The following is a 143467-nucleotide window of genomic DNA, read 5'->3' as shown; positions in this document are numbered from 1 at the left end:
TATTGTTATTGTGGTATTTTTTGATAGATTGATGCCAATTATGACTTATGATCAATGTTTCCCAAAAAAGATCTTTCGTAAAACTGAGTTTGTTGTAATCTTTTTATTTTGCTTTGATAGATACTATAGATTTTCAACCTATGGGGTCCGCTCTATGATGATTACTTTTTATCATCAGGCTAAGACACCAGTTGGTTTTATAAGTGTATCCGGAGTTTGAACCCCAAATCTCTAATTGAACGACTAGAAACTTTACCAGTTGAGCTAACTAGGATCCATCTGCAAGTAATTTGTGAAAGATCATAAAAAAAACTAGATCTTTTGGGTTTTTTTCTGTAATTGCATCAAGAATGCAAGTTCTGAATCAGTTGGATTCAAAGTAGTTTAGGTAAGATGCATATCTGGATATGTTTATATAACTATATCATAATTGAAATGAAATCCTACCTATGATATAATGTAACCAAATTTCAACATTTTTGGATACTCAAATTCCATTATCTTTTTTTTTTATAATGGTTGTCTTTCTGGCTGAACCTTACATCAACAAATTTTTATGCAATGCAAAATCATTCCCTTATTAATGTAATAGAAAAGTGTGTGCATGCATGCGCATGTGTGCAGGTGTGTGCCTGTAGAATTTTTCATCCCTTTTTATGAAGCTTTTTGTTTATGTATGGCAACTTAAGATCAAGTCATTTTGACCTCATGATAGTTGGAATTCAGGTCTTTTCAGTGATTTAAATGAAAAACATCAAGTTGCAGCATAGAACAACAACAAAAAATTACCTATACTTTCTTTGTCATGCCATTTGGAGGCCTAAATTAGATTTTAATTAGTCCATATAATAATAGGTATGTTTAGTTTTCATTGATTTATTTGATACAATGTAGGTCCTGAAGTTGACCGGTTAGCAGCAATGGCTGGAAAGTATAAGGTATATTTGGTAATGGGTGTGATTGAAAGAGATGGATATACACTCTACTGTACTATTCTGTTCTTTGATTCTCAAGGTCGTTACCTGGGAAAGCATCGGAAAGTTATGCCAACAGCATTGGAGCGTATCATCTGGGGATTTGGAGATGGATCGACAATTCCAGTCTTTGAAACTCCAATTGGAAAATTAGGCGCTGCCATTTGTTGGGAAAACAGAATGCCTCTTCTAAGGACTGCCATGTATGCTAAAGGTTAGTAATTTTTTATTCTTAATGCAAGTCACATTAATAAGAACACTATCTCAATTTTTTTCAAGCTGCTTTTTAACCCTTTCTTTACCTTCCTATCAGTTGGGAACTAATATAATATTTTGATTATTTATTTACGTATTTTGCTATGACTGAATGTTGGAGAGCTAAATTGATATCAGGCCAGGAGCATAAGAATTTCAAAAAAGTTGTAGGCCACCCTGGTGGTCTAATGAAGAATAGTGTTTACAGCCCCCCCCCCCCCCCCTTCTTTATCTCTCTCTCTCTCTCTCTCTTCTGTTTTTGTGTTTGTGTGTTGGATCCTAACTAGGTCCTAGGTATTCAAGCCTTCAAATAAAAATTTGATTATTATAGGGAGGGCCTGACTGTGCTGGGCTCAAATTGGCAACAAGGTTTGGTTGTTCACCTTTAGAGACCAACCTCAGTTGCCCGAGCTCATGCTGAAAGTACTTGTGACATGTTTTTTAGCAATTTGTGATTTTCATATCTTCTCTCCAATCTTCGCATACTTTTTTATGGTCAAACAATAATACTTCATTGTCTTCTGTCAGCTGATTATGAGATGTATGCTGTTAAATGATGTGCTGCCACTCCTTGTATTTACTTTGTTGAAGGCCGTCTGAATCAATTTTTGTTGAAAATGCTAAATGTGATAATCTGTAATGTCTAAATGTTATGTGATTTTCTTGGTGGAAATTATAGTGTTGTGTTCTTGTTGCACGATGATTAATTTTGGATCATCTTTTGATATCTTGGTTTAATTTATGCAACTTTTGTTTAGGGGTTGAAATATACTGTGCACCTACGGCTGATTCCAGGGAAATATGGCAAGCATCAATGACCCACATTGCTCTTGAGGGTGGATGTTTTGTTTTATCAGCCAACCAATTCTGTCGAAGGAAAGATTACCCACCCCCTCCAGAATATGTATTTTCAGGCACAGAAGAGGACCTCACACCGGATTCTGTTGTCTGTGCTGGAGGTAGTGTCATTATATCACCATCAGGGACTGTTCTGGCAGGACCAAATTATGATGGGGAGGCACTCATCTCAGCAGATCTAGGTGTGTCACTATTATCTACTATCTGTACTTTCCTGAACTTTTCACTCTGGTAGTTTCCCTTTGTAGCATTATTCATGAAAATCTACATAGATGAATAATTTTATCAGAACTTGAGATAAAATTCTCTATATTTTTTGAACCATAAAATTACCATTGGATAATCTCTCTCCTTAGTTTCCCATTGATCAAAAGTATTCAACTGAAAGGATCATGAAGAAACCATCAAAATGATGTTATATAGACTGAATTATGGGATGCAACCAAAGGAGACCAAAAAAAAATCATCTAGAATGCATGCTATACTTTGCTTCCTTCATCTTCTATATTTTTAATATTCCATTCTCCATTTGTGTAGAGCCCCTTGGATTCTTTTTTGCGTGCATAGACTTTTCTTAGTTTGTTTTCCCATTTTAAGAAGTACTCTTTAATAAAACATTAGAAGTGAAGTAGTATTAAAAAATTAGAGTCTGTTTGTAAGTTGAAATATGATATAAGGTGAAATATAATGTTAAGGAATGAAAAGCAAACACTTTTGCAATCTCGGTCCAACCTGCTATGCTCCTTTAAATGAGCTGGTGCAACCAAAGGAAACTATCACATGGTTCAGATGTGGGTGTTTTATTGCTTGTTTATACATTCAGTTGTGCTTTTGGTTTGAGACTCAAGCTCTAAATTTTGATAATGAAAAAAAAAATGATGCAGATCTCGGAGAAATAGCGCGGGCAAAATTTGATTTTGATGTGGTTGGACACTATTCAAGGCCTGAAGTACTAAGCTTGATTGTGAGGGACCATCCAACACAACCAGTTACTTTCACATCAAAAGTAGAGAAAACTGATGGCCCTCATAAGTAATTGTAATTTTTGCCAGCCAGCAATTAGTGTACTTCCGGAAAATGTAGGCCTTGTCAATTGTCATCAATAATTGGGACACTAGTTTTGACGTCTGCATTACTGTCTGTGGTCATTGTTGTATCCTGAGGTGTTTATATGAAGAAAAAAAAATGTAATTTGAACAAGATTTGGTCTTTGAAATTTAGTCTCCTTATTACAAGCCAACAAGAAAACTTAGTTGTGTTAGACTACTCTCGCTTCCTAGAAGTGATGTGTTAGTATCTCATAATCACCCTAAGCTCAGTGGTTACTGCCCTGGACCCATTTCCTATATGGCATCATTCAAACTTAGTCTGCCTGCCTCATTTCTCTCCACTCCACACTCTTGATCTTTCCCTCACCATTCATGAGTTCACCGTACTACTACCCAGATAACAAGGACATATGGGCTGCAGGTGTCTGTTTGGCATTGGCATCTAAGCCAGTTTTTTAGTTTTTAGCTTTTATATACGGCTTTTTAAAACCTCACTTTTTTGAAGAATATGTATATCTTAACACACTTTTAGCAAATAGTTTTCAGCAAATAACTAAATAACTTGTTACCAAACAAACAGAAGTGCCTTTGTTAAAAGTTGAGACCGGTGAAGAGAACATTTCGTTGTAGGGAAGGCTAGTTCCCCCTCATTTGTCTTGTTGCAGATGTAGACCAGCTGGATCCTCATTTGTCTTGTTGCAGATTTGGACCCGCTGGATTTAGTAGGAGTTGGTTCAGTGTCACATTATTCTTTTGCAACCCCTAACATATGTTTTTTCTATAGTTTAGGAATGAAAAAAAAAAATCTTTTTAATGTTGAAGGATAGAAAGTGTAACATTTTCATTAGCTTAGCAAAGAAAAAATGACTTTTAAAAGTTGAGATAAAAAATAAAACCCAACATAACCCGTTTTTTAGACACAAAAACCTATTGATGAGCAACCCACCCATTTGAAACCATTCATAAGTGTTTGGGCCGAACTGACTCAAGTCGTGCTAAGTTTACTGTGTCCTTAGCCAGCTAAGGGTCAATGATCTTGGCAAATAAACGTATAAAAAGAAAAAGGAGACATTGATAGCCAAGTGACAAGAGGACATGTTGCCTATATTTGTTTGGCTAAATGTGAGTGGGAGTGCCTGCTAATAGCCAAGTGATCTCTTCTCACCTCAACTTCTATCAAGTTCAAACATATCATTCAATAAACCCGCAGCAATATTCATTGCATTGCTTCTTGCGCATTTCTTGACACTGCATTGCATGGTCTACATGACACACTGAGACATGAATTACCTTTTTTTTATATTATATAATTTGATATTACAACAGGGAATGGAATTTAGATCTTAGATGTCTTCGTTGGAAATACTAGGAGATATTAACCAGTTGAACTACAATGCTCTAAGACACCAATTACCTTTTCATCCCTTGTTTTCGCTATTCCTTAATGTCTTACTCTTACCATTATTGCCCAACTAACTCAATTAAACCTAATGTAATACTTTTTAAGAAAAATAAGTGAGTTTTGGCCCCATGGGGGAAAATCATTTGCAATACTTTTCAAGCTGCATATGATGCCAATATGGCAATATCCACCCTTGACATGGTCGCCAATATTGAATACATGTACATTATTGGACTCTTAGAAACTTGGTTTAAAAAACACTAAAAAAATTTGTTAGAATAAACTCACATGCATGATGGTACTAAGTTAAGACAGCAAAGAATATCTCCTAAATCATAGAATCGATAATAATGTACACAACATTGACTAATAGCGTGCCTCTGCCTACAAAACAAGGAACATCTACCATTCTTATCAAATGTTAGCCTGACCACATGTTGGAGTCGACCTGGCAAAGCCTCTTGTAGATGCTAAACACATCTATCTGCATCATGGTGTGCAATCATAACTTCAAAGCGATTGGACTCATCTATTGGAATTTGGGTTTAGTAAACTCATAAACTGTACTAAAAAATATATCTCTGGCTTGGCAAAAAGTAAAATGCATTTTCCTAAAAGTAATCAGTTCTTCAAAATTTGATTTGGGAGGTCTAATTTTCTAATATTTTGCTCCATTTGTAATTCTTGATACCTGACCTTTCTTGGCGCCAAAACAAGTACCTCACCTTCCTGATTACTCTGCCGAATGGAATTTTCGAATTTATTTTAGAAATATAAGAAACACCTCTAATTGATATCCAGCTTTGTTTGGACGAGTTGAGTGCGAATTTTCTTCTAACCAAGGCTACTCAGAACATTCTAAGTGAAGAAAAATACTGCAAAACTAAGGTACTCTTGGCATATAGCAGGCTTTTTACAGATAAATTTTACCTGGTACATAAAACATCTATGAGATTCTATCTACATTTTTGTTTTGTATCTATTGGCAATTCAATGACACAAATTAAGACATAAGAAAACTTTGAACACCTTTGAGAACATGCGACTGTGCAAGCAATGCATAGGTCAGTGGGAAGAAAGTAAAGGAAAAAAAATATTCATAGTCTTCAATTACTTTTTCTTTGACATTCACCTCTTGTTACTTCTAGCTTAGGCTTTGAATCATCTCCCTGAAACACCATTGAACTCTCCCAAGCTTCGTTGTCAGAACCTTGCAAAGGCAAAGATTGGTCCCACTGCCAGGTTGGAGTGGCAAAGCTTTGCACCAAAGCTATTTTTGAACCAGATAAAATGTGATCTCTAAGATCCTCAACAGATCTGTATCTCTTTATTTCGTCGTCATGATCTTGTGTTTGAGCTTGTGAAAGTAACTCCGATAATCTCTCCTGATCAAACCCATCTGAATTGTCTCTACTTTTTCGCCCCAAGTCCAATTTCCTACCATTGGAAGTTCCCCTGTTTAAGCAAATGCTTCCCCATTGAATTTTCTCAGAAATAGACTTCCTCCCTTTGAATTCATTATCAATTACCCTTTTTGAATCATTTTGAGCATCATCTCCACCAGCATAACTCCACTTGTAAGACTTATTGTCATTGTCCATGCTCAATTCAATGGAATGAAGATCACTGTCAGCTGATTCATCTCCTTCACACTCTTCTCCATCTGCAACTTCCCCTTCATCGTGTTCTTTCTCTACAATTTGAGATGATCCAAATTTGATCTTCTTCAAGTAAGCCTCAAGCTCCTTGATCTTTTCAAACTTTGGAGAACCATCACCATTTTCTTTACATACATTAGTTCTCAAGTAGGCCTCAAGTTCATTTTTCAGCTTTTCCACAGCTGCATTCTTCTCCTCAAAATGATACTTAGCTTCTGAGAGCTTCATCTGCACTCTCTCTTCACGCAAGACATCAGCCAGCTGAAGCATTTCTCTTTCCTTTTCCATTTCTTCCCGAACTTTTACAGACTCTCTCTTTAGTTCTTCTACTTGGGCCCTGTCTTCTCCAATACCTCTGGCTAACTCATTACAAATTTGCTCCAAAATCTCTTTTGCACGCGTCTCCCTCTCGAGCTCTTTCGTTGCTTTTGACAGTGATGACTTTGTATTTGCAAGTTCTTTACCAAGCTTCTTATTCAATCTCTCTGTCTGTCTTCTAAGCTTCTTCTCCACCTCAAGTTCTTCTGCTATGCATGCTAAGGCATTGTGAATCTTCTCTCGCTCCTTTATTTTCCACGATGCCTTTTCTTCTGCAAAATGTCTCATGATATGCTCAATCTCATTGCGATTAGACCTTTGTTCCCGGATCAATTGGTCCACCTGGTTGCGTGCTTGATCAAGCTCAACGTGTAGGGCTGAGAGAACAGACATGCTCGATGAATTCTGTTCTTGAATGCCCCAAACATGACTCAAAACTTTTACAAGCTCCTTAGATGTGGTTAGAACATTGCTGACCTCCTTTAAACGGGTCTTGATTCCATGAGTCCTGCCAAGAGAATGCCTTTCTATCTGCATTTGTGAAATAAATCTTTCTTACGAAGTAACAAGACCCAAGTATCCCACTCCAACACTATCCTAACATGTTATAGATATGCTCACAAATAACAAACTTTGCTATAAACAACAAGATCGTGCTCTAACAACATGCCCAATTTCTCTCAAAATAATATATACATATGACATGCTTAAATACAACTCATACGCATAGAAAATTAAGGGAAAACATATATGGCTATTTGGTTAAACTTGTTAAATGTGAAGTCTTAAATTCAAAGCATTGACAATTAAGATGGTGGAGTTCAAAGGAAGAACCATCCTTATCATTCATCTAAAAAAAAGAAAAAAAGTAAAGGAGCGTATCCTAATCAATGATTTCTTCTCTTTCTTTTTGGGGTGGGAAGAGGGGCTACCCTCTTTTTTTCACTTCACTTAAAACGATTGAAAACGACGATGCGGAAATCTACTGATAATGGACCACTAGCAGAAAAAGTTAGGCAGACAAGTTTTGATTTGAATGGCTATCACAACACGTTATCTATGTCACCTTCATACTATTATTTCTCTCCTAAGAAAAAAACAATAAAGAGTAGCTTTTGAAAGTGACTCGTAAACTTGTCATAAATGAAAAAATGAATACCTCCATCAAACTAGCATTGCTAAGGGAATCCAACCCTCTCAAGCAATAATCACTCAACTGAAGCCTGTGAGATATGGCTGATGTTCTTTTCTGATTGCTACCGCCACCTCCAGATCGCTCCAACCTCTGCACAATTTTACCAAGAATGAAAAACTATTTGATTGTTAGTTCAGTGTCAAAGAAGAACAAATGTAAATATGTGCAACAATCCTATGATCAATCATAATAAATTTCACAACTATTGAAATGACAGATGGTGATTATTACTGTAACGTCTGTTTTAATTACGTTACTTTTGTTGTAAACCAATCACAACCTGCCATCACATCAGGTCGAGAAATTTGTGATGGGACTTGCTGAAATATGAATGGCCAAACTTAAATCTTAAAAAAGAAAAAGGTGAAATGAAACCCACCTCTGGCTCTGAGTTTGAGATAGAACTGTGACATGGATCTGAGAAAGGGTAGGACAATTTAGGCTGTGTCTCTCTGCTTGATTGCTTCTCAATATTACTATTATTATGATTCTTATTCTTAACCCCTTGGAGTGAAGCTGAAGGAACCTCGTTGATTTCCCACAAAGTAGCAGCGAGTTTCCGTGCAGACAGTGACACTTGCTTACCTTTAGAAGAAGAAGTTGGAACCTTTGGAAATTCAGCGTTTTCCATGGCCAATGAAGGTGATCTCGCGCTTGTTTTCCACGTAGGGAACGGCGTGCTAGACCCGCCACGCTTTCCAACCAGAATTGCTCGCTTGAATCTGTACCTACGGACCAAAGAAGACGAGGATGAAGATGAGCAGCCTCGCTTTCTGATCTTGCACACCCTCTCAGCTGACTCTGCAGTCACTGTCTTTCCCTCCAAGTTGTGGCTTTGACAAGACATTATTATTATTATTATTATTATTATTATTTTGTAGAATTCTCACTGAATCTTGAAGACCCAATTCTGGGATTTTCAAGATTTTGCAAGATTTTGGGGTTGGTATTAAAGTTTCATCATGGGGTGGGTTTACATTGACTGTGAACTTTTATTTTTTTTGGTATTTTTGGTAAGTTTGGGACTATTGGCCTTGAGTTTAGCAAACAAAAGTGGCTGTCAAAGATTCTGAGTGTGGAACATCTGGCAGTCTTTAAAGATCTAATAAGGCACCTAGAAAGTTGGGGAAGAGTTTAAGAACTGTCATAAGAGAATGGAATGTGGATGGGATAGATTGAAATGGAAGGCTTTAGAGTGTGTGTACAAGTACCACTCGTCGTTTGCTTTATTTCTCTTTCCCTATTTTTTTTTTTTTTTTTCAGAAATCTTAAGAGGGAAAGAAATGAAAAGAAACGCAAAGCAAAGTGTTTGTTTTGTGCTGTGTTGTGTTTGTGTGTGACACAGAAATGGGGTTGTGGTGTTGCTAATGCTAAATGCTAAGAAGTACTCTATCTTCAACAATGAGTTGGGTTTGGTTTTTGATTAAAAGGGAGAACAGGACGTGGCAGACACGTGAGCCAAAGTGCATTCAATCAGGGACGTGCATGTGAAGGGAATGGACGGTCAGAAATCAGAATCTTGACTAGGTTCTGCGAATTTTTTTTTTCCATGTTTTATATTATAACCACTCTAATCTAATCTAAGCTGGAATGTTCTTTCGGGGTTTCATTTCATGATTACAGCGTATCTTCAGTATTATTGTCAATAAAATATAAATGTGTTTGTCTAAACACTAATCTGACGAGAATAATGCTAGTGCCATATAAAATGATGTAACTTGTGCCACAAATTGTCCATATGAATTTATCATCATATTTCTACTACAGTACTATTTACAACTTGTCCGCATGCTATTTTATGTGACACCAACATTACTAATACGATGAATTCCATAAATACATTGTTTCTGCCAACGTAGAAGGGGGGAAACCCACGTTACATTTAGATGGGTGAGAGAAACAGCATGGACACAAGTGTTGACCAAAATCACATCAATTTCATGTCATTACTATGTGCATAATTAACGGCTGATTTTCTCATTGGTAGGAAAACTAGCATTTACTCCATTCTCCAATTAATTGATAACACTTTGGGGGAAAAGTATTTATATGACGAATTGAACAGAGAAATTGAGTCAACCATTTCATATTCCCTTAATTTTCCCCCCTTCTAATTCCAGCCAAGTATGATTATTGCACAATTATTGACCACAAAAGCCAAAGACAATCATTCATATACATTGTACATGAATCACCTAACCTAAGGTTAGGGAAAAAAAAAAAAAAAAACCTAACCTAAATTAATAGTGAAGGTTCCTCATAAATTATTCAATTTTATAGGAGTCATTCCCTCTCCTCTCACTCGATATATGAGCCTACTTTATGTCCTACACAAGAGCATACACTCCATGTAAGAGAAAAAAATGACTCTTTTTATAAGACTAAATAATTTCCCAAATTTCTTCCTTTTTTTTTGTTGTTGTTAAAATACTAGCTAACAAGTCTTAATCTATTGAATATTATTTGTACTTCACTCCTACTATTTGTACAATATTCATATGCATGTCTACATAACGCATCCTCTTGTATAGTGTTACACAAAGTTCAAAATATATAGACTTTCAGTCTCTACATGTTATTAAGGATTTGCCCTTTTCCTCCAACGTACTACGCCCACTTTTGTTGCCATGCTACTTCAAAAATGTTCCAAGTGAGCCCAAGTTGATCATGTGTCCACTCGAGAAAATAACCACACAACTCAAGTCAACATGTTGGATGACTACATGACATCTCCTATACCGTCCACATTGTTAGTCAGTTCATGGCTATAGTTGTCTCAGTATGTAGTCATTTTATAATTCTTAGGATATATGTTTGTTGAGTTTTGTGAAGCCTAGTTGTGTTTGATCCCAGTGGCAGCTCTTAGAATATTTTTCAGGGTGGTTATTAAGAAACTTAAATTAGAAAAAATTTAATAAAAAATAGAACCTCATATATTGACTATTTAAAAAAAAAAAACACATACACACACAAAGAAAGAAGTCTTACAATTTCTTTTTTGAATTTTTTTATTTTGAAATCTTTGCATGATAGTTTCATTATCAATGCCACAAATTATATATTTTTCAAAATTTTAGTTTCATAAAATTTTCTTGGGCTTTTACTACAACTCTCACTAAACAAATTAACATGGTTACATATTTTGAAAATTAAAATGTTAAATTGTATGTTCTTTATGTTCTTAAAACACATATCAAATTTGATGTCAATCAGAAATTATTTACTATTTAGTCTATAAACTTATTTTTTATATATAGTTTTAGACGACAAAAATTTGAAATTTAAAGATTTGAGTGATGACATAGCTATTGATATTTGATCTTTTTCAAATTTTGCAAGTATGGAGGATTCAAGAAAAAAAATGTAATCCAATAGTGGATTTGCCAAAATTCACATCCAATAAAAAAAATTGAGTGGAGTTGTAGTCTTAATCTACAATTAAGTTTGTTGCTAAATTTTGTCTAAAATATAATTATGTTGAGCCTAAAAAAATTTAGGGTGGTCCCAAATATTTTTTAAGGATAAAAAATTATAAAATTTTTAAAATTTACATATAATAATTAATTTTTTTTCCAAGTCAGGGTGGTCCTGTGACCACCCTACACTCTACGTGGAGCTGCTAGTGTTTGATCCTTAATATGACATGATCCAAAATAATGTTGTTACGGTAAGCCTCCACTCTATGGACTAAGCCTCCTTGGCGGTTTGGGGGCAATGCCCTCGGGAAATTTTTTTGGCCTGTTTTGTAACCTATTGTGAATCCTGTGCGTATGATATAAAAACTGTAGTTTTAGATATTGGGGTTGTATGTTATTTGAGAGAAAAACTGTACTACCGCATCTTGTTTTTTTTTCTTCTGAAAATAGTGAAATCTCTGCAATTTCGTGGACGTAGACAATTTTCTGAGCTACATAAATAGTGTCTTATGTGTGATTATTTTTCTTTGGCATATATTTTTTCTCTATTTTTGCATCTCACAGGTTTGGAAATTTCGTGGATATTCCCTTCAATATTGTTGTTTTCAATATGTTTATTGAAATCACTCGGCTTGTTTCATTAACAAAATAATATATGTAATAAAATTGATTAAAAGAATAATATTATGGATATTTACAAATCAATACATTTAAACAAAAAACATAAAGGTAATTCAAACTTACAAATGACACCCACCACATTCATTAAAATAACATTTTCCTTTAATTTCAAACCAAAAAATTAAAAAAAAAAAAAAAACATTCTCCCTTCATTTCTTTCTCATTTATAAATTGTATATTAGATCCTTTCTTATGATTATGAAATAAAGGAAGGTATCATCATTCACTTACAACATCGATTTTTTTTTTCCCTTTATACTTTTTTTTTTTTTCCCTTTATACTTTTTTTTTTTTGCTAGAAAAACGGCTTTCATAAACTACTCAACAGTTTTAGGGTAGAGCCTCTCATAGTACAAATTAGAAGTGTCATAAAATAAAAGCATACAGAGGTGAGAGGTCCATAGGAAGACTATCAAACACAACAAAGCCCTGCTCCATATCAAGTTATTTCTTAGCAAGTGGGTCAGCATAAAATACTACTCTGAGTCTATTTGAAAACAGTTTATTTAGTTGAAATTGAAATTTTTTTATTAAAAATACTGTAAATAAAGCTAAATGGTAATTGAAAAATATAGTGAGAGAAAAAGAGTAGGAGACTTCAATAGTTCAATTACATTTCACCATTGTAAAAAAGATTATGAACAAAAAAAAATTTGGTATTACTTAATCTACAATAAATGAATGTGCAGGGTATGAGGGAAATAGTAGAAAAGAGAAGGGGGGTTCCTACCAAATAAAGGGTTGGAGAAGTTTTTTTTAAGTACGGAATAATAATTGTGGAGCATCCTTCCCATCCATGACAGTACATCACACCCCTTGAAACAATCAATCAATCAATCAGTTTGCACGAGGGTGGGGCCTTTCGCTAACGGCTCAATGGTATGGGATTCGTAAAAATCGTAGGGATGTCTCTTCGCTGGATTTGGATCCTTTCCAAAGTCTTTATAAAAACACCTACATCCTGTTAGATTTTAAAGGCCCCACCTGGCCCATCATTTTCAGTGCTCTATATATTATCTCTTTTTCCAAATGACGGTGGTCCATGTAATGGATCACTTGGATTTTGGGCTCTCTCTATGTTTCCCTCACTTGCAGACATGTGTTTAAATGCATTGGCTAAAAGGAGAAAAAAGTTGCAATCTTTCGCACCATGCATTTCAATGCTATAGCTAAAAGGAGAAAAAGTTGTGATCTTTCGTGCGTTTGGATCTATTTCCTTGTAAGTTATAGGGAGGGATTTTCTTGTTGTAAAAGAAAATTATTAGGTATTTTCTCAATATAATAACATAGTGTTTGTTTATTTCACAATTATAACAGATTTTATCATGAATTTGATTAATAAAATCTATCATAATTCATAAATGTGGGTGAAAAAAATTCTACTACACTCCGAAAATATCTAATAATTACTTGTAAGAATTACTTGTAAAAAAAATATTGTCGTGGAAAAGTTTGGCCAATCAATATGTGACTGCTAAGTGTTTCAACCAAGTTAGTGGCCAAATGGTATCATTATTGTGCTAACTCTTTCTTGTGGAAGCTAAAGTTAAACAAAGAAGACAATGGGATTTCTTACTAGTTACAAGTAGCTTCATAATTGTGAAGCAATGAAGCATGCTATAGTAGTTTTACTATGGTATGCTAAAACTACTCCTAAATTTACTACAACTAAAACAATTCCTAATTTTACCACAAAACAAACTGAGTAGACAACGTAATTAGTATTACATCAAAATATAATAACATAAATTTCTTAATTTTTTTTAATTATATTTGATAGTTTTGTTACATTGTGATTTAATAAGAAAATATTGACACGTCAATTTATAAAACTTATAAAATACAATTTGAACTATAAAATGTTTAGACCTAGTGCTGCTATTAAGCTATCTCTTCACAAATGGAGTCAAACTGTTTTGATTCACTAAATGTCCCAATTTGTTACTCTTGAAGTTATTAGCTCTGGATTTAGATCCATTTTCCAATTTATGATAGTTCCCATGGGCTGATTAGGTGTCCTAGATGTAGGTTTCTCATTTGCTCTTACTGCTGCTTCATCCCAAATTATTGGACATGCATGAAACTTTTAAAAGAGCAACTTTTTCTTTGCTCCAAGGTATATACTCAGGGATGGTGGGGGTGTGGGGAATACTTAAGTTCAAATTAACATCTTTTTCTTTGCTCCCAAGGTACATCCTTTTGTTCAAATGAGGACAGATTCCAAAATCCTTAGACAATAACATGATTGGAGTAAATGTCATTCAAAGTAAAGTATTGTTTTGTGCTGTTTTTCTTTGGTATTATCAATCATCCTCCTCTGTAAATTTTCACACCCAAAAAAGGAAAAATCTTAATGGGATTTCAAAATAGAATGAGCGGGAAATGGAATTAGGAAACACAGGTACACAACTTTTTGTTTTCACTTAGCAGCTAGGCACAACATGGAGATACAAATATTAAACTACGTTGAAGAAATAAATAGACAGTTTTTCTTATAAACAGGCAGAAGAAAGAGAAAAGGAAGTAGGAATCATAATAAATACAAGAGAAGAGAGACAGAATTGAGAGTCAAGAGAGAGAGAGAGTCAAAAGAGACTAGTTTTAAAAGTAGTCTTCGGTCCTTCCCTTGAACCCAATTTGCCCAAAAGTAAGGCAGACGAACAGACCAAAGTGCCATGTAATCAACCACAACCTGGTCATAAATTAAAATATTAAAAAAAAAAAAAAAAAACCAAGTCGTATGAAACATTAACAGAACTGAAAAGAGGTATTGAATAAAGTTAACGAGGAACATATTTTGTCTATTAATGGGGTCCGATGGAAAGAATTTAAAATATATAAAATTTTGTTAGACACGCTAACAGCAAGGGTCCCATGGTCTAGTGGTCAGGACATTGGACTCTGAATCCAGTAACCCGAGTTCAAATCTCGGTGGGACCTTCTTTTTTACTTTTTCTTTTCTTTTACAATCAATTGGGCTTTCTAATCAGCTTCGTCTATTAGCCCAACAACTTAAGAGTACTGTTTGCATTCAATTAGGCTTGCTATTGTCACCCCGATTTAATATAAAGCCCTAGAAGCATAGCTCTTCTGCCCAAATAAAATAAAATAAACAACACTCTTCTCAACTCTGGCCCGTTGAGGGAAAACACTTTATAATATATCCCAATGTGCAATATTGCACATTGGGATCTATTATAAAGTGTGTTTTTTTTTTTTTTGGGATTAAGTCTCATATAATTATTAAATTATACAGTTATACTTCACTATAATTATTAAATTAAAATTTCCATTCGCTTATACATTAAATTTCATTAACAAAAAAAAAAAAAAAAAAAACTTATTGGGAAATAGGTGAAAGATCTTGAAATTCGGTTACTCTTGTACATAGATATGTTAGAATGTTACCAAATAAAAATTATTTATCCCAATTTTTCTTTTTAATTATATACCGAAATTACATTCAAAATCTTAGTAAATATGTTAATTATTGTTGAACACAGCTATATACACAAGTATGTGAAATCATGTTTTTTTTATGCGTGTTTTCATGTGTATGCGTACAATGTGTGACAATCGTTACTCTAGTTAAAAATAAAAAAAAAAAGACAATAGGGTACTTACCAAAACTGAGAAGTGAGAGCAGGAGGAGTGGGGAAGTGAGCGAGCTCAGCTCCTATGCTGTCGAAGAAGAGGCCAGTCAAACTCTTGCCATTGATTACAGGTATGCTGGATGGTGCTAACCACCCTATTAACCCAAATCCAATCACATTAAAATCCCTGCGCAGCCAATCTCTGTCGAAACTAATTTTCCCAACCAGTCCACACACAAGAGCAAACCATAACCATAATCAGTCACATATATTACTCTATATATTGATTACCATCATCACATAAAACCAATACAAACACAAGTTCACTGCTACTACTTACCATGTATACTTTCCTCCCGAAGCACGTGCCTGCTTCAGAGGGTTTCTCACCGTCACAGTAGACTTCAAAAAGCCTTATGAAATAACATTAAAAACAAATCAACAAATAATAATAATAATAATAATTAATACTAATACTAATACGGACATGGATACACGTGAATATGGGTACAATACGGTAACACGAACAATTTTTGAAAAATTATAACATAAAACAGACAGTGTGACATTGATATAACACAGCTATACACTCTAAATAAAGTGTTTGTGCTTCTTAGACTAACAGAAATAATTGATGGCATAATTTATAAGATTATAATTACAAAGCTTTTTAAACATGTACATGTTTCATGTTCTTATGTTTCATCATGTAAATCTGAAAATAAAATAAACTAAGTTGTTTTTATGGTTCTTGTTGTTCTCCAAATATAATGTAATTTAAAGAGGTTTTGAGGAGAACCTGAAGTGAGGGATGTTGGCTTAGGTGCAGAGACCCGAGAAGGTGATGATAATGAGGAGCTACCCAAGCCTATGACGGTTGATACGGTTGCAGCCATTGTTTCTTTATCTGCTTTTGCTGATGCTTGAGCTAGAGGAGAGTGACTGAATCAGAAATGAAAATTTGGTAATGGTGGTGAGGTTTGGCTTTTCTCAAATGTGATGGAGATATTGTGGCTGATAGATTGCGTGGATGGGATATAGTTCAATGACATTGTGCCACGTTGGAGTTGTATGGATAAACTGGGGTCTGTGTTTGATCTAATACTGATGATACTCTGAAAATGTTATGTTCACGTGCCAGTGCGCGAGTGAGAACATGTTGTGTTGAATTGAGAAGGGCTTATCCATACTTTGCTCTGTTTTGATTTTTTGATACACTGATAGTGATACTGATACTAATATTGGGCTAAACCCTAAGCCTATTGTTTGATTGAACTTTGGATCATGTAAGTTGGCAATGCTTTGTGGCCCATTAAAGAGTTAACAATTTAGCAGAAATCTGCGGCTTTGGTCCAATTAGGTCCATTATGGTCCATTTCGGTCTGTTCGGTCTAATTGGTTCATTTCGGTTCATTCAGTCTTTTTTCGTCTATTCCATTCATTTGGGTCCACTTCGGTCCATTCGGTGCACTTAGTAATGGAAAAAGAAAAGTTTGGTATGAGACTACTACATATTCTAAGTCCGATTATTAAACTTTAAAAAATTAAAAAAAAAAATCTTGTCTATAATTGCAAGCGGGAATCTTGAAAGCTAGGTGGTTTTGTTTTTTTTTTTTAGAGACACACACACATATATATAAGGGAAGGGGATGAGATAAGGGGGATGAAGTGATTTTGTTGTTAAGAAGTTAGAGTAAAAATAGAGACTTTGATGTTATTGTGGTCGTTTCATTTCAAATCTTGCAACGTAGGTTGGATAAGAAAAAAAAAAGAGCCTTATATTTAAAAAAATGTTAAAAACACATCAACAAAAAGTAAAATCAAATAGGATTAAAAAAAAAATTAAATACTATAGTGTCTATCAAAATATTATCAATAAATTGTAAAATCAAATAGGATAGAACAAATATTGAGAAGGAAAATTAAGCCGTTGATAATGTAAAAACCCGAAGGAAAAAAAAACAAACAAACAAACAAAGAAGTTGATAAGAACGTAGATTGCATATTTTTTAAAACACTAGCAGTAGTTTCTTTTGATCTTTTTTTTTTTTTGGAGAAAAACACTAATGGTAGTTGATGAGAATAAATAAGTTGTTTGTTCTTATCTAAAAAATTGCAACTTGGTGCAACTACGGTTTTTAAGCCTAACTTCTTCTTTTTTAAAGATAATTACAACATACTGCTAACCCCGCAGGTTGAACCCTTTCCCTTTTAGACTCTCAAGCACTTTGTGCATGGGGAGGTGCTAATTCAGCTATAAGGCATTTGGCTAAGCCTAACTTTTATAATATAGTATTTATATTTTACATTAAAGGAAATTCTAGTTCCAAATAAAATGGTCCAAATGAAAATGCTTTTATTTTTTTGATTGCTATTAATTTGAATCTAAACAATTTATTATGATTTAGGTTTGGCAGAGTGCTTGGAAAATAATAGGATGAATGATTGGGAGAAACTTGCCGAAGATAAAATATCTTTCTAATAGCACCCTGCTCCCCCCCAAAAAAAAAAAAAAATGAAGAAGAAGAAGAAGAAATACCTTAAGTTATTGTATTCTCAGATCATGTCTTAAATGTAGAACTTTTTTATCTTCTTACTTTAGTTTGGACATATGTGAGCTTATTTTCAAGTCCAATAATATATGGGCCGCGCAACCAGCCCATCAGGAAAAGGTTCAAAAATAGATATTTTGTTCCAAATATGGGCCCAAACTTGGGCTGCCTGTGTTCTTAACCGAGTCGCTTTGTGTGGTGGAAGACAGGCAACAATTTTCAGGGTTTAAAATGCTTTCTTTGCTAAGTGTTCCAATATCATCGTTAAGGGTGATTCTGCTAATGTCTTGAACCCTCTCATAAATCCGGAGGAGTTCCTAGATTGGAAGATAAAGCCCAAAAAAAGATGACAGTTTGTTTTGCCTCAATTGTTGTTGGAATGTCTTTGTAAATCAATAAATACTTGAATTTTGTGTCAAAGAAATTGATAATAATAATAATAATAAAATAAAAAATAATGTAGCTTTACAGTGTGCTAAAAGAGATTGTGACCGAGTTAAGAGCAAGCTTTTCAGGCTTTTAATTTATATACCATTAAGATTTATGACTCCCCATTTTAATTGACAATTTTTCTGAAAATGACTTTTTAAGAGCATCCACATCAGTTGGTGGATAGTCATGTATAATACAAAAATCCCTCAATTTTACACATTTTGAGCAAAAAATCTCCTACATCAGTGGAGCTAAAACTGTTTAAAATCTTGCAAAACCATCCACGAGCTACAGTAACCATGTAAATACACACGGCTACTGTAGCTCGTTTATACAATATTTTATCATTTTATCGTTCGCTCCTTTTTTTTTTTTATCTCTGATCCGTGCTCAACAAACTCAATTCTCTCATCTTTTTCTCAACACAGAATATACACAGAGAAACACTTTGCTCAACAAAAAAAAAAAACACAGACATACACAAACACAGATCGGTGCTTGACTGGTCGGAGCTCGTGGGTCTTGCCGTGGATCGGAGCTCGTGGACGTGGATCAGAGCTCGCGGACGCTGGATTGGAGCTCGCGGATCACGGATAGGAGCTCGCGAATCGTGATCAGAGCTCGCGAATCGGGATCGGAACTCGCAGATCGTGATCGGAGCTCATGATCGGAGAGGGAGAGCTAATTTGAGTTCGTGATCAGAGAGGGAGTTGATCGAGAGGGAGAGGGAGAGGGAGAGTTGGAGAGATGGGTATAGAGAGAGAGAGAGAGAGAGAGAGCAAAAATCAGAAATGAGTAGGGAGAGAGAGAGCGCGCTAATTATATCGGGATAGTTGGGAAAATAATAAAAAATTGAAGAAAAATGATTATTTAATTAAAAAATGTGGTAGAATAGATGAACTGATGTGGGTGTTTTGTAAAATTAGATGTGTAAAATAGAAAAAGTGGGTTTTTAGTGTAAAAGTGGATGTGTAAAATGAAAGAACTGATATGGATGCTCTTGGGTTGTGCTACTTTATGTACCTGTTAAAAATTTGTAAACTGACAAGCCTTAAAACACAAATTCACTTCTATCCCTCCATATCACAATCTACAACATATATTTCTTAACGTCCATAATCTTGCATTCTTGCTCAATGAGCTTCTGTTTGTTTTAGGACCGACCCTAGCTTTGTTCAGATCTAACTTTAGTACTTTATGTTCAAATAGGAGAGGTTATTAAAGCTCAATCTATCCTCTTTTTTTCTTATAGTAAAATTATTTAACAAATAAAAGTCATTAATAAGCCAAAAGTTTTATAGCTGAGTCGTATTATCTGCTCTCACTTATGAGGATAACCATAGTACAAATATTTCATCTCTCATTATTGTAACTGTTGAATTATTTAAATAAATTTATAAAAATTAAAAATTAAAAAAAAAAACCCAACTAGGAAACCCCAGTTCTAGCCAATAGCATATTTCCATATACAATAAACATTTTAAATTATAAATTACACCCTCTAATTTTGACAGTCCCATCTCCCCTTTATTGTCACTTTAATATGTTTTGAATCTAGTTTATCTAGTTTTAGTATTTTTCACTTTGCAAAACAACATTGTTTTGGCGTACTTAAAGATACAAATTGAATGAAGGTGAACGAAAGGATTACATTAAAAAAAAAAAAAAATGAATGAATGAAAATTAAAGAACTATATAAATAAATAAATAAATTTAAAAAAAAAAAAAAAACCTTGAAAGACTATGTTAATGTTGTTGACTGATTGTGGGTAATTGATTGATGAGTGGAGGTTTACTTCGTCCAGGATGAAAAGCTCTTAGCCGGTTATATATTTACTGTCAAGGACTAATTTATAATAAAACCAATATAGGTTTTCAATACTAAAGAACCATAGACTAACTATAAATTAACTTATTGTTAATTTTTCTTTGTTTACACGTGCTTAGACCTACAATTGGTTTGGGTCAAACGGAAAATAATATATATGTTTAACAAATTATAGGTCAAAGTTAAATGTTGTAATTTGTAATTTAGCCTAATTAATAAAATCAGGAGAGTCTTGTGTACTTGTGTTTGTTAGCAGAGAGTGGTTTACAACGAAACAAGCTCATTGTTATGACCCAGGTATTAAATAAATTATTTGAATTTAATTCAGTAATAGAATAAATAGTATTCTTATTTATTTGTATTCAATTTAATTTCTATGTTTTAGGATAGCATTAGTTCTCTTGTTTTAAGATTTGTTGATGAGGTTATCTCATCATTAACTATTTATGTACATTAAATGCATTAATGAAAATTAAGTAGAAAATTAACCAAAATTGTCTATTTTCTATCTCATGTTCAGGAGATTAGTCATTTCGAATTGACTACACTATCATTTAGTTCTTAGTTCACACCACTCACAATGACCAAGTTTACTAGCTTTACCAAGAAAAAATTCTAGGAACACAACAAATCTCACAAATTTTGTCACAACTCCCTGTATGATGAGTTGTGAATAATAGAAGTCAAATAATGAATTCATACATTCACCGCTCGTAACTCGCCACGTGTCAAATTATGGTACAATAAAATGGTCAAACATTTTGTACCACTAAAGCAGGGTGTTACAAGGGACAAAGCCAAGATACATTAGAGCATCAGCCCCGAGTGTGAGATATGCCAAATGCAAGGCACTTTTCCTATTTAGTCTCATTTAGGCCCAACAGCGAGTGTGGTAAACTATAACTATTGTAAAAAAAATATACAATCGAGCTACAGTGCGGTTCTAAATGTAGAACCGCACTGTAGCTCAAATGGTATACGTTTTAATCTATTTTATTCCTTCTTTTCTCTCTCCTTCTCTCTCCATCTTCCAGCTCTTCTCTCCCTTGTTCTTGTTCTTGGTCTGCCCTCTCTAGATCGGCATGGTGGGTTTCTAGATCGGCGGTAGTGGGTCTCCGCGTTTTTCCTTCTCCGGCAACTCTCTCTCTCTCTTTCATTTTTCCTTCTTTGCATGGTGGGTTTCTAGATTGGCGGTGGTGGGTCTCCGCTTTTTTCCTTCTCCGAAAACTCTCTCTCTCTCTTTCATTTTTCCTTCTCTGCGTGGGTCAACAAAATCAACTTCCTTCAAGCTTCCCAGTGGCGAATCCACTTCCTTCGAGCTTCAACAAAATCGAGCTACCTAGCGGCGAATTGAACAATCCGATTTTCATAAACTTTTGTTGTATTTGTGGGTGAAGATTGTGTGGCTTCACAGTGGTTAGTGATGGAGATTGTGGTGGGTTAGTGTTGGGTCAGGTGGGTTGTGTGGGTCTGGTGGTGCAGCGGCATGGGTTTGTTGGTGATGGCTCTGATGGGTTGCTGTGTTTGACGGTGGGTTGTTGCGTTTTTTTTTTTTGTGTTGTTATGGTCTGGGATTTTTTTTTTTTTTTTTTTGGTGTTGACTGTAGATTATGTGCTGCCGGTGGTGGAGGTGGTGTTAAGTTTTTGTAGTGCAGCGGTGGTGGTAATTGTGTTTATTGTAAATAAGGGTGATTATGGTATATATTATTTTATCGTGTAAAAATATTATTTCAACAAGTAAGATAGAAAAATAAAAGTTTGAATACTGAAAGTAGTGTAAAATTATATTGTATAATTGATAAAGTAACTTTTTAAATACTAAAATAGGAGAAAAATCAATGCAGATGCTATTAGACATACGTATTGCGAGCTATATATGGAAATTTGCAGGGGATTCTTGCAATAATTTCAAAGCTTTATCTTCATCCGATGTTCACGTTTTTGTCGGGTGAATTTTTTAAGCTTTAATCTTGGCCCCAGTTGTAGTAAACTGTAATAATACACTCTGCGACTGTTTTGGCTTTAGTGGCAAATGATAGAGAGTATGGTTCCCCATGATTTGATTAGTACTGCGTGGAAGAATATATTCCTTTCATTGTACAGGTTTTGGCTAATCAAAGAAGAGAGAAGTTCACAAAAAGCTTGTCAAAATGTTCTTAAACAGGGTTTGACACATGCTAAATACGCCTATTATTGAAATTTGAAAGTGATACCAAGACTAGGAAGAGTGGAAGTTAGGTGTGTGGGCGGTGGGTGAGCTTTTTTCCACAAGGCCTGGAAAAAGAAGTCACGAGGGAGAGCTCATGGCATCATGGACCCCAAATTAAATCTTAAGAAATTCAAACCTCTTTTCACATTCATTTCAAGAAAAAATCATGTTTGTAAACTGTAGACAAGGCCACTGTGTTACTTTTTTTTTTTTTTTTTTGAAGTTTTCCGAGGCTGCTAATATATCATTTGGTATTTGGTCATAAAGCAAGAATATTTATGGGGATTGAGCACCGATGCAATTACCTTTAATGGTTGAGATTGAGAATTGAAAAAAAAAAAATTTTTAATCTCAACTATTGTAATTAGATAGAGTCACCCTAATTACACAGCTTCTCTTTAATCTCTATCTTATTTCTTTTTTTATACCTATACGTACTGAGTGACTTTTGACTAAGAAAATGACACTCAATAATACAAATTCAATCTCATGTGTCATGTCAAGGTTTGTGACCAAATCTTAAATTATATGCAGTGTCATCAGATTTCATTCTGAATAATTCTACGAGATTGACACAAAACTACAAATTAAGGGGCTGGATTGGTTTTTTCTTTTTTCTTTTATAATTTTCAAGAATTTATTAAAAAATATGCTTAGATCAAAGGAACTATAAAATTTGAAGGCAAAATTTTTTCGTACACTAAGAGTTCGTTTAGATATCGTTTATTTTGCTGAAAACTGAAAACACTTAAACAAAATAATTTTTAAATGTGTGAATAGTACTGTGGACCCATTTTTAATATTTTTTTTCTGAATAAAGTGGTAGTGGGTCCCATGAACAGTGCATGAACAATGAGTGAACAGTGCGTGATGTCTCTTGAACAGTGTAATCCGCGTGCATCAAAAAAAAAAAAGGAAACGCTAGACGCAAACGCTGGCTTAGTGAGCATTCTGTAGCGTGGGTCCCTTGCGTTTGCAAACGCAAACGCAGAAAACATTAAATCCAAACGCTCGATAACACAACATTAGTTTTCTCTTTTATTGCAACTTAAAATGTCTATCTTCGTTTGAAAGTCGCAGATATTATTTTCTTTTGTCAATTGAAACAGAAAAAGGGAAAACATGTTAACATTACATATATTTAAAGATAATAAAATGTGAGTAAGTGCTTGACTTGAGACTTTAGTGATCAAGCACCATCATATCCTTCAAGAATTCACAAAATTTGTTGATTCAAGGGAAAGGAAAGGTTAGGTCTTATATGACCAAAAGGAAAAAAAAATTGTCATCACAAATTTGTTGATTGATGGAAATCATGGAATGTGAAACCTACCCAAAAGCAAGAGGCAATTGGGGAAGTAAGGCTCCACCTAATTAAATTAATGCCCCACATATTCATGCACTAGAAGATAGGGAGAAGCTAAAAGCTCGCTACCACTAGTGGCCAAACGTAACTTGTAAAATTTGAGCATCTGAAAGCGGCCTTATAACTTATTCAAACTCATTTTTCCAAAAAAAAAAATTTATTCAAAGTCAAAGTGTTGACCAGCCTGCTGCCGCCCCTTTTTAACATTTTTTTTTTCTCTTCTAATCTTTTTACCACGCCAATGGATTCTTGTTAACAAGATTCTCACACCTACCCTTTTCTAATTTAAGAGGCCCAAAAAAAAAAAATTAAGAATACAAAAAAAATCTATTTACCAAAACTTGTCCAGCACTTTTTTTAATGGGAAAAAGACAGCGTAGTTTATATTAAATGAAAGTGACTAAATCAACCGAAACTACTAAAGAAATTTGTGATGGAACATCCACACAACAATGTCTAAGATATGTAAAGCATATTAAGCTAGATTATAAACAACACTATCACCTTCTCTCTTAGTATGACTCAAAAACTTATCCAACGCAGAATTTGACTCCAAAACAGCAAGCAATGTCAAAGTCATAAATATAGTGCTGCAATTAATCTATTATAGAAAGTTAGAAACACTATAATAGATAAACTAATATAATTCTGACTTTAAGGTTTTGAATTTGAGATTTTGACATGGTAGCTATGGGCGGCGCTATGTATATTTGAGGGTGGTCACAGGACCACCCTCAACTTGGAAAATAAATATATTTTATATCTTAAGAGAATGAAAATCTAAATTAATATAGGTTGTTGACCACCCTAAAAAAAAACTTGACCACCCTAAAAAAAGCTTATACATCATAAATAAAAATTTACCCATTAAAAATAAAATTTTACCTCTCCAAAATTTTGGTCCATTGAAGATTGAACAAAAAAATTTCGAGAAATGCTATGTTCATAATATGTCTTCAACAACAAATCTTAAGTGGCAGGTTGTTACTAATGGACAATTTTTTTTTTTAATGATATGTAAATTAGAATTAGGAACTATTGCCAACTAAAATTTGTTGTGAAAATATTGTGGACGTATTTTTTTTTAAAAAATTGTCCAAACAAAAAAATTAGCCTAAATCAAATGTTTAATTGTAATATTTTAAATTGTGTATTCAAAAGGCATATTTCAAAATTGCTATTTAAAAAAATTCATATTTTCCAATAGCTAGTAAGTTAGTAAGCACTTTAGTCTTTAGTTGAATTTATTGGATTTATGTGATACATCTTGTACATACACATATGCACTAAAATAATACCTCAATACTTTGTTGAACATGATTAATGTAACGATTTAATGCCTAAGTTGAATATGTTGGATGAACTTGTAGTTTACCCTTTATTTTTTTGTTAGCAATATGGACAAAATTCTTATAAGGAAATCACTTTTATTGCAAAATTTATCTTCTAAGCAAATTCTTATTCACTTGAATAATCTTCTTTTAGATCCTAAACTATGAGAAAATGTCTCATCTTTTCATTCTAATGATCGAGAGAAAATAAAAAGAGCATATTTACAAAGATGTTCTTGTCAACCTCTTAGCAATGATTTCCCTAAAAAAGAAATTAGTGGAGCATTACATTGATTTAATCCTGATTAGTTTAAAGAATACAAAATATTGGTTGGAACATATCATAAAAAAGAATGCTGCATTTTGTTTATATTGTTACTTATTTAGGCAATATGTTGGTAATTGAAAGGGTGATCAGTAGTTTAATGATTACTTGGTTGTGTATATTGAATAAGATGTAGCTAATAACATTGATAATGAAGTTATCATACAACAATTTCAAAATATGAAAAACCTGTAGAAGGAAGTTTTAAAACTTTATGTATTTGCGACTTTTTTAAAAAAAAAAATTATGTCAATATATTAAGACTTATTTTTATTACATTTTGTCTAATTTAAATTTCTTAATGACCATCCTCAGCAAAATTTCTGGAGTCGCAGCAAAACTAGATTTTCAAACCTCACTGATCAATCTTGTATGTCTAATATTTTGATTTTTGCTGGATATAAGGCTCGTTTATCTTAGTTACTATATCTTTTGGATTGAGAGAGGATATTATGGATACTAATTTAACAATCCAATTGCTAATGAAGAAATACATTACAATAAGAAGCCAATAAAAATGGAGCATTAAACTTTGATATATAATGGTGATAAAAACACCACATCCACATGTATCATATATCCCACGCATTACATTTTATCAGGATTAAAATAAAAAAAAAATTGTAATGAGTATCAATGAAATAATCCCTAAACTACATTTCCATCTTATTTCAATTTTAACTTTTTAATTCAAAAGAATTTAAAAAAAAAAAAAAATTAAAAACCTATTTTATGGTTTGAATTATCTCCGTTTCCTTACCAATAATATCAACGGTAAGAACAACCAACATAACTGTAGCGGTTAATTTAGTTTTCCTCTCTCTATCTGAACAAAAGAAACGACCAGAAAGCCACGAAAATAGTGAGTCCAGCGGCAATGCAAGCCATGTCCAACGCTCTCTCTCTCCTCTGCTTTCTTTCCTTTCTCTCTCTCTTCATTTTCAGAAACTCTTCGAACCTCTCTTTCCCTTCCCCCCCTTTCCTCTCCTTCTTCCTCTTCCCACTTTCCATCGCCCCTTGCAAAATTACCAAACTCTCCTTCCCGTTCAAATGCTTCCCCTCCAAGTCTTCCACTTGCATGCTCACTTCCCGCACGTGCATCTCCCCTCCCACCTTTCCCTCGCACGTGACCACCACCGCGCACTGGACTAGCTCCGACGAGTCTTCGCCGCCGGATACGAAGGTGGCGTATCGGAGCTGGACGTCTCCGGTCAGCCAGTGTCGCTGGACCGAGACGGGGCTCCGGCTCGAGACGTTCACTGCTCTGTTTCGGGTCGGGTCGATCAGGATCCAGCTTAGCTTGAGGTTCTCCTCGAGGTGGTCCAGCCAGGCTTGGTGCTCTCCGACGTGTCGTATCGGTGTCTGAACCGACTCTTTCTGTCCAAGCAAGTCGAACCGAAACGGCGAGCAGAGGAACCAATCGGACTTGGTCTCGTTCTCTTGGACTTTCGAGAAAATGAGACTCTCCTTGTAGTGAACATCAACGGCTGAGATTACCTCTGCGAGAAACGGACGGTCATGATGACGACGGTGGTGATGGTGCTTCGGCGGAGAGCGGTGGTGGAGGAATGGGAATGAGTCGGAGAAAAAAGAGCGGTAACCACCAGGGAACGAGGAGATGACGTGGCGGACACGTGGGTCGTCGATGGAAGGCCACGTGGAGGAGCAGATTACCCGCCAGAGCTGTTCTTCGGCGGAGAGAGCGTGCAAGTGGGAGGAGGCGCAGGAGGCGGAGGCGAGGGTGGCGCCGTCGAGCCTGGTGAGGATGTGGGTCTTGATGATGTCCTGATGGACGTCTGAGATTGCAGTGCCACCGCCGTGATCGTGATCGACGGTCGTGATTGTGATTGTGGCTGTGCCAGATTCCATGAGGGTCAACCGGGACTTTTTAGAGCTAAATTCAAAGTTATGAGGTAGTGACAAGGAGAAAGGTGTATATGGAGGCTTTTATAGCGAGAGATAGAGAGAGTGTGTCAAACCAATGTAAACGGTCCACACCGTGTTCTCATGTCTATATATTTTTTTTCTTAGGTGTTCTCATGCCTATCTAATTTTGTTAGTTAAAGAAACAATGAAATATCCACTTCACTTCCTTAGTTGACTGCTTTTTATAACTTATTTTAACTGGATTTTCAATTTTCCGCTTATGTGTTATTTTTAATTTTGTATCATTATTGAATGTAAAAATTAAAAAATTTAAGTCCAATTAGATTCTGAATTGAATTTTAATTGCAGTTCATTTTTTTACCACGTGTCTATTTAAGTTTTTAATTTTTGTAATAAGTGAACTATTAAGTACAAAAATCGAAGAACTTAAATCCAATTAAATTCTAAATTATAGGAGAAACCATTACATCTTTTGAAAATTTATGGTTTGAGAAAAGTGTAAACTAAGACCATATATAATTTAAACCTCTTCTAAAAAAGGGTAAAATTTGAATTATATAATTATGATTGTTTTTAATTGTACCTTGCATATGTACTGAGTTACACACTGGTGACTGTTTTATAATACCAAACTAGTTTTTTTTTTTTTTTTTTGAAGGTAAAAATTTATTTTGCACTCTAGTTTTGGTAATATTTATATTGGTTTATAAAATATTAGTAATTGAATCTATTTAGCAATCTGTATTTGCAACCTTTGTCCTTAGGAGAAAATAGAAAAGAGGGAAAATTGCCGCAAGGTCCTGCATCAACCAGCGCACGGTGGCAACTGGCAGAAACATAGTAGTCAATTGCTTTTGGAATTTTTTATTTAATGAACACTTTTTTTTTCTTCAACCATAGTTTACACGGTCTAAGTTTGGAGCATTTTACATTTTTAAAGTTTAATTTTGTTCAAATTCAACTCTAATCTTCTAGATCATGTTTCTTAGTCTTTCTATTCATTTCTGTTATCAAGACTGCCATTAATCCTTCAAAACGAACTTAGATTTGTAAATTATTTTCCATGTTACCTTTGGCAATTTATTTTTCACTTGACGGATCTTTGAGAGATCTTCATTTTTAAATATTGGTCTTTTGGAGCTTTCTTAGAGTATTTATTCTTTTGAAAAGAAAATAAGAACTTTTGCCAAGGACCTTCACGGTCAATTGGTATTTTCTGGTCTCTCCAATAAGGAGGTAGGTAGAGGATAAAAGTCCAAGGTTCAATCCCCCTTCCCCAATTGAATGTAGCCAAAAAAAAAATAATAATAATTTAACCATGGAAAGGTTTAGAGTTTTAATGGTTTGAATGTTTGTATATATATTTTTTATTAAAAAAAAATTGCCTCATAGTGTGTGTAATGAAATTAATCATTTATTAGTGAGATGCAAAAAATCTAGTGCCTATTGCAAATCTCTAATGCAAATTTAGTGACTCTTTTATTAATTAAGTCATTTTTTTTAAGAAACTGACAGTCATATTTTGAAAAATTGACAAATCTTACTGAACCCTAACAACTCATCATACATTACAAATAATACTTGTAATTTTATTTTCTAAAGTGTATCCTGATAGCTTTTAATTGGATTTGGACAAATGTATACCATGGACAAGAATTAATTCTCCTTGCCATTATAAAAGAGACAATAACCCAAAGGAACACAATAAGTTTCGAGCTCAATACACATAACAAGTTTCTGAACTTCAAGCTATAAGTTAAGCTCTTCAACAGCAACCCATAAATTATCAACATTCCATCCTCCATCAAAGCCTGAAATCACCTTGATCAAGAAGCTAAAACCTTAGAACACTGCATGAGCTTCATGGTCCCATGGTATGCACCATTCAAACTCACTCTCTCCCACAAAACCCACTCACTTGTCAGGTTTTTTTGGTGAACAAAACAAACCTAAGAAAAACTTTGCACATTATTGGCTTGGGATGAGTATTGTCTTTAAGTCAATTCCAGGGGGGGGGGGGGGGGGGGGGTTGGAGTTCATGCTCCTAAGTCTTGACAACCAAAGGTTATACTAGCCCCAAATGAATTATTCGGATGCTATTTGAGAAACAAATTCATGTTTTGTGTGTAATTAATTTTTTTTTAAATGAATAATATAATCCAATGATTGGTTCGTTAAAACTTAAAACACTCTTCTAATGAAAAATTATGAAGTGTTGTAACATTGCACCAAGAGAAAATAGGAATAGCAATTAGCAAATACCTCCAACTTGCCATGCCCTTAACTTGCTCCACTCTTTTCTTGAAGAGAAAATGGGGGCGGAGGCAAAGCACCCTCATATCACCCTCATATTGCGCTTGCTGCCATCCCAACATAGAGATGTAATCTAGGTTAAAGAGGTTTTACACTTACTTGATAGCGTAAATTGATCTCTGGAAGGAAAGACAAACATTTTTTTTTTTAATTTAAAAAAAGTATATTTAATTTGTCCTGTTAAATAAAATCTATCCTATGGTACAAATCAAAAGGTATCATTTTCTATTAGAATCAGTCATGCCTGTCTCACTATATAATTTTTTCTGACTTTGTCACGGCCGATAGTCTTTTTTGGCCGACGGGTCTTCATTAATTTAGTTGTCCCTAGCTAATAGTCAACATATATAATTGGTATTAATCAATACTCAATAGTCAATACTACTTCTAAGAAACTCCAGTGAACAAATAATTCATGTATTAATGTAATGTGATACCTAATTAATACAAGTTGTCCCTTCTATTCAAAGAGACCAGTGAACAATTTTTTAAAATTAAAAACTCCAATGTTTCGTACGTTAACTGTGATTTTCTTTTTCTTTTTCTTCTCTTTTTAAATTTCCATTGCCGTCCCTTTTATTCTGCTTCTTGGTCCAAGAGGTTATGTTATATACATCACTTTTGTATAAAATCTTTTTCTTCTCTTTTTAAATTTCCATTGCCGTCCCTTTTATTCTGCTTCTTGGTCCAAGAGGTTCTGTTATATACATCACTTTTGTATAAAATTTCAAAACAGGAAAAAAAAAAAAAAAAAAAACAAGTGGTGCTTTCAGATTATGATATACCCATCTACATATGAATCCATTATATATTTGGAATAAAATATTATATATAATGAGAAATGGGTACGAATTGACCAATGAAAAGGATTGTGTCCCCCAGTTTAGGTCATTGGTGGTAGGCTGGTAGCAAATTGCAAGTAGATTGTTTTAGTGGACTTTACAATTAATTGTCTAATTTGTTGTGCAGTGCAGTCTCTTTAATTTAAAGTTGAACTTTATTTTTATTTAATTTTTGAGAATCTAAGGTATAATTTTTTTTTTTAATATATAAGGTATGAGAAAGTTTTTATTTATTTATTTTGGAAATAGGGTATGAGAAAGTTAAATGCATATATGTGTCACACACTCACATTTAATATATATTTTTTATTTGAGAAATCACATTTAATATATTATTAATATTTTGTGTTAGTAAGTTAGATAGAGCTATAATCAAATTGAGGGGTCAAGTGCAATATTGAAGTTCAAGATTGTTTGGCTTAGTATTTAGTTTTATTTGTTTACTTTTTAAATGAAAAATGTTAGAAGTATTGTCAATTTTATTGTAATTTTTTTTCCAAAATAAGGTGAAAATGTATGCGATTGATGCCATTTATGAATGTGTTGAGATCGATTTCAAAAGTTGTTCACAAATCTATATAATATATTAAAGTAAAAGCTTAATAAGATTTAAGTTTTATTTCAAAAAATAACAGGGATAAAGTAATTTGCTCTAATTTCATATCAAGTGTTCCAAATTAGATTTCAAAGCTATTCTAATTTTGTGCTAAGTGAATTGTGTGTACCAAAATTTAATACTACGTATATTTGTTTTCTTAAAGAATCTTAAACAAAAATTGAAATCCATTTATTTTTATTTATTATTTCCTAAGTTGCTATGTAGCATTTTGATAGTTTACATTTTTCGGCATCTTATTATAATATAATCTGTTATTTTGATAGTTTACATTTTTGGGCATCATTTTATAATATAATCTGTTATTTTGATATTTGTTAGTACATGTTAGTTAAAACCAGTTAAAACTCATTGTTTTAAGTTTTAACGCTAAACAATATTTGATTAAATTATGTTAGATCCTTTTTACCCAAGTTTAATTTAATTATTTTGCATCGTTTTTATACGTTATTTATTTATCTATTAATAGATTTAAATATATAACCATTTATAGATATATTTTTTTATGTAGTTTTATTCAGGGGTTAAAAGCTTTGAGTTGAAACTTATTAATTAATCAACAATTAGAAAGATTTGAGTTTGATTTGTTTCCTATATAAAACATTCAAAAGCAAGCCCCTTGCGGCCTGTCAATGTTGCCACGGTTGACCCGCAGCTATACGTGTTTACACTTATTTTTTTCTTTTTGAGAGAGATATGTGTTTACATTTGACAGGCCTTTTTTTTTTTTTTTTTTTTAATGAAAAACCTCATAACTTTATTATTAAGAATAAGATAAAAACATTACATTTTGGGTTAAAGTTGACTCAATCATAATAAAAAATTTCTCTATCTAAGCTATATAACCATCAGTTCCATTAGCATGCTGAAATTCTTTTTTGGATGAAAAACCTCATAACTTTATTATTAAGAATAAAATAATTAAAAACATTACATCTTCAGTTATAGCTGTCTCAATCATAATAAGATTTTTCTCTATCCAAGCTATATAACCATCAATTCCCTTAGCATGCTAAGCGCCTAAGCCAACTAGCCAAGAGATGAGCAGGAGGATTACCTTGCCCTTTGACATAAGACACTTGTACTTTTCTAAACTCCCTCAATCTTAGACATCTATGTGTATATAATAGAATAGAAAAGTTAATATTATACATTTAAGCCAAAACATTACCCTCATTCTATAAAATGTGTATACATAGGGAGAAAGAAGCAATTTGAGTTGTCTCTCAAAAAACAAAACAAAAAAACGATTTGAGAGAGCAATAAAAAATTTGATATATAAAATAATATTTTAGGATATGTGTGTATGTGTTTCTCAAAAAAAATTACAACTTACCTGTGGGGAATAAAAGGACCTAAGTAAGCATTTGGGCCTTGGGCTTTATTGATGAGTGCTAGTTCGTTTTAAACTAAAAGCCTCTAGAGCTGCAGGTCGGCCCATAGGTCGAGAGTCCGAGGATTCGTCCGATGACGAATCTCTCCTCAGAAAGACCCGCGAAGACCCTGGGATTTGCCAAAAAGATCAAGGCAGTGTTCTGGACGAACTGTTGGTTAAGAGGGGGATCTAAATACCCTTTGGACACCACGGAGTGAAAGAAATATCTTAGAAAAATGCTACTACCTCCACATTAAAGACCCTGCACCTACCTCCCTGGCCGCATTAATGGGAAAATGACCCCTGAATAGTAGAAGTCAGCCTTCTTGCTATCATTTGAAGACTTCCAGAGGGTGGTGGATGGGACAGGTGTCTAATGGGGTGATTTGCGTTACATGTGGATAAGGAGGGAAGAAGAAGAAGTATTTAAGGAAGGAAGAGAGTAAAGAAAAGGGGGGTGGTGAGAAAAATACTAAGAACTGTAACATTTGAAAGAAAAAAGAGAAATAATAAATAAATCGTCCTCGGCTTACGTCCGAGGAGGTTCATTTGCCTTATTCGTCCGTTGTTTGCAAATACTGTAACATTCTAGCATGTTCATCAAACTTCGAATATCACTAAACTAGATTGCGAGCCCACACTCTACAAATTTCATTGTTTAAGGCTCATTGGGCCTGAGCCCACGTGTGTTTTTGAGTCCAGGCGCAATTGTGCACTTACATTACCCACATATGGTTTGACCGAAATTTAAGTTGTTTACCTATAGTTTGAAATTTGACACTTTACCACTTGAGATTTGACTGAAATTTAAGTTTTTTACCTATGATTTAAAATCTTATGATGCAAGTGTTCTATTGGATTCTTTTTAATCTTATTTGATCTTATATTTTTATGGTTTTTGTGTTTTTTGTAATATTGCTCTACTTTTATATAAAAATGGAGTAAAATTACTTATTTAACTATGTTTTTTACATAAATGAGTTATGGAATTCTTACTGAGCTAATCTCTAGTGGGTAAAGCGTCAAATTTCAAATTACAGGTAGGTAACTTAAATTTAGTACTACAGTGGACAATTTGGTATTCCAAATTTTCAAGTTTGAGACAAAAATTAAAAGTTGGTCTGGTTATTATGTGACTGAATTGGCCAGGAAAAAAAAAAAAAAAAAAGCAATCTAATTGAGTCACCAGTGTATCCTATTGACTATTTATATCTAGTTGGATTATAGTATGCAAATTATGAATGATTTTTATTGTTTCCAGAAACTGACTTTTTTTAAAAAAGAATTTTGCAATACACATTCAAATTATGAGGGTCTTCCCTCCCCACCAATAAAAAAGGAATCAATGTAAGATGTGAGAAAAAACAAGAGTAATTGTAGTATCATATATATATAACTATCTATTACAAAGTTACCGACTTATCATTTTTGGGAAATAAAAATTACAGGTAGGCTTTATTGGTATTGTCAAAATAATTTAGGTCTCAGTGTTTGCCAATTGCCAGTGATAATTGTGGAGGGCTTCACTCTATGCACAAGAGATTGTGCAACTTTTTTTTTTGGGCAGATATTATTTGGAAATGTAATAAATAAATAAAGCTACGCATTCCTGATGACCCTTTGCTTCAGAGATCGATGTAGCATAAGTTTTGTCGGAGGGAACTCTTCCCCTATTGCAAAATTTACCTTTGAAGATGAAACTGAGTTATAAATAATAAGTAATTTTACTTTTCTTTAAGATTTAAAAAAAATAAAAAGTTAAGTATGGGGTTTATTATTATGGGTCTATCTAATGGGTGTCTTTTTTCTTTTTTCTTATAAAAAGTTTCTAAAAATATTTTCTAAACCAATACTTTTAGGGCATACAGTTGTTTTTATTTTTTATTTTTTCATATTTTGTAATGGCTACCCATCCTTTGTAGGTGGGAGGTACCCTTTAACCCAAAAGCAAGGAGGCACACTGAAGATTGACTCAATGGTAAACAAACCAAGGAAGTCAATACCGTACCAAAGGCTGTACCGGTTTGCCCACCGGTACGATATATTTCGGATACCGGTCAATACCGGTGTACCGTTTCGGGTTTACCGTTATTATATATATATATATATATATATATATATATATATATATATATATATATATATTGTAAGTGCACAATTGTACCCGGACCCAAAAACAATTGTTGGGCTCGGGCCAAATGAGCCTTATACAATAAAATTTGTAGAGTATGGATTTGAAATCTAAGTTCGGGAAGTTGAAAATTTGACTAACAGACTAGAGTGCCACAATCTATGCAAATGGTAAACGAATATGACAAAGAGACCTCCTCGGACGTAAGCTGAGGATGATTTGTATATATATTCTCTTTCTATGCCAAAGTTTACAATTATTAATTCCTGTTTTCTCTCAGCAGAAAGTGCAGATGCCCCTTCTCTTTCCTCTCTTGTTTCCTTATATACTTCTTCTTCACTAGTTCATCCACGTGTCATACAAATCTTCCCCTTGGCTACTTGTCCCATCCACCACCTTCTTGAAGTCTTCAAATAATAGCAGGGAGACTGAATCTTACTGTTCAGAGGTCATTTTCTCATCAATGCGGCCAGGGAGGTAGATGCAGGGCCTTTAATGTGGTGGTAGCAGCTTTTTCCTTAGATATTTCTCACATGTCTCTGCTTCTAAAGGGTGCTTGGATCACCCTCTTACCCACTAGTTCTTCTAGAGTTCTGTCTCTAACTCACTTAGCAAGTCCCAGGGTCATTGCTGGACCTGTCCGAGGAGACACTCCTCCTCGGACAACTCCTCGGACTACTACAATGCGGATTGACTTGTGGGCCTAGAGGCCCTGATCAAAACAAACTGGTACCAACCGACCAGGCCCAAAGCCCAAGCGTTTATTCAATAGCTTTTACCCCCCCCCACATATATATATATATATATATATATATATATATATATTATACACACACCAAAATCTCTAGAACCATGTTTATAAACATATAATATTTTACGTATATTATAGTAAATATAAAAGTTTATCATAAAACATTACCTCAATTCAGAACAAATTATTCATAATTTTAGACTTTAGTATTAATTAAAAGGAAAAAAAAAAACACAATATAAAACATAGAAAGCTTAGTTGTTCATTGCATACTAAGAAAACAAATAATACTAATAAGTTAATGTAAATAAGTTACCATTATGCCCTTACAAAAATTCAAAAATTACAAAACTAAAAATAAAAAATAAAAAAAGTTTTTTTCTGTACCGGTCGGTATTGCCCGAAATTGGCCGGTATGGCCGGTACGGCCAGTATTTTTTTCAGTACAAAATAGAAGTGTACCGGTACCGGTGCACTGGCCGATATGGTATGTACCGACCGGTACCGGTACGGTATCGACCACCCTGAAACAAACAAATAGACTAACCACATTCACCTTATCCAATCATAACATACATGCAACCACTTTAATGTCCCAACTTAGTTATAAGCTTACATTATTAAGCTCGACTAAGCTATATAATATATTAAAGTAAAAGCTTAATAAGAGTTAAGTTTTATTTCAAAATATAACAGGGATAATGTTAATTAGCTCTAATTTCATATCAAGTGTTCCAAATTAGATTTCAAAGCTATTCTAATTCTGTGCTAAGTGAAATGTGTGTACCTAAATTAATACTATTTATATTTGTTTTTTTAATGAATTTTAAACAAAAAATTGAAATCCTTTTATTTTTGTTTATTAATTTATTATTTCCTATGTAGCAGTTTGATAGTTTACATTTTTTGGCATCTTATTATAATATAATCTGTTATTTTGATATTTGTTAGTACATGTTAGTGTTTTTTTTTTTTTTTTTTAATACAAGATAGAATTTCTATTCTAACCTAATCTAAGTGTATATGTGTGTGAGTCTCCTTCCTGGAGACTTGAACCCCTGCCCTTACCCCCACACCCCACAAGTATTAATACTTGTGGAGTGATCACTGCACCGAGGGTGAGCGGTGGTCTAGTACATATTAGTTAAAACTCATTATTTTAAGTTTTAACGCTAAACAATAGTATTTGATTAAATTATGTTAGATCCTTTTTACCCAAATTTTAATTTAATTATTTTGCATCGTTTTTATTAGTTATTTATGTATTTATTAATAGATTTAAATATATAATCATTTATAGATATATTTTTTATGTAGTTTTATTTAGGGGTCAAAAGCTTTGAGTTGAAACTTATTAATTAATCAACAATTATAAAGATTTGAGTTTGATTTGTTTCCTATATAAAACGTTCAAAATCAAGCCTTTTGGGGCTTGCCACAGTTGACCCGCAGCTATATGTGTTTACACTTGATAGCCCTTTTTTTCTCTCTATTTTACTCTTATTATAAAAAACAATCACATCTGTATGAGTGTGTGTGTGTGTATATATATATATATAGGGAAAAACTTCATAACTTTATTGTTAAGAATAAGATAAAAATATTACATCTTGAGTCAAAGCTGACTCAATCATAATAAAATTTTCCTCTATCTAAGCTATATAACCATCAATTCCCTTAGCATGCTGAGTTTTTTTTTTTTTTTTTTTTTTATTTTATGAAAAATCTCATAACTTTATTATTAAGAATTAGATAAAAACATTACATCTTGGGTCAAAGCTGACTCAAATAATAAGATTTTCCTCTATCCAAGCTATATAACGATCAATTCTCTTAGCATGTTGAGCCAAGAGATGAGTGAGGCGATTATATACCTTGCCATTTGATATGAGACACTTGTACTTTTCTAAATTATACAATTAAGCCAAAACATTTCCCTCATTCTATAAAATGTGTATACATAGGGAGAAAGAAGCGATTTGAGATAGCAATAAAAAATTGATATATAAAATAATATTTTAGGGTAAATTACAACTTACCCATATATGGATTAACCGAAATTTAAGTTGCTTACTTATAGTTTGACCGAAATTTAAGTTGCCTACCTATGGTTTGATAAATAAAATAATATTTTAGGGTAAATTACAACTTACTTACATATGGTTTGACTGAAATTTAAGTTTCTTACTTATGATTTGAAATTTAACATTTTATCACCTAAGATTTGACTGAAATTTAAGCTGCCACTTATGATTTGAAATTTTATGATGCAAGTGTTTTGTCAGATTCTTTTTAATCTTATTTGATTTTGTATTTTTATGTTTTTGTGTTTTTTTTTATAATTTTGCTCCACTTTTATATAAATGTGAGGCAAAATTACATATTTAGTCATGTTTTTCAACATAAATGAGTTATAGAACTCTAACTGAGCTAATCTTAGGTGGGTAAAGTGTCAAATTTCAAACTATAGGTAGACAACTTAAATTTCGGTCAAATCATAGGTGAGTAAGTTATAGTTTGCCCAATATTTTAATGAAATTCAATTTAAAATAAATAATACGATGTAAGTGTCTTTGAAATGTAGTTGTGTAAAATAGAAAAGGTACGATTTTATATTAAAATAGATAGAAATTTTTGCACCAAATAATATAAATATGAAGTATTATTTTTAATCCAAGTAATTTTTTTTTTTTTTTTGGAATAGGTTGGTCTGCGAGATTGACGCATTCACTATGGCATTTTTCAGGAGGGAATTTCTCTTAGCGTGCCGTACTAAAATTTTGTATTTTCACACTTCGGCTCAGGCCGGTTAGTTGTATTTAGTACTTGTGGGGGGGTAAAAATGCTTAAATGCACGTTTGGCCTTAGGCCTAGTTTGTTGGTATAAGTCTGTTCAGTCAGAATCTTCAAGGCCCACAGGTCAATCTGCGCTACAAGGGGCCGAGGAGTTTTCCGAGGAGGAGTATCTCCTCGGACAAGCCCAGTAAAGGCCAAGGGACTTGCTAAAGGGATTAGAGACAGAATTCTGGAAGATCTATTGGGTAAAGGCGTGATCCAAGCACCCGTTAGAAACAGGAACGTGTGAGAAATATCTGAGGAAAAAGCTGCTACCACTGCATTAAAGACCCTGCATCTACCTCCCTGGCCGCATTAATGGGAAAATGACCTCTGAACAATAGTATTCAGCCTTCCAGCTATTATTTGAAGACTTTAAGAAGGTGGTGGATGGGACAAGTATCTAGGAGGAAGATCTGTGGTACACGTGGATGAAACAGGGAAGAAGAAGAAGATTATAAGAGGACGAGAGAGAAGACAAGGGGGGGATCTCTTTTTGAAAAACAAAAATTGTAACCTTTTGCTTAGAGAAAGAAATGCTATACAAATTGTCCTTGGCTCACGTCCGAGGAGAGTTTTTTGTCATATTCATCCATTACTTGCATAAATTACGGCATTCTAGCCTGTTTATCAACTTTTCAATATCCCTAACCTAGGTTTCAAATCCATACTCTACAAATTTTATTGTATAAGGCTCTTTGGGCCTGAGCCCATCACTCGTTTGGGTCTGAGTACAAATTGTGCACTTACAATACTACAGTGGACAATTTGGTATTCCAAGTTTGAGACAAAAATTAAAAGTCGGTCTGGTTATTATGTGCTTGAATTGGCTAAAAGAAAAAAAGCAATCTAATTGAGTCACCAGTGTATCCTATTGGCTATTTATATCTAGTTGGATTATAATATGCAAATTATGAATAATTTTTATTTATTTTTATTGTATCCAGAAATTGACTTTTTTTCAAAGAATTTTCAAAACACATTCAAATTATGAGGGTCTTCCCTCCCACCAATAAAAAAGGAATCAATGTAAGTTGTGAGAAAAAACAAGAGTAATTACAGGTAGGTTTTATTGATCTTGTCAAAATATTTTAGGTCTCAGTGTTTGCCAATTGCTAGTGATAATTGTGGAGGGCTTCACTATGCACAAGACATTGTGCAAGTTTTTTTTGGCTAGATATCATTTGGAAATGAACTCCCTCCGTTCCAGTTTGTTTGTCCTCTATTCCATTTTGGGATGTCCCAAAATAATTTTCTGTTTCTAAAAATAAAATTAATTAATTTGCTAATGTTTCCATTATACCCCTACTTTATTTTCAAAACTATTTGAAAAGAAAACTAACAAATATTTAAAAAATAATCTAATTGGGACACATTTTTAGTTGCCTTATTAAAAATAACTCTTTAAAAAAAAACTGATAAACTAAAACTTATTTAAGGATAGTTTTGTAAACTTATACATTTTTCTAAGGCAGACAAGACTATAAATGATGTTCTATTAAAAAGTTTGACTTTTCAAACAAGACAAACAAATTGGGACGGAGGGAGTAATAAATAAAGTTACACATTCCTGACCCTTTGCTTCAGAGATCGATGTAGCATAAGTGTTGTTGGAGGGAACTCTTCCCCTATTGCAAAATTTACCTTTAAAGAAGTATACTGAGTTATAAACAATAAGTAATTTTACTTTTCTTTAAAGATTTAAAAAAAAATAAAAAGTTAAGCAATTGGTTTATTATTATGGGTCCACCTAATGGGCATCTTTTTCTTTTTTCCTTATAAAAAGTTTATAAAAATATTTTTTAAACCAATACTCTTAGAGCATACGATTGTTTTTATTTTATTTTTTCATATTTTGTAATGGCTGCCCATCCAATGTGGGTGGGAGGTGCCCTTTAACCCAAGAGCAACCAGACACATTGAAGATTGACTCAATGGTAAACAAACAAGTAGACTAACCACATTCACCCTATCCAATCATAACATACATGCAACCACTTTTATGTTCCAACTTAGTTATAAGCTTACGTTACTAAGCTCGACTCTTAATAATATTTTTTTTGGGTGAATATGAGACCAAATATTTGGGATTGAGTTGCTGAAGATATACATGAATTGATTAGCACCGCTTATAGTTGGCAACAAAGCTGAGTACCATTGGCAAAAGGACAAGGATTTTTTTTTATTTCTCCTATAAGAAGTAGGGTTATAAATATTGGGAAATGTTAACAAGCACCATGTGGTGCTTGTTAAGGTTTCCTTAATGTGAGTTTTATGTAATAAAAAAAAATGAGATAAATGAAAGAAAAAGACATAAAAGTACTTATAAAGCTGAAAAAATGTCATAAAACTTCAAAAAAGACAAAAAAGTTATCAGGAAAAAAAAAAGTCGAAAAAATTGTTGTTAATGGTAAAGGTGGCAATTCGTGTTCGAGTGTCAGGTTTATGTCGTATCAACTCATGAGTATCCGACTATATAAGTCAACACTAATCCGGCATGTTTATTAAACAGATCAAGATTTCTCAACCCTAACACGACCTATTTATTAAACGGATCACTCGTGTTGACCTATTTATCAGATTTTATCAAAATGAAGAAAAAAATTATGCCAAAACAAACAAATAAATATTTTTAATATAAAATATAGAACTAATGAGTAACTGCATCTCAAATAATCATTTAAAACTAAAATATATCTCAATATCACAAATAATAAATCATAATATGTAGTAAGTTTATATGCATAGAATTTGAAAGGTATATTGGTAAAATGTCATTAAATTAAACGGGTCAGATAAGTCAACTTGTTTATTAAACGGATCAGTCATGTCAACCCAAATATGACACGAACCCATTAAATTTTAATTCATAACCTACTAATTTTATGTCGTATCGTATCGTATTGAATTCACAAATTGTGTAGCGCCTAATTAACGGGCACCTTGTCCTGCATTATAACTCGTGCACATTGTTATGATTACAACGCTGACGGGGATGGAACGATAACTTCAAATTTGTCCCCACATTTTAAATGTCTCATCTTATCCAAATTTAGATACAACAAAGGGTCATTTTGACAGTCTAGTAACAGCACCGCAATTGCTGACTTCCTGTGCCACATATTATGAGATATTTGTCATGATATCCTAGCAGTGAGAAAAGGTTGAACAAAGTCAACAAACTAACGAGGAAATTATCAGAGTGAGCCAAAAATTTTTGTTTGGGGCGAGGTGTATTTATCAAGACAACTCCAAACACACACACACACACATATATATATATATATATATATATATATATATATATATATTCAACCAAAAAAAAAATTTAGTATTTTCAATTAAAATTATGTTTGATAGCAATCATTCATAAAATAAAATTCATTTTTATCATTTTCAATACAAATTATCAAATTTTATACTTAAGTAAGTAAAAAAAATATTTTAATTGAACTAATGAAATTTTCAAAAATGTGAATGATTCAACACTTGGAGGAATAAGTTAAGTTTCAAACATATTTGAAACTATCTTGCTCTAACCTATTATGGGGTAACTAAAGAGACATTTCGTGTGTAGTTTTAATGACAAATTTTTTTTTTAATGAGTCAATTACTTGTTAATCGCCACATAACAGGTTAAAAAAAAGATAAATTCAAACATATTTAGTGCCAAACTTTATCATATATTTAACAGATTTAAAAACACATTTTACAATAAAAAATAGAATTGAAAAAAAATAAAATTATATCTATATAACTATTAGACTAATTATTTTTTATAAAAGCATCATTGGTCTAATTCAAATATTGGGGGGCCAATTCTTATTTTTTAGACTAAATTTTAAAAATATTAAAATAATTATATATATTTTTAAAAAATTCAAAATTTGGGGGGGCCATGGCCCCCCACCCCATTGCATAGCTCCGCCCTGGAAATAGTCATGATCTACGAGCTTAAAATTCTGTTGGGTGCATAAAAAATAATCACGAACTACTAGTATTTCTAAAATGGCAATATTATTATTTAGTTGAATATTTTCTTTGTTTAAGTGGGATATGTTTTTACGGTATTTTTTTGTGTGAAATAGTAATAATAATTGTAGGGATAAATAACCCATAGTTGTATATTGGGTCGTGGGCCTTGTCCGAGGACGTCTATTAGTCCAAGGACCAGAAGATAATAGGGAAAAAGTGCGAATCAAAGCGCCACGAACAAATTATGAGTGGGAAAGCTTGGGGAGGTAGTCCAAGGAGGAATGCCTCCTCGGCTAATCAAGACAAAGGTCAGAGGGTTCGATCTGCCATTAAGAGCAACCGTCCGAAAGATTCTACTGGTAAGGATGAGTATCAGGGGAGCATAGGACAAAGGAGAACTGAAAAATATCAAAAGAAAAGTTGCTACCACCGCATTAAATACTCTGCAACTAACTCTCTAACTGCATTAATGTGGAGGTGATACCTAAGCAGTAGCCAGCAACCTTATAACTACTCTCAAAGACTCCAAAAAGGTGCTGATGGGACAAGGATAAAATCCAGCAGCTCGCCCTACACATGGAGGGTGAAGATAAAGAAAAACAGAGTATATAATAGAGAAAGAAGTTCCTTATAAAGGGATGGGGATAAAAAAAGGAAAGAAAGAGAACATCGTAGTACCAAGAACTGTACTTGTAACCAAATTCAAAGGATATATATATAAGACTTGGTCTTCTCGAATAGTGTCGAAGACGATTTACTTTGAGCAAAACTATTTTATTATTGTTTTCTTTTCATCTAAGCTCACTACAACTATTGTTTGATTCATTAGAGCCTAGTTTTTCAGTCTACTCTCTACAAATTCATTATATTAGGCTCTTTGGGCCTAGATCATTTTCCATTTAGGCGTAGGCACCAGGCTGCGTCATTACAATAATAATAATAATAATAATAATAATAATATTGTAAATGCAAATTTTGTTTTTGGAAATATCCCTCTCGAGCATTGTTCACACACAATCTGTGTGTTTTAAATGCATAAATTTGTTCGGAGCATGTTTGTTAGAACCGCTTATTACTTAATGGAGACCAGAATGACATGTGTAGACTAGTGGTTGGCTCGTGCCAAGTAGCTTTTTAAAAAATTAAAAAAAAAAGAAGAAGATGAAGCTCGTGCCAATTAGCTGATTTGCAACTTTGGCTCGTGCCAACTAATCAAGAATGATATGTAAATAAAATAATTCATCATTATAAAAGAAAAAAGTGAACAAACGTGATCAATACACGTAAGTATCACTCAGTTCTTATCAAAACCACAGATTATAATAGATTATAAGATACTTTTTTAAAAAACAGATTTTAAATATGTTAGAACTTTTTGATAATATTTTAATATGTTGATAATATTTATTTTGGATATAATAAGGTCGGTGGGACTAGTGCTCAGTGCTCACGGACACTCGAACCCAGACTGACCCACAAGGGGAGAGGTACCATTCTAGTTGGGTGGTTGAAACTTTTGACATTGAGTTGTAACTTTTAAACTAAATAATAAGTAATTAAGTTTATAGAAACTTTGGTAATAGAGTTTCGTTTAGAATAAACTTTCATCTATACCATGTATATAGGAGGATTCATCTCTATCAATTGAACTTTTACGTGCATTCTCAAAAAGGGGAAAAAAAAAAAAAAAAAAAAAAACTTTTATATAGTTCAAAAACATATTTATTAATGAATTGTTAACTTCATTTAAAAATATAATCATAAATGTCAAATAACTAATTTCATTTTGAATTCAAAAAAAAAATTCTTAAAACTTAGAATTTTTTTTTTCCTTTCATGTTCAAAGAAAAAATTACAACTGTTTATTTCTAAATTTTATATTTTTATTTGTTTAAGGGTAACAAATAACAATTTTTATTTTGAATTAAAAAAAAATACCTAAAATATAAAATTTTTTTCCTTCACTTTCAAAAAAGAAATTACAGTTATTACTTATTTCTAAAGTTTATCTTTTTTATGTGTTTAAAAAAATAATAAAAATATATATTTCTAAATTGTAATAAATGTAAATCATTAATCTTTACTAAATAAAAAATTAAAAAAAATCCACGCATGCTCGGAGGATAATATTCTTGTAACAAAATTATAGTATCATACTTGCAATTGGTCACAGTGCGAGTATGATGTGTACGGTGCAACTCAACTTTTGAGTCATGAGCCCATTTTTAAACAAGACAATGAATTCAAAGCTCGCCCAACATGTCAAAGGAGTAGCCAATTTCCAAAAGCATTTGCAAACCCCTTCACAGTGCAGTCATTCGTCACCCCATGTTGAAGGTCCACCAAGTCCAATTTCAAGTGTGGGGGATATGTGGGGTGCAGTGTCAACACCATGGCTTTTAGCTCTCTTTTTCTTTACGGAGATGGAAACTAAGCCATCCAACGTCTTCATGTCTTTAATAGCTTTGTTAGCTATCTTCCTATTATCATCATATTTGGAATTTTCTGCATTGTCAGGTGCAAAGATCTCCATAAATGAAGCTTCTGGATCATCAATAACATCAAGTGCACCTTGCCTTGTATTCGTTTTCTTTAGTTTCTTTTCAACCTTGGCATCAACCTCCTCATGGACTGGAACTTGTTTCTTTGAGAGCTTGTCACTCTTCTGCTTCTTATGCCTAGATTCTTTCTCTACATGAACATCTTCGGCATTGTCTTTACTTAGTTCCACAACGTGATGTTCAGAGTTGAGTTTCTTAATATCATCTCTTCTCTCATCCTCGCACACGAAAGTTTCTTTTTCTGACGAAATGTCATTTGTGTTCGGCCTTTTCTTCTTCAATTTCTTCTCAACATCACCACCTATAGCATTATCAAGAGGACTATCTTCGCCTAGATCCTTGAGATGATAGTTGGAGTTCTTTTTCTTGATGTCACCTCTTTTCTCATCCTCGTGAACCAAAACTACTTTTTCAGACACGTTGTCACTAGTTTTCTGCCTTTTTCGCTTCAACTTCTCCACATTTATACCTTCAACATTATCAATCTCAATAGGACCATCTTTGCTTTGAGCCATTACATGATGTTTGTTCTTCATGAAGTCGTCTCTTTTCTTGTCCTTCTGAACTTCCGCCTTGTTAGTAGAATTTACATAAGAATCATCAGCTTTATCAACTCCATCACTGTTACTGGTGTACTTATCTGCCAGTTTAGTGTTGAATATCTTCAAATTTGGTAGAACTTCTTTGATCTGCAGATTAAATTGCTTCAATAAGAATCATGCCAAGGCAGAAATATTTGATTTAAATACAGATCAGAGAGGAGAAAGGGGGAGGTGGGCAGCTTGAGAAATGACAGATTATTACCTTTTTTGCTAATTTATCCTTTTCAGCAACAGGGTTTCCTTGTAGATTGAGATTTTTCAGATTAACTAATGAAGCCAGCACCTACAATTTTAGCAAAAAAAAAAAAAAAGGTGGTAAAATGTTTTCCAAAGGAAAAAGGCAAAACAGAGAAGAGACAATTTCAGCTCCCTGTATCTGACCTCCAGATCTGACCACCTTATGATGGCATTATTCCCCAAGTCCAAATTCTGGAGTTTCTCATTCCGAGCCAACTCAGCCGGAAGAGTCTGAGCAGTTCAGAGAGGACAAAAATGTGGTTAGAATTTAAGGAGCAAAATAAGCTACAGCAAAGTAGAGATACATCAAAGGAAAAAAACAACAAAGATGACAAAAGCAATTACATGAGGATAACTTTGAAGAAGTTTTCATTTGAGGAAAGCATGCTTGGTAGAAGAGATAGAATGATCTGGAATGCATACCCTGATATTATTGTGGGAAAGTCGGAGCTCTTTCAATTCAGTACAGTACTTGAGTGAAGAGCCAATAGTATGAAGTTGACAATTAGAGAGGGAGAGCTGGAACCAAAGAAAGGTTGTAAGAGCGAAAGCCATATCAGGTGAAGTTACTGCTGAGGCCATAGAAACTTCTTACCTTTGTGATAGACTTCACCTTCACTAGAGATTCCCCAATTTCATGGATTGGATTTCTAGAAAGAACTGCATCATAATCCCAAAGGCCAAAAAAGTATTATTTTTTCAGTTGGTAAGTAACATGACCTCACCCTCCCATGCTCTTACAATGGGGGAGGTCCCATTTGAGTTAGAGCTCATTGGTGAAAGGCTACCAAGTATTATTCAACTTCCCCAAACCAAATTATCTGTATTTATTAAGCAATTAAACTATTAATCAAGAATGTTTTTTGTAGAATAAGAGAGCAATTAACTTTAAAGTATTGAATTAAAAAGAAGTAAATGACTCAAGTTCCCAAACCTGAATTGACCTAGACCAGCCCTACCAACCAACTACAAAGTATCACATTCCTATCCACCTGAAAGTGAAAGATTTTATTTTATTTTTATCTTTTTTATAAGTTAAATTAGTTGGGAAACATGTGACTTGGGCAGCTTTTGCCTACAAATACCAGCCCATAACTTTTTTGTGTAAGAGTGAAAATTTTCTAAGGGACTTCTCTATACTACAAATCATGCCAAAACCAAAGATGACTACCACCCTTGATTTGATATCTGATAAATTTAGAAAATATACTTCAAACCACTTCTAATGATCTACCTCCCCATGTGACCTCAACCAATCCACTGATTACCCCATATTTTGCCTGAATACCTGCCTCCAGAGGTGGTCCCACTCTATTGCAGAACACCAAAGACAGATGCATAAGAAGACTTATGATACCCAGTCACAGCATAGTCCTGAGTCCCACTTTGGCCGTATACTAGATCAATTTGCACTATATAAGCAAGTAAAAGAATCCCTAAATACACTTTTCTGCTTTGATAAATGGCACTCCAAGTGGTTTCTTCAATTGATCTTGTGGATTGAGACAAGGCGATCCATGTCTCCTTTACTTTTTCTCATTGTCATGAGGCCTTGAGTAGGATGATGTCAACAGCAGGGGTTTACCTTTCTGGTTTTACAATGCTTGTATGAGTAATGATATGTTAACCATATCCCATCTGCTATTTGCAGATGACACATACATATGTCAGATACATATCATATTTGTTACTTGAGATGTGTATTCCTACATTTCAAAGTCGTTTCAAGGCCTATGTGGATATATAGGCTCTCATTCGGGATGGAAGGTCTCCAACTTAATCATGAAATCTTGGGTCTTCCATTGGGTGCTTCTTTCAAAGCAATATCAGGATGAAATTATTGTGAATATAGAACGAAGGTCGGCTGGTTGGAAGAGGATCTATCCATCCAAGAGAGGAAGAATTACAGGAATTATGCATTGGGTGGTTGCCATTGCCTGTTTTTCCTTTTCTACCTTGCTTGTATTTCTTGATACTTTTTACTTTTTCTTCAGCTTTTACTTGCAATGTTGGTGTATCTCATGTATACTTTCTGTGTATTTGAATTGTGCCTCTTCACATTTTATGACATTAACAATAAAAAAAATCACTCCAAACAAAAACAAATCAAAATAAATGTCAATCAAATATAGATTGTTAATTGCCAGTAAAGTGCAAGAAAATTACGAACATTAAACAAAATTTAGACATCATATTTAAGAATCATGAAGTCATACCAAGAGTATTCAAGTCGCTCATTCGATCAAGCTTGCAAATGGAGATAATCTCATTATCTGTGCAACCCAGAATAAAAGGCATTGGTGAAAATAAATAAAGACACAGAGAAAAATTATGTTTCTCATCACATTCATATATATATATATATATATATAGATAATGTAGGGAACCTTTCTAAAGAAAGGCCCATTGTACTTGCCTTTAGCTAGTAAAACCTAATGGCAACTAACCCAACCGCATTCAACTATAAACTTGCAAAACTACTACAACAATGCAATTGGTTACATTAAGTTTCACAAAGCTCACCATTCAAAATTAATGCACGTAAGCTCACAAGAGATTTGATCCCATCCATTGATCTAAGCTTATTTTTGCCTGCATTTAATACCTGTTTTACAAAAAGATGGAACACGGTGACTTTTAGAACATAACATAATTGAAAATTCTAAAATTAGATCAGTAAAGAAGGCAGGTTAGGTTGGCCACAAGGTTGCCACTCATCTCTTGAAAGATTAAAAAAGAAAGTTCTTAAATAATAAAAAATGCTCAAATGTGCTCACTTCAGAGCCAAAGGAGAGTGTTCCTTGCCTTAAAGCTCAAAAGGCATCACAGGTGCATCCCTCACCTTGCCTTAGCACCTGGTGACTACCTCTTTTACATTTGACAACTCTGTTTACTTTTTTTCCCCCACAGGTCATAATAAATTACAAATATATGTTGTAATTCGTGGTGAAGGGTGGAAGCTTTTAAAACATGCAAACCATCCTTCCAAAAGTAGCTTTGAGTATTGACTGATATACCTCATTTTAAGCATGTTACCAAGAATAAACAAAGAAGAAAACAACTTCCACAATTTAATTAAAGTAATTTGAATTTGCTATGCAACATCAACGATTGATGTGATCGCTATGGATTAAAAGTTATGTTATCAAGTTTATATTATGACATGCTAATAGGAACCGATGTTCCAAACTTCCAATCCTATATCATCTTCTTATCGAACAATGAACTTGATTAACAACTATAAAATCTCAAACTTGAATAATGCATTCACAATCATAAGAATAAACGCATTGACAATTTTTATTTTCAATTTTTGAATTAAATTTTCAAGGTCACTGCACAGTTTTCTGAAAAATTCAATTTCAAGTCCCCACTCAATCAAAACCACTAAAGGGTACATTGAGGTTGAATTTATGTTAGAATTTCCATGGTCCAAGCACAAGTGGGCCTTCCATTGATAAATATATCAATTATATTAGTAAAACTATTAACATTACCCTCACAACAAATGCCACTGACCTCTAAGTCAAATGGCATTTCTTGGTCTTTCCAACGGAGACGTCTAGGGTTTGAATCCCCCCTCCCCCACCTAAAATGTATCCAAAAAGACATAAACCCTCACAAGAAATGTTTTTGAATCAAAGATGTATGTGAGCTAAAACCATAAGTCATGCTCTTATTCTTCTTACTTGCAAAACAAAACTTGATTCAACATTAATTTGGCTTAGTATAATAAAAGATTTATATTTATTGCTTGGGATTTTTACAAATTTCACCTTGGGTCTTTGATGACAGTGTCAATTTGGTCCTCATATTTTCAATTTCAACAATTAACCCCCTGGACATTATATATGTGACAAATCAAACCTTATATTAATAATTTTTATAACAACATAAAGAATTTAATGACATGATGCACTCATGGTAATAATGGCATTTTAAAGTTATTAATGATGTGGCAAAAACCATGCACATTTCATGTGATTAAATCCATTACGTTAATGAAAAATAACAATAGAAAATAGATTTGTAATAAACCTAATATCCAAGAGGTTAATTTTTTTTTTATTAAGTATATAAATGTGTGTGTGTATATTATGTATGCCACAGCATGCATAGCTATTCTCATATAGCAAAAGGAAAAACTGAAATACAAGGTGGCATTGGTAAATGTAGCTTATGATAATGTTATGTTGCTGATGGAAGAACAAATCAGCACAAGACCGTCAATAAGCACATCAAAAAGGTTAATTTTTCAATAAAAAATCAAAGGACCAAATTAAAAACTCATGTCAAAATTGAAAAATCCACTACGCTTTCATGAAAAATACCAACAGAAAAATAGATTTGTGATAAACCTAATATCCAAGAGGTTAATTTTTTTTATTAAGTATATAATTGTGTGTGTGTATATTATGTATGCCACAACACGAATAGCTATCCTCATATAGCAAAAGACAAAACTGAAATACAAGGTGGCGCTGGTAAATGTAGCTTATGATTATGTTATGTCGCTGATGGAAGAACAAATCAGCACAAGACCGTCAATAAGCACATCAAAGAGGCTAATTGTTCAATCAGAAGTCCAAGGAAAAAACTGAAACACATTTGAAAATAGAACAAATAATACTTTTACCGAGACAGTATAAATTTTTTTTGGATAAATCCCGAGATGGTATAATTAAAATTGAATCAATTGGGTAGCTTGAATGAGTTCTTAAACACCACCTCGGTACAATTCGAAACATTCCATTCTACAAATTTCAACATTCAAATGCTTCATAGTGATTCAAAAATTAACATCATTATACTACAAACCAAACCAAGATGGTAAATAAATTTTTTTTTTTTTTTAAATGAGCAATGAAATATTTGAAAATTGAAAAGAAATTGTTACTACTTACAGTGAGCTTAGAAAGAGCTTCAATTCCATTTAAGCTTTCAAGTTTGTTCTGTACAACTGCTAACCACTTCAAATTTACACAAGCCTCCAACACCTGACTTGTATATATTTTTTCAGAAATCAATGTCAAAAATTTCCGATTCATATATATAAATATGTTAGGGTTTAGAGAGAAGTGGACCTGGAGAGAAGTGAGATTGTTGAAGCTGAGGTCGAGTCTCTCCAAGTTGGTGAAGTCGCTCAAGCACGACACCTGAGAAATTGTTAGAGGAGATTTGAATTCAGAATAGTGAAAATGATACTGTGATAGGGTTTTAGAGAGAGAGAGAGAGAGAGGTGGTACATCGGAGAGAGCTTTGCAACTGAGCTTGAGAGATGTGACGGAGTTTGGGTCGCTGGTTTTGCTTTCCTTCAAGGCCTGCTCCGAGCTCAACCGAGTCATGGTTTTATCGGTCTGGTGCTCTGGCTCTCGTCGTGGACGACGAATACAAAACCCTAGCTCGCCTCGTCTGATATAACGTTTCTATTTGAAGGTGGTTTGGTTCCGGGTTCTCGGGTCGGGCAAAGAAACAAGCTTAGCTGGTATTCTGGGCAGATATAAGATATGAGATCCTTTTTCTTTTTTTTCTTTTTTTTTCCATATCATTGTGCTGAACTTTTAATTTTTTTTAAAAAATATTTCATGGGTAAAAAAAAGGGATAGCATTTGTGGTTATTGCACACCACCTACTTAAACTTAACTCATCATATTATTGGGTCATCTGCACAATAATGAGACTTGTCACTACTCCAATTTACAACTCTCAAACTTACAAGTATGATAAGTCACAAAAACTTTCTACCATTAAGTTAATTTTACAAAAAATCTTGTAAATTTTTTTTATTTGGCACCAATTTCAATTTTTTTTTAACAATTTTCTTAGGTTTTGCATCAAAGGAATGTTTAATAACTCCTAAGTCATTACAAACTTTGTTAATGAACCCTACTTTAAATGGTTTTTTTCCTTCTTTTTTCAATATAAGGGGGTGCAATTGTGGATTTAAATCAACTAGGTATGTGAATAATATATTAATAATAGAAATAGTAAATATCTTAACATGTATTATTAAAAAAAATCTCTTAGGTGGAAATGACGACTTCTTGGAAAAAAGTGCAACATTCTTGAAAGTGGTTGGGCAAGAGAGTGTTAATATGACCTAGCCACACTGCTAAAGTTGAGAGGGTTTTCGAGCATTTCACCACCCCAAGAGATGCAGCTGTTGTGGATGCCGCCATAGAAGCCACTTATGGTTTGTCAGATTGAAGCTTTGATAGTGGTGGGGCTGGGGTGAAAGTAAGTGACAAGGAGGGATGGGGAGAGCAATGTGGTTAGCGTGAAGAGGGAGAGAGTGAGAGAAAGGGGTCGAGTAAAAAAAAATGAAAACACATTAAAGAATTTTTTGGGTTTTGGTATTTGCATAATAAAATTGAGTGAGCATTTTTAAGTTTGTGTAATTGAAATGACCTGGCCAAACTTTTTTTTTTCTCCCTAAATATAAGAAAATAATCTTTCAACTCTTTAGACAAGTTCGGATGATTATGTCCTGCAATACTCTCCACACATAACCCTTAAGAATGTCTTTGTGCAAAGGAATGAAAGGATGCATACTATCTCATTCACCATCAAAACCAAATTATTAGTTTTTCCTTCTTTCATAATTTCAGGAAACCCACATTTGATGTTGAAATTGGACTTATATATAATAATGGTTGAACAACTCGAGCAATATATATATATCTATATATATATCTCTCTTCCAATTTACCCTTAATCACTATTTCTTCAAGTAGCACGTGAAGCACAGGAGTCAGGACGAAAATATAAAGCAATGGCTACTTACATGCTGTAAATAAAGCTCACACAGATTCGCATAAAAATTGTTAAATAAAGTTGAGAATTAGTGATCATCACATAACTGGGTTAGTAATTTTCCAGGGTAAATATGGTGTATTTGAAAGCTTAGTTCCATACATAGATGTATTCATTAACAGAATGGTGCAACAACTAAAGTTCCACCACTTACTTGCATTGCTGCTGACAGCATAACCATGACACTACTCATGACAAATACAAATTTCCCGTAGCTTGGAACACTTCCGAAACATTTCGCCTTTACACACATTAATTATCAACAAAGCCAAAGTCTTTGACCAAAACCTCCTGCTCTTTCAAAACCCACGACAGAGAAGCTAACCGAACCTAAATAATGCTACTTCCAAATTCAGACTACCTTTGACATTCAGGGAAAATTGTTTAGAATTATCATGAAATGTATTTTTCCTGCTGCGCTTGAAGAAGTCTTGCTGAAGACTTTGCATCCATATAGAGAGCTTTCACTTCCTCAATATCTGCCTATAAATCATATTAAATTGAAACAAAATTACTAATGTAGCTGATGGAAGAAGAATTCTGCAATATTTTAAATCATCTTCAATCACATTGATTACAGATTAATCCAAATCATATTAATACCTTGCAGATATTGTCCCGGCCATTCATTTTTGCCATAATACTGGAGGGCGATAACAGCTGAACTGCATGCCTGAAGAGATGACAGAAGCGTCACTAAATATCTTTTGAGGGATGGGACTCAGAAACAGCAAATCTAAAGATTAAGTCAAACCTTAAGGATGCTTGTAGACCAATGTCACCCAGGTAAGCCAAACTTTCCTCATCTATAACTAGGTCCTCCACATTTGCACGGAGAGCCAAAATCTGACAGTAACAAAGACCACAAATATCAGTATGTTGGACAATGATAATATGGTTAGGAGTTGAAGAGAAATTCTAGACAGTGAGAGAAAACAAAATTTGGGTTGAACCTTTATCATGTCAGCAACATCATAAGTTTGTGTTCGGATAATAACCAACCGGTCCAACAAGTCAACAGGTATGCCATGAGGACAGTTCATATCAGTCCCTCTGCATGAAAACATATTCATATTCAGAAATTTTTTATAAGATTCATGTTCATAATTTAAAACATCAAAGTAACTTAAGTCAAGGTTCCTAGGCAATTATGTGGTAAAGCCCAGATGACAAAAGCATTATTGTTTGTAGACCACTATAAACACAAAAGATCAAAGTAATTAAAGCATCACCAACAAGAATATATATATATATATATATATATATATATATATATATATATATAAATTAAAGCAACCGCTGTCACACATGCCACCAACCTCCATCACTTGCACAAAATCAATTGAACCACCATTTTCATCCAAGCAAGTAAACCCCCACCACTGAGCCCATCTACAACAGAACTTAGCCCAACACACAATTGCTCAATAAGATTGCTAAAAAACCCCCAATTATTTTTTTGATAAGTAAATAAGAATTCTATTGAACGAGACTACTTCATGCACATGGAAAAGTACACAAAGGAGTCTAAAGAATTACAAGATGTTATGTACAGAAGTATAATGATTCTAAAAACTTAAGAATGGAGTTACAATTAGTAAAACCCCATGCCTGATACCAATCAAACCAATAAAATAAAATTAAAATTAAAAAAAAAAAAAAAACAATTCTATCAAATGTGTCCTTGAAATTCCCAAATACTCAAATTTATGACGGTTACACTCCTACAATAGAGTCCACATCAAATGTAATAGAGTCAGATTACAAATATGTGAAAAACGCTCACCTATTCAATTCCACCATCCAAACAAAATCCACAGCTTGAATGCAGCGTTACAGTGTAACAAAAGATGCTCCACAATCTCCCCACTATGGTGCTTACAACACCACCCTACTAGCATGAATACTCTCTTAATGAGATTATTGCAGGGATCCTCCCCTATGCTACCGTCTAAACAAAAAAGAAATTTTCCTGGGGCCATGACACATGAAATACTTTTCCGAGGAAAACTCTTAGAACAGGGACCCCTTAAGGCATCACAAACAGAACGCACATCAAAATCTACATTCCCTTTCAATTGCCAAATCAATCTATCTCTACTTTCTCAATGAGGGATATTGAAATAAAGGAGATTAAAGAAGGAGGTTACCACCTCTATCTCCCAATCAATAGTCATGCTCAAATCTGACACCCCTATTCCTATGTTCCCTTCTGTCTCCCCGGCAAGGAGCCAATAAAGGCATCTCTAACTAATGAACAATCATATAAATCTGGAAAAATCATCCTCAATCGTTGGTCACCACACCACTTATAATGTCAAAACTAAACACAACTACCCTCCCCTATATCAAAGCGGGTATATATACAGTAGAAACCCTTCCCACCCATGCTTATGCTTTTCCATAAGCCACAACCATGAGTTCCTCAAACAGACTCTGTGCACCAACCTCCCCACTCTTCTCCATATTCTATGGCTACCACATGTCTCCATAGAAGCATTTCCTTCAACCCAAAATGCCATAACCATTTACCCAAAATGTTCTCGTTAAGGTCGCTAACTTTTTTTCACCCAATCCACCATTAGCAATTGGGGTGCAAGCCGTATCCTACCCCACCAAATGCAGCTTTAAGATCATCGATCAATCCAAACATTTGACATTTTACTACATTGAGAAATGTGGAACCACCATGGCATCATCCTAGGAAAAGGCCTAGTTAATCATGGACAGACAACAGAAGCCATGAAGACCATATTTTTTTAACTTTGTGTTTACATTAGCAGATCAAATGAAAATGAATAAACAATATAAAAGCTCTATATATCAGATTGACAAAGTTCCTAGGTATGGATCCTCTAGCAGTGGGCAGCTTGGTTTAAAATATTTCACAAACCCATGTCCCACAAAACACATACAATACCTAGTTGTTAAACTCTTTGTTACTTAGGCATCAGCACAGCTTCACTTTCTTATCCCTTGACCACCATTGCAAGCCAAAGAAAACATCTACAAGTTGCTCCAGTTATAAGCCATAAAGGAAAAATAGTGCTCAAAAGAAATTTGTGATGCACTCTTTTGTATGGCTTAAGTATCAAGTCTGATGCCTTAACAATGCAATACGGATGGCAGATTTATTGGTTTAGGCCTGAATGATGATAACACCAACCACAATAATAACACATTAAGAGAAGTATATCATGCATATCTATTAATCAATTACAAATGCATTCAATTTCTGCTTTAAGATTTATGACTTGACAACTGGCAACGGTGACTTTCATATGTATCAAGTTGCTTATTAAGGTTAAAAAGATGGTAAAGGAAGACGCACTCCAAAATTTTCAAGGTGCCCAAGAATTTCATACCTCACATTGCAAAACCCTCTGTTTGTGGCAAAGATTACTATTGGAGATAGTGAGCTCTCTAAAGCACGATTCAAGTATGAAAAGCATTCCATATCCAGCATATGTACCTGCAAATAAGGATAGATAAACAAATAAATAAATAATAAAGAGCAACCATGAAACATTTAAAACATGGACAGACATAATAGAGAAAAGAACCTCATCAATGAATAGAACTCCAGGGACAAGTTCTGCTACACCTTCATCAATGTACCGGTTTACAACCTGTCAATTAAAAAAAAAAAAAGTTACCTCCAAAACTAGACAAAAACATAAATTTGGGAACAAACATACACCATCTCATCTTTAATGCATCATAGTGGGATAAAGACAAAGTATAGAATGATTTTTTATGTATTATTGGTGAAAAGAAGAATGGACTGTGTCAATGTCTTGGAATTTTCAACTTAATCAGAGAACTGTTAAGAAAAATAATAACTTAAGAAAAGGATTTCCCAAAATAATTGCAGAAATTTTTGAGAAACTTCGTATGTCTTGCTGACCATGATTTAAGCTTCTATCAAAAGAAAATAATACGTTGAAATTTATATCTGATATAAATTTATGAAGTAGATTAATTTATTCACTTTATTATTAATTCTTATAAAAAAAAATTATGAAGTAGTACCTTATTAATTTCTTGTCTTAACTTGTCAGTGATTTCTGTTTTCCTAGGCTTCATCATCTGCCCCATTAGTGACAGTATATCTTGCCCACCTTGAGGCCGTGCATTTGCAGCATCCAGATCATGTAGTGTTACATCCTGTTAGAGATTGGATAAGCAAACATAAAACTGAACATCAAAATAGGAAGCCCATTACATAGCAAAAAAGATTAGTTTATGAGTCTTCTGATAAGTATAAACTTCCAGTACCAACAGTCAACATCAACATAATCTAAGAAAACCAAAAGAAAATTCTATCAGAAGCACAACAATACATATATATATACACACACACATATGAACCGAAAGCAATGCTTATATACATTAAGCTCAGTCTCACTCTTTCTCTCTCTCTTAGTTCTCTTTTTCTTTCCCTTTTTTTCTTTGGCTGAGCAAAATATGATTGTGTGAACCACCCAACTCCACCCCCCACTTTACCACTTAGAACAGGCCTAATGGTTACAAATCCTATAAGAAGCTCAACAACTTACTAAGCCACCAAGAGTCACAAGGTGATAAGTTCAACCAACTTAAGAGGCATTAAATTATAGCTATATCATCCTTGGGTCGGCTGCAGTCATAAGAGAAATTCAAGCAACTTCAAGAGTCAGTTACGTCTCGTCAGATAATTTTTGTAATGCATTTCCCTAATAATTCAAACACATGCAGCTTAAATTCTTTATATTTTGATGGCATATGCTTCACACAATGTCGATATGGCATTTATGAAAGAAATGCTGCAATTACTAACTACACTGACAGTCAAAAAATTGAAATGTGCAACTATCTTGAATCCTGATCTCATATGGAACACACATAGTCAGGAAATGTCCAACACTATTATTATAAATTAGTATGTCACTTATGAGTTTAAGAATATGCAAAATACACAAAAAAAAACTAGTAGCTGAATGAAAACAGACCTGAACTATCTCCTTCTTTTTGTGAACCTCTCCTTTAGGAAGTGGAACATACTCCTCTGCTTCAAGGTCAAATTCTGTAGCAAAAGCGTCACTTCTGCCCACCCTCTTTACTGCTCCACTATTTGCTTCAATATATATAACATCACCAACAGCCACCTGCAACATTGTATCAGGTAAACCAAAAAGGGATCAAACTATAATCAATTTTTAAATTAGATTCTCCTTTGAGCACGCCAAACCCCAGGTTAAAAGTTCTAAAAAAAATAAATAAAAACAGCAGGAAAATGAAGAACAGGGATCAAAGTGACCTGACATCAGATTGAGTTGCCTGTCCTAAGTTAAAAAAAAAAATTTTAAAATAAAACAGAAATTAGCCCCAAAAACAAATGACCTGGCATAATCAAGCACACGTTGCAACACTAGTAATACTGAATTTTTTATTAGGAAAAAAAGGGACATAAAGTATACAGAAGATGTGTACAAAGGTTCACCTAAGGACCACATTTAAGATTCATCTCGTCTAGAAAATCTATTTATAAACCAAAAAAATGAGGATGCAGCCAAAAGCAAGCAAGCATTCACTCATACTGTTATCATTTTGTTCTCTACAAATCACCCATGTTATACGTAGAGTAGCATTCAATATTGATCCGCTACTTTGCCCTCCAAACATAAGGAACCAATCAGTAACCTTTGAAGCTATCACCCACTCAAAGTAAGGAAAAGGTAAAAGACCACAAATCTCTAGCAATAAAACAATAAAGCCTTAGATATTCAACTAATTTGCCACTAGCTTTACACATACAACACCAATCCACAAGGATCGTATTCCTTTTGATGGAAGAACATTTTGCATGGTGACAATAATAAATGAACACAGTCATTAAAAATTTTGCATATAACAGCTTCACACACTCCATGGATAAGAAGGATGAGTAAATTTAATATACTTTGCAAAGAGATTATACAAAGTAAAGGAATATATCAAAAAAGCAAATATATTTCTATCATTGCAACAATAACAGCAAATAAATAAAAGGAACCTACCTTCTCCTTGATCAAGGCATCATAAATGGTTGGGTCCAACTTCAGTTGCTTGGTTCCTTTCACAGTTTTTAATCCAATGATCACATGGCTAATACTTTTACCATAGCCACCTGTCACACTCTCAGCTTCTTCCGGGGAAAGTTCAGTAATCTATGACAAGAACAGCAACATATCAAAAATTAAGAAGTAAAGATAAAAATAACACAAAGAGATTATGGTCACATCAGACTAATATCAAAGAAGCATTAGTAACTTGCCTCTCCTTCATAGACTTCTTTATTTTCCTTGATACGTAGACCAATGGCCCGTCGAAAGTTTTCCATCAAAATCTCAGTTTTCTTTACTTCTGATGAGTACACTTCTGACCCAACCATTGGGCAGAATGGAACCTGCAAAATATCAAAGAAGAGTTTTATTTAATAAGCCTGAAGGACCATCAATCATCTAATATCATAATGGGGGAAAAACATGAAACATCAACAGAGAACTCTCACCAAGGAAACACAAAAAATGTTGATAAAAAAAATAAAAATAAAAAACAAGTTACCAAGATAAAATGTGAGAAGTACCTTGCTCCCAAGTTCCTGCGCTATTCCAAGAGCCAGAGCTGTCTTTCCAGTACCAGGAGGCCCAGCCAGTAGAAGTGCCCGCCCAGCCATTTTCTTCTGCCGTATCATATCAACTACAAGACCAGATGCTTCCCTTGCCTCTGCCTGACCCACAAACCCAGCAGCCAAGGGCAATGCTCTTCCACTGGCCTGGAAATTAATGACCAAAAATCCAACATAGAATTACCAGTTATTCACATGAAGATCAAACCAGAAAACCAGCCATAATCTATTCAATATCAATTCAAGCAAGGATCTATTTAGGCCTCTAGGATTTGGTCTTCTGACAAGTGACCCCTTTTCCCACCTTTGGTGCCCGTAAACAGGTGTATATACTTGACATTCACAAGCTCTATTTCAAATGTTGTTTTCTTGCCCACAAAACAAAGGTCTGCCACTTTATAATAATAATAAAACAAACAAACACGCACGCACACACATCAACATATAGGCGAGAGAGGACAGTACAAAGAAAATTAAGCAGAGCATGACAATGCACTATCCATATGTCCATACAACCATTAAAATCCTCAGAATCATATAGTCCTAAAGAACTAATCTCAGCATCATATTCAGTGACCAAACAAGTATAACAACTACCAATCACATAATAATTCATAATAAAGTGACTAAATTTCACAAATGACAACAACCTGCCACAACCCTCCTCTTTTTCCGGGCTTGGAACAAAATATATGATACTAAGGGTCCATTTGGTTAGGCGTTTTGGAAAATCAAAGCTCATTTTAAACTCAAAACACAATTTTCCAACAGCTTATATAAACGCACCCTAAGCACAGCTAGAGCAAACTACCGTATCATTTTTTTAAAAAAAAACGATTATTTGAAAATAAATTCATATAAAGAAAATGTAAGTAGATGACAGCAATAGATTATAGAAATTTAAACACCAAGAAAAACAAAAACAAAAAACCCTTAAAGCGTCTAAAAGTGGAAAATTAGAGTGTGAAACTTATATACCTCAAGGCCAAGACCTTTGATGTGAGTGTGAGTAGCGATGCGCTGCTTCTTCGTAGTGGACTGGACCTCTTCTATCCTCACTTTATCCATCTCTCTCTCTCTCTCTCTCGCTCGCTCGCTCTGTGTGTTCAATTTGGGTTTTGCTGAAACAGCTTGGTGGTGGTGAGCAAGGTGTGTGTGAGGGTTTAAGCGGAAGAGAACGAAGAGGCAACGCGCCTTCGCGGCTGGACTTAAATTTGGGACTTGGATATGGAAATGGATCTTTTGGTTTTGAATGGGGCTCCGCCTGAGTTACGACCCTTTGTTATTTTAATGGTTTTTGGAGTTTAAATAGTGTCATGGGCCGGATTTAGTTGGGTTTGTGGTCTTAATGTCGACCCAGTAGAAATCCAGCTCATTTGTAACCCATACAAAAAGGAAATTGTTACGAGTATATTGATCGATTGGAGTATATATTATTAATGGTAAAAGAGATGTTAATAAAATCTAAATACCAAAACTTAAAAGTAATCATTTTACACCTTATAAAACAATAAGAATGGTTTTAAATAAAAATATATATAGGTAAAAATATAAATTATATTATTTAACTTTGACCAAAATTCATTTCAGGCCTTTAATTATACTTTGTTCACTTTAGTCTGCTAAATAAATTGCGAGTTTATTCAATTGAGATATTTCTATCAATTTCTATTAAATGTGGTCATTAACTTATTATAATTTTAACAACATTGATACTTTTGGTATGTCGTTTTGCTTATGGTATGAGTTATCGAGCTCATATGGCCGTGGGGTTGAAATATTGCAATGTAAAAATTGAGTTTTTAAATGTGTATTATGGTCAAATATCAAGTTTCGGAGGAAACAAATATCATGCTTAGTTACAGTTTGTTGTTGATATTTCGATAGTTACAACAATAAAAGAGAATTTAAATTATGATTTTTTTTTTTTTTTGATGGGATGAAAAATTTTAGTTGGTAACACTAAATAGTGCTAGTTGAGACTATGATATGATTGCCAATTTATCTCTGAAAGTTATTTAAAAAGTTTGTAAGTTTCTTAAAGGGAGGGTGAGTTTTGCATGTTCAACTATATTTTGATGTTGGCGTATGAATGTATTTTCTTATCTTATTCTCTTTCTTATATATATATATATATATATGTGTGTGTGTGTGTGTTTCTCAAAAAAAGAAAACTATATCTTGTCTTTTGAAGAGACAAGATCCACCTAGATCGTAGACCAAACTATTAAAATGGACGAGAAATGTGAATGGAAAGAGGGATAAACAAATTAAAATATAATGGAATTGAAAATATATCAAATGGAATGAAGAGAGGAGAGCAAAAAAAAAAAAAGTGGAATTTAGATATTAAGCATCCAGATTCACAGGTGAGAGGGACAAAATATAGTAGTTAATTTGAATCCAAATGTTGATAAACATCGAAATTCCACTTCTTTTTTTGTTGTTTTGAGGAAAAAAAATTCCACTTTATAGTTTATATTACTTTCAAACGTGATAACATTGAATTATAACTCATATAATATGGTTTTTAAATGATTGGATTTCATGCATTTTGACACTTCAATATTTGGATTCCTCCTCACACATTATACTTATTATGGTGTGTTTATAACATTTAGGATCAAATTTACTCTCATTAGTTGCAATTATTGAGATATTAATATAAATAAATAAATTAGATTCCTCTAATTTTTTGTCATCAAAAATTCTAAAATCTCTCACTCTCTCTTATTTTATTATCAATACGAAACAATAAATTGCTAATATGTCCCATGAGACTGGGAAAAAAGCCAATTTTTACACAATTTTGAATGTCCTTTTCAGTTTTGCCCACACCCCCAATCAACATCATCCACACAGATAGATTACTTCCATATTTTTTGTATGGAAAGATATTTGTTCATCATTTCATAGGAAGAGCCTGGACGGGATTGCACAATCACAATGGATACCCTTTCAAGAGTTAGGTGCTTCACTACCACTACCAGCTCTTCCAACATCCCATTTCCAAGAATTTCTCCAACTCCTCGTTCCACACTTCCCACTGTTTCAGTCCTAAGAACAAGTCCTCGCCCAGGTAAGTCAGTGTAGTATAATTATAGTACCTTTTCTTCACTTTGATTACATTGAATAGAATCACTCAGATAACAATGCAACTCTTCTCAGTTTCCTTGAAAATGGAAGACCCAATTCAAACTCTTATTTTTCCTTTTTTCATACAAAGACTTTATCTTTGTAGTAAATTATGGTTTTTTTTTTTCTTGGGTGTCATTGGATATTGGACTAATAGTTATAGTTACTCTTATATAGGTTGCATGATGTTTTTACAAAGTGCACAAATTTGGGGTTCTGGGTAACATTTGAGGACTTTTGCCAGTGAGCTCTAGCTAAAATGGCACCTCATTCCCTTGTAATTGGCACTTGGATATGTATTCTGACAGCAGATTTTGTTGGGCCAAACATACTTTTGAAACTACTAATTGTGATGTGACTAAGAATATGCTGTTTATAAGAGCCAAGTTATTCACTTTTTTTGGTCTTTTGTAGATGGATGTTACGACTAGAATTCTAGAGATTGAGAGCTCTTTCTAGTTACACTTAATGATTTATGTATGCATTTTTCATTGACCTAGTAAATTGTCAGGACTTGTTTCTTTTTATAGTACTTCATCATGTACTAGTTTTTAGCTACTTGTGTTGAGTTGCATGTGCCTTGTGATCATGGTTGCTGGTTGGCTCCCTAACCAACTCACCAGTGTAATTACTGCAACCTTATCTTTTTTGTTATTTTATTTTTTGACTTCCAGTGAGTGGAGTAGCAGAGGAGGATGTTTTGCAAATGTTCTTTAAGGAGAGAAAATTAAGCGGAGATTTTATATCAAAAGCTTCTGATATATTTTGGCAGAGGGAGGTCCAGCAATTTGTAGATGCTGATGCTGGCGAACCTGCTGACACTCCTCAACAAGCAGAGCAGGTACACTAAGTTCTTTTAATGTTCCTTTTTTTTTAGCTAGCATAAAAAGATACTTTCTTTGCAGGATTACTTGATTTTAACTTAAAGGAATATATCATTGTTTGGTCAACTGTGTTCCAAAAAAAAAAAGTGAATGGGAAGAATGAAATTCAACTCTTAAGCTGCACTTATGATCAGCAATTTTATGAAATCAGGGTTCAGCTTTGTATCCTTGTCGAGAACATGGCATAACCATAATTTTAGCATATCAAACTGTTTGGGATTTGTAAATGATTATAAAATGTGGTCCTTGTGCATTCTGCATAAATAATGAACATTTCTAATGTAGGTTCCAGAAATCCTTTTTTCATTTGAAATAGAAATTGTATCAAGATAGTTGTTTTTCTGCAAAACTGTTTCTCTGACCATTTGTCATCACCGTCAACAAACTGATTTTGACTCCCATCATCCTTTCTTCCACACATCCAGATTTTATACATCTCCTATGCCTCATATGACTATTTGCAATTGGAAAGAGTGGTCTGATTACTGATTGTGGGTTGAGAATATAATGCTTCAAAGTATCTGAAGTATAGCGAACCTGTCAGGCTATCTCAGCACTTCTGATCATTTCTAGAGCCCCCTAGATTACTAGATGAAATTTTTTGTTAGGAATTAATAGAAATTATTGTGTAAGATAATTGTGTATTAAAGCTCTGAGAATTTGACAGGACAATTTGTCTAACTTGAAGGAATCCCAAAGCTCATACATGCCTATTTTACAATATTTATGATGACATTCCCTCGTTCTTGGTTCATCTTTTTTGGAAAGTTTATGATGGATCCATTAGTTTAAAACACAATTTTAATGTGTGGGTTCCTGAAGCAAAAATAGTCAGATGCATGTATCTTGAAGCATAAGCTTTTGGGGAATGACTTGTAAATAAATAAATCAGTTGCTGGATTTAATGAAATCAAGAGAGGGAAGGAGGATCCTCATCAAATGTGGAAAGTATTTAATTGCACTGCCAGACAAACAGAGACTTTTTGCATCTTCTGGTCCTTGATAAGTTCAAATTTTAGCTTTATTTAGTGACAACCTTCACCTTTGATTTATATTTAATTTAATCTCTAAAACTTGTGACTGATACCATAAACTAAAATGTGCCTTCCTACTTTGGTAGTTCTTTGCCCTTTTATTCTTCCAAAACTCTAATTGCAAAATCTTGCTATATTAGTGTTTCATGTTTATATTTGTGAACAAGCAAATTCATTCACCATTTCACCTTTTTAATGACCCTTTATTTATAGGTAATGGAAAGTGATAACGATGGTGGGTTTTTGAAACTGTCAAGAACCCATCAATGGGTATCAGGTGACAACTCTGCACCAGTCAATAAGAAAGCCATTGCTAAGGTATGCTTTTAGTTGTTTTTATTATGTTGACACTGTTGCTTTATGTTTGCTATTAAAACCCACCACCATCACCTTCCAACCCCTAAGAAATACAAAAGATTTCCGTCATGGAATTTTTTTTTATTACTTATCTATGCATTCAATTTCAGTTGTTTCTTATCTATATATGCATTACAGGCATTGCAGGATGATAGTGAAAGAAGAAAGAAACTGAACCTCCTCAAATATGAAGCTGTATGATACTTTTCTTGACTCAGTATGTTCCTTGGTTTTTTATGCAAAGTCTGTGATGTTGGGAATTAAAATTTGTTTATGCAGCTGAATTTTTCTCTTTTGATGGGTTTTAATTTTCATGAAATCAATGATGTTGGGTTTTGTATTTTATAGTTTATCAAGAGTGCATATATAAATTTACTTGCTCAAATGTTATCACCTTGCATTGTAAGAGCAAGGTGGAGGATGAGGTGGTGGATTCAAGACTCTCCGAGTGTGTGGACTCATCAATAAAAAAGCGTACATAGATGAGCTTTATTATGTTCACCTAAAACATAACCTTCACGTTCTATGAGGTTGTAACTCTATATTACCCTCCCCACCTCCCCTCTTTTTGTCTCTTTTCTGGGGAAGACAAAAAACCTCAATAGTAGAAGTAATAAAGAAAGGATTAACCAGGCCCATTTTGATTTCTTTTATATCTTTTTTACTTTGCTGCATCATTTCCAAAACCAAAATTATTCAGATATTGTAGAGGATGCTGATTTTTTTGCGCCTTCTCTTGTAGCTCAAAAGGGAGATGATGCTTTTATCTGTTGGTATTGGAACCGCATGCAGTGGGTATTGTTTGATAGTTTTATCAGCCCAGGTAACATTTCACAGGGAAGAATAAAGAGCTAGTCTTCAAAGTTAAGCAATACAGTCGCTCTGAGTCATGAGAAATAAAAAAATTTCCATTAAAACTTTAAAGACTTTACCTTGTACACTACAATTTCAAACAGTTTTTATACTATGTTAATTGTGCTTTGTTTAACTGCTGATAGGATTGGAATATACATGAATACCTGGAATCTTACTGGAATGATTCTGACTCATCTTGTTTTTAAAAGTTATTTTCCTTTTCTTTTGTCCTGACAGCAACTAAATCAACTAATCAAGCATCTTTTAATTTTTTCCAAGTATTTCTGGAAATAATGTAGTTTTATGTGCTTAAAGAGTACTGACCCGCCTCTTTCACTTTTACAGGCTGCTGTTAGTTATGGGACAGGAGTTCTTTTCAGGTTGAAACATTTGTACTTCATATGTTTAGATTGTTTAATTGAAGTAATGGCCTGATTGAGTGACTGTTCCTCAAAATTTAAAGATTCCCCATAACTTGAATATGACCCAAAACGGGGAGTTCCATAACAATTACTGAATCGTTTTTCTTTTTGGATGATGTGTTAACCAAGCCATTTTCTTTAGACTTTCACATGACTGATTTGATTTTTTCCCTTTGCTGCAAAGATTCAGTAATTGAATTCTTTTTGGAGTTAAAGATTTTCTATGGAATTATTGGAATCTTGTGCTGAACCTAATTAATATCTTTCACATAAAATTTTAAGAAAAAGAACAAAGGGACAACTTCCTTAATATTTTTACAATGTTTTAGCAGCCCAAGTTATTCATGTTTATTCTTGTATTTTAACTGACATCGTTTTCAGTGCAGTTGCTTGTACCTTCAGCTCTTATACAAACATGTAGACAACCTATCCAGAGAAATTGTTCCTCAAGTTTTCATGCAAAAGAAGAAGAAGAAGTAGAACCCAAAACTTCAGCCTTGATCTCTCCATACTCTGTGTTGTTATTTTCTGTAGTCAAACACTCTTTATTCTCTTTTATGGCTAAATTAACATTATTCTCTGTCTCCGACTCAGAATTGGAATCAGAAGTGAGGACCTTAAGGATTCGATAGAGAAATCCATCAAGGGTAGTGGAGTTGCTCTTTCATCTCCTAGGCTTGTGATCCCAGCAGCAATATATGGATTGTGGATCCTGTCTCATCAGTATTTTGTCAATGACTTATTTGATTTCCAGGTAACCCTTGAAATGACTTGTACAGGAATGATTTTTTTTATTTTTTATTCTGGATTCATGTATTGTGACTGCTAAAAAATTTGCCTAGAGCCTGGCCATTGTAGCTTAAGTGCTTAACTAGTTGGCACTTCCTGATGTTTCCAAATGAGACATCCAGCCTTCAAATTCTCCCTCCCTCAATTATTGAATTATCTAAAAAAAAATTGACTGAAAAGAAATTTCCATGAAGCTTAATAGGAAGATTTGTCATTTTATAGTTGTTTTGTTTCATCACAGCTTGTGCCAGCCATGGTTGGGATGTTTGTCTATAAAGCTGCTGCTCTCGTTCAAGTCTATAGAGATAATGAGGACCTGCAATTTGTCTTTCCAGAAAATGGGGATGGTTCAAGTGATTAAATATCATCTTCATTAGCAATTATTTTAATAGAGCTGGATGCTTTGCGGAAGTTCACTGTCATTTGGGTTATAAATTCACTTCCTTTTGCAAGCCTACCTATGTTGACTTCAGTACCTAGATTCAGCCAAGGAAAGCAACTACAAGATGTCCAAAGTGAAATACTGCATTTCTTTTAGATCTGGTTCCAGCATGGTTAGCTGGTTCATATTAAAACTATGCAAGTTCTACTAGTAAGGCCTGAACCTCTATTCTCAAGCATGAAGACCTGCTCAGTGAGGGTAATACTAACATCTGTTCCAAATTCGAGTATGGTGCCTAAAGCATGTATGTGCCTATTTTTATGACGATCGTTACTGTCAGAAGTTATTTTTGGGTGATTATGTCATATGTTCTTTCACAATGGTGTCAATAACTTTTCCTATATTCATCCAAAAGAGAGAGAGAGAGGAAGTTTTTCCTATGAATCGATGGAATTAAATCTATTGGTGTTAATCTTATCGTACTGTTTCCACCCCCCATTAATCGCCTCCATTATTCTTCTTTCCAACATGGTTGCAGTAAAATTTTCACTATATAGTATGTAGCAAAGAATGCAGGCTGCTATGTACTACAGTGAAGATTTTACTATAGTATTAGCTTTCTATTTGCAACTGTAAAGTCTGGAATTATATTAATGGTCATTTGCCAAATTATGGCTAAAGGAACAAGCAGCAAGTGTCACAAAGAAATGATGGATACAATTCTGAGATATTTAGGGTACGTGTGATAATTGTTTTTCCCCTTTATTTTCTGTTTCCAAAAATAATTTGTTTTTCCCCTTTATTTTCAGTTTCCAAAAATAATTTGTTTTTCCCATTTATTTTCTGTTTCCAAAAATAAGTTTCTATTTTTGAGATTAAAAAACTTGTTTGGCAACTGAAAATGGACAAAAAACAAAAATTGTTCTCAATACTCAATTTGTGAAGGAAACTGAAAACATGCAAAAGGCTGTTTTCAGTTTTTAATTTTTAAAAGTCAATGAAAACACGCATTTAATTTAATGAATCTGTTTCATTTAATGAGTTAGTATTAGATTTCAAATACTAGTAACAACATATTTTAGTATTTTCTATTTATTCTCTAAAAAACTATTTTTTTAATTTTAATTAACCAAACATGTTTTTTATTTCAAAAATACAAGAAATTTTTTTTCCTTCATGTTTTCAAAAACAAAATTTTGAAAATAGAAAATAAAAACTATTACCAAACGTAGCCTTATTTTTGCATAAAAACTTCCTCAGTTTCATCAACCTTCAATCTAGCTCAACTCAAGTACTTAACTTAGGTCACCTAATATGATTAATATATGCATGATTTTATTTATACAAAAATCCACTTTTATGATAATAAGCACTGTATAAGGCCAGGAAGAGGGCAGGCCTATCTCAATTGACGACTCATGTTGATCCTTTCTTTTTTTTTGCTGACATGATACATGTTGATCAAAAAAACATTAAAAAATCTTTGTTATACGTCAGAAAAGGACAACGAACTTCGAATAGCCTTATTTCAGCATCCTAGAATGACAAATCAGCAAGGGACAAAAAGCTGAGGTTGAACTTGGGTACATAGGGGTCCAATCGCTTTAAGTCCCAAAACATAGGATTGCTCATCTTGGGGCTCAGGGCGGCTTAAGATCAAGACATTGCTAATCAGGGATTGAGATTGATAGTTGAGATTGATAGATGCAAAAAGTAACTTTAAATCTCAGCTATTATTAAAAAAAGTTAAGAAAAAAATTTAAAGATGTAAAAGGGTGAAAGTCAAAAAAAGTGTAAAGTTAAAAAAATTTGTGAGTAAAAATGGTGAATTGCACCCGGTGCATCAGATCTGATCCACTAATCAGGGCCTTTTTCTTTTGTCTGCCCATTATTGTTATTGTTTTTTTTTTTTATAAGACATTATTGTTATTGTTAAATATGCACTTATGGTTTTATTTTTTATTAGAGGTGATTTCAAATTTCGTTCTCAATAATATTTTGAACTGAAAATATATTAGCTTTGTTTCAATTGAGTTCCACGATTAAATTTAATCTTATACAACACATGCATTTAAAAAAAAAAAAAACATGCAAATGGAGGAAAAAAAAGAGAGGACGCAGCTTGAGTCTAATGCATTATTGCACTGGACATGTTGGGATTCGAACACATGTTCAAATTTAGATACATGTCTAAACTCTAACGTGTCACATAAATGAGTGCATTGGACACATACTCCACTAAAAAAAATATAACGATTTTATTTTGATCAAACCTATAATTTGATTTCTAAAAGTTAGGATCGCAATTTGAAATTATTTTAGCCATTAAGAAGTAATGTATAATCATTCCTAAATTGTATCTTTTTCTTGCTAGGAATTGAGTGAGTAACAATTAAAAACTGAAGGAAAAATGCTTTAAAAAAAATTGTGATCCTTTTAACTTTTGGGTTGCCATTGTTATTTATTACTTGAGTATCAACCATCACCGTCCATGTAGTCATTTTGTCAAAAATTTATTAATTTACATTCCCCAAAGTCACTTCGCATTTTACCCTAAAAAAAAAAATTGTATATTGTGTAGTAAAATAAAAAAATGGGTAAACTACGTATTTGGTCCCTATCTTATACACCATATTTCAATTTGATCCCTAACCTTTTAATTGTGTCAATTTGGTCCCTAACCTTTCTTTACCATGTCAATTTAATCCTTACAGTTATCTTTTAGATGAAAATTAATGACATGTCTAATGGCCAAAATAAAAATTAGCTTCTGTTGATGTGATAATAAACTAAAATTTTATTTTGACTATTTGCTATGTAAACAATTTTCATCTAATATATAATGGCAAAGACTAAATTGACACAACATTAAAAAGTTAAGGACTAAATTGACACAATTGAAAGGTTAAGGACCAAATCAAAATATGGTGTAAAAATTAGAGACTAAATATATAGTTTACCCTAAAAAAATGGATAGATCTTTAAGTCTTATGCTCCGTTTGTTTCAATGGAAAACTTTATGTAAAGATAGTTTTCCTTATTTTTCAATGTTTGGTAACATAAAAAAAATATGAGTCAAAGGAAAACTATTTTTGGTTAATCTAAAAAGTATGGCTTATTTTTAGAAATTATTTTCCATTAAATTTTTTTAGAAAACAACTCTATCTCACAGCAAGCTAAATAAGAGAAGTTAAGAAGTTGTTTTTCAACTTATTTAAAGTTGCTACCAAACATTAGAAAATGAGATAGTTTTATAGAAAATACTTTTTAGAAAATAACCCATTTTCTAGAAAACATCGTTATTAAAACAAATAGAGCGTTAATTAACAATGATTTTTTATTAAAGTTGAAGGTGGTAATTTATTATAGTTAATAATAATTTAAAAAGTTGGTAATTAATAATTAATAATTATTGAAGATATTGACAACCCCAATGAAACGACAGCAACAGAAAATGATTTTAGAAAAAAAAAATAAAGAAAATAAAAAGCAACTGCAAACAAAACTAAACTAATACCGAACTTGCAGTGAGAGCTATTCCACTGTAAACAAATCTCTCTCTCTTTCTCTCTCTAATTTAACTATAAAACACTCTCAAAATTTTTATAAACCAAAAAAGCAAAATAATCGAATCTATATCTGAATCCCGAAACCCTAGATCTTCTTCATCGATGGGTTCGCGAAAAGCTCGCGAGCGAGAAATGCTGGACTCGGTGTGCTCGATGATCGCGCTCGTCTTCTTCCTCGTGACCTGCGTCGAGCTCTGCGACGCCGCCACCGTCGTCGACGTTTACCGTCTCATCCAGTACGACATCTCCGGCGCCCCCTTCGGATCTCGCCTCGCCAAGCTCAACCACCACGCCGGCTCTCTCCACTTCCCTCCCGGCGCCGATCTCTCCCGCACCGTCCTCATGATCCCAGTCCGCGACCTCAACATCACTTTTCTTCAAGGTACTCATTTCTCTGATGCACAATTAAGCTTCTCTGGCTTGCTTAGCTAGCTAGTTCAAGTGCTTTTTTCCATTAATGGGTTTTGCAAGTGCTTGGCTTTGGAAGAAAGTTTCTTTTTACTTTTTTGTAGTTTTGTAATTTATGTATAATAAGTCAACTGGGTAAGATTTTGTACTTTTAGGACAATTGAACTGCTACAATTGGACACAGACTATTCACGTCTTGTAACTTAAAAGAGAGGTTTTATCGGAAACAAATGCTTTTTGTTTTTTAAAGAGTATATGGTAAGTTTATTATGATATTATGATTTCAATAAAATTGAGTTGTTTCATGGAATATTATAACTATCTCAAAAAAAAAAAAAAACTGAATTTCATGGAATATTGTAAGCTTAGTACTTAGATGTGCTATTCATTTAATATATCCCATGTGTATTTGATGCATTAATTTTCTCATTAATAAAACATATCGCTTATCAAAAAAAAATAAAAAACTGGCTTTTAGATCCTGACCTGCTTTAAGGTCACTGAGAAGTGGGAACCAAAAAAAAAAAAAAAATCCTGTTTTTTTTTTTTATTATAAAAGATTTGTATTTGATTTGCCCCATTATAATAATGAAGTGTAATCTTGTTGAGCATGCACTTTTTTTTTTTTTGGATTGGTAAGTTACAAAGGCACCCAATGAGTCTTCAACTCATGAGTGACCTCACCCTCCAACAAATTATTATGGGAGAAGGAAGTGTGAGTTAAGCTATAGCTCATTGGCAATATGCTGCATGCACCCTTATTAATAAGAGCAATAAGTAATAAAGTCCAACACCTTCATGTATCCATGATGGTTAAATATTACTGCAGATATGATACTAATTCACCTTTTTACTTCTTAATCCATTGATTAGATTTTGTTTTATTTATAGCTGGTATGGATCTCTTATTTACAAAATGGTTAGATAATATATGTCTCCAATTCCATTTGTTTCTGAAGTTGAAGATTTACCACCTAGTATTTTTACTTCCTGATCAAGATTGTTATTATTTTTGACATACATATGGCAGACTATATTGCTCAAAGACAGCCTTTGGGGGGCTTATTGTTTTTGCTTCCCCGGATGTTTAGTTTTGAAAATAAAGATGACATGAGAACTAATCATCAAAATCAAGAGAGCGACCTGTTAAAGAGTGTAGTGGCAGAACTTGAACAGTTACTCATCCATTCCAATGTTCCTGTAAGTGTAACCTTTATAATCTCTTTTGTTCTTTCTTTATGCACTACATCGTTGTTGCAGCTGTTTATTTATTGTTACATCTCTCATTTAGTGGTTCATGATGCCTATCTGCTCAGTGCTGTTCTATTGAGTTCTTTATTGCTCAAGAACTACTTGTGTGTAGCCTTTCACTTGCTCATTTTGGCAGTTACATTCTTAATCTATCTCAGCTGTTAAACTCTTTCATCCCCCCAATGTGCTGTCTTGGGGTCTCCTTTACATGCAGTGATTGGGTTGGATAGTTTTGGAGAGGAATTTTACATGGACTCGACTGAGTGGGGTTTAAAAATTTCAAACCAATGCTGATCCAAAGCACCCATAAATGTGATTTCACATGAGTCAGTTTGAACTCAGTTGGGTGGCGTCTCCATTTGTCTTCAATCCTCCCCTTGCAAGTGCTAGGTGTAGCTGTGGGGGGTAAGGTTGTGGGTTCAAGACCCGCTGCTACAACAATCACCAGAGCCTACTGATTTTTTTGGGTTTTTATTGGTTTTAACATGGATGTTTTTACTTTTGGGTGTGAGTTGGGTGATGCCTCAAACGGTGGGTGACTTGCTGTGTGGATGGGCTGGCCTTACAGTCAAACAAGGCTTGCTGCCTGTTCGGAGTGTAGTTCCTTCATGTTTACTAGTAAAAAAACCTTTTCTCTATCTTTAAGTTAATTTTTGGAAATGCCTATTAATATGTTGCTATGCTTTTTTTACAGTATCCTGTGTATTTTGCTTTTGAGGATGATGATATTGATGCTGTATTGGCTGATGTGAAGAGGACTGATGCCATTGGTCAGCCTGCTACTGCAACTACTGGCGGGTATAATTGTTATATGTCCTTGAACTTTTATTAGGTTTTGAATGCCGTTGTGACACATGTTCCTTGAATATGTTCTGTGGATTCATTTGAGTGAGAAATATTTGCCGCTCCTTGGGACGTTTATGGAAAAACTTGAATCCCCTCTCTTCCACTTGATTTTTTTTGGGATAAGTCCCTCTTCCACTTGTTGTAACAATTGAATTATAAAAAAAATCGTTTTGCTTCTTATATTGTAATGACCTTTTCAGTGTAGTCAAAGGTGAGCCGGGCGCTCGCCTAGGCGCCTTTAGTGAGGCGCTCGCCTTTAGAGCCTAGGCGAGCAAGGCGACTGCCTTAAGCCATGAAAAAGGCGCTAAGGCGAGAGCCTCAAGTTTTTTTATTTTTTATTTTTTATAGAAGTTTGTTGTGAAACCTATTTTTAGACTATTAATTTCAAAAGGCATGTTATAAAACCTATTGTTAGTTAAATTAATTTACAAATTTGTTTTGTAAGACTTATTGTTATATAGAAGCCTATTGTAAAATGTATTGTTAGAACTAACTAATAGAGCCTAAACCATGTTAATCCTATTTTGAAATAATTTGATAGACCTAATTTCTTCATGCTACACATTGAAAAACACTTCATTATAATATTATAATACACTACGTACATATGATTGAAGTTCTATATGTAAAATAAATATATTAAGAATTTGGTGCCTCACTTTACTCGGGCTAGCGCCTTTTTGTCGCCTCACGCCTTGGGCGATACAAGGCCTTGGCGCCTCAAGGTCGCCTTTCGCCTTTGACTACCTTGGACCTTTTAGAAGCTTGTTACAGCAAAGGAAAAGGGGGCTTGGCAATTTAATCATGTTTATGGAAGCTTGTTTTTAAACTTACATAAAGAGATGAAATAAAGGAAATGTTCCCTGATTTCGCACCTATCACCTTCCATAGACAAAGGGAGGAGTGTATAACTAGCATCTTGCTGAATTTTAAAGGCCAAAAAATCTTATGTAAACCGTGCCCTGTTCTGTTTATTTTTCCTTTTGAAGCTTATCACATTTTCTACTGATTTGATTGTTGCTGCTTCTCTCTTTTAGTTAATCTTATTTGTCTATTAAATAATGCCAAGAGCCTCTTGGCTCAGTGGCATGTCTGGCTCGCCATGGGAGTGATTTTGGGGTTGAAGCGTGTCTGGGACAAAGTCCCTCACCTTATTGTCCCACAAAATAAAAAAATGTCTGTTAAGTGGTCAACGTAATTTCATACTTAAATGTATATTTAATGTCATTGTCTGCAATGCACTAGTCTGTTTTTACTGTCATTGAACTTTTCTGATCTCATCTTTTCTTATGAAATGTTGCAGATTCAAGCTTGTTGTCTCTGCACCAGAACCTAAGAAACTCATTTCTCCCACAATCACAAACATTCAGGTTCCCATTTAACCTTCCTTTTCCAATTGAGAATGGATAGAATCATGATGGAAGTGAGAGAAGCAGTTTGTGCTTGGAATTACAAGTTTAAGGTCCATTAAGTTCTCAGGACCTTCAGTACTTGCCAAAAAAAGAGTTCTTGGGACCTTAAGTAATTCTGCGTCATGCTCAATGCTACTTCTTTGTAAAGCATGCGGATTGGATAAACAATTGGGGAGTCAAACAGGCCTTTTTGAATCTCTCTTTGATTGATCAATGTGTGATTTTCCAAATCCTCATTACTAATGGAAGAAAGCCCCCACCCTTATAATTATAATTCCCAAGGTCAACATTACGCAAGTTGCTCAAACAATCTCAATCATCCTGTCATAGTCATAATGGATCTTTAAATATAGATATTTTTGAAATCAGACCAGTATATCCTAAATTCTTTATAGGATTGCATCATTTGGTGGGGGGGGGGGGGTGCAACTTGAGGCATGTTTTAGCTTGGAAGTAGATAGCTGTGTGCGGGAAAAGTGTTTAGGGTTTATTATTTTATCCTAACACACATGCTTAGTATTTATACTAATAATCTTAATGTTATTAGACATTTACCCCTTAATACTCCTCTTTAATCTGGGACATCTGTATCATATAATTCCAGTTTATTACATTATAAATCCAATCTAGTTTTTTTTTTATAGGTAATCAAAGAAGTAATATTAATAAGAAAAGTAGTACAGGATGTTCATGATGATGAACAGAAAGATACAAAGAAAGAAAACTAAGGGAAGGAAACTCTAAGGGAAAACATAAACTCTGAAAGAGACGGAGAATCCGTAAAACCCCAACAACGAGACCACTCGAAGAGGCTTCTCTGACATAACACCTTTAACTCATCCAATGTCTTCTCCATGTTCTCAAAGGAGCGACGATTTCATTCCAACCAAATAATCCACAATAAACACCCTGGAATCAAATTCCAAATATTCGAGTTGTGCTTCCCTAACCACTGATGCCAACAAGATAACAACCCCGACACTGATCTAGGCATAACCCAGTGGATACCAAAAGCCTGAAGCATAACAGACCATAATGTATGAGAAACAGTACAATGAAGAAGAAGATGGTCAACCGACTCCCCATCACAACAACACATACAACACCGATTTGCCAAAGGACGCCGACCCCTAATCATGAGATTATCCAAAGTGAGAATCCGACCATGAGCGGCTGTCCACAAGAAGAAAGCTACTCGCTTAGGAACCTTTGGTTTCCAAACACCCTTCCAAGGAAACAAAAAATCCGAGGAACCCCAGATTGCTTGGTAATAAGAGCGGGTGTCGAACATACCATTGCCTTTGAGCCGCCAACAAAGAATATCCCTCCTATCCCCCCGAGGGATATGAGGTTTATAAATCCAATCTAGTAAACATAATATACAGTTTGGACTGCAGTCAAAGGTAACTAGACATTAATTCTCAACTCCCAAGTATGTGCTTAATCCACATAAGCTCACATAGCTATGAGCCAGGGCTCTATCTATACTCTTCTACACTAGATCGGGACACAACACTTAACTTCTTTTTCAATCAATCAAGTTTCCTCTTACAAAGGTGCAATATCGAGTAGTTTACCTTCTATATGAGTGTGATCCTACTCAATTTAAATGTGTGAATGTTTCTACCTGTAAGTGACCATTAATCTTGTATAAAAATCCCCAACCTGGATGTGCTTTTAGAAACTTCACTATTTGGCCTCCCAATGTGGAAGACGAGAAGCTGACATATATTGGCTCACAACACTCACTACAGAGGACATTTTTGGACGAGTGATGTTGAGATAGTTCAACTTGTCAATTAGGTGACAATATCTCTCAGGATTAGACAACTTCCCTTGATCCATTTACAGTTTAGCACAAGGATCCATAAGATCCTCTACAGGTTTAGAGCCTAACAGTCCTATATTTTCCAAAATACCCAACATATATTTCCTCTGTCCATTGTGACAAGCTAATTTGTCCCTTAGATCAAGCTCTCTCAGTCCCCAAATAATAATTTAGCTTGCCCAGATCTGTAGTTTGAAATGAACTTTGAAGAAACTCTTTTAACTCTTCTACCCCCTCTTATAATCCCCGGTGATAATCATATCAATAACGTTTATTAATAACAAATTTCTCAGAAGTGGAAGATAGTACTTAATGATTATGTTGGCAGTGATGAAGGTTTAACTAGACTAATCCTTCATTAAATTTACCAGACCAAGTTCCAGGAGAATGTTTAAGGTCATGGATAGCTTTGCTTAATCTGCACATCTTACTGCTCCCCTTGAGCAACAAACCTGGTGGTTGCCTCATGTATACTTCCTCTTGCAAATCATGTAAGATTGCATTTTGATGTTCAATTGAAACAATAGCCAACCAATATTGTTAGCCAAGGATATCAAAAATTTGGAAGAAGAAAGTGTTTAAGGTTTATTCTTATACCCTAACACACGTACTGATTATATAAACTAATAACCTTATTACATTGTTACACATTTATCCCTTAATATGTAAACGCTACTCATAACAAGACATTACTTATCAAGGATTTAATTTGGAAGTGCATTTTGAGTAATATACAAACTTTCATATGCATGTTGCCGACTATGATACTGTTTTCCTACTTAACATAACATAATCTTTTTTTATAATGTTGATGTCAAGACTCATATGGGAACCTGCTGACATTTGTTTGCCTTCACTTGCCATCCTAAGAAACAAAGACCACCTACATAACCATTGTTCTTTAGGGGTTCAAAGGGTACCCCAGTGGTTTCAGCACCTCTTAGGCACCTGGGCATTGAGGTTTGAACCCCACCAGTCCCCCCTCCCCCATATTTACCTACCAAAAAAAAAAAAAAACGTTGTTCCTTACCAACTCCATCTTAGTACAATACAAGTGGTTGATTCTAATAGATGATGATAGGATAGTTACAGGGATTTGTGGAAATATTGCAATTCATTGGTCCATCAACTCCATCTAAATTCTATAGGAGTGGTTGATTGGAATTTGTTACATGGAAAAGATGGTTTATTGGGGAGCTAAATGGACACTTTTCAATTGTAGTCCAAGGTATATTGAACTATTTTGCTTGTGTTGACAATCATGGTCAGCAGTATTCTCCTTTACAGCAGAAGCTTTGAAACAGTGGTATCAGTTGGGCTCGCATTGTACCTGCCAGGAATACTAGTTAATCATATATTAATAAATTTAAGATCTGTGCTTGATTTTTATAGCTGATCATCATTTATATAGATTATCTTGTAGTAATTAAGATATTTCCTAGGAGATGTTTGCATTGTTGTTTTTTCTTGCGTTGCAAGACCATGGAAAGATGGTGGTGGCCTTTCTATTCCATCTCAAATCTGAAATGCTATATTACTGTCTACAGGAGCTATTGCTCTCTTTATTATTTTTTATTTCTAAATTCTTATGTCACTTGTGCCAATGAGCTCTAGCTCAAATGGCACTTCCTTACTTGAATAACAGGAAGGTGGTTGAGCTTGTGTATTTTAGACCCACTAGACATGTATTTAAGTTACCATTTAAATAATAACGCACTCCACTTCTGAACTTGCAAGCTGCTGACATCTCAGCATCTGTTCATTTGACAAGGTTGACCCAGTCACCTTTCGTTTCTCTACAGTTACATGATTTCTTTATTTATGCCAACTTTATATGATTTATTAGTTACTTTTAAGATAGAAGGTTTTTTTTCTTGTTACTTTATCATTGACCTGTCCCCTGTACTTTCAGAATTCTTTTTCTTTTTCTCCTTCTCTTTTTGGAAGATCACAACTTGCACAGTTGACTATCTCAGCTGCCTCCATGTTTGTTCAAATGAATAATACATGCTCTTGTTTGGGAAGCCAATGTGGACTCTAATTTTTTGTTTTTTGTTTTTTAACAAGTAAAGAGCATAATTTATCAGAATGAAGTGTCCCTCAAATGGGAGTGCCCTTGAAGAATTACAAAAATACACGCATTAGGTCCAAAAAATTAATGATGGAAGTACATGAAGCCAATGCAGACTCTTAACTTCCAATCATTAGTTGATACTAATTTGAATCTAAAAGATGTTGGAAGAAAATCAAATATGTTTTTAAGAAGATGATGTGAGAATATTGTGGCACAAATTATGGAATGAGTGGTCTGTCTCAAGATCATGAGATTCACAAATTGTAGGCTGTAGTGTTTGAATCAGCATTGTGGGTTGATATCAAATGTTAATTGTATTTTTTTTCTACATATCCTGCTACTGCTGCTTGGTCTACCAAAACCTGTACTTCAATCGCATGTTTTCTTTGATTGGTGACAGGGATGGTTGCCAGGGCTGAAGACAGATGGAGATGCAAGTCAACTCCCAACCATTGCTATAGTGGCATCGTATGATACGTTTGGGGCTGCTCCTGTAAGTCATGTTATCAAATTTAATCTATAAAATCAAATAATGTGAACCATACAAAGGTGTGAGAAAATTTATGTTTGTAGGCATTATCAGTGGGAAGTGATAGCAATGGAAGCGGCATTGTGGCACTTCTTGAAATAGCTAGGTTATTTTCTCTTCTGTATTCAAATCCTAAGACAAGAGGAAGGTATAATATACTCTTTGGGCTAACGTCTGGTGGACCTTACAACTACAATGGAACTCAAAAGGTGCTTATCTCCTCTAAGTTGATTATAATTATCATTATCCTTAAATTTTTTTTAATGTCTTTCCACTAACGTAATCTTGTTGTCATTTTTTTTTTTTTTGCGGCCCCTTGATCTTAATATTCTACCTTTTGCAGTGGCTTCGCAGCTTTGATCAACGATTGCGTGAGAGTATTGACTATGCTATTTGCTTAAATAGTATCGGTTCATGGGATAATGAATTATGGATTCATGTGTCTAAGCCTGCAGAAAATGCTTACATAAAACAAATATTTGAGGTAAGCTACTTTAGTTTCACAAAAATAAATTTTTGATGCATTATCATATTACTTTTTGTGCTGTTTTATAATTGATTTTAGTGTAGGATTTCTCAAGTGTAGCAGAAGGGTTGGGCTTTAAAGTTGGTTTGAAGCACAAGAAGATAAACATTTCAAATCCCCGAGTAAGTAGATATACCTGAAATTTTGTACTTCTTTATTGACAAGAGATAATTATTTATTCTTGTCTTCTCACACAATCTTTTCATGATACTGTCTTGAGAAAAGTAACAATAGTTTAGTTCAATGTGAAAATTGGGATTGTATTATTTATTGAGATTTTAATGAGTAATATTTTTTAAGTTGTAAGGGACAATGTGCTGTTTTGTACCGTGGGGTTAACCTATAAATAATTTGGTTTCTGTTGTGATTGAAAATAATATTATAATCATTTTTCACTGTGAAGAACACCATTGCAGGGATATAGTTAGTCAAAAGTAGGAATTAGACTGCCAATGAGCTCTAGCTCAACTGGCACCTTCTCCCCTTAAAAGTTTATAGGTGTAGGGTGAGGTCTTGAGTTCAATACACCAATTGGGTGTGTGTGTTACTTACCAATCAAAATAAAAGTAGGCATTAGAATGTTGATGAAACCAGATGTGGGAATTGATACTGTTTTCTTGGTTTTTTATTGTTTTGGGAGTTCTGCTTGAAAGTTTGGTAGAGAATACTCTTATGCAGAAATTATGATGTCTACTATTTTTTACCACTTTTATTATTATGTCGATGCCCTGTTTCTTCAAATGTACTTTGAATTCTTTTGATAAAATATAGTTCACAACTTGAGAAAATTAAAGAATTCATAAAAATTAACGTTGTTTTATTCGAACTCTCTTTTTTATAGTTATGCACATTGCACTTAGCATATAGGTGGATATTTTTTCCATCATCTTCAGCAAAGAAACATCAAATCCTCTATACTTTGTCCAGCCTATGCTGATTTAAAATTTTTGTTAGATGAGCTTTTGACCTGTTCATGAAGGAGACTTTTTCTGTTTTTCTCCTGTTGCATTTGATTCAACATATGGATACTTGGTTTATATTGATTGTGCACACCTAATCAATCTGGGAACACTCTGAATTTTATAAGCATGCTGTACCCTGAACTTGTGCCCAGATTCTACTGTTGGGCCAGGTAATGAATCTGTTTACCTGCTATAGGTAGCTTGGGAGCATGAACAGTTTTCAAGGTTGAGGGTTACTGCTGCCACACTTTCGCAACTCTTCACAGCTCCTGAACTGTTGGAAAGCACTGGAGGGTTGGTTGATAGCAGGTTATCCTTCTGGAACTAAAGCATATTTATCTTATTGCTCTAGTATCTGTTTTGTTTAGAAGGCCATTTGCTGAGAGCTTGGGATTTTACAGACATTTTGTGAGTGAAACTGCAATTATCAGAAGTGTCAAGTTAGTTGCAGAGAGTCTTGCGGTAAGGTTGTATATCTTGGGATATATGTTTTTTTGATGTTTATATTTGATCAGACAGATATAAATGTTCTTGTAATTGTAGTGTGCATTTATTTGTATTAACTTTTTTTAGGATTATAAACATTGTTTTACATATCACTGCTTGTGTCACATGAACAACTTTAAGAATTATATAAAAGTTGTCTTTTGGATGACACAAAATAGCTGTAGGTACATCTTCCTAGTTTACTGAGAGAAAGATGTGGACACTTAATTTCTATGTTCATAGAAGGAAGCAAGCACATTTGTAGTTTTTATAAAGATGGAGTTGATTGGGGGTTTTTTTTTTTTTTGGTCCAAGTTTGAGTTATGTTTTATTTTTTATTTTATAAGTAATAAGATTTATTGATATAAAAAAAAGGACACCTTTGTACACGGGTTAACAAATCTCCAAGTTTGAGTTATGTATGCGAAGCATCCTGTGTCAAATCAAAACTGCAGTTAAAAAATATTGTTATTATGTATTTACGTGCTATGAATGATTGAATGGCCGCCTTAAGTAGTCATTCTTAATATGCTGGAATTTTTGGATTTGTGTACTTTAAGATGATATTCAAGCAACCATTGTACATGGGTTGAGAAGTCTCTTTTCTTTTGAATAAAATATTTCAGTTACTTATATATACATAAAAAAAGACTAGTGTTTAGATACTTGAAATCCACACTTGCGTGTGTATGTCCATTTGACTTTACAACTTCTAGTTTTCGGATGTCTAACATGTTCTTTTCCTCTATTTTATGCAGAGACATATCTATGGTTATCAGGGAAATGACATCCAAATCTTTGCAGATGACAGTAGTTTGGCCGTCAATCCTTCTTATATACAGTCATGGTTGGATTTTTTGTCACGGACACCTAGAGTGGCACCATTCCTCTCAAAGAATGACCCATTTGTCATGGCATTAAAAAAGGTTTTCAACTGTTTTTATTTTTAATGCAAGTTATGGTTTTCCTTTGAATTTCCTGCTGTTTCTTTTATTGCAATGGTTTTCACTTGAAGATTACACTAAAATTCATGAACTACACATTTATATATTTATCTGATATGTTCTCTACTTTTCCTAGATTATCACTAGATTATCTGCTGTTTCTTTTTTTGGTTTCAATGCAACTCCATGCCTTAATTGGCTATTATACTTCTGAAGCAGCCATTGGATAAGAGTCAAGTTGTTGACTTTAGAGGGATTTTCAGTTTTGATAACTTAAAACTTTTTATATGGTGTACCAATATGATTGAAGTAAGAGCCATATGGTTTTAATGTTTAGTCTTAAGTTATTTACTTAAAAAAAAAATGTTATTTATCAAAAAATAAAATAAAATTTAGTCATAAGTACTCTAGGCTTAAATCAGATTTTAATTCATGTTTTTATTTGATAAGTTATGATTAGTTTTATAATGAACATTTCAGTAAATTTCTATACCTCCTACATATTGAATTTTGGTGATGGATTTGAGTCTAGAAATTTCTAGAAGATTCAAAGTGTCTCCCTTTTATCGGGGGGGGGGGGTGTCCAGCCACTGAGCTCTAGCTCAAAGTACACTTCCTTCCCCTATAAGAGCAATGTAAAGAGTTTGTAACTTACCAAGTAAAAAAATTCTTTTGCGGGTGATTCTTGAGTTTTGTGCTTTTTGTTCATGAGGTAGTTTTTCTGGAATAAAATCGCTAAGTATAAAAAAATAAAAATGTGATTCCCGAAGTTTGAAGCATATTGTGGTCATTTGGGAGGTGATTTCGCCATTTTGATGATTATGGAGGGTATTTTTTTCATTTTGGTGGTTTTAGGGTATTTTAGTTATATTGGAGGTTTTTGAAGTTATTTTGGAGGTTTCAATTTTCTTTTGGTTAATTTAGGTTTGGGAATATTGTAGTCATTGTAGAAGTTTTGAGGGTATTTTGATCATTATGTAGATTTTAGGGTTATTTATATCATTTTAGAGATTTCCATGGTATTTTGGTCATTTTATTTTGGAGATTTTATGTCATTTGGGAGAATCTAGATGAAAATGTTGATTAAATGTGGAGTTTAGCGGTCAGTTATATTAAAAATTTAAAAGAGTGGCTAAAGCCGTACTTGGAGAATCTAAAGGATGTGAGCGACTGACTAAGGAGACTAGTTCACGGAGCAATTAGACCAAAGTGAGAGCTACAGAAGCTTACCTAGACGTAGAGACAATCCCACTTGTAAAAATTATAAAATGGTGAAAAGGGAAGCAATAAAGATTGTCCAAGAAGCTACATGTAAAAACTTATGATGAATTATATTTATATAGCTAGAAGGGGACAAAGGATGGAGAAATAATACTTCTAAATTTGCTAAGACATGGGAAGAAAACAAGAGATCTACAACTTTGATGCAATTGTGATTTAACGTCTATTATGCTAAATAATTCATTATTTTATTTCTAAAGCTTATTTACTTAATAGTTTTATGTGCTACATTTTGTATGATAGCAATAACTTATTTAAAAGAAAAATCGTATGATATTAATATTTATGTGCTGCATCTAAAAAAATGATAAAACTTTCCCCTAAACTGGGTCAGAGCCTGGAAGAGACTTCTACATGGCAGTTCATAAGACTATTTATGTATATTCAATTACTTAACTCATTAAACCATTTAAACGAGTCATGTGCTTAATAAAGTCATGATGGTGGAATGCTCGTTTGAGTTGTCAGTTTGTCACATGTTGGGTTAGAGGAAAGTCCTGTAAAAAAAAAAAAAAAAAGTTCCTGAAAGTGTGCCTTGAGCTTTTAATATTACTGTTTCGGCCTAAAAAATTCATGGTGATGTTCATGACATATCCAGCATTAGTACAATTCATCTTTGGAATTGACATATTTGTTAACTCATTGAATTGTGTTATTGATTTAGAATTTAACGGAATTGTAGTGGAAGTTATGACGATCTGAATCCCAATTGTTGAATCTCATTACAGGAGTTGAGGCTTAGTCTTAAAACGCTGATGTGGTTTTATTTTCTGATAAATAATCATACAAAATAAAAAATGCCTTTTTTTTTTTTTTTTTTTTTTTTGTGGCAAGTGGTACGAAACTGCAGCTAGATAATTTTAGGCAAGAAGTTGTGGAAAGTCAGAATGTAGGGAGCTGTTTTTTGAAAAGTAGTAAACTTCATTGAAAAATCATAGAAGAAAATATAGAGAAAACAAGGCACACAGGCAGTGTGCTAAAAGGGGCAACAGAGAAAACAAACTAAATAACAATGAATGAAAGTACAAAAATCATGCATATCAGACAGAGAATTGAAAGTAACTACGCCCGAAGCATTTGCCCATTTAAACAAAGTCTGAAAGAAGAAAAGCCTCAACTCATGAATTGATCTTTCATTCCCTTCAAATGTAGCTGTTTGGTTATCTGTTTTAAAAACAAATTTCATATTTTAAAAACGAAAGGGGGTGGGTCCCACTAGGGTTTGATTTGGGTTAGTTGTGGATTTACTGCGTGCCATTTTTCTAGTTAATGTGAGAGCAACTGTTCTTTTCAGTGATAAAATCCTTCTACTATTCTCATCAGTGAATTTTATTCACAATTTCCTTTTTGTTGGCAGGAATTAGAAGATCATACTCATGAGGTGAATGTGCAACATGAAGTGCTTGACGGGATGTTCACCTTTTATGATTTGACTAAAGCTAGACTTGCCATATATCAGGTATCAATCTTAAGTTAGTTATCTATTTTTCTTTATGCTGTATGTAAATGTTGCTTTTGTGTGTTAGGTATTTTATTTTATTTATTGTTTTTTAAGTAGTTAAGTTCAATTAATTTAAGAGGAATTACCACATGTACATAGATGTATACGTTTGATAACCTAAAGAATTAAAAAAAAAAGGTGTGAATTACAATCGAAATGAACAAGAATCAATTAAGTTTACAATAGAAACAGTAGCCCTAGGACATAGAACTTGAGACCATTCAAGCAATGATCTAGTGATAAAACACTTCAGATACACCATCCAGGGTTCCACATCTTCAAAAGTATGACAATTTCTCTCTCAATAATTTCCACAATAGGTATAAGGGGCTAAATTCCAATAAAAAAAAGAGTGTTTGCCAAACCAATTCCTACAACCCGATAAAAGATCAGCAACACTTCATGGAAAATCCCATTGAACATAATCTAATGTCTCTTTGTTGAAGTCAAATGATAAATCTCTGTTTTTTATTGGGAAGGTAATATTTTTTTTGTCTGCCCACAAAATATCTTTATGCCTTATATTTCTACACTATACAATCTGAATTATTTGTCAGCATGACACTCAGTTTCTTACCCTGCTCTTTTGTGGCATCATTTAATTTATTTTGTCTTCTTTTTGTTATGCTTGAACCTATGCAAATTTTTCCTACATTGAGAATATATGAAGAAAACAGATTATCTGAGAATTGTTCATTTATGAATCTATTGATTTCTTTATTATTTAGTGGCTCGGGAGGTAACGACCTCATGCATAATTTGCAGGTAGCCAGTGTAACATTTGACTTACTGTTGCTTCTAGTGTTGGGATCATATTTGATAGTGCTGTTCAGTTTTCTTGTCATCACTACTAGGGTATTGACTCTTTCGTTCTTTTTTTAATTTGCTTTACTCATTCACTTGCCGGAAAATAATGGATATCTGATTGTGCTAAAATTGCTGATGATGCCATCAAACAGGGTCTTGATGATCTAATCAGTATATTTCGACGACCTCCATCTCGCAAGGTGAAAACAGCTTAAGATGACTGAAGACTGGATTCAAACCCAACTTGCTTGCTTCAGCAGTGAATCTTTCTTATGTAGCTTTAGATTGAATCTACAATGGAGGATTTGCTAGTAATCCTCTGTTGGTTAGTCTAGTACTCTAGTGTCACGTGGAAAGATGTTTTAATTTGTTGTGCCAAAATGAGAATCATCTTGTGCGAGAAAAATTTTGTGAGATTCATTTTTGCGTTGCAGCCTTGTTATTGCCGGCTTTTTTGCAAATGACTATGTATTCATTGCTTGCATCTACACATGGTGACTCAATGTGTATTGGTTGAGTGCAACTGCACATGGTGACGGAATTTGACCTAAACTGCCGAAAGAAACTTTGTATAACTTATGCTACTCTGTAGATAATCCTAATTTATGGTTCTGCAAAACATCAATTTTTTAATAAAGCAAATAAGCCAAACAACCCAAATAGTTGGAATGAGATTTTGTTTAGTTCCCTGTAATTTTTTGTTCCCCCCCCCCTGTTTGACATGTGAGGATCATTATGCTTGGGCTTTTGATTCAGTTGAGGACTGGTACTTGTTTTAAGATGTGCGGAAAAACAGAAGGGTAGTAAAAGGCAACCTACAAAAGTAAGAAATAAATGAGAGGTAATCAGCCATGTTAATCTCTCTTTTTGAAAAACTCAAGGGAAAAAAATTTGTTTGAACAAGGAAAGGCTAAGAAATAGTAAATCAAATCCAACTATTTTCCTAAAAAAGTGGTAAACTAATCCTTGAAAAACAAATGCTTCAGACAATAGTTGGGATGCATCATACATCTTAAATGCAATAGCTGAAAGGTTGAAAGATGAGCATCATACTCAACAAATTCATATGGGAATTAGATCTAGAACATATTTTATGCTTCAAAAAAAAGAGGAATTGATTTCTGGATGTAATTTTGAAAATTTTAATCCAAATTGATCGACTGATAGTTTTTTATAATGTCGCATTTCAAGATTCCATTATCGGAACAGATGATGAAATTTGTTTATCACAACAAATTATATTCCTAAAAATTCATTTGGGAACTACATTTAGAATAAATCCTATTCCTCAAAAGCTTCAAAAGGAGGAATGATGTACATTCAATGTACACAATTTTTCAAATAATGTACACAAAAGGGAACTTAGACTTACCAATCAATTTTTATTTTTATTATTATTATTTTTTTCAGTTTGGTCAGTTGACGTATACCAAAGCCTCCGGTAATTTGAGCATGCTTTACTTCATCTTCACTTTTTAAAACCTAACCTCCCTATGGTTTGTAGTTGCATTAATTTTTTCATCTAAATTAAGGGAAAATGACAAAGTACCAGAAAGAATCCCTTGATTTGAATTTCTTCGATGAATAGAAAGGTTGACATACAGGTTTTCAACCATGTTGCTGTGTTGTTGGTGGAGGCGTGTGGGTTGGAGTAGGTGGCTAGTTGCTTCGGGAGAGCGTAAATAGATGGAAAACGAGTATTTTTCTTATTTTCTGCTAATTTGGAAAAAAAAAAAAATCACTTTGCAATTTAGTCCAAACTATAGGAGTGTAAACTTTACATTTGAAATATGTCCAAACAACCTATATTATAATTTTCCCTTAATAAAAACTAAAAAGTACTATCATTGGAAAGGTGATCAGATGTAAATGCTATACAATCTCCTTGCACACTTCCAGAAAGGTTATTTATAAAATAAAATAAAAAGGAAAAAACCAACAATATAAAAACTAAATAATAAACAAAATTCCAGCATGTGGATCACAAAGCCTCTTCCAATTGATTATGAGTGGTGTGCATTCAAAAGAGCTCGATACACCATGTCAATGAATTGATTGTCCTATATCACAAATACAAAGTTGATCAGAACAATGCAAGAAGCAGCTTAACACAAGTAGGAAGGCTTTTTTTTTTTTTAGCAAGATTTACTTGAAAATTAGAGCATGATGAGAAGTATGATAGAAGAAATCCCCACTATCCAATTCTAACAAATAGAAGAGAATATTCCATAATAGAACAAGCAAAGTTAGTCGGAAAAAGTAAACAGCACTTGAGATTTGCTTGTTTCCTAACAATCATATGGGTGTGTTAAGGTTATGACAACTACATGAGTTAACTCAGATGATAAAAAGAAGAGTTCCTAGGTCAATTTGACTAAGCTGACCAATCTAAACCATCTATAACTCGTCATTTGTAGACCCAAGTTCCGGGTGATTAGAATGCCGCACATCAATGATCAACACAAATTAAATCCCAGAAAAGGCAATAACAAGAGGGAGCCTGTGAAGATTGTGGAAATAATAGAAGGGCATGGAAAGAATATATATATATATCAGAAACAGATAGTTCCTTAAGTGATGTACTTTTTTCTTTTCTAGTCACATAATATATGAACTACAGATGTTTTACTCCCCTTTAATTTTGTCACTTTACACACTTAAGGTTAGTTTCATAAAAAATTCTAACAAACAGCAGTCAGTGACACAATGCCTCAAGAAGGTAACATCAATATTCCATCAATTACAGAAGGAAATATAGCAAACAATAGGGAAGTGGCACTTCCTAAGCACCAGAACTTCCAAAGCAAACATAAGGGCTGTAAGGTTAAAACTGGTCATACCATTACGTGGCATCAGGTTGTTTACACAACTTTCTCTTTCAGAAGGTTGTGAAGTAGCAATTGAATACAACAAAGCAATTCCATGTGCAACAAACACTAGTGACAAGTATGTCATAAATTGAGTCCCACACAATGTTCAATAAGCAGAAAAACCAGTTGCATGCAAGCTCAATTATAAGAAAGCCACCAAAAGATGACGATTACAGACACAGTCTGGAACTTAAATTACACCCATACAACCTTAACTCCAATTCCTTTAATTAATAACCATGTTTTAAGTACCAGGGGATACCTATTTTACTGAGGAAGTGACAGCATGAAATCAATATCCATATAAATATATTTGACTCCTGATTATTTATTTAACCTCAAAATTCCACATTCTTCCATGTAAAATGTCCAGAAAGCATTCAAAATTTCAAATAGCAAGTTTATGATCTATCAGCAATCAAAGAAGTATAATGATTTCATGCAAACACAAAACATGACTATTTTGATAATTAACAAAAATTTTAACCACAACCACCAGAGTCATGTAACTAAACAAACTAACCTGAACAAGCACCAAAAGTGCATCTCTTACTTTATCTCGGTTTATAACTGGTCCATAGTTTGGAGTTGGAATGGGAGGAGGAGCGAGAGATGGTGGAGGAGTGGGAGGTGGAAAAGGTTGTAACAACGGTGCACCATAGGGGCGTTGTAGGTTGTGAAGTGGAGGAGCAGAAGGCATGGATGAAGAGACAAGTGGGATCATTATTGCAGAGGAGGAAGGAGGAACAGAAAATGAAGAAGGCTTTACAAGATTAGTGTTCAGGTTGCTGTTGCTGTTGGATTCAGGAGTATCAAGGTGGGGCATTAAAGGAATAGATGATGACAAAGGAGGGGATGGTATTTGCAAGGTGGGCATGGTTGGAGCAGCAACACTGACAGGACGGGAAGGTGGAGGGACCATTGGAGGGAACTGGTAAGCTTGTCCAGATATTGCAGCATTTGAAGAATTACCAATAGTCATAGCTGCCTGCAATATGGTAATCAATAGACTCAGTACTACTCAAAATCAAAGAAATTATATATGAGAGAGAGAGATTTGTGTTTGTTCGTAAAGCAGAAGTTGAAGTTTAAATCCATGAAACAAGCAAATAAAATCAGCGTACCAACAAATACAGATATGAAGAATGCATCTATATAAACATTAAGGCATCCATTTTTGGGTAAATGAGACAGAAGTCGAATCTAGAATACAAATATCTTGTCTATAAAGAAAAGAGTGATACATCTACATGCATTAAATACAAGTTGCTCTTAGCAAACAATTAAATCAATAGAAGTCCTTCCACTGAATTTGTTTCATATCCCAAAACAGTGATTTGCACATCTATGATGCAGATTAGGCAACTTCCTTGTCATACCATGTGTCAACATGGGATCTGTGTCCGACCTTTACTTAACCATGACACTTTTTGATCTGATCTAAACAGAGGAGCTTTCTTTAAAAAGAGAGGAAAATTTTCAAAATATCATTAGCAAGCAAGAAGAGGATTTTTATACCAAAAGCTGAAATGAATTTATTTATTTATTTTTTCTATGTGGAATAAAGCTGAAATAACTTTGATAGAAGACTATATTTGATTTTTGAGAATATGATGTGGCTGTAGATCATATTTATGATGCTTACACCACAGTTTATTTAAGGCATGATATACAGTTGAACATAAAAAATGCCATGAAATAATTCACAGAACCAGATAACATAGTCCAGGAGAGTACAACATACGTACACTGAAGAAGTTCACAAAGGAAGGATCATCAGGAACATCTGTGACATTGGAGACAGTTGATGATGATGGCTCTAGAGGACCGTCCATAACTGCCAAAGTTGGGACTGCTTCGAGTTCCTCGAACTCACTGCAGTGAAATATAACTTAAAAATTATTTCTCGTTTTTTTAATTGTGTTTATTTTATAACAATTATACATCTAACAGATTACACAGGCCGTGAAGAATAAATATTAAGGGTGTCAGCCAAAGAAAACATTAGAATATTACCAATAAAAATGATGGATGCATGGAGGCTTTTATTGCAATTCTAGGCCATGACAACATCATGAACCATTCATTCAAATTTACAAGATCTGAAACTTTAAAAAAATTTGTTAAACTGGAAAGTTCTGGTTATTACACATTTCATAGATAGAAAAACCATAATCTCAGGTATGAAAAATTTAACAAGGAAACTTCACAACTAGAAAGAAGTAAAACTACAGGTATAGAAACTCTGCAACCATTAGAAAAATGCAGATGCAAGTCCAACAATATCAGAATGAAATGAGGAAAATATTATTATTATTTTTTAAAAGGGGAGACGCAAGTGATGATCAACGTAAAAGCACAATGCTTTCTACAGGTTTTTGTTACTTAAATGTGTAATTTACATTTCATTCAACAATATTTATATATAATAATAGAAGTCGTAGAAGATCCTATACAGATTGCCACATAGGCCATGATATACATCAGAAATGACCGTCACTCAAATGAAAAAAATTAATATGACAGCCAAAATTTAAAGTCAAATAAATATTAAAACATCATCACTCTTTCTTAGTTCAAAATAATTTTGAAAAAATCCATAGAATGGATTGCCAATTAATACCTTTTGTTGGAAGACACCTTTGACTTTTGAGGAACCTTGGAGTATGCATTAAGTATCCTGCAAGCATAAAAGAAAATAAACAAGTGAAATAAATAAAGTGTTTGAGGAATTTTTTTTTTTTTTTTTGATGGATAAGTTGAGAATAAAATTATACATGAAGACAATTCTATACATCATAAGTTTTTTGTTAAATGGATAATATACATGCATTTCAGTTAAAACCACACAAACACCCTAACAATAACATCAGGAGGCCTATGAATTACAAAAAATTATCTAGAACCAAATGCAAATGGCACTTTGACGTTTATTTGACATCAAAGTAATTGTTTGTTCAAAACATAGATACAGATCCAGTAAGACACATACTCTAATATGTCAAGGATAAGATCCTACAGGAATATGCTAATAACTAATTGAATTCATTAAGATGTGCGTGTGCGTACTTAAGCACACATGCATGTATAACTACATTTTCAAATATTCTATTATTTAGATGTATTGATTAATTATGTAAAAAATTCACAATTAATACATTAGTACAAATGTGTGGCATGAACCCTTCATGTGTTTTTAGACATAATTTACATTTCTATTCTATACTTAAGAAGGTCACATGTATCTGGTACTTATCCAAGAGTTAAATTCACAACGTGTAACTTTTATATCAAATATTTAATAAATATGTTCAAATGAGAGTGATTAATGCACCAGTAAGAAAGAGTGGGTTGATCCATATCGAGTGAACGAAAAAAGGCAGAGGAGGATAAACATAACATTAGAAGTAATAAAAAAGAACATCAATTAAGGAAGTAGCAAAGTGTATAAATTCAGATAGAATAGGATAGAGTAAAAAAATACATGTGGCCGACCCTAACTAATCTGTTGAGGATCTATTACTGGCCCAAAATTTTGGGACTAAGACTTTGGTTTTGTTGTTAATTGATAAATTTGTGAAGTAAAGGATAAGTATCAGAAAGGATCCAAAAAGATAACTTTCTCGACCTTTTAGCGAAGATCGAGTGTAGAAAGCATCCAAAGACATATGTAGCACAGATAAGAATAAACTCTCCTAAAGAAGTATCTGTGCAATATAGCCTTTATATATGTATGTTCACATTCATAAATTTATAAGATAAATTGAAGTGAGTGAAATCAACCATATCCAGTAATCAGAATTTGGAAAAACAAAATGCTACAATTACTTCTCATCACAAGACCAAATTCAACGTGCTATGACTATTTTTCATCAAGTGACAGAGTTAGTATTTGTAAAAATACAATCCATTAGAACCTTTGAAAAAATTTTATTGATAATCTATGGTAAATTGATCTGATATCCATCAAATAGAACAAATCAGATGTATACAGCACCTTTATACATAGGACTGAACGCATAGCATTGTCAACCATCTAGTTCCTCTAGCCTCCTCCTAGCAATGTTGGACATATAATTTCATGGCAAGCCACAAGATCAACAATTCACAGGCTGGTAAAGAAAGCTGTTGATGAAAATGAAACTTTAGAAATTTTCTAGCTCAGTTTTCCACTCATAAGTTTCCAAGAATGGACTCCATCCAGAATTTTATCCTCTCCACAAAACTAACAGTTTATTCATGACATCCTTAAAAACAGCTTCCCATAACATTCAGTTATATATAGATGTGTGTTCCTTAAAAAAGCTTACCATGACACTCAGTTCAATATAGATGTGTGTTAAGCTGTTAACAGTAAAAGTAGAAAATGACCCAAATTCAGAAGCCAACACTATTCCAACTATTTAATTAAGATGAATGAAAACCAAAGTTTTCTGAAATGCTGCATCCACTTTCTGCTAAACGGAACAACCAATGAAATATTTTCATACAACAATTTTCTCAAGGACAACTCCTTGTAACAAAATCCTAACATGCGAAGTGATCCCAAAAGTCATCCCACCAAATTAGAAGACCCTTGTGCTTGTCCAAAAAAATTTATGTCCTAGAAGACAGACACATCTAGTCATGCAACACACCAAATATTTCTGAACTGGTGGTGTAAATCCACAAACCTCAACATAATGGGTGCAATCAAACATGGGTATATTAAATATCCTAATATACTTACATTAAATGCACAAATAAAAATCATCCACCATTGCAATTTGAGAAATAAATAAATGCTCAATTGCTGAAAAAATGACAAGGGGCTGACCTAACAAAAGATCCCAAGGAGCAGCTTCTCAATCATTCAAGTTTTTATTTTTTGGCAAAATTGCAATGATTGTGTAAAATTTCTGGTAACTATCTCTATGATCTACATCCCCGAACAATAATCCTCCAAAAATGCATTAATGATTTGAGTTCACACTATACACCATACCAGTTGCAATCAAGACATTCCTACAACCTTGCCATGCTCCTACTTAGATGTCACATAAGAACCCCAAAACTCATTGCAGTCTGGCCTTTGGCCTGATAGGGAGTTTCCATTTACTGATAAAAAGCCACCTCTTGCACATTATGAGTCACTTGTGACTTCACAAAACAGTCCTAACATTATGCTAAAAAGACCCTCACTCCATGAGCAGCATAGCCAGTTAACCACTCTAACGAACCAAATGGTTTTAGTATCATGTCATTTCTTTTAGATATAAAGGTGTTACAACTCTATTGGATCAAGTTATATCATTTGCCTTTTACTACAATTTTTCTATGGTAGAGACTATGCTCTATTTCAGAGAACGGACTCTCTTACTGTAATTAGCAAAAGCAATGTAGCTTCACCTTCGGTCACTTTCAAGACAAACAATGGTAACCGAAAAAAGGAACTCGACGGCTGAATTGGATAAAGAACTTGGCATCAAAGTTAAATATCTCGCTTAAAGTACACCAAGTTACAAAAGATTATATTTTTCCTTACATGCCCCACTGAAACATATCCAAGATGAATAATAACAAAAAGATATACTCCAAGAAAACAAGATATGACAACCATGCTATGCTAACTAATTTGAAAACTAGACTGAGTACCAGATTATGAGGCTTCAGGCCTTCACAAATATAACAACCCAGGATCTTTGACCTTAAATCAATACTTTATAGGCAAATTGGCTTTTCACATCCTTTGAGACAACATTTAATCAACAAGCACAGCCTATTAATATAGTACTTCATTTTAGGAATATATGAAATAAGTAGAATATACAAGTACAAGTAGATAGAAAAAGAGATTAAATAACATTAAATATATCTCGTACCATTTAGAAGGACGCTAGAAAATTAAATACAGAATCATGGCCAAGGCCAACAACTGCCTAAGATTGAATAGCAATGTAAAGATTGCACTAAGTAATATTTTGGGATAAGCAGCATTCAGTACACTGCAATGACCTATGATCCACGCAAATTTACTATGACCTTCCTAATCTTCTATTGGGTACAAACAGTTTCACTGCAATTTATAATAGAAATACTGCACCAGATTAAGATTAGGAGGTAGGGGGAGAAAAAGAAAGAAAGAAAAAGATTATGTAATGTTCATACATATCTCCACATTAGCGCACAAGAAAAGCTGCAACAAAACATTCAAGACAATAATTGCATCAAATAAAAGTCCAGTTCATACAGTTCCTCCACAGACCATAAAATGGTGGAACAACTTAAGGCCAGATCCCCAGAAAGGGTCTTATTTGAAGTAATGATTCCATGAAGGTCCGTCAAAAAATGTTCTGCTTAAAAAATAAACATGACTCTTGATTATGTCAAATTAACAAAGTGTTACGAGATTGTGAATTACTGTATAATTAGTGACTATGGGAAAATTTCATTTTTTTTTTACCTGTTAAACAGATTTGCAACGTCTTCACATTCGCGTGCATTGTAAAACCAAATGCCATTCACTTCTTGGGAGGCATTTCGATATAATAAATATGGAGCCTGGACTTCATACTCGAAATCTCCCAATAGATTCTCCACCAAATTATCTGTTTATATCAACATACTTAAGTTCTTCAGTTCAACAAATGGAGGAACATATATGCCTGTGACACAAAAGCAATCTAGTAACTCTGAACCAAATTGTTAGCAGCAACATGTGAAACTTAATCCTACTTAAGGAAATGATATTGAAAATGGTGCATAATCGTATCAAATGATCAATTTCAATCCCCAAATCAACGTACTCATATCATTGCCATTCTACCTTCCATAAATAAGCTCAAAATCAAGGTGGGTAAAAGTCAATAATTATCTTATGCATCAGATATCTGAATCCTCCCTCTGACAATGTGTGGGACCCACATACCATGAGAGGGAGGATGCATGTATCCTATACAAGAGATACCTTCTCTAGGCAAACTAAAACCAAACCCAAAAACAAAATATGATAGAGATCATATTAGTATTACTTTGCCTCAATGCCACAGCAAATGCCACACAAAATTGTTAAAAATTAAAACTTGATGCACCCCAAAAGGCAATTCTTTAACCTTTTTTTTTTAGTAACATATGGAACTTTTCTAAAGAAGAGACCTTTGGACTTGTCTCTAGCCAGTAAAACCTATGGGTACCCAACCCCACCCGCGAGAACCAGTTGGCATTCTCCCCTGAGTCCCTGACAGACTATGCAGTTTATCAACTCTATTAACCATATCACAATTGGACCTAAGATAATATAAATACTACCAAACAAACAAGTAATTAGGAAGTTCAATCAGCAAAATTAGACAGCATAGAAATTCACTAACCCGTATTACGCCGGTTCATCACAATGAACTGAAACCGAGGTTGCGTATTCCTAAAATTCACATAGCAACAAAAAAAATTTAAAATTTTTACAAAAAATTCTTAACGAAAGCACACAATTAACATTAACAACAACCCACAGATACAAAAAGTCACAAACATTTTACCTCTTGACGACAAAGAGAGATCCCTCGACGTCCTTGCGGCTCTGAAAATGAACCAAAAGAAGAAAAAAAAAATCAGAGAAAGCGAAGAATTTTGAAATTGAGAGAGAGAGAGAGAGTGGCGAACCCATTGGCTAAGGTCGATGTTGAACTCGTAGAAGGTAACGTGAGCAGCAGTGATGAGGATCTCCTCGACGAAGGGATCGATTCGCTGGAGGACGGTGAGGTTGAGGAGCTTCGTGCTCTGTTGGTCCAGATTTGGCATTAGCTTCCCACTCTGCTGTGCCATTTCTTGTTTGGTACTGTGTGTCTGTGCCAAACAAAAACCAAAACCCTAGAGTTTGGGGTCTCAATTGCAGAGACAGAGAGAGTGAAGAAGAAGAAGAAGAAGAAGAAAGAGTTGCGTGTGTCAATTTCAATAGTCGATGCTTATTACGATTTACGACCACCACCACTCAGCTAAAGCTTGCTTTCTAAGTTTATTCTGCCAAGTTACTATATTACCCTTTATTTTTAACCAGACCCAACGACTATTTACCGTTGGAAGAACAAAAAAAAAAACACAAAGCAAAAACAACAAAAGAAAATCTCTTTAGCTTTAAAGCTTTTGTCCTGAACATCTCCACACCAGACATGATCCAATACAAATAAGTGACTAAAACTGAACATGTGTCCGTGTTGTATTATGTCCAGTGCACAGGTGTACTCTGGACACAAGCTGTGTTCAAATCAATTAATATATCTATAAGTAATTTGTTTGCTGGTCATAAAATATGAGCTCTTCCTTAATTTACAATAATAATTACTTTAATTATTTTCGTAGTTTTTGAGAAGAACATTGTTATAATTCAATGTTCAAGTTGTATAAAATATCCAGCTCTTTGGAGTAACGGTTATAATATAAAACTCATCTATTTATTGAATAAAAAATAAATGATATCTGATTGATATAAAATTTATCATGAGTGTTAAAGATATAGAAAATATATAATTCAAAGGTAAAATTTTTAAAATATTAATTTAATAAAAAAATTATCAGACAATGTAACTTTAGTTAAAGCTGTGTATAACTTAATCTCGACTTAATGAAATTTACTTTAAACCCTAAAATTTAAGGGTAGTACAAAATTAAATACCATAAGTTTTCAAAATTTACAATATAAACCCTAGAGATAAAATTGGTGATAGTATAATACCTAAAAGACGTTTGAAGTCACAAGACTGGGATAAAAATATGAACTTTACGGCTCTTTTTTCTCAATAAAACATAATCACACATCTGTAGTTTTTATAGCTTTTCTCTATCAATCAAAACACAAACACACATTTATGGGTTTTGAACGCTACAAAATTTTCTGATGGAATTAAAGGGATCAAAATAAGAAACGATACTCGCTGTTCATTTCTTTTCTTTCCATTGAATGATTTAATTTTCAATCAAAGTTTATAAAAAACAAAATGATTACTATTTACTATTTAAGATCCAAATTGAATCAGGGGTACTACGGAGTAGATATTGATTAGTTTTGTTCATTGAAATTTGTTGCAATTGCATAATATCTATGCTATCTTTAGTTTTTCTTAGAGTTTTATTATGTCAAGATTAACACATTAATTCCCACATATGTATTATATCCACCCAACCAACTTATTATTTTAGACATTATGGTAAGATGAATATTACAAAAGAATCTTCAAATTAGGATGTAGTATCTAACATTTGATTATATGTATACATATCTAACAAGACTAATTAGGACACGAAATTAGAGTGTAATTTAAAACTACAATTATAAACGACAACATAATTTTAGTGTATTAACTAAACTAACACCTTTTTTTTAGCTAAACCTTAGCTAAACCTTCTTTGGCCCCGGACGCGAGAGTTAGTTCCTTGATTGACCAAGACAGTGCTGCGTGGAAAACAGAGGAAGTGCAGCAATTGTTTCTGCCCCATGAAGCCGACATGATATTGGGGATTCCTTTAAGTGTTCGACGACCTGAAGATCGCATTCTTTGGGCGCACACACCAACTGGTATGTTTACCACTTGCAGTGCTTATAAGATGTTAGTTTCCCATGATATGTCTTCTAGTGCAGGTGTCTCAAATCGGGAAGGTCAGAGTAAATTCTGGAAGGGCATCTGGCAGGTCCGGGTGCCCAACAAAATAAAGCATTTTGTTTGGAGATTGTGTAACAATGGTCTGCCAACCATGGTTAATCTCCATAGGCGTCACATTGTTCCTAGTGAGACTTGTGCTCAGTATAATGTTCTGCCTGAAGATGCTCTTCATGCGATTTGGTATTGTGAAGTCGTTGCTGGAGTGTGGTCAACGATGGATTGGTTTCATCAAATTGCTCCTTCACATCCCTCCTCATTTTGTGAGTTATTAGCTAGCTTTTTGTTCAACAGAGAAGAGTTTAGAGCAGAGATATTTGTGGTCATTGCGTGGTTCCTTTGGAATAGGCGTAATGCAATTCAATTTGGTCGCCCCCTTCTGCCTGTGGATAGTGTTTGCAGTAAAGCTGGGAGTTATCTGCAAGAATTTTTGCAAGCTCAGACCGAAGAGCCAGCCCCACCACGTCCTCCTCCCATGCACCAGTGGCGCCCTCCGAACCCTCATTGCTTCAAGGTTAATTTTGATGCTGCGGTGTTTCGTCGCACAAGTTTGGCGGGTATCGGTGTTGTTTTCCGTAACAGTGGAGGGGAGGTGGTAGGTGCTCTGTCTTCACCCATTCCCATGGCCCATTCAGTGGCAGATTTAGAAGCTTTGGCTTGCTTGAAGGCAGTTCAGTTTGCCTTGGAAATCGGCCTCACTCGAGCTGTGTTTGAAAGTGATTCTGCAGTCATTATTAACGCTTTGCTTCATGGTGCGGGTTCGTTGGCTCGCTTTGGGAACATTTTGGATGATATAAGAATGAATTCCTCTGTTTTTCAGTATGTGGAATTTGTTTCTGTTAGTCGTCAATGTAATTCTGTGGCTGACGCTCTTGCTAAGAAGGCCAAGTTAGTTGATGGGGTTCAGGTTTGGCTGCATGAATTGCCACCTGATATTGCCCCACTAGTTTTCCATGATGTTCATTGAGGTTGAGTTTATTTTTGAATAAATTGCCCAAGTCTGTGATCTGGCTTCTCAAAAAAAAAAAACCTTAGGATTTTAAATTTCAGAATTCTTATGTAATTGTCCTAAAATATATTATAAGATAAATAACACAACACTACAGAAAACCGAATGGGAAGAGTATCATTTCAACTAAAATATAGAAAGGAGATTTTTGTAATTTACCTAATGTTTTAACTAACTGGTCATCACACAAGAAGCTTCTTTCCTCAAAATTCTAGTGCGGCTGGTGTAACTTATTTTTCATAGTTTATTTTGTCTAGAACAATTAGAAATGAATGATGTTATAAAAACCATACTCGAAGCCTTCAAGGTGATCAATCATTAAATCAACCTAACAGCAACCACAGTAGTCCTTGTATAGTCTTCTAAAATAGAAAAAAGTATTTATTTTACATATTTTGAAAAAAAAAAATACCCATGTCAATGGGTGTAAAAATGTATAAATATACACCTTAACTACAATAACCGTGTATATTTATACACGGTTACTGTAGCTCGTCTATCTATTATTTTAGATTTTTTTTCTCTCTCCTCTCCTTACCTCTGACTCTCACCTCTCTTTTTCTCATTTCCTCTCTCACCGATCAACTCTCTCACATGCCATCAGATCAACTCTCTCATTTCATCAGATCACCTCACTCTCACCAACCCACGCCGACTCAAGCCTTATCGCCAATCTGTTGTAAATCAGATCAACTCTAGCCGACCCATGCTGTCGATTTGCCGTGATAGTGATTGTGGGTGTGGTTTGATGGTATCAGTGACCCACGCCACAGATCAACTCTCACCAACCCATGCCGCAGATTAACTCTCTCCGACCCTGGCGATGAGCTGTTGATGGATCAGATCAACTCTCTTTTTTTGGTTTTTTGGGTAGCCGATCGGTGGGGTTTTTTTTTTGTTTTTTTATTGGATGGTGGTGTCGATCTTGTTGCTTGGAGGGAGGCCGAAGGCTGGGTTGATGATGGTAGTTGCTTGATGATGGTGGCTGTGGGGTTGTGTTGAAAGATGACAGTATTAAAAGAAATAATTATTTTATTGAATAAATGTGTAGTATAGATAAACTGATATGAAAGTTTTGTAAAAGTGAGTGCGTAAAATAGAAAAAGTAAATTTTTTCTTGCAAAATAGATGAAAATTTTACACTAACTGATGTGGTTGCTCTAATCTAACATATTGTACCTATCAATAGGCCAGCATTACTATCACAGAGATCTTACCATTGTGGCCCTGACTGTTGCTATCACCACACCACTAGTCTTAAGACATTTTCATTTCAGAAGGCTTATTCAAACTAATGACTTAATTGCATATAGGAGTTAAGACTTCTATATAGTATTACACTAGTAGATACATTTTATTTGACTAAATTCAGAGGACATTAATAGAGCTCACAGGCCTCTTGTTTATAGAAATGGTTTTTTTAAACCAATGCTACGATTTTCAGCATGATGAATTAAAATTCACATGCAGCCCATGTCTTGGTTTGGAAACTCATTCAGTTGCCTTTCCTTTGCGTCTGCCGCTGCTGCCAGTTTCCACCAAGTAATTTACCATAGAATCAACATCCTCCCCAAATAAGCTATAGGCCTCGATCATCTGCAGATAACTGAACCCCATTGACAGAACTGTCTCCATGCTGTTGCTAAGGACAGAACTCTGCACACCACGCTCTCTTCCACATTCCACCTTGGTCTCACTGCCTGACAAGCCAATTATTCACAAGGCACACTTCAGTTAGAAAGGCAGTCTACTTCAAGTTAATCACCAAGATTTTAACACTGAAATTATGGATAAATATTATGTTTTCCAATTTTCTGTACAACCAAAAAATTACAAATCAATAAAAACATTTTCATAACCCACCTCCCTCACCTCACACTCCTCCAGGCCACTACAATCACCTCCCTCACCCTTCTTTGTGCTGTCGCCACCACCTCCTCTCTCTTCACCGCCGCCACCACCACCGCCTCTTTTCCTCCTCTCATCACCTAACTGCTATAGGCCAATACCAACACCTCCTCCCCTCCCACTCGTACCACCACCTCTCTCACACCACTACCACAACTAGAACTGCATACCAACTTTTTGTGGGTTTCTTGGTTTTAACTTATGGCCTATTTGGATTGAGAAAGAGGGGGGGGGGCGGGGGGGGAGTAGAGTTGAGTTCAATAGAAATTAGGCTAAATTCTAGCCAACTCTACTCTACTCCCTCTCAATCCAAATGGACCATTAGAGATTTTTAGTGAAATTAAACACTCAAATTATCCTCAAGGCCTAAAGCAAACAATAAAATTCAAATCATTTTCCCTAAAGTTAGGTTGGTACATTTAGATTCCATTTTGTCCCAATGCTATTAACAAGTCATAGAATTTATATACTTATTGGAAGTGAAGTCCATCTGGTATAGATAGATATACTCACTAGCTCCAGAAGATGATGGTTCAGCACCAGAAGTAGAAGATTCTCTGCAGCCAAGTTGCTGCTTGTATGAGTCATCTGCAAGATACTCGGCCCGAGAGGCTTCCATCACCATGCGTTCAATTTCCTTCTCGGTGAGCTCAAGGTCAGAGTTAAATCGACCCTCAGCTAGAAGTGCCTGTCAATAGAAAAGTTGGGAAGCAATTAAGATTATGTTGTTAGCATACTGTTGTTGAACATTCTAGTAGATCATAATGCTAATGATCAAGAAACTTACATTATCAATCTGTTGGTCCTGTTGAGCTTTAATTGCAGCCTTGACTTGATCCTTATCAACATTTCTCTGCAGAGACAACCACAAACATACTGCCATATGTAAGTCAACCAATCAAGAAACAACATTGCTTGCACAAGTATCCCTTCTTTGAGTTCTCCAGCTGTTCCGCTAATTATTAGTTAATACCCACTAAATAAAAGGTTCTTTCTCTCTCTCTCTCTCTCTCTATTTATTTGTTCATTCAAAAAATAAAATTCTGAATGTCATCAGCATATAGTAACAAGTAAGATAAGAAAAATAAAGTTATGTTAGACAAATACAATGCCTAGCACATAGACGCACCCCACGAAGACAGCTGAATCCAAGTCCTGCACCAATGGTCAAACGGCGTGGGTCAACAAGAGAGTTGTAATGATTCCCATGATGATAACTTAGCCGAATGGGTGGTGTGTCCGTGTTATAGCTTCCATGAAAGATGTTGATAGGTTCTGCATTCAAATGTAAGTTAAGTCAGCAAAAATGCTAGAACAAGTATATGGCAAAAGTTCACAGGAGAATGTCAATATCATTAATCATATTAACAGAGTATCACCTGTGCTATAGGAATAAATATGGATTGGCCGATTATACATTTCAGATAAGGATTGGATCTCCATGTTGTTTCCATAGACCTGCCACCAATGATAAAAAGAGTATAAACATTCACTTTGTCATTGGAAAAGACAAGAAATTGACCTGGAACACAACTAGGCCATGATGGTTAGTGGACCATCATAACTAACGATTTAAAATAAGGACTGAGTCACTGCCATGTAACATTTTAGAAACAGAAATTAACTGTTAAAAGATAAATAATCTTACAAACTTGACCTTGTCATCTTGAGTGCATAATTGATTATAAAAAATGGTCACATGCTTGTTGATGATATGCTATACACCACCCTTCCAAGATTCATAACATCATGATATATAATGACAATGAGATTCACCCAAACCAAAAGCAGAACAGGATAAGAGATAACATACAGACTCAAGGTGCACGAGAACAAAGGGTTGGTCATATGTGATGAGGAAACCCTATAAATGTTGAAAACTTGTGCTCTAAAACTGACAGATCAAAAAAATAAACTACTTAAATTGCAAAAGTACATACCTTGTCTCTTCTCTTCCGCTTACAATAAGATGTAAAACCTTCTGTTATAAATTGAGAAAAGTGATCTCGTTCCCGCTCCTGAATAAAGTTAAAGCTGGTAAGTATTACCCCATGCTTCAGTTTAAAAAGTATCTACAGAAGTCAGAAACTCCAATTCCCCAGGTAGTAACAATAAGCCCCAATTCCCCCCCTGTCCCCCTCCCTCTTTCTTTTTTAATTTCCTTTCATAAAAAGGCAGCTGTGGTAATTGAAGCACCTGAAATACACTTGCATGACACGTGCCAATTTTAACCAACCCACAATTGAACAAATCTTTATTCCTTCCTTAGAACCACAATATGATCCTAAACATAGTCTGACTAATATGAATGTTGCAACATACAAGTACTTACATAATTTCCTCAGTGGATATAGACAACAAGAATCCAAAAGTAAATTTAAAATAACCCTACTTTAGACAACAAGAATCCAAGAGGTTTATGTTAAAAATTGAACTTCTACTTTAGGAAAGTATTTAGTTATTCAGAGAAAGCACATCAGTTGTCAAGAGGTGAAAGGAGTAATATCCCAAGAAAGATATCCACTAGTTCAGCACATGCAAGGGGTATTATTGTGGTTTTATATACTGGACCACTCAAACAGTCAAAAAAGTGTGGTTTAAAGATTAGAGGCCCAACCAAGGTTGGACCATCACATCAAATTAATGATATTAAAATTATAAATAAAGCATATTTGTTATAGGTTCATTGATGAGTCAATTTAGACCAAAGATTTCTAGCTCAAATGACATCTCACTACAAAAGAAAAGGGTGGAGGGTAAGGTTGTGGATTCAAAACCCGCTAAGTGTGTGAGTAAACTTACCAATAGTAGAATAATGACCCAATTTAAGTAAATATAAAAAAACAAAGATAATCTTGTTGACTTTTCTCCTATAAGCCAATAGAATTTAATTAATTGCTTGAATATATTGGACATGATTATATGTTATTATTACTTTTTTAATTTAAATACCATAATTGTCCACACAAAAATCATTACAACTAATACACATCTCAACACACTATTCGTTACCCAAAAAATTATTTGTTTTACAGTCCCAACATTCAAAATCTCTTACCTACATTCCCAACATGCTATCTTACTTGATATCTTTACTCTTTTTTGGTGCACCAAAGATAACATACTCTACTCTTTTTTCCCTTTCTTTTTTTTAATATTTAATTCCCTAATTTTTTTCCTCCACTTTCAGGACACATAAATTATTGCAACTCACCAACAGCAAATTGCAATGCAGGACGAGATGGCCACTTACATAATATATGACAGTCAACCAATCAAAATTTGATAAATTATCTACAAGTACAATTAACAAATGCAACACCAATTACTAATGAAGAGTGGTCAGCTTAGGGAACAATGCTAATTTATCCAATGTTTACTTACAAAGTTTGATAAAGTATTCTCCCAATAAAGACATTTTTTTTTTCAACTTTATTCTTTTAAGATCTTTCAAATTCTTATCATTATATGTAAATCACATAATTACATTAACAGCTTCAATTAGTATCTAATGAATTACCATGTAGCTAACACATAGTTATTACAATTAGACCTTCAGCAGTGCATAGACATGTTAAAAAGAAGAAAATGCACATAAGAATTATCTTACCATATAGTCGATGCACATTTGTCTGATCAAATCATACGCTTCTGAGTCCCCATAAACCTGATCTGCTACAGCACGGAAGAGACAATTTCCATCCTCCAGCATTCTCTTGACTTCAAACCCTTTTGCTCTTCTAATATCAATCTCAAATTGCCGTTCTCTTTCCTGAAAAAAGATGCATATGGAAATTTACAATACTGTGTCTGATTAAGCCAAAAATCAAAACATCAAAGTTAGGGTTACAACTTCAACACAGAATATGCAACCTGCTAAGCTTCACATTAAGACACGGCAATAAAGATAAATGAAACAAAACAAAAACAAAATTAGCACTAACAAGTTCCCTAGGCAAGATAGAAGGATACAACTAAATAAAATGTAGAGGTAGCAAAGATTTTGGCAATAAAGCAGTGAAAAGTTCAACGTTCTACACAGAATTGGGGTGGCTTGTGTAATTCAAAATAGTTACAAACTTCAACATTGTAAATAAGGTGGGGGCTGGCAAATTTTATTATTTGAACTTAAATTGTCCAAACCACAAGAGGAAAGACATGCAACACTTGTTTACTTGATAGTAAATATAAAACCTTCAACTTACGTTATCATCATAGGATGAAACATAGCAAGGATTCTGCTCATCAGAGCTATTGTACCCCTCGCTTTCACCATGAGACCTGGGAGAACTAGGCCGTGACCCAGTGGGTGAAGTCCTTGTTGAAACAACAGGCCAGGCAACTGCTCTTCTGGACGATCCAATACGCATTGCATTTGAATTTCCCGGTACACATCTCCTAGAAGTCGAGTTTCCTGATGAAGGTTTCGGAGGTGGGACAGGCGGAGGGGGTGGATGCGAACTACCACAAACTGTCACCGAAGAATCCCCACTTGAACCCTCCGTTTCAACAGCAAGCCTCTCTGAAATTCTCAGCCCTCCCATCCCTTTCGTCAACTCTCCTAAACCCATACCTTCATCACTGCCAGTTTTCTCACTATCTGCACTTTCATCACTCAGCCCCTCATTCTGATCATTACAAAAGCTTTCCCTTTCCATCGAAAGATCATCACTTTTTGCTGTCTTATTGTCACTACTCCCACAAAACTCCAAGAGCTCCTCCACCACAACTTGTTCTTGCACCTCATCCCTAATTTCCTCAGGAGCAGGAGCAGGCTGAGACTGTGGCTCTGGCCGAGCCGAAGAAGAGCCAGGCAAGGAAGCATTAGAATTCCTATTCGGGTTCGAAGAAGAAGAAGAACCAGCATTCGAAGCAGAACCACCTCGCTGAACCAAAATCCGAGTCATTTTATATATTCGAATTCACGTATAAATTCTTTAATCTGTCCTGACCCTTCCTGAACACTCTCACACGCAAGCAAGCAAGCAAGCACACACCCCAAAAGCCCCCCAAAAGCTTTTAGAGACTTGAGAACCAAGTCATGGGTTTGTCACGCGTTCTAGCTTTGGGCGCGGTGACGCCAATCCCACGGCTGAATGACTTATTCTTCCAGCCAAGTGTCCTGTGCTCCTCGCCAATGCCAAACGATCTCTGCATTCCCCTGACAATTCTCATGAGACCCAGACCAGACCCTCCTACTACTTTAAACTTACAACAATTTTTAACCCTCTTAAGTAGTCGAATTTTACCGGATTATCCACCACAAGGATTAGCCCTCACACACAAGCTCTAGCTGCAAATTCACACCACACATTTCCAATAACCAAAAAAAAGAAAAAACAAATAAATCAAGGAACCCAAAAAACACACAAATTTTATAGCTTTCTCTGCCAAATCCCTAATAAAATTAACAAAATTAAAAATTGGCTACCAAGAATATGGGAATGTTCACTATAGTATAGCTAATTCCACTATTTTACTTAATTTTAAAGAAAATTTTCCATTATAATAGGAACATAAACAAGAAAGACGCACAAAATTGAAAGGTTTTTTTTTTTTTTTTTTTGTCTAATCAAACGAAAGATCAAGAGGCAAGAAAGGCGATCAAAGATCAAAACGAGAGCCAAAAGTGTAAACAGAATTAGAAGATGATCGAAAAAACCCTAGGGTTGACTCAGGATCGAGTTAGGACGACTCACCTGGTAGAGAGAGAGAGACAGAGAGAGATGAAAAAACCTCGAAGACAACAAAGACCGATGATGATGATGATGGTGTAAAGATCTGCAAAAGAAAAGCCGCGAAACGAAATCGTGTGAATTAGGAAGAAGAAACGGATTGTTTTGATTTGGGGGAAAAATCTTTCTTAGGGTTTTTGAAAAGGGAAAGGAAAGCACCGAAGAATAGTGAAGAGAGAAAAAATAAAAAAAGAGAGAGAAAACTTAGGTGCAAAGGAGAGTATTTTTGAGAGAGAGAGAGACGCGTTTTAATGGTGGGTGGAGGAGAGAGAGTGAGAGTGAGAGAGAGAGAGAGAGAGAGGAGGGGGGCAGGTGGTGACGTGGAATTCAGCAGCGACGGCCCGTAGAGGAGGGGATACACGTGGCGGAACCAGGACGGTTAGTGGCACGTGTGATTTGCACGTGTGGGGTGGGGTGGAGGGTATTTCCAGGTAAAAAGGAAAAGGGGTACAAGTGGGTAGTAAAGAAGCAGTTGGGGGAAGTGGTGAATAATAGTGATGTGTATGTGATTATGTGATTGGATGGGCGTGCGTGTGAACTAGTCACTGCTTGCTTTTTTTTTTTTTCTTTTTTTTTTTTTGTTAGTCTCTCCCGCCCTATACTTCACTCAACTAGTTCACTTTTTTGTTCTTATATTATGTTCCTAGATGGTTCACAAAAAAAAAAGTTAGGAATACACACTTTTACATAACTTTAGTCACAACTCACCGTATAGCGAGTTGTGATTGGTTAGAATGTGTCTCCACATAACCCACTAATATATTCTAATCAATCATAACTTACCATGTGGCGAGTTGTGCAAAAGTATGTCCCCACAATTCTAGGTACATAAAAATATATAATTTTTTGTCACAATTCATTATGTGATAAATTGTAAGTGGTGGAATTGTGTCCCCACATGGCCCACCATCACACATTCACAAATCACAACTTGCCATGTGGCAAGTTGTGGCACAAAATAGTGCATTTTTATGTGTCCATAGCAATTCTTATGATATAATGGATTTGGGACCTCATCTCATCACTCCCATGGGAAAAATATAACATGTTTCGGGTATATGTATTTTATCTTTCACAGTAAATGGTCCCACTTTTTACAGAGAGACTCACCTGCTTTGAGAGAAGATACATATATGATGTATTTGAAACATGGTATACCTTCTTCCTCTCTTGAGTCTTTGATGATGCTGATTGGTTGGTTGTCTTAGGCTTTTGCATCCTTTAAGAAGGAAAAAAAAAAATTCTTGATTTACTTTAATTAAATTCAAACGCATACTTGTATTGGATTTAATTATTTTAGGGAAAAAAAAACACAAATTAGTTTTATGTATTTCAATCTATTATACCTAAGTTCTACCCTATATATCCTCATTTCTCTTGTATTGATCCCTCTTATGAGAAATCAAAGTATTTAAAAATGGTTTATATGGGGACCCGAAAACCGAGATGAAGTTTAAAAGTCACAGTATAGGGTGACACGGCCACGGGCCCGAAGAGGAGGGCTGCTTGGGGAGATGTAGAGGTAAATCCAAAAGCACTCTATGGCCTACCAAGTGGGAGCCAAAGGTCAAGGGGGGAAGTTTCTAATTTAAGGTAGCATGTGGCCTTCGCATTGAATGCCCTGCATTTAGCAACCTGACCACATTAAATGGTGGGCAACAGCTTTATCAGCTACATTGATAAGGAAGTAACCTGAGCAGTGCAAGTCACAACTAAGCAGGCTCTTTCCACCACCTTCTCCAAACTGTGGGAAGGGACAAGTGTCAAGGGAGGGGACTAGTTAGGTGAGAAATGGATGGTTGAGATGTGAGGAATGGAGGAGTATATATATGAGAAAGAGAGATTGCAGAAGGGAGGTGGAAAAAATATGAGGATAGAGGAGAGAAACGAGAAGAACGTTGAGAGAAAGAAGAGTGAACGGTACTACTTACACTGTAATTTTAACCTCCTCGGGAATGCTTGAAGGGATAGATTGGTTCACCTAATAAACGTATTTTGCCTTTTTCTTTCTTGTCTGAACCCTCGAACTGAGCCATTTCTTTGTTGTGTTGTTCCCTCTCTACAAATTCTTTGTTTTGGACCATAGATGAATTGATCTAGCCACTGTTCTAAGTGGGCCGCGGGCCTTGAGTTTTTCTTGCCTTTATAGTTTCAATTATAATTTTCAGTTAAAATGATTTGAATAAAGTATAACACAACAAGTTTTTTATTTTATTTAAACATTATATATAAAGAATTAAGGTTTATTAATAAGGTGATTTAAAATCATTAAATATAGGATGCTATTTAAAATTGATAACAATATAAGTGCTTTTCTTGGAGAAAAATTATGAAATCTCAAATTCATCATGCTTTGATAAAATTTATATAAATTATTTTATATTAAGAATGGCTTATGATATCTGGTAAAAAGAGGTCCCCAAATCCAAATGTTACCATATAGATAGGATGGAATATCTTTGGCTCATCACTATTTATAGCACATACTATTTACAACACTTTAATAACTGGAAGTGCCTCATTATGAGAACACTTTAACAACACTTTGAGAAAGTAGATTCTCAAAGTACTTGAAGGTCTAGGGGGGAAAGAGTTTGAGTTTCGAGCAACGGAGTTAGCAACATGATGTAATTATCTCTCAAAAAAAGAGAAAAACTTTCTCAATAGTAACAACGCTTCTCTTTACCCCATTTGGTGTGCTTAGAAAAAATGCCATTTTATTACACCAAAAACTTACTTTTACTATTTAACAATACATTCTATATCACATCTTCTATTCTAGTACACAACATATTAAAATAATCTAAAATAAATGAATAAAAAGAGAAGAAAGGAGAAATGAATAAAAAAAAGTGAAGAGAGTAGAAATGAATAAAAAAAGAATAACAAGATGAGGTAGAATAAAAGAATAAAAAAGAATAGTATTGCTATAGACTATAGTGAGATATGCTTAGCAAATGCTAAATTTTTTAGCAAATAGCAATTCAGATGGAGGTTACTTTTTTGATATTTAGTGTGTTAAAATAACATTCGGGGTGTTCTAGCACACCTAAGAGCATCCACATCAGTTGGTGGATACTCTTCTATAATACAAAAATTCTTTCATTTTATACATTTTGGCCAAAAAAACACCCACATCAGTGGATGTAAAGCAGTGCAAAATTGTGGAAATTTATCCACGAGCTATAGTTACTGTGTAAATATACACGGCTACTGTAGCTCGTTCATATATTATTTTATCAATTTTCGATTCGCTCGTTTTTTTTCTCTCTCTTCTCTGTGCTCAACAAACTCAATAATGTCTCTCCTCATCTTCTTCTTTTTCCTCAGATGCACACAAACACACCCATACACAAACACATCCACACAAACAAATCAACACAGAGAATCAATAGAGATACACTTGCTCAGAAAAAAAAAAAACACAGAAATACACAAACACAGATTGGTGCTTGATCGAAACGATCGGTGCTTGTGGAACGATTGATGCTTGACTAGATCGGAGCTCATGGGTCTTGCCTGATCGGAGCTAGGGAGATCTCGGATCTGATCGGTGCTTGTGGATCGGAGCTAGGGAAATCGGTGCTCGTCGGTTGGGGGTGGAAGGCGAAGGGTCGATGGTGGAGGAGAGAGGGAGGGGCGAAGGAAAGAGGGAGGCTGAATAGGTAGAGGGCTGAGGCGACGAGCTGGATCGGCGGCGACGGCGGGTTGGGTGAGGCAGCTGTGAGGGAGAGAGTGAGGGAAGGAGAGGAACGGGTGAGACTTTTTTTTTATTATACAGAACAGGTGAGACTTGAGAGAGCTGAAAAAGTAAAATGGTAGAGGAACCGGTGAGAGAGTAGTATTAATAAATAATAATAAAAAATAATAAATAATATTATTTAATTAGAATAGATGTGTAAAGTAGATAAACTGATGTGAGTGTTTTGGAAATGTACTATAAAATAGAAAAAGTAGGTTTTTAGTGTAAAATAGACGAAAATTTTTAAACGGATTGATGTGGTTGCTCTAATACTAGTGCATTTAAAAGTAAAACATCAAAAAAGAGATTTATGGGGGTTATTAATAGGGGAAATGTTAATGGATGCCCCTAGAGCAATTATTAACAAATCATTTTTAAAAAGTTGTTTATGAAAAAAGGAAAAAAAATTTATATTTTAACAGTATTTTCTATTTTTCATAAAAATAATTTCAAAACTTTTTAAAAATAGATTATTAACAATTGCCCTAAAAACACTAGTTACCATGACCCTATTAATATTATGTCAAGCAAGGTTTGCCTTTTGGGAGGTGAAACAGCTAGGGATGCCAAAATCTTGTTATTAAATTATTAAACCAAAGGGGCACCCACAGCAAATGAAGGGGCTAAAACATGCAACAATATGGTTGTTTGTGTAGGTGGAATCGAGTTTCAAATCATAAGATGACAAAAAGTGACTACACCAACCAAACTTTGATCCACTCTACATTGAAACCGTAACCAAAACCAAACACCTCCTATTTAAAAGTAACCAAAACCAAAACCAAATTGTTACAGCACTATGGTACTATTTTGTTTAATTTATTACATTTTTCAAATAAGTTATAAAAACTAAATTATAATGAAAAATATAGGAATTATTAGGTTCAGTGCAATGCACCATTGTAGCCACAACACTTCCAGACAAGAGGTTGATGATGTTTTCCTCGATAGCACCATAACCTCTAGGGATTTGTTAATTTATAAAAGGTTAAAGGTTCTTTTTTAGGAAGGGACCACAAATATGAATGGATTCTTCTTCTTTTTTTTTTTTCTTTTTTTTTTTTGGGGAAAAGTCTTAATGATTCACCCATTTTTCACATCCTCCATTGTCTTTTTGTGTTGTGGGGAGTCTAGCAAAACTGTTTTATTTTAAGTTCAGTTATTAATTAATTTGGTCCTCCAATTATTGGATAAAGTTTAAACTATTTTATAATTTAGTTTATTTTTACTACTATTCATAGGTTCTACGGCACTTTTTAGTATTATTTATGAGTCTTACTGTACTATTTCAGCTAGTTTTACTTTTATCAACAGTATTTTTAGCAAAAAGTTTTCAATTTCAATTAAATAAGTTATTCCCAAACGAACTCTTAGTTCATCAACTTTTAAAATCAAGTTAATTTCATTATTGAATATTCTTGTTTAAATTTTAACAAAATTAATTGATGTGACAATGAGACATGTTACAAGCTTATTTATGAAAACTTTAAAACTTTCAAACCAAATTGATTTCAACTATTAATGTTGTTAAAAATTTAACGAAGAAGAGATTCAATGATGAAATTGCCTTGATTTTGAAAATTGAGAGACCAAATTGAATTTTACCCAATAGTCCTCATGTTAATTTGGCTAGAGAGAGGAGACAAAATGAGAAAGGAAGATTGTTGAAATATATTAATTTTAGTATATTCTGACAAGGTTCCCCTCTCTTCTTCAGTCCAAATATATGAACGTGTAGGCATTATATATATATATATATATATATATATATATATATATATATATATATATAAAACTTTATTTTTTATAATTAAAAAAATGGGGGAGGGGTATTGGCCCCTTGTTTATACAATATTTCTTCTTTGAATTTACCTGTTTTCCAAATAAATTGAATTACGAGTGGTTAATATAGTATAATAGAGCTCAATAATTTAATACTTTTGGATCAATCATACTTTAAAAAAAAATGATTTGGGCTTCAAAAGAAACATGAAGATCAATACATTATACATCATACATCACAGAAACACTCAAAAACCAAGCTTGTAAGGCAAACAAACTAAAAGAGCAAATTCTTCTTACTTAATTCAAGAAATTAGACAACAAACAACACAACACAACATAACACAAGCCCAGTACAGCACACACCACAAGTTGTTGGAAGGCACGTACAACATCAGACACTTCTTATGTACACAGCAAAACACAGACTTAGCTAGCTTCATGATGGTCTAGCATCTCTCAGTTTCTACGCAGAGCCAAAGAGGAGAAAACAACCAGCAAGATGAAGATGACTGCTACGGCAAAGGAACTCTGAACAGCCTCAGTGATACTCTGGCAAAAGTCATCGAACTGCTGGCAAATAGGGGCCCAATTGGCGTTTGAATTCCCATTCTGAGCTAAGTCCGCAATGGTAGCAGCCGAGGCAGCTGCAGCCATGGCAAGGCCAATCATCAGCTGCAGTATATGAACAATGTTATCAATTGGTCAAATACTGATATATATATATATATATATATATATATATATATATAGAAATAAACAACAACTACAAAGGAATGAGGATTATATTGTATATGGTCATAGTGGTCCAAGCTCAAGCTTACTGTATCGAGGATGATAAGGAGGATCCTTAGTCCTCTTAAATGTGGCCGAACGATGCAGATTATAGAGAAGGGCAAGGAGAGGACAAGGTATCCGCTAGCTATTGCATTTGCAATCACAAAAAACCTGCATGCATGAATGGTAGTTAGTATAATCTAACATCAAAAAAGGAAAATGACAGAAAGAATGGTAGTATAAACTAACACCAAAAAAGGAAAGTGACACAGCAAGATGGTCCAACGACTTCTAATATCTTTTACTAATTTCGAATTGTTATAAATGCAGCTGTCATATGTGTTCAAATACCCAAGCATATGTTCTTGACAAAATTTAGTTTTTAAAAACTAAACTAAAATAAAAAATGCTAGAGACAACTTTTTTCACGACTGCTAATATGACTTGTTTTAGAATTAAATAACATATTTTTTACCTAAGTTCCCACTAATATCACTTTTATTATGCATAAATCATAATAGGACATTCAACAGTTGTGAAAGATATATATAGTATCTGTAGACTTTTTGTTTAAGAAAATATATGAAGCTAGCATACGTGAAAGTTGGAAGATCATTGTATTGAGCTTGGAACTGGAAGAACTGTGTGAAGAAGGGAAGAGTTTGTTGAGTAGTTCCCATTATGGCAGTGGCAGCTAAAGCAACCGCAATGCCACAAAGCCTTAAAACAAGATCAAAAATGGCAAAGCCTCTTCTCCATCCTCCTTTTGGGTTTGAAGTAGTAGTAGCTTTTGTGGAAATTACAACAGGGGGAGGAGGAGCAGCCCCAGCAACAGCTTTTCCTCTGGGATTGGCCTTTGGCTCTTGAACAGAAACCTCTGTCAGAACACCACTCCTGTCTGAGTCCATTAGGTGTGTAAAATATGGAAATCTTCTTTGAAGGATACCATACAAGATTGGGTTGAGATGCAATTAATGGAGAGTACTGTGAGTGTTATATATAGGGGTGAAAGAAGTGAGACTCCGTTAATGGGTTAGTTAGTTTAGGGTGTTTAATATGGTGGGAAGTTAGGTGCTTGTGTAAGGCTTAATATAGCAGAGGAGTTGTTGATGAGAGCTCACTTGCTCCACTTCAAACACAAATAGGGTATGTATGCAAGTTATTATAATAAGTATGGAATAATAAACAAGTAAAATGTCTCTTTGTTCAAGTGCCATATTAATCACTTTTTTGAGATAGTTCATGTGTGACAAAATTTTCAAGTTAAATCATATTAAGCTTGATGCCACCTTCCTTTCTATTATTAGAAATAGTTTGCTTTTAGCAATCTTTATCTTGTGACTGCTCATTATTTATTGCAGTATATTTCCTGAATATTATCTTGCTCAATCAATGAATAACAAAAGTGGTGTGATTGATTTTTTAACATAAATGTAGATTCAGTTGTAATGGATAAGTGCTAGTTTGGGTGGCATAGATTTTCTTTCTTTCTTTCTTTCTTTTTTTTTTTTTTTCTAAAGAGTTTTGATTATTTCACATCCAAACACTGTTCACACTTTTTTTACATCACATGTAATATGTGAAAGTGAGGACACTGTAAGAAAAAATTCACATTTAGATATGTGAAACAATAATTATCTTTTCTGTAACATCTGAAGGCATATATAATTGATAAGGATAATTAATTATTTAATTATTTTTTCTAAAAAAAACCTTCTTTGTGGTAGGCAAGGAAGGACTGTACTTGAACTAAAAAAAGAAAAAGGCAAAAAAGTATATGAAGCAATGTTTCTCATGAATATACAAATATAGCGTACCAATCACAATCATCACTATAGCAGTTTACAAGTCTTTTGTAATAAAATTGACTTTTAATACTTTTCTTGAAGATATAAATACAACTAATGACAACAATTTTGAACTTCCAGTTATCATTATTAATGACAATTTGTTATTTGTCATTACTATCACATCATGGGCTTGGTTTTGATTGTTGTTATGTTGTTATCCTCGTCAGCATCAGCTAGGTTCTAATTGTTATTATGTGGAATACAGTACTTCCAACGGTTCCCCTTGCCAATACAATATGGCAAAAGAATTTAAAAGGAAAAAAACATCACGTCAGCTAACCAAGAAGCTGTAGAGGGGCATAGATGTTACAAAAATGAAAAACTATGGATCAAATCGAACATTTTTTTTTTTGGTAACAATAAGACTAATGTCAATCAATTTTAAAGTATTTTCACAACTAATGAGATAGAAGATAGTGGTTGGTGTACAATAAAAAATGATGTCAATGAAAATAATGTTGAATTAATTATAATCTGTCATCTCAATAAATTGTAGAAAAATTATAAAATTTGTTGTGCATGTAGCATTAGCAAATTTTATATAAGGTCTCTCGAGCATAAAAACTTCGGTGCTCAGCTGGAATACTGCACCTTGTGTCAATGGCGATAACCTTCATACAAAATGAATGTTGCTGTGATTTTGGGTAGACCAAAGGATCAGGGTGGAGTGAGAATTTTGATCCAGGATGAGATGGGGCAGATTAAGGCTGCTTTTATGGAATCTATTATTTTTTCATGATGTCGTCCAGTTACATGCTATTGCTGTGCTACATGCTGTTTGGTCTGCACATGATCTGGGATTTCATCAAGTTGTCATTTGAAGGCAACTGTTGCCTTGTAGTTTGCATTCTGCTCTTATAGATCCTTATTTCAAATCTTTTGGGGTTTTCCTGAAATTTGGTTTTCTGCTACAAGGTTGTGTGATTTTAATTTTGAGTGTATTTGTTCCTGTTGCAATAAGGCAGCTTCTGTCTGAGCAAAAGAAGAATGTCCTAGTTTTTTTCTGCCTCTTGTAATCCAAGATAGGGTTATGAACTAATCCAAGCAAGCATTATAGTAGAAATGGAAAAACATAAGCAGAAAAGAAAATCAGCCACAGCAAAGAAAATTTCAATAAATATGGAAGGATTTTGATATTGCATAATCAATTTGACGTACAAAAACATTTTCAGCACAAAATATATTTCTTAACCAAAACCACCCATCAAAAGGGCTTTTAGTAGAGCTGAAACAGACATGCCTGTGTGCCTCTGCCTATTTTTACAAGCCGAAATAATACAGCAAGCCTTTATTCCACATACCTCAAAACTCCACGGTGAGAAAGAATTATATTCAAAAAGCTTTGAATGCTTGTAGCTGTAGTTCCTATACGTGCTAATGAAGAAACTAAATTTTCAATGGCTACACCCTTTTAAGCAAACAATTGGACAATGTGCTTACAACAACAATTATTAACAGGTTTTTTATGGCCGCAATCTCCAGCCACGCTCAGCAACCGCTTCATGCACCCGTCTAGCTGCTTCTGCAGTGTCATTAAGAGGAGGATAACTCCAGCTCTCAGAAATCTGAAAATTAACACAGGCACAAATATGTAATAATTGGTTCAAGGAAAAAGAAATTTCATTCCAACGAGTTGTTCACTTATAATTAGTGTCAAATAAAAATTCACCAAATAACACCTTCATTTACTAAGCATGAAGACAAAATTGATGTGGTTAATACTTAATAGCCCAACCCCTATGAAAGTTGCCAGACAAACCTTTCTATCAAATTCCAAAAGGGAAAAAAAAATGCACAAAAAATAAATATGGAGATAATAGAAATCATTCTTGTAGCCAACAGGTCATTAAGCAAGCTGGAATGAGACTATCACATACCTTAATATATATAAAAGTTTATTAAGAAAACAGAAGTGAAATGCTGCCTAACAATGTGATGGCAACTTAGGGCCCGTTTGGATGGAGGGGGGAAGAAGGGAGAGTGGAGGAGAGTAGAGTAGAGTTTGCTAAAAATAGGCTAATTTTAGGCCAAATCTACTCTACTTCCCCCTCTGTCTCCCTCAATCCAAACGGACCATTAGTTTTTTATGACCTGGATTCTATGAGCCAGCACCTGCCCACCCCTCCCCCCAACCCCCCCACTCTTCCCCCTTTTTCTTTTGTTTGTGTGGATAAGTTTGAGCATAAGACCAACCCCAATGTCACTCCCACCCCAACTACCAACTGAACCAAGACCCAGGGGCACTATTTAAAGTTGGGTTTAAAAGAAGCACCAAATGAAAATATAACAGTAATGTTTCAATGGAAATAAAGGAACATTTAAAATACAGTAAATAATTTTCTAAAGACAGAATTATTATATCCAACATTTGACATAAAGCACAACATCACAAAGTGCCAAATCAAGACTTTATTTTCATATTTAAAGATAAATCAGGGCCCAAAGAGTTAGGGTTATCCTAAATGGCAGAATGACTTCCCCTTTGCAATGTTAGAACCAACAATTATCCTTACAGACGGTAAAGGTAACAATTATCAAGTATTTATTTAATTTAGATATATTTCATATATAAAAAAAAAAAAAAAAATTTGAAGTACATAAAACAGAAGCATACAAGGAATTAAGGAAACTATCATGCTGTGGATGGGCCAATGAGCCCTGGCCCAAATGGCACTTCCTCCTCTCACTAGTGTAGGTGAAGGGTGAGGTCGTGGCCTCATGAGTTCGAAACTCATTAGGTGCATGGGTAACCAACAAAGAAAGTAACTATCATGCAATTGATAGAGCAACATATGGATAGTTATTTATTTATTCAATGCTGTGAAATAAAAATGCTTGAGGAGGAATTATAAGCAACTTTTTTTTTTGACAAGTCAGAAAGATGCATATTCAAAAGGCTACTTTATGAATATACATATTCATGTATATTCATGTTAATGTAATGCTTTGTGAATTACATATGGTTCATAAGATAGTTGGCTACTGGGGCGTGGGAACAATCAGCAGAAACTTGTTCAATGAGAGTGGGGGTGAAAACAAGCAAGAAAAGTTGCCACCAGCAACAGAACAGCACAACTTTGGCTCTATTGGATCCAGCTTACAAATATTTGGAGATTCGTTACTCTTAAGAAAGCAAATTGGTAATGATTAGCCACCCCAACCCCACCGAAATTAACCCATGCACTTCAGTGAGAATGTATGAAAATCTAAATAAGGGAAATCATCTACAATATTCTTGATCCTTATATCCACAGGGTTAAAGAAGTAGAAAAGATTTTCACTTACATCCTCAGATCCTGTAAATGGCCGAACCACTCCCCTTTCACTCAAGGATTTATGGAATTCTGATAATTTCCACGTACAACGCTCAGCTCCCATTAAATATACAGGTTTCCTGCAAAACATAATTGGAAATATTTATGTGTTGACTATCTATCTATCTATCTAGCTATATATATTTGAAACCAAAAAGTAAATCAATATGTTCTAAGAATCAATAATAGAGGTAAGCCTTCAAAAGCTTACCCAGTGCTGCAAGCTTCACTTATCAAACTAACTGAATCTGCTGTGACAACAAATGCATCAGCCCAAGCTAGATGCCCCATATTCGGATTTGGTTCTGAAGAAAGAAGAAAGCCATACATAAACTCGGGTTTAATCACCTATTCTTCATAAAATTGAATTTCAAATCAATACTTACCCTCACCATCCCAGATGTAAACTTTTGGATTATTTCCAAGTTCCTTTGCAACAATGTTAGATACCTATTGATACCAATCAAAAAATTTTAGATACCTGTGAACGTAAAGGGAATAAAGAGTGCTACTCAATATAAAATATTTATCAGAAACTTGATGTCTGCGGGGAGCACCTTTTCAGGAGTCCTATCTGAGAAAGATATTCTGACACTCCCACAGCTTTGAAGAACACTGAGCAAATAAGCTGTTAACTGCTTCGCAAGGTCAGCACCATAACGACAGTGACCTATATAAGTGATTGGGATGAATAAACGTATAAAAATCATATCTCATATACTTTTTCTTTATAAGTATATCTCATATACTTCAAACATGGTGAGAAGTGACAATAATAAAATTGAAAATAGAGAACATTATTCCAATTATCAATAGAATCAAACAGTGATCCCAAGCTCAAGAAAGACAGACTTGACACTAATATTTATTTGGCACAAATGTGCTTACAGTGACAGGTCATTAATGACAATTCTAGTCAATTTAGGTAGTGAGAAACAGATAACAAAATTGAACGGAATACCAAGAAGCCCCTGTATGGCTAAAAAACTTTTCATTATGTTCATAATCTGTACACATTATCACACAAACTGCTCTAAGTCACACCAGCCCTAGTATTCACTATATATATTCAATTGTCTCATAACAATCTCTAGACCCATAAAAATTAACATCCTTGATGTTGATACTCTTGAAAAGTGCATGGATGCATATAACTCGCCAACACTCATTAGTAAAAGACAATCCCATCTCAAATAAACAGACAATGTTTCTAATATTAGAAAACAAGCAGAAGAATGTTTCAACAGCCATCCTAGAGGGCAATCAGAGGATTAACCGACTCTACCTGAATAAAATTACTACCAAAATAACATTATGTGAATTTTTTTATAAGTTTTGGCCTCAAGGGGAGAGGAATATTTGAGTTAGTGACCTTCACTTCATGAGGTGTGGCCCCAGCCAATTATGCTACCCCTTGGGGTTGAACATTATGTGCATGTTCTTATGTCATTAAAGAACTTAACAATAAAAAAAATGTCTCCACAACACGAACAATCTGATGCACTTCCTCCAAAATACACTATTTCAGTTTTAGATGATCTTGATACTCGAGTAAAAGAACAGATATTGACAATCGTAGAGAGTCACCCCCACAAAATGGCCAATAGTGAAATTTCTATTTGAAAAGGCTAAATCCTACAGGTAAATATGTATTTCAAAGCAAGGAGTCCTATGTCAAATAGGTATGCATGATAGTGCTGATGGAGAATTGACAAAAATAAAAGTAGATGCATATATACATAAAGTAGATTAATCTCACACAAATGAAGCTGATGTTGAAATACACATAAATTTGAGCATACAACATTCAAAAACAAATAGCCAGTTAGGTACAACAAAGCATCAAACATTAAAGGACTGAGTATGATATGAAAATTACGTGTGGGTCCTCCGATGTTGACCACTAGAAGGGGCTTTGGAAGGGGTGCAAATTCATCATGCCATGTGCTAGCTGCACTACGAAGAGCAGCAGAATCTATTTGATGCAGAGCTCCCACAGTGAGGACCTGAATCCAAAAGTTCTTAGCATAGACTACAGTAACAACCCAGAAGTAGATGAGGCTAATATTAAATCAAGAGCAAAGTTTCTCAAATAGAATAAACTTTTGCACAGAATGTAAGTCATGATACATACCACATGCCTGTCAGGAGGTTCACGTGGAGTTATCCAACTACGAAGAAACCGAGGAACCTTCTCCTGTGCATGAGGAGTCAAAGGATAATAATCATGATGAGGGGTAATCACCAAGTCAAACCTATTCAAGTTTGACCTTGGATGTTGTATCTGCAAAACAAAAGCCAAAATCAAGAACAACCTCAGAGGTCTAAATATCACATCAAAAATATTTAAGCATTCAAAAGTGAACTCCATGCCCACAACAATTAGCACAGAAACACAAATATTCCATCAAACTAACAGTGAATGTTAGGCTACAGCAGAAGAAGACATTGAACATTAGGCTACTAAAGAACCTATATACGCTAAGAAGTATTTTAGAACAGTGTTGGTAAAAGCATGCTTAAAGCTCAAAACACAAAGTGCCAAACCTTAAGTTATTTTTGCACCTAAAGAAGAACCTTCGGAAAAGCAAACTTTTTTGAGCTTTTTCAATAAGTGCAAAGTGCAAAAAAGTGCATTTCTTTTTTTAAACCTATTAAATTTAATCGTTACATCTTAATGCCATTGATACGGACCTCGTATTCGCTATGTAGAGACCAGTTTTATGGTGTGATACTATACATGAAAGCCGGCCCCTCAACCCTCATAACAAATTTTAGAAGAAGACATTCAAAATATCAATTGAGCATGTAAGTCACTACTTACCATTCTAGTACTTTTTGGTCTTTGACTCAACCATGTACTCCATTTTGATCAATGGCTATCAAATATCATATTTGTGTATTTTTGTAGAACATAAGAGATTTTAAGAGAAATCTATAAAGTGCAATATTTATATTTTATATAATTAAATTGATCACTTGATAAGCATATTGTCCATTAATAATTGGTTTTGAATTTACTATATCATTTTAAAAAAATTATGTTCTATTCTTCAATCGGGCATGAACAACCGCAAGGGGTACCCTTCCTTTCTCTTGGGGCCAAACTTGTAAAAATTAAATAAAATGCATGCTTGCACTTTGTGCAAAGGCTCTAGGAGGCCTTGGCATTTTAGTGCATCTCATGTTTTGACCAATGTTGGTTCAAGAAGAGTATATAGTTATAAAGTTAGCTTCCATCAACTAAACTACACTGATGGAACCTATCAAAAAAAGAAAAACCAAACTAAATTGATGGCACGTAAAATGAACTTACTACCACTATCCAAAAAGCTAGAAATTATTTATAGCAATATAAAGACTCTTGAACCAAATAGGAGGGAACGAGAAGGAAACAATGTAGAAGAAAAAAATGAAAATTTTTGTTCAAATTTTCCTTGTAAGCTCAGAATAGGAAACAATACACTCCTCTATGACCAAAAGGGGCCTAGGGGGCACCTTTCTGCCAACAAGTACTTCAAGAGTCCAAGTCCTTCTACATCCAAGTTAGCAGGACTAGGAACCAAAGGAAACAAACATTCAATTTTCAACTAAAGTTAACTTTTTCTCTTAATGGTGTTCAAATGCCTCTAGCACTTAATAAAATGAAAAATATGCCGTCAAAAAATAAAATGAAATTCATTAAATCATCTACGTATTCAACCACACAAGTCCAAGGAAGCAGCTTCTTTGCTTAAGCACAAACTAATACAAAAAAATTAGGCTCCATTCACATACCTGAACAACAAAAACATTCTGCGATGCTAAACGTTTGATGGAACTTGCAATAGATATGGTATCTCTGCCAGAAGCAACCACCAACAAAGGCCCATCCCTGAAAAAGATATAATTATGAAATCAATCTCATATTCAGCGTAGAGCTACAAAAACTTAACCAATTTCCTACCTCGCAAAGGCTACAAACAGAATCTTAAAACGCAAGGAGCTGAACTTCGTTTAATAAAAAATTCAATTTTCGGTGTTAACAACAGACTTTCCAAGGAAATTGCTTTAAACATTTATACTCACACATTGAGGAATACAATGTAAACTTTGAACATGGTTTTCTTAAAATCCGCAATAATTCAATGTAACAGTGCAAGACATTACATTTCAGCCCAGCTATATAAATTCAAACTGCAACAAAGTTGATTCATTTTCTGTTTTTCGTTTCTCCAATGAACAACAACAACAACAACTAACTAGGCAAGTTAAATAAACAGTAACAGAAAAATAAAAAGAAGAAAGTACTTGTCATAGGACTGGCGAGCAATGGTGACAATCTGGTGCACATCGGCTTCTAAAACAGACGCCAAGCCTACAGCCCCGGAGCCGCCATTTTCCAAAGGCAAAGGGGCGAGTTTGTTGGAGCGGGACAGGGAAGCCGTCAACAAAATAAGCTGCCTAATCAAATAAACTAACTTCTTGTGAAGCGAAACGGGCAGCCAGTGCAGCCACTCATTTACTCCCCCTCTAGGCCTAGTAACACGCTGCACATTCATATCAATATAGATATAAAGATTCGAAATTTATAGCGTCTTTTTTTGACGAGACGAGATAGTTTATCAGTTGAGCTAATTGAACCGTTTATAGCAAAATTATACAGTTATACAATTTAAGAGAGAGAAACAGAGAAAGAGAGAGAGGGGGTTACGTAGAAGAGGTGGTTATCGGCGAGGCCTAAGGCGCGGACCAAGCCCAAGCACTGATTCTCGGCGGCGGGGAAGCCGTTGCCGATGACGACGGCGCGCCTGATGGCGCCGGAGAAGCCGGTTTCGAAGATGTCGTGAACACCGCCGCTGCCGCCGAAGTGGGGACTCGGCGGCTCCGGAAGCCGGATTGGCTTGACTTGTTTGGAATCAAGCCCTAACAACATCGAGGGTTTCACGAGTGAAGAGAGAGAGAGAGAGAGGAGTTGAGTGAAGGAATTGAATTGAATGAAATTGGATTGGAAGTCCTGTACAGCAGTTGATCTAACTGGAGTTTTGCTTTTTGCTTTTTTATTTATTATTTGAAGACTAATTTTGGACTCGGTTTTGCTGTGTATAGAAGAGAAGATTTTGGAAAGGAAAGTTAACGCAGCAAATCGGTTCCACGAAAAGTTGAGAGCTTTCCTCCTCCTTTTTGTTTTTGTTTTTCTTTTCTCTCTTTTAATATGTTGTTGTACTTTTTTTCTTATTATATAAAATTATCTTGTCTTCTACAACTTTAAAAAACAATAATAATTTACTAATAAAACTATGTCTGGCTTCAATTACTTTTTTTTTTTTTTTAAGCTCATATCTAAAATAATTATTATAATTAAATAATAAGATAATACTACTAATAATATTTAAATGACATCTTAAGGAGGACAAGGTGTAAAACCGAATTTTTTTTTTTTTTGTTCCAAAGCTAAAAAGTATAATAATAATTTATTAATATTCAGGGAAATTACAAATAGAATAACTACTAAATAGAATAGGTATTAGTTTGGCAATGGTTGGAGCAGCAAACTTGGATTCGGCAAGAATCTCATTTTTTTGTAGTACAAAGGGGGAATTGGCCTGAAAATTGGATAGGGGTCACGACGTAGTTGGGCACAGACAGCTAACTCAAGTGTCCCTCGAACTGCGTGAAATGGTCGCTTATTACACGGCTCCCTAGCTCTGTTTCGGGTGGAAGTTCCTATTATTTGTTAGCAGTTCGGCGCACCCCTACTTTGGCTCTCATTTGGGAGGAGGGGAAGGAATGAAAATAATAATTTTATAATATTCTTCCTTTCTCTTGTTTAGGAGTTTTAATGGAGGGAATGAAAAATTCATTCACTTGTTTGAGAGTTTAAGTGAGAGGGAATGGAATGGAATGGGTAGAGAGGAACACTCATTCCTCTTTATTCCCTTAATACTTCAAATTTTCATTCTCTCGAAATTAGGAGAAATGAGAGGAAATGAAATGAAATTTAATGAATTTTTTTACTAAAACTCCCAAAATACCCCTATATATTCAACATTTTATTTTAAAATAAGAGTCTAATAGTAATATTGTCATAAAATGATTCCATTTCATTCTCTTTATGTTACTCCCAAATAAGATTACTTACATTCCATTCATTTTCATTCATTTTAATTCATTTATTTTAAAATATCCAATCAAGGTTACTTAATTCCTTTCATTCCATTCTTTTCCATTCATTTTTTTTACTCAAATACATTCCATTCAATTTCATTCCTTTATGATCATTCCATTCCTTTTCTTTTAGTTGTATCAATTAGATTCACAAACTTATGAAACCATTTCAATTTATAGCTTCCTTCTATCTCTATTATACTATATATATTAAAAAAAAAAAAATCATTGATAAAACTTAGTGTTTCATGCAAATAACCCAACTTTGATTTTTAGAATATAAGTTTTTTTGCACTTTCTCGTGCTAAGTGAATTTTTATCTCTCTTAATGGAACTTTCTTTCTTTACATTTTTTGTTCAATAGTTATCAAATTGATTTATAAAAAATCGCTGAGTGAAATGTAGAATTTTATCATTGATTTCCTATTTGTCTACGCTACTTTACAATGATACACGGACACGAGTTCAAATACAAATAAAATATGGCGACACGAGCAATTTTTAAAAGTTCATAACATGATACATAAGTTAATACACCATTATGACACAGATACAACATGAGTATGACACTCTAAATGAAGTGTTCATGCATCATAGCTACTTCATTATCCAAAATAACAAAGATAACTAACAAATATGGGCAAAAGTTTCAAATTAAAATAAACAAACTTTTTCCCAAGCGAAATTCGAGCTTTTCATAAACAACTTAGTTTATTCACAACCCTAGATTGTTGCCTCTCTCTATTCCCACAACTTTTTAGATCCCCCCCCCCCCCCCCCCTTGAATCTGATGATTGTGGCCTCAGAAATTTTAAATGTGGGTTTGTTATTGAAAAGTTCAAAGAAATGGGTCTTGATGCTCTCTCTATTCCCCATCAATGTTAGGGCTTGTAGAGGAATTTCTTCTTCAATAAATGGGTTCTCATGCACAGCAAAATTTAAAGCCTGATTCATTGTTCCTGACATCTAAAAACCATGGATACAAGCTTGGCTGCAGTATAAGACTGTCAAGGTTGCTATATGAGCTTCTGCATTAATATTCATCATACTCTAGATTCTGCACCTTTGGATTTCTTTTTTGAAGGTTCCCCAGCTGCAGCAATATAGGCTTCAGTTTCAATATTGTCAACCAATTTTTGCTTCCCAAACTCCTCTGCCTTTTTCTGTAGAATAACCGGTCTAAGCAATTACATTAAAATAGAAAAGTCCTAGAACGTAAGATAAGCCAAGTCTCATGGTATCATGATCCTATATACCTTCAGAGACATGGCCATGGCTGCCATATCTTTATTATCATCCTCAGATTTTGTATCCATCTTTCTTGGTTCCTGAGATTTGTCAAATCAAAATTGATAAAAAGTCATTGGGATAGAAAATTAAGTAAAGAGTTAGTCTCAAAATGTCAATAAAATGGTGACAAATTTTTAATACATTTAAAGTAGTGGACAAGGGATTTGAACCCTGGATTTCTCTGTTGGAAACACCAAGATGAGCCATTTGACGCCTTTGAATACAACATCCGGGGGAAAAAATGCAGCTTCTCTTTTTCTTTTGTTTTCTGCGGTTTTCTTTGTCTGCTTCTCCTGTTTCTCTTGCCACTTCTTTGATGATTTCTTTTTCAGAGACATGATGAATTCTCCACTTGCCAATTGTTCATCAATCTGAAAATACCATAGGTCATTATTTTATTTTATTTTTGATAAGTAATGGTGAAAAATGTTAATATAAATTGGCATACAATGTTCTATCTAAATACCATAGAAGGGAATCACATGAGGATCAAAACTCACCTTGCTAGGTTGTTGTGGAGGAGGGAAAGGTGTATATGTTTTCTTCTCTTTAGTCTTAACCTTCTTCTGCTTGACATTTTTCCTGAGTAAAAGTTATTAGGGAAATTTAAAATAGAGGAAATATTAAAGGGAGGAGAAACCAGAAGAAATTGATTATATATATACTAGTCTCATCGCACGCGCGAAGACTTTTTTTTTTAGTTTAGTGTCACAATTTTTGGTATATGCATTGTCATTGAAGTTTCAAGAATAATTGGAAATATAAAAAATATAAATAAAAACTACATTAAATCACAGTTCAAATTTTTGTAGCAAAAAAAAAAAAAAATTGTGTTTTTATTTTTTATATATAATCTTTTTTTGAGAATCTAATTTAAAAATCAATTTGAAAATTAACAAGAAAGTGGTTATATTTTGTAGGTAATGTATTCGTAGGAGTTAGAGTTGTATTTTTACCAGATTGTTCTTTAGTTTTGTCTCTACTTAAACAAATGGGTGTAAGAGTATTTTTGAACTAAAAAAATGAGGATTCCAAACAGGATAAGTTCCTTAAATAATAGCATAGATAATATATACAACAAAAAATGTAGTAAATGAAGTACTTCTTGAATTTTGGCAGAAACCTATCCCAGTTTTTGTGTGCAAGTGCTGGATCCTTTTCAAGTTCCTTCATCATAAGAACCTAATCAGGAAGGGAGAGGGGGAGGGGGGCAGATATAAACAGAGATTGAGAATGACAGCAGATCCTCAGGTGTAAGTAACTGTCAACAGGTCTTCAAGGGAAAATACCAACTACAGTAGAAACATTGAGCCAGTCTATTCACCTTGATATGGTATTGTCTTCGATTAACAAATTGCTCCTGCAAACCACTTCAAAAATTAGACCAAGGCCCAAGGATTGATTTAAATTTTATGATACTTTTAGCATTTCGGGTTATTTGTGAATGATCAGCATTACAGAGACAGCTTTCACAAAGAAGGGCAAATTCTACATGACAAGCTTATTTTGTGAAAACCAGGTTTAAGGTTGAAAAACTACCTGCTAGTAACCGCCAAAACTGATTATTTTTCAGAGCTTAAAAATGTACCTCCCCAGGGATGTCATCCCCAATCTGATAAATTGATATTTTTAATTTTTGTATCCAAAAAAGCTTAAATATCAATAGGTAAGTCTAAAAGTGATCTACAGTAAAAAAAAGAAGAAAAAAGGTCTAAAAGTGGTCTAGATAAAACAAATTAGAGGATTCTAAGGTGGTTATTAGATAGTTTTGATGCATGTGTTTTAGGAGTTGAAGTTGGACAATTAGAGGTTCTATGAGGGAAGTTCTAAGCTTCCACTATGAGACTACATACAAGAATGCTCAAAACTATATTTGGGAAGGTTTTGACTGATCAAATATATATACACACACACACACACATACTTGTGGAGGTTTTGTGAGCAGTTGTGACTATGCATGATATGCACATGTATGCTTATTAGGTTCTTAGAAGTTGACATCTTAAACTCTATGATTTTTATATTATTTCAAAATAATTTTTTTAGTCTTGAATATGAAAATTTGAAATTCAAATGATGTTTTAACCACTTTCCCATATTTTAAGATGATTTTATGAACTTTAAAAATAAAAATAAAAATTCAATTGTTACAATTAGTTGGGGAAGGAGGATTTGAATCCTGGTTCTCCTTATGAAAAAGACCAAGCAATGCCACTAAGCTACAAGGCTCTTGGCAAGATGATGTTTTGAACTAAACCATCTTTAGTGAACAAACAAGTTTTAACTAAGATTTCTATAAAGTTTGCACTATTTAAAATTGTTTAAGCTTAGGTGATTTTAAATTCTTATTGCATGTTCTAAAGCAGTACTTGAAATGGTTAAAGAATGTTTTTTTCGTACTTAATTTAGAAAGTATAAACTATTTCATAAACTCTTTAGTCTTTATGTGTTCCATAAAGGGGTCAAGCATCAAATGTTTATGCTTAATTCATATCAAATTATGTTCTTTTTAATATATGAACATGTTTTAGATAAATTCTTAAGATATAGAAAATTATTTATTTTCATGCAAAGATTGTTTGATTAATGAAATATGATGTATAAGACTATGTAAAGTTCTACATCTATTGCCCCTTTTAGGCTCAAGTCTCCCTAAATTGGCTAAATGATCCACAATCATGTCCCGGGATCACAGGGAGGAACATGCATGGTTTGGCACCAAAGACTGCTTTATAGCAGACTTGCAAGAATCTTGTAAGGAATGGCTGAATCTTGTGGGTTTGGAGGTGAAGAAATAAAGAAAACCAAACCCATTTTGGTGCTATAAATTTATAAATATGGAACAATTTACCTTGTCCATGGCCAATGAGCTCTAGCTCAACTGGAACCTCTTCTCCCTATAAGTTTATGGAGGGTAAGGTAATGGGTTCAAAACGCACTGTCTGTTACCAATTAAAAAAAAAAAAACCTTCTCTATAACAAGGAATATTTGGCTAACAGATTAAGATAACAAATCTGCCGTTACATGGAACTCCTACCAGGCTCAAAGGGCAATTACGAATGGAAGCTAACCAGACAGCCTTCATCCAATTCATAGCAAGTTCCATATTTCTAATACTCTAATAACTAAGATATTGCATTTGGAAGAGATCCAAAGCATATAGCCAAAAAGAAAATGGAAAATGGACACCAAAATAACATGAATAGCAATAGCTCCATCCTCCCAAATGTACTAATAACTCTAAACAAAAAGCATTCAAGAAGGATTTGTTAAGCACATTCTTTATTAAAAACTAACTTGTAACTTCATGCATATGCATGAATACACTCAAAAATATACAGTAAGACGCATTTTATAATTCTTATATATATAATTTAAATACTATTGATAGTCATTTTTTATATTTTATTAACTCTTTAAAAAATTTTGTAAGGATATTATTAGGTATAAAATGTAAATTGTCCATAGTCTTTTTTTAATTAATGTGAAACACTTTTTTTTTTTAACGATTCATTTATTCTAGTCTCTTTGGTTTTTGTACTTAATAACTCACTTGGATGAATATTTATAATATGGTCCCACATTTGATTCTAAAATTAAGAAATAAAACTCTTTAAGAATAAATAGTTTAGGACACTTGGCGCAAAATTGGAACCCTAATTTGAAATTCTAATTTGAATTTCTCTCAACTTTCCCTATTATTATATATAGATATCTAACATAGTCAGCATACAAAGCATAAAACACATAAGCTTCAGGTTATACCTGATATATCTCGTTGTCAATGTTGCACCTCTAAATTACTTCTCATTAAATAAGCATTTTGACATACTGTTAGAGCACGTTATCTCCCCAATCCTTTATCTTAGTAAAAAATCACAATTAAGATTAAAAACGTGTAATCCAATGGTGAGATTGTCAAAACTTTTAGCAAATTGAACATTATTGAATTTCATATATATATCAAAATTTTCCACATAAATATGTAAACATATTTATTGTCAATCAGTGGAGCCCCCTTTTTTTTGTGAATTTGGATGCTTGATTGCAGTGCATATATTGGCAGAAACAGAACATCTATATTTAATAGGATTTTTTTTTTTTTTGATTAATACATTTCACTTTGTTATCTCTAGTCTAAGAAATGCTACAGAAATTTCATACAGTATAGACATGAAAACAATATGGAAAAAAAGGTCAAAAGTTGTACCTAATGAACAGGAAAACTTCTTGACAAAAGCTTAGGACGATCCCTAACCTTAATGATAATATATGGGTCCCTGGTCTTTCTGGTTGTTGAAACAGTCATGGACCCCTCAACCTGACCAACATGAATCATTATAGAAAAACATATATACATTAGTAATGATAACAATAATTCATATTTGGCTCATATCTAGAAATGTAATCAGATTAATTTTCACTAAACAAACAAATTCATAGAAATTTCCTTAAAAGCAGAAATTCGTTTACCAAAACTAATTAATTAAAAAAAGAAGAAACATTTACAGAAACTTACAAGATTAAGCTCACATGAAATGCCATACTCTTTCAAAGAGGGTTTCGCAGTTGGCCAGACCTCCTGCAAGTACTTCTCTGCACAAAGAAATTGAAAAACCAGAAACCTGAAATCAACCAAATACCCAACAAAGAAAAATAAAACACAAACGAACCAATGGCTAATTTGGATTTGACCTCTGTATCGAGGAAAGAGAATGGAGAAGGAGCTGACTTCAAGCATTCCAGTTTCATTCCAAGACAGATTGAACTTGTTGATCTTCCAGTGATCAATGTTGGAGTCATCATCCCATGGCTTCGGCTTGTCGTGCTTCCCTTTGTGCTTCATCTTTGGCTGCTGTGAAATGTCACCACTGTTCTCATGCTCCGTCGCCCAATTCATCTTTTCTTATTTGGACAACTATATAAAATTCATAATGAAATTATATATAAAACTAACAGCAAGTTCCATCCACTAATTCTCTTGACAAAACTAATCAAGCCACTTGAAGAAAAATAATAATAATAATATTAGGAAGTGCTTCCAAATAAACATAAGCCTACATTGCCCAAAAAAAGAGGACACTTTATATTTACCCTTTCAGCTGGGATTCAATAGTTACTGCAGAAACCATAGAAAGCTTACATAAGAAATTACATTAAGTAGCATCTAGCTAAAAACAATGCAAACAGACCCCTCCAAAACACAATCAGATCCAATCAAACTAAAACCAAGGAAGATATAGCTTAGATTAGGTCCAGGCGAGCTGCATTTTAAATTTTGCTTAGCTTCCAATAGTACGTTCATATGCTATAAAGGTCACTATTCTTATCATGCCCACATGTAAAAAATCAATGATCATAAAAAACTAAAGAGAAAGAGAAAGTATTCTATGATATCTGTAGCTTTGCCTCAGCTATATTTTTGCATTCATAATGAAATTATATAGCAAACTAACTTGAAGTTCCATCCACTAATTCTCTTGACAAAACCAATCAAGCCACTTGAAGAAAATATAGTAATAAAAGGAAGCGCTTCCAAATAAAAATAAGCCGACATTGCCCAAAAACAAGAGCACACTTTATATTTACCCTTTCAGCTGGGTTCACTAGTTACTGCAGAAAATCATAGAAAGCATTAACTAAGAAAGTACATTGAGTAGCATCTAGCTTAAACAAGGCAAAAAAACCCCTCCAATACACAATCAGATCCAATAAAGCTAAAACCAAGGAAAACATAGCTTACATAAGGTTCATGTGAGCTGCATTTTAAATTTTTCTTAGCTTCCAATATTATGTTCATATGCCACAAAGGTCACATCGTACCCACATGTAATGGAAAGTTCCCCCATTTTTTTTTCCCCTTGGAGATGAATCAATGATCATATAAAATTAAAGAGGAAGAGAAACTATGCTACTGATATCTATAGCCTTGCCTCAACCATTGAAACACATGAAAGGATGATCTGAAACAACAATGCTAATTAAAGCCACCCATGATGGAATTTACATGGCAATATTAACAAAGCATAAACATCCCATCTGAGGCATCTCACATGACCCTGGTTGTGAGTTACTTGAGTGCAATATCAAACAACTTAATTTTCTTCATTTGCCACACACAAACTTAGACATCACTAAATTAAAAATCAGTTTTTTTGGGTCTTACATTGCAATTCAACCAAAAAGTTGGTAGCACACGTCATTTTATTAAAATCTTAAAACCCCATTTCTCAACAAGCACATAACTTTATTTCATTGCTAGTAGAAACACAATGGATTCAACCTCAATTGGATTTAAAATCTTAACCATAAAAAAATTTAAGTAATGTTTCATAAAAGGCATCAAGTTTGTGTACAACTCCTATCTATATGTGATACAGCTCTTGTTTGATAAAAATTCAGACTTTATTACATAAAAGTAAAATTTATTATAATGATGAATGAGACTTTAAGTAAGAATTATTGTACTAAGTTCATTAAATTGCACTGTGCCAAATTATATTAATGACAAAAAGACAGAAATAAATAAAACCGCAAGAAGCGTTACCTGAAAGTTGTGGAGAAGATTGGTGAATGAGGCTTTGCTTTTGGGTTGGACTGTGAGTGCGAGTCGGTTCCGGTAAGTATCAAGTGAGCAAAAATAAATAGGTTCTGTTGGAGCCAACCAGTACGAGGAGTCAAAAGGTTACTAGGTTTTTCCTATGAGTAAGTCTAGTGCCACAAACTTTTCCACAACTTTGCCATAACTTTGCTACGTGGTGACTCGTGAGTGGTGAAATCATGGACAAATGAAACCATGAATGTTTCCTCTATAACCGAATACAGTGAAACTATTCAGCCAACAAAAAAAACAAGAAAAAAAAATACAGTGAGATACTATATATATAACTTCACTCCAAATTCATATATCAAAATTTGAAGATTGCAAATAAGAGAAAAAATCATAGCAAGTCTACACCTACATATTGACTTACAGCTCACCCAATTTCTATATATAATCTCAAAATCATCCTAAATCTTCAATCAAATGAAATTCACATTTTTCATTTTTAACTTTTTAAGTCGAAAAGTGACAATACAACATAGATAGCAAATGTATAATTAAAAACCATCATAAATTCCACAACACTGAAATATTAAGAATTGCATTCACCAAAGAATCAAAAAAATGGACATGAAAAAGAATTTTTTATTATTATAAATATATAAGGATATAGTATCAAACCCAACAATAAAAATAAGAAAGAGAGATTGAGGCCTTAACTGTCTACGCAGAGGTCTTGAACTATTCAAGAGCACAAAGGTTAGTTATATGTTCCAAAACATCAAAGGCATCAACCTTGCATGTTACTGGGCATTTGATGCTAAGCAAAGCAGAAACTATGCACCCAAAGCATTCAAATCAGATCAATAAAATACAAGTATTATAACAACTGAAAACCAGAATGCAAGGCAGAAAGGAGTCTTGGGCCTACCAATTATTTCAACAGCGACAACACCAACCAGCTGCATTAAAAAAAAAAAAAAATCAAATACTTATTTTGTAAATAATAATTACAAAGTTCAGCTACTTGATTTCCCTATGAATGATCCTTTACATTTAGAGAAAGAGAGAAGAAAGTGACAAAGTCACCCCAAGATGAAACTAAAGGAGGCATACCTTGGCAATGGATGGTATCCAGTGTCTTTGAACACCATGAAAGAAGGGTGATATTCTCCCAAATCACCATTATGTGCTATTTCCGTTGTTTGAAAAATGAAGAAGATGAGAGTGAATAAGGATGATGAAGATGGCAAGTGGAAAGGGAAGCTTCATCTTTATCCCAATTCTGACACATGTAAGGAGTTGGATAAGAGCTCCATTTTCTACTAGGCTTTGCCGTCTGAGTCGGATTCGGAGTATGTTTCTTATTTTCCATTGGAGTCAGATTTCAGCATGTCCTTAATTTCCTCCATGATTGAAAAAATTCCATGATCTGGAATTGAAAAAACCCACAACAGATGCATTCTACTTGGATTCCCAACCTTTTCATGAAATGGAAGTAATTTCCACATTGTTTTGACTTGTTATTTTCTTCCACCACTTCTGCGGGCATTATTCTTCAGCCTTCTAAGTAAGATATGTTGCTCTAGTTTGACCATCCTCACAATCCACTTTGGTTTTCCAATTTTAAACAAAAGATATCCCATTAATGTTCCAAATATCACTCCACATCCATAACCTATCGATACAGTTTGCCAACCAAACCCATTTTTAGGCTCTAAGTTGTCTTCTTGTTGCAAGGTGGATGGTGGTGGTTGCTTTGACTCGTGGTTGTTGCATGTTCTTGTCAACGGAAATCCACATAATCCTAAGTTATCGGTGTATGAATCATTGTCGAATGTATTGAACTGCTTCCCTAAAGGTATGGGTCCTATAAGTTGGTTATGTGATAGCTTTAAAACTTCAAGCCACGGAAGATCTGCCAATTGCTTGGGAATCTCCCCATTGAGCTTGTTGAAAGAGAGGTCTAACCATTCAAGATTAGTCAAATTTCCAAATGATGATGGAATATAACCTGTAAGGTTATTGTGAGAAAAGTTAACCCCCAAGAGTGATTTAAGCCTTCCAATTATTTGTGGCATCTCCCCTATGAATCTGTTGTTTGAAAAATCAATGGTTGTGAAGACAGTTTGGATTCTCACCAACTCAACATACAACCCTTTCATCATCACATTCAAAGAATCATGATAATACTCATCTCCCATATATTTCAACGTAACTTTTCCTTCATCCACATTCATCATGGCTTTCAAATATTTGAAAAAATTTCTTGGCAAAGGACCATTAAACTCATTGTCAGAGATGTCTAAGATTTGCAAATTTGGGAAAGGAAACTTGGTCTTAGGATTGCCTATACGACCTCGAAATTTGTTTGATCTTATGACAAGAACGCGTAGTTTTAGAATACTTCCCAAAAAATAGGGGAAGGTTCCATTTATCTTATTGTTTCCAAGATCTAGAACTTCCAAGTCCCTACAATTTTCCAAAGATCGTGGCAATGGCCCTTCCAATTGATTGCCATTAAGGTTAATAGTCCTCAAATTGTTTCCCTTTGAAAATGTTGTAGGTATGGTACCATTAAGACTATTCATTCGCAAACCCAACACTGAGAGTACATTAGAGCGTACCAAACAATTTGGAATCGTGCCACTTAAGTTGTTATGAGACAAATCTAGAACTTGAAGGGAAATTGCATTGCAAATTAAAGAAGGAATTTCCCCAGTTAAATTGTTATTGGAGGCAAAGAGATATTGAAGGTAAAGAGAATTTAACATGGGGAATGGTCCTTGAAGCAAGTTGTTACGGAGATCAAGAAAATTTAGGTTATTCCAAGGAATCTTATCTATACTAGTCAAAAAGTTGTGAGAAAGATCCAGAAATGTTAATGAATTCCTCCCCACAGCTCCCAACCATTCTGGAATTTGACCATGAATTCTGTTATTGGAAAGGTCCAAGGATCCTAAATTTGTAGCTACTTTTAGGAAAATTGGGAATTCACTAATGTTGCAAGAAGACAAGTACAAGCTATTCAGATAGGGCAAGGTAAATGTTAGATTGTTGTTGATGCTGACTAATAAATTGTTAGATGAAAAATTGAAATCATTGAGATTATTGAGGTTTGAGAACATTTCTAAGTCCAACATAATACTCAGGTTATTTGATGAGAGAGATAGAGAATTAAGGTTCACAAGTCTAGATATTGAGCTAGGAACAGAGGCCTGTAGGTTATTTGATGAGAGATCTAGAGTAATAAGGTTCACAAGTCTAGATATTGAGCTAGGAACAGAGCCCTGTAGGTTATTTGATGAGAGATCTAGAGTACTAAGGCTCACAAGTCTAGATATTGAGCTAGGAATAGAGCCCTGTAGCATATTATAGCTTAAATCAAGGTAGTCCAAGGAATTATTATACTTGAATTCCCCAATCTCACCAATGAATTGATTATGATCAAGAGTTAACCTCACCAAAGAGGTCAAACTGAATAACCAAGATGGGAGTGTCCCATTTAGGAAATTTGAACTTAAAGAGAGATCAATTAGGAGATTTAAACCACTTACGTGATTAGGAAGGGGACCAACAAGTTGATTGTTGTAAAGGTCTAAAACAGAGAGATTCCGCAAGTCAAATATTGATGACGGCAGCAAACCTGTTGAATCCACAGTAATTAAAAAAATTGTCAGTTTGATGTGTCAGCCAAAAACACTTAAAATTTAAAGGGGCAATTTTTGAATCTCACCGTTGAAATTATTATACGACAGATAAAAATAAATCATTTTAGTGAGGTTTCCAAGTGATGTTGGAATTGCCCCTGTAAAATTGCAATCAGAGAGATCCAAATACTCCAAGGACTTCAGACTTCCGATAGACTTTGGAAGAGAACCTTCAAGATAGTAATTGTTCCCAAGATCAAGGGTTTGTATACATGGAAGGCGGAAGACGTTCATTTCGAATGTTCCCTGCAAGTTACACTCATGGAGACTAAGAGTTGTCAAAGAGGAGGATAGATTCATCAAAAAATTAGGTGTAATTGAGGACATATCTGTGAAATCCAGAAGAAGTTCCCTTAACTGGGTAAGGTTACCAATGACTCTTTTCCAAACTGGTGTTTTGATTGATAATAATCGCAATTGCGATCTTCTATAAGAACCAAGGTCACCGTTGTAAGAAAGATCAAGTGAAACAAGCGAAGACAACTGGGAGATTTCATATGGGATTTCACCATAAAAACGGTTAAGAGATAAGTTAAGATGAGTCAAACTCTGAAAATTGCCAAACTCAGGTGAAATTATTGACTGGAAGTCATTCCCAGCGAGATTCAGGAACCTGAGATGGCGAAGAAGGAAGAGGGTACTGTTGGAAGGAATGGAGCCATAAAGCCAACTGCAACTAAGGTCAAGGGCAATGACATGGCGAGTGGAATTGTCACAGACGACACCATCCCAAGTGCAGCAGTCCTTATCCTCCTTCCAAGACCCTGTCTTTGGACAAGAATTTTCACACATCTGAATATTACGTGTAGAATAATATCCAATTAAAGTAGGAGAAGCATTTTCATTGAGAGAAAGAGAGTGATTAAAATGGAGTAGAGCAGAGCATTGGGAGTTTGAAGACAAGGAAGAAGAAAAGGGGAATTGAGAATGGAAGAAGAGCAAGGAAAGTAGTAGACTGAAATACTTCCAACTTAAACACTTGCCCATTTTGATAATTGATACCCTTAAAACAAAAACAACAAAAAAGCAAAAGACGCAAATATTTGGTGATGTTATCGGTAAGGCATGGGATGGGATGAATATATTAGAGATTCACATTTATATAGGCAGCCAAGTCAATCAAAGTCTTCTATCTTTGTTATCAAAATTCTTTTTTTTAATTTTTTTTCAATTTATTATTATTGCTTTATGTTAATCAAAGTCTTCTATCTTTCTTTCACTTTTTTTTTTTTTTAAGTCAATCAAAGTCCTTGAATTACAAAACTACATCCTTCCTCAAAAAAAAAAAAAAAAAAAAAAAAAAAAAGAAACTACATTGATATTGAAGCTTTATTATTATTCAAACGTGAATTATACGTTATTTTGACCATATATTCTAACCTATTATTATTCAAATGTGAGTTGTATGTCATCTTGACCAAATATTCTAACCTATTAAAAATGCAAATGACAAAATTATTAATAGCATTTCGCCAATCTATATATAATAATAGGTAAAGTAAAAAAAAAAAATTCAATTAAATTTCAAATTAGAATTTAATTAGAGTCTAATTTTGCATCATGTGTTTTATTTAATCTAAATTTTAGATTTTTGAGCCAAGTGAGTTAAATTAGTGTAAAAATTAATTTCAATTAGAATTTAATTTTGCGTCATGTGTTCTATCTAATCCAAATTTTTAAATTTTTGTGTCAAAATAGTTAATTTAGTGTAAAAACGAGGAGTCCAATATAATAAACCATAAAAAACATAATCATATAACTAAAATAATCAAATTTATAAGTCATCTATATATATATATATATATATATTAATAGGTAAACCTTAGAGAAAATTAAATTAGAATTTGAAATTGTAATCCAATTTTGCTTTATGTGTCTAAATTTATATGAAAACTGCACCATAATTATCCACTTAAGCTTGTGCTATGTATCTACTTAAGTTTTTTAATTTTTGTGTCAAGTGAGTTAATGAGTGCAAAATATTAAGAATCTAATATTAATGAACTATACAAATTTTATAAAAAAAAAACAATCACATATACTTAATAAAAATCACCACATGTTTCTCAAAAAATAAATAAAATAAAAATCACCACATAACAAAAATTACCACACATTCTAAATGATCATAAGTAGTATTAAATTTAGGTAAGAATTTTAATATGTGATTAATTATGTTTACTTTAAAAAAATAATTTGACTAATTATCTATATTTTATAATAAAAATTGCGTTTAATTTTAAATGTATTTATATGTATGCATGTGTTACATGCTTTAAAAAAAATAATTTGACTAATTATTTATATTTTTATAATAAAACTTTTATTTAATTTTAAATGTATTCATGCGTTTGTATAAAGTTACATGCTAGCTTTTACTAATGAATGATTCTTGGAATTAAAAAAACAATTTTTTCTATAATGATTGAGAATATTTTATTAAGAATAGACCACGTACAATTCACGGATGAATAATAAAGCCACACTATTATTCGTAATTCAAGGACTTTGATTGTGTGTGTGTGTGTGTGTGTGTGGGTGGGTGTGGGGGGGGGGGGGAAGGGGATGAAAATTTTAGAATAACAATTATATTAGAATAACAATTATATTTTATATACAACGTCAAGTCAATCAAAGTCTTCTATCTTTGTTATCAAAATTCTTTTTTTATTTTTTTCAATTTATTATTATTGTTTTAAGTTACTCAAAGTCTTCCATCTTTCTTTCACTTTTTTTTTTTAAGTCAATCAAAATCCTTGAATTACAAAACTACATTGATATTGAAGCTTTATTATTATTCAAACGTGAATTGTACGTCATCTTGACCAAATATTCTAACCCATTAAAAATGCAAAGACAAAATTTTTACTAATGAATGATTCTTAGAATTAAAAAAAAAATTTCTATAATGATTGAGAATATTTTATTGAGAATATACCACGTACAATTCATGATTGAATAATAAAGCCACACTATCAACGTAATTTCGTAATTAAGGGACTTTGATTGAATTAAAAAAAAAATTATGGGATGGGATGAAAATTTTATATTAAGGGTCTGTTTGAGATTCGCTTATTTTGCTGAAATTGAAAATTTTTATATTTAACTAAATAATTTGACTAATTATTTATATTTTTATAATAAAACTTTTATTTAATTTTGAATGCATTTATGCATTTGTATGAAGTTACATGCTAGCTTTTACTAATGAATGATTCTTGGAATTAAAAAAAATAATTTTTTCTATAATGATTGAGAATATTAAAGCCACACTATCATTCGTAATTCAAGGACTTTGATTGACTTTTATGTGTGTGTGTGTGTGTGTGTGGGTGGGTGGGTGTGGGGGGGGGGGGGGGATGGGATGAAAATTTTAGAATAACAATTATATTTTATATACAACGTCAAGTCAATCAAAGTCTTCTATCTTTGTTATCAAAATTTTTTTTTTATTTTTTTCAATTTATTATTATTGTTTTAAGTTACTCAAAGTCTTCCATCTTTCTTTCACTTTTTTTTTTTTTTAAGTCAATCAAAATCCTTGAATTACAAAACTACATCGATATTGAAGCTTTATTATTATTCAAACGTGAATTGTACGTCATTTTGACCAAATATTCTAACCCATTAAAAATGCAAAGACAAATTTTTTACTAATGAATGATTCTTGGAATTAAAAAAAAAAAAAAATTCTATAATGATTGAGAATATTTTATTGAGAATATACCACTTACAATTCATGATTGAATAATAAAGCCACACTATCAAAGTAATTTTGTAATTCAGGGACTTTGATTGAATTAAAAAAAAATAATGGGATGGGATGAAAATTTTATATTAAGGGTCTGTTTGAGATTATTTTGCTGAAATTGAAAATTTTTATATTTGACTAAATAATTTGACTAATTATTTATATTTTTATAATAAAACTTTTATTTAATTTTGAATGCATTTATGCATTTGTATGAAGTTACATGCTAGCTTTTACTAATGAATGATTCTTGGAATTAAAAAAACAATTTTGTCTATAATGATTGAGAATATTAAAGCCACACTATCATTCGTAATTCAAGGACTTTGATTGACTTTTATGTGTGTGTGTGTGTGTGTGTGTGTGTGTGTGTGTGTGTGTGTGGGGGGGGGGGGGATGGGATGAAAATTTTAGAATAACAATTATATTTTATATACAACGTCAAGTCAATCAAAGTCTTCTATCTTTGTTATCAAAATTCTTTTTTTATTTTTTTCAATTTATTATTATTGTTTTAAGTTACTCAAAGTCTTCCATCTTTCTTTCACTTTTTTTTTTTAAGTCAATCAAAATCCTTGAATTACAAAACTACATTGATATTGAAGCTTTATTATTATTCAAACGTGAATTGTACGTCGTCTTGACCAAATATTCTAACCCATTAAAACTGCAAAGACAAAATTTTTACTAATGAATGATTCTTGGAATTTAAAAAAAAAAAAAATTCTATAATGATTGAGAATATTTTATTGAGAATATACCACTTACAATTCATGATTGAGTAATAAAGCTACACTATCAAAGTAATTTTGTAATTCAGGGACTTTGATTGAATTAAAAAAAAAATTATGGGATGAGATGAAAATTTTATATTAAGGCTCTGTTTGAGATTTGCTTATTTTGCTGAAATTGAAAATTTTTATGTTTGACTAAATAATTTGACTAATTATTTATATTTTTATAATAAAACTTTTATTTAATTTTGAATGCATTTATGCATTTGTATGAAGTTACATGCTAGCTTTTACTAATGAATGATTCTTGGAATTAAAAAAACAATTTTTTCTATAATGATTGAGAATATTAAAGCCACACTATCATTCGTAATTCAAGGACTTTGATTGACTTTTATGTGTGTGTGTGTGTGTGTGTGTGTGTGTGTGTGTGTGTGTGTGTGTGTGGGAGGGGGGGGGGGATGGGATGAAAATTTTAGAATAACAATTATATTTTATATACAACGTCAAGTCAATCAAAGTCTTCTATCTTTGTTATCAAAATTCTTTTCTTTTTTTTTTTCAATTTATTATTATTGTTTTAAGTTACTCAAAGTCTTCCATCTTTCTTTCACTTTTTTTTTTTTTTGTCAATCAAAATCCTTGAATTACAAAACTACATTGATATTGAAGCTTTATTATTATTCAAACGTGAATTGTACGTCATCTTGACCAAATATTCTAACCCATTAAAAATGCAAAGACAAAATTTTTACTAATGAATGATTCTTGGAATTAAAAAAAAAATTTCTATAATGATTGAGAATATTTTATTAAGAATATACCATGTACAATTCATGATTGAATAATAAAGCCACACTATCAACGTAATTTCGTAATTCAGGGACTTTGATTGAATTTAAAAAAAAAAAATTATGGGATGGGATGAAAATTTTATATTAAGGGACTGTTTGAAATTCGCTTATTTTGCTGAAATTGAAAATTTTTATATTTGACTAAATAATTTGACTAATTATTTATATTTTTATAATAATACTTTTATTTAATTTTGAATGCATTTATGCATTTGTATGAAGTTACATGCTAGCTTTTACTAATGAGTGATTCTTGGAATTAAAAAAACAATTTTTTCTATAATGATTGAGAATATTAAAGCCACACTATCATTCGTAATTCAAGGACTTTGATTGACTTTTATGTGTGTGTGGGTGTGTGTGTGTGTGTGTGTGTGTGTGTGTGGGGGGGGGGGGGGGGGGGGGGGGTTGGGATGAAAATTTTAGAATAACAATTATATTTTATATACAACGTCAAGTCAATCAAAGTCTTCTATCTTTGTTATCAAAATTCCTTTTTTTTTTTTCAATTTATTATTATTGTTTTAAGTTACTCAAAGTCTTCCATCTTTCTTTCACTTTTTTTTTTTTTTAAGTCAATCAAAATCCTTGAATTACAAAACTACATTGATATTGAAGCTTTATTATTATTCAAACGTGAATTGTACGTCATCTTGACCAAATATTCTAACCCATTAAAAATGCAAAGACAAAATTTTTACTAATGAATGATTCTTGGAATTAAAAAAAAAAATTCTATAATGATTGAGAATATTTTATTAAGAATATACCATGTACAATTCATGATTGAATAATAAAGCCACACTATCAATGTAATTTCGTAATTCAGGGACTTTGATTGAATTAAAAAAAAAAATTATGGGATGGGATGAAAATTTTATATTAAGGGTCTGTTTGAGATTCGCTTATTTTGCTGAAATTAAAAATTTTTATATTTGACTAAATAATTTGACTAATTATTTATATTTTTATAATAAAACTTTTTATTTAATTTTAAATGCATTTATGCATTTGTATGAAGTTACATGCTAGCTTTTACTAATGAGTGATTCTTGGAATTAAAAAAACAATTTTTTCTATAATGATTGAGAATATTAAAGCCATACTATCATTCGTAATTCAAGGACTTTGATTGACTTTTATGTGTGTGTGTGTGTGTGTGTGTGTGTGTGTGTGTGTGTGTGTGTGTGTGTGTGGGGGGGGGGGGGGGCGGATGGGATGAAAATTTTAGAATAGCAATTATATTTTATATACAACGTCAAGTCAATCAAAGTCTTCTATCTTTGTTATCAATTTTTTTTTTCAATTTATTATTATTGTTTTAAGTTACTCAAAGTCTTCCATCTTTCTTTCACTTTTTTTTTTTTTTAAGTCAATCAAAATCCTTGAATTACAAAACTACATTGATATTGAAGCTTTATTATTATTCAAACGTGAATTGTACGTCATCTTGACCAAATATTCTAACCCATTAAAAATGCAAAGACAAAATTTTTACTAATGAATGATTCTTGGAATTAAAAAAAAAATTTCTATAATGATTGAGAATATTTTATTAGGAATGTACCACGTACAATTCATGGTTGAATAATAAAGCCACACTGTCAATGTAATTTCGTAATTCAGGGACTTTGATTGAATTAAAAAAAAAATTATGGGATGGGATGAAAATTTTATATTAAGGGTCTGTTTGGGATTCGCTTATTTTGCTGAAACTGAAAATTTTTATATTTGACTAATTATTTATATTTTTATAATAAAACTTTTATTTAATTTTGAATGAATTTATGCGTTTGTATGAAGTTACATGCTAGCTTTTACTAATGAATGATTCTTGGAATTAAAAAACAATTTTTTTCTATAATGATTGAGAATATTAGAGCCACACTATCATTCGTAATTCAAGGACTTTGATTGACTTTTAGGTGTGTGTGTGTGTGTGTGTGTGTGTGTGTGTGTGGGGGGGGGGGGGAATGGGATGAAAATTTTAGAATAACAATTATATTTTATATACAACGTTAAGTCAATCAAAGTCTTCTATCTTTGTTATCAAAATTCTTTTTTTATTTTTTTCAATTTATTATTATTGTTTTAAGTTACTCAAAGTCTACCATCTTTCTTTCATTTTTTTTTAAGTCAATCAAAATCCTTGAATTACAAAACTACATTGATATTGAAGGTTTATTACTATTCAAACGTGAATTGTACGTCATCTTGACCAAATATTCTAACCCATTAAAAATGCAAAGACAAAATTTTTACTAATGAATGATTCTTGGAATTAAAAAAAAAAAATTCTATAATGATTGAGAATATTTTATTAGGAATGTACCACGTACAATTCATGGTTGAATAATAAAGCCACACTATCAACGTAATTTCGTAATTCAGGGACTTTGATTGAATTAAAAAAAAATTATGGGATGGGATGAAAATTTTATATTAAGGGTCTGTTTGGGATTCGCTTATTTTGCTGAAATTGAAATTTTTTTGCTAAAAGTACTATATA

General features: G+C 33.7%; 14 protein-coding genes and 1 non-coding gene across 17 annotated transcripts in view; 4 read left to right on the top strand and 11 right to left on the bottom strand.

The window, feature by feature from the left end:
- The window catches only part of LOC142607518 (bifunctional nitrilase/nitrile hydratase NIT4B), a 4982-nt gene extending 1647 nt beyond the window's left edge, over nt 1-3335 (top strand). The window contains exons 3-5 of the mRNA XM_075779055.1: nt 895-1188; nt 1988-2269; nt 2972-3335. Of these exons, the coding sequence (XP_075635170.1) occupies nt 895-1188; nt 1988-2269; nt 2972-3123 (728 nt within the window). The 3' untranslated portion in view covers nt 3124-3335. The remainder of the gene's footprint in view (nt 1-894; nt 1189-1987; nt 2270-2971) is intronic.
- Nucleotides 3336-5271: 1936 nt separating this feature from the next.
- Nucleotides 5272-9292, bottom strand: LOC142608420 (uncharacterized). 2 transcript variants are annotated; one of them, XM_075780195.1, is made up of 3 exons: nt 8089-9292; nt 7674-7826; nt 5272-7045 (listed from the first exon to the last, which is right to left on the bottom strand). In XM_075780195.1, the coding sequence occupies exons 1-3, from the start codon at nt 8554-8556 to the stop codon at nt 5645-5647; spliced, it is 2022 nt and encodes a 673-aa protein (XP_075636310.1). In that variant the 5' UTR covers nt 8557-9292; the 3' UTR covers nt 5272-5644. The 2 variants fall into 2 exon arrangements, with proteins under 2 accessions (XP_075636310.1, XP_075636311.1); XM_075780196.1 differs by having other exon boundaries at nt 7674-7799; nt 8089-9290.
- Nucleotides 9293-14165: 4873 nt separating this feature from the next.
- Nucleotides 14166-16481, bottom strand: LOC142607755 (photosystem I subunit O). Its single transcript, XM_075779365.1, has 4 exons — nt 16199-16481; nt 15740-15812; nt 15431-15610; nt 14166-14498 (listed from the first exon to the last, which is right to left on the bottom strand). Exons 1-4 carry the CDS (start codon nt 16293-16295, stop codon nt 14408-14410), a joined length of 441 nt encoding a protein of 146 aa, XP_075635480.1. The 5' UTR covers nt 16296-16481; the 3' UTR covers nt 14166-14407.
- On the top strand, nt 14675-14746 carry TRNAQ-CUG (transfer RNA glutamine (anticodon CUG)). Its single transcript has one exon. It is a non-coding gene; the product is annotated as a tRNA-Gln (tRNA).
- A 9592-nt stretch (nt 16482-26073) lies between the features above and the next one.
- On the bottom strand, nt 26074-27377 carry LOC142606933 (F-box protein At2g27310). Its single transcript, XM_075778310.1, has one exon. It carries the CDS (start codon nt 27309-27311, stop codon nt 26265-26267), a length of 1047 nt encoding a protein of 348 aa, XP_075634425.1. The 5' UTR covers nt 27312-27377; the 3' UTR covers nt 26074-26264.
- A 16850-nt stretch (nt 27378-44227) lies between these two features.
- LOC142607954 (uncharacterized) lies at nt 44228-51063 on the bottom strand. Its single transcript, XM_075779642.1, has 10 exons — nt 50814-51063; nt 50652-50723; nt 50472-50564; nt 48091-48172; nt 47784-47840; nt 46163-46227; nt 45991-46086; nt 45712-45798; nt 45533-45613; nt 44228-45417 (listed from the first exon to the last, which is right to left on the bottom strand). The coding sequence occupies exons 1-10, from the start codon at nt 50910-50912 to the stop codon at nt 44482-44484; spliced, it is 1668 nt and encodes a 555-aa protein (XP_075635757.1). The 5' UTR covers nt 50913-51063; the 3' UTR covers nt 44228-44481.
- Nucleotides 51064-52388: 1325 nt separating this feature from the next.
- On the bottom strand, nt 52389-60309 carry LOC142608344 (ruvB-like protein 1). Its single transcript, XM_075780096.1, has 12 exons — nt 60008-60309; nt 58988-59176; nt 58676-58807; nt 58419-58568; nt 57372-57527; nt 56413-56547; nt 55944-56009; nt 55746-55852; nt 53334-53433; nt 53135-53226; nt 52984-53053; nt 52389-52863 (listed from the first exon to the last, which is right to left on the bottom strand). The coding sequence occupies exons 1-12, from the start codon at nt 60095-60097 to the stop codon at nt 52774-52776; spliced, it is 1377 nt and encodes a 458-aa protein (XP_075636211.1). The 5' UTR covers nt 60098-60309; the 3' UTR covers nt 52389-52773.
- A 1574-nt stretch (nt 60310-61883) lies between these two features.
- On the top strand, nt 61884-67331 carry LOC142606785 (uncharacterized). Its single transcript, XM_075778126.1, has 9 exons — nt 61884-62108; nt 62839-63005; nt 64296-64400; nt 64578-64634; nt 65182-65262; nt 65640-65674; nt 66103-66192; nt 66311-66470; nt 66747-67331. The coding sequence occupies exons 1-9, from the start codon at nt 61976-61978 to the stop codon at nt 66864-66866; spliced, it is 948 nt and encodes a 315-aa protein (XP_075634241.1). The 5' UTR covers nt 61884-61975; the 3' UTR covers nt 66867-67331.
- A 3071-nt stretch (nt 67332-70402) lies between these two features.
- Nucleotides 70403-85948, top strand: LOC142607355 (uncharacterized). The gene is made up of 14 exons (XM_075778807.1): nt 70403-70838; nt 71895-72064; nt 72810-72913; nt 74265-74331; nt 78676-78768; nt 78849-79013; nt 79148-79288; nt 79375-79452; nt 80489-80601; nt 80694-80754; nt 81537-81704; nt 84361-84462; nt 85270-85359; nt 85464-85948. Exons 1-14 carry the CDS (start codon nt 70559-70561, stop codon nt 85524-85526), a joined length of 1695 nt encoding a protein of 564 aa, XP_075634922.1. The 5' UTR covers nt 70403-70558; the 3' UTR covers nt 85527-85948.
- A 1091-nt stretch (nt 85949-87039) lies between these two features.
- On the bottom strand, nt 87040-96145 carry LOC142607953 (mRNA-decapping enzyme-like protein). Its single transcript, XM_075779641.1, has 8 exons — nt 95820-96145; nt 95696-95736; nt 95531-95580; nt 94624-94768; nt 90805-90861; nt 89930-90056; nt 88705-89169; nt 87040-87371 (listed from the first exon to the last, which is right to left on the bottom strand). Exons 1-8 carry the CDS (start codon nt 95979-95981, stop codon nt 87315-87317), a joined length of 1104 nt encoding a protein of 367 aa, XP_075635756.1. The 5' UTR covers nt 95982-96145; the 3' UTR covers nt 87040-87314.
- Nucleotides 96146-100090: 3945 nt separating this feature from the next.
- LOC142607249 (OVARIAN TUMOR DOMAIN-containing deubiquitinating enzyme 6) lies at nt 100091-106684 on the bottom strand. Of its 2 annotated transcripts, none has more exons than XM_075778672.1 (10): nt 106427-106684; nt 105977-106020; nt 104933-105878; nt 104338-104499; nt 102668-102745; nt 102107-102185; nt 101835-102002; nt 101515-101603; nt 101241-101415; nt 100091-100519 (listed from the first exon to the last, which is right to left on the bottom strand). In XM_075778672.1, the coding sequence occupies exons 3-10, from the start codon at nt 105632-105634 to the stop codon at nt 100311-100313; spliced, it is 1662 nt and encodes a 553-aa protein (XP_075634787.1). In that variant the 5' UTR covers nt 105635-105878; nt 105977-106020; nt 106427-106684; the 3' UTR covers nt 100091-100310. The 2 variants fall into 2 exon arrangements, with proteins under 2 accessions (XP_075634787.1, XP_075634788.1); XM_075778673.1 differs by having other exon boundaries at nt 101515-101580; nt 101857-102002.
- A 5538-nt stretch (nt 106685-112222) lies between these two features.
- Nucleotides 112223-113718, bottom strand: LOC142605502 (casparian strip membrane protein 3-like). Its single transcript, XM_075776898.1, has 3 exons — nt 113361-113718; nt 112811-112934; nt 112223-112661 (listed from the first exon to the last, which is right to left on the bottom strand). Exons 1-3 carry the CDS (start codon nt 113669-113671, stop codon nt 112446-112448), a joined length of 651 nt encoding a protein of 216 aa, XP_075633013.1. The 5' UTR covers nt 113672-113718; the 3' UTR covers nt 112223-112445.
- Nucleotides 113719-115721: 2003 nt separating this feature from the next.
- Nucleotides 115722-123056, bottom strand: LOC142605557 (mitochondrial fission protein ELM1). The gene is made up of 10 exons (XM_075776965.1): nt 122621-123056; nt 122218-122456; nt 121705-121801; nt 120062-120211; nt 119807-119933; nt 118485-118597; nt 118314-118377; nt 118139-118232; nt 117899-118007; nt 115722-116178 (listed from the first exon to the last, which is right to left on the bottom strand). The coding sequence occupies exons 1-10, from the start codon at nt 122840-122842 to the stop codon at nt 116077-116079; spliced, it is 1317 nt and encodes a 438-aa protein (XP_075633080.1). The 5' UTR covers nt 122843-123056; the 3' UTR covers nt 115722-116076.
- A 1796-nt stretch (nt 123057-124852) lies between these two features.
- LOC142606425 (uncharacterized) lies at nt 124853-128471 on the bottom strand. Its single transcript, XM_075777777.1, has 6 exons — nt 128403-128471; nt 126467-126546; nt 125865-125946; nt 125535-125735; nt 125331-125402; nt 124853-125237 (listed from the first exon to the last, which is right to left on the bottom strand). The coding sequence occupies exons 1-6, from the start codon at nt 128469-128471 to the stop codon at nt 125118-125120; spliced, it is 624 nt and encodes a 207-aa protein (XP_075633892.1). The 3' UTR covers nt 124853-125117.
- Nucleotides 128472-133423: 4952 nt separating this feature from the next.
- On the bottom strand, nt 133424-136685 carry LOC142607127 (uncharacterized). Its single transcript, XM_075778550.1, is given in 1 exon segment — nt 133424-136685. A coding segment is annotated over 1 exon segment (3174 nt). The 5' UTR covers nt 136607-136685; the 3' UTR covers nt 133424-133432.
- Between the last annotated feature and the right edge of the window lie 6782 nt (nt 136686-143467).

The sequence above is a fragment of the Castanea sativa genome, chromosome 8, assembly GCF_040712315.1.
Source record: "Castanea sativa cultivar Marrone di Chiusa Pesio chromosome 8, ASM4071231v1".
Lineage (NCBI taxonomy): Eukaryota > Viridiplantae > Streptophyta > Magnoliopsida > Fagales > Fagaceae > Castanea > Castanea sativa.
This window is presented reverse-complemented; position numbering and strand designations above follow the sequence as displayed.

Coding starts and splice junctions, on each gene's coding strand:
- LOC142607355 (XM_075778807.1), top strand. CDS start 70,559: ATGGGTTCGCGAAAAGCTCGCGAGCGAGAAATGCTGGACTCGGTGTGC. Junction 79,014..79,147: donor ACTACAATGGAACTCAAAAG/GTGCTTATCTCC, acceptor TACCTTTTGCAG/TGGCTTCGCAGCTTTGATCA. Junction 79,453..80,488: donor TAAACATTTCAAATCCCCGA/GTAAGTAGATAT, acceptor TACCTGCTATAG/GTAGCTTGGGAGCATGAACA.
- LOC142607755 (XM_075779365.1), bottom strand. CDS start 16,295: ATGGCTGCAACCGTATCAACCGTCATAGGCTTGGGTAGCTCCTCATTA. Junction 15,813..16,198: donor GCCAACATCCCTCACTTCAG/GTTCTCCTCAAA, acceptor TTATTTCATAAG/GCTTTTTGAAGTCTACTGTG. Junction 14,499..15,430: donor GCTCTCACTTCTCAGTTTTG/GTAAGTACCCTA, acceptor ATTTATGACCAG/GTTGTGGTTGATTACATGGC.
- LOC142608344 (XM_075780096.1), bottom strand. CDS start 60,097: ATGGATAAAGTGAGGATAGAAGAGGTCCAGTCCACTACGAAGAAGCAG. Junction 58,569..58,675: donor AAGAAGTCTATGAAGGAGAG/GCAAGTTACTAA, acceptor TTCTTGTCATAG/ATTACTGAACTTTCCCCGGA. Junction 53,227..53,333: donor ATGTTGCTGACATGATAAAG/GTTCAACCCAAA, acceptor TGTTACTGTCAG/ATTTTGGCTCTCCGTGCAAA.
- LOC142607953 (XM_075779641.1), bottom strand. CDS start 95,981: ATGGCACAGCAGAGTGGGAAGCTAATGCCAAATCTGGACCAACAGAGC. Junction 90,862..94,623: donor GTTGCAAATCTGTTTAACAG/GTAAAAAAAAAA, acceptor TTATGCTTGCAG/GATACTTAATGCATACTCCA. Junction 90,057..90,804: donor AAGGTGTCTTCCAACAAAAG/GTATTAATTGGC, acceptor ATTTCACTGCAG/TGAGTTCGAGGAACTCGAAG.
- LOC142607249 (XM_075778672.1), bottom strand. CDS start 105,634: ATGACTCGGATTTTGGTTCAGCGAGGTGGTTCTGCTTCGAATGCTGGT. Junction 102,746..104,337: donor AAATGTGCATCGACTATATG/GTAAGATAATTC, acceptor AACTTTATTCAG/GAGCGGGAACGAGATCACTT. Junction 102,003..102,106: donor TATTTATTCCTATAGCACAG/GTGATACTCTGT, acceptor ATTTGAATGCAG/AACCTATCAACATCTTTCAT.
- LOC142606785 (XM_075778126.1), top strand. CDS start 61,976: ATGGATACCCTTTCAAGAGTTAGGTGCTTCACTACCACTACCAGCTCT. Junction 62,109..62,838: donor AAGAACAAGTCCTCGCCCAG/GTAAGTCAGTGT, acceptor TTTGACTTCCAG/TGAGTGGAGTAGCAGAGGAG. Junction 64,401..64,577: donor ATAAGAAAGCCATTGCTAAG/GTATGCTTTTAG, acceptor TATGCATTACAG/GCATTGCAGGATGATAGTGA.
- LOC142606933 (XM_075778310.1), bottom strand. CDS start 27,311: ATGGAATCTGGCACAGCCACAATCACAATCACGACCGTCGATCACGAT.
- LOC142606425 (XM_075777777.1), bottom strand. CDS start 128,471: ATGGAACTTGCTATGAATTGGATGAAGGCTGTCTGGTTAGCTTCCATT. Junction 125,947..126,466: donor TTTCTGCCAAAATTCAAGAA/GTACTTCATTTA, acceptor ACTTTTACTCAG/GAAAAATGTCAAGCAGAAGA. Junction 125,736..125,864: donor CTCCACAACAACCTAGCAAG/GTGAGTTTTGAT, acceptor TGGTATTTTCAG/ATTGATGAACAATTGGCAAG.
- LOC142607954 (XM_075779642.1), bottom strand. CDS start 50,912: ATGACTCGGTTGAGCTCGGAGCAGGCCTTGAAGGAAAGCAAAACCAGC. Junction 50,724..50,813: donor GTTGCAAAGCTCTCTCCGAT/GTACCACCTCTC, acceptor ACAATTTCTCAG/GTGTCGTGCTTGAGCGACTT. Junction 45,418..45,532: donor AGGATAAATTAGCAAAAAAG/GTAATAATCTGT, acceptor TTTAATCTGCAG/ATCAAAGAAGTTCTACCAAA.
- LOC142605557 (XM_075776965.1), bottom strand. CDS start 122,842: ATGTTGTTAGGGCTTGATTCCAAACAAGTCAAGCCAATCCGGCTTCCG. Junction 122,457..122,620: donor CCGATAACCACCTCTTCTAC/GTAACCCCCTCT, acceptor ATGAATGTGCAG/CGTGTTACTAGGCCTAGAGG. Junction 119,934..120,061: donor AACCTCCTGACAGGCATGTG/GTATGTATCATG, acceptor TTTTGGATTCAG/GTCCTCACTGTGGGAGCTCT.
- LOC142605502 (XM_075776898.1), bottom strand. CDS start 113,671: ATGGACTCAGACAGGAGTGGTGTTCTGACAGAGGTTTCTGTTCAAGAG. Junction 112,935..113,360: donor AATGATCTTCCAACTTTCAC/GTATGCTAGCTT, acceptor TCATGCATGCAG/GTTTTTTGTGATTGCAAATG. Junction 112,662..112,810: donor TCCTTATCATCCTCGATACA/GTAAGCTTGAGC, acceptor CATATACTGCAG/CTGATGATTGGCCTTGCCAT.
- LOC142608420 (XM_075780195.1), bottom strand. CDS start 8,556: ATGTCTTGTCAAAGCCACAACTTGGAGGGAAAGACAGTGACTGCAGAG. Junction 7,827..8,088: donor TCTCAAACTCAGAGCCAGAG/GTGGGTTTCATT, acceptor ACAATCAAATAG/TTTTTCATTCTTGGTAAAAT. Junction 7,046..7,673: donor GCAATGCTAGTTTGATGGAG/GTATTCATTTTT, acceptor TCACAAATGCAG/ATAGAAAGGCATTCTCTTGG.